Raw genomic sequence first — 144,179 nt, forward strand, 5'->3', positions numbered from 1 at the left:
CAAAAAAAATCCACTACACTCAAGTAGGTCCCAATCTGTCAGTTAAGGGATGCCCAACAAGTTGAGTTTGCAATCCCTATTTCATTCTTTCTGTGGTGTTCAGAAAGTTAAGAATGGCAATGATTGTGTCATCATTGAGAATTTCTTCAGTAAAAAGGGAACTGAATTGTTGAGTTGGTCCAGCAGTTATATATGCTAAGCCACAGGAATGGCATGCACAGGGATTCACACAGGTACAGAGCATATGTATATCTGAGAATAGTTCTATACTCAAAACCATCTTCAGCTTGAGTTTAAATGCCCACATGTGCAAGCATGAGAGTTCATCTGTAACTTTCCTTTGTGATAAAATATATGAAGACATTTTTTATTTTGTTAGTGGTAATAAATTAACATACTAAAAAGGAAATCATTTACTTTTTTATTATTTTTTCTTAATCTCAGGTGACACCATTTCTAAAATATTGCCCGTGAAAACTTTCTCCTGTTTTCCTACAGTTTGTAGGGCAAATACCAGTCTTGCAATTGAATCTGGACTGCTTGGGGATTAGGAGTTTCAGCCAAAATTTCCAGGAGTTCATCATTTGGTTAAAAATGGTAAAACTGGTTAATGACAATAATCATAAACTTCAGATAAAAAGTGAAGTAAGACAGAACATTCTCATACTATTTTAAAATACCACATTTTGAGTAAATTTCAAAATATAATTGTATTAAATAGTATATTTACAAAGTACTTACAAACTGCAAATACTGTGTTACACTGAATCACAGTAAGGGGTGCAATGCACTACATTTTCCATCTACTGCTGTCAATCAGCAGGTCACATCTACTCTTTGGTGTAATTTTTCACTAGCCTGGAGATAATGACTCTCTCACATTTCATATGATCTTCCACCAACTGCTACAAAAGCTGATTGGGGAACCCCCAAGTAGTCCAGAAGACGCTGAGAGGAAATAAAGGAAAATGCAAGGGAAACTCAATTTCACATTCCTGATATCATACATCAACTCACTATAACCTGAAGGAGCACTGGAAACAGGAAGGATGTCAAAAATACACTGCAGAAAGAAAAAGTGATAGGAATGGATATAAGGCAAGAAAGAGAGGAGACCTGAATATACATGCAGTCATGCAGTAGCAATCAGAAAGAAGAGGGAAGAAATCAAAATACTATTTGGAAAAGGAACTGTATCATGAGATGGGTGAAGTATAGCAAGTAAAATTTTAAAAACAAAGTAATGCAAAACATAATTGAAAACATGCAGTAACCAAGTGCAAGTAACAACAAACAGGATATAACCCCTGTTCTCAGTTGCAAGAACTGTCACAAAGAAAATGCCCTATGAGTTTTTAATCTCTGATTGGCTCAGCCTGAAAGCTTGTAGATTTTGAGTAAAGATAAACACAGCCTACAATACCTAATGCATCTACTGGCATGTCATGCTATTATTTTATACTAGGCCAAATTTCCAACCTTAACGATTCTATGATTCTATGAATAGCAGCATGGAGAGCATTTAGATGAGCATTGTAGATGATTAACTGTTGTCATTATTTTCTTCCAAGATTTATCTGTGTGTAAGAACATTTTTGCCTTGCCAGGAAGATATCTTTGAATCTCAGGAGCATTAAAAATACTTTCTAGGTAGAGCCAATTTTTCTGACATCTCTACCACTTTTCCTAAAGAAGGATAAAAAAAGAGAAAAAAAAAATTAGGCAATTATTTCCCAGGCTTCAGTCTTACAAAGAAGATAACTGAAAACAGAACCTGATTTTTGTATTTCTACTATTAAGCATAAATTCTATGCAATATTTCTGACAGCTAGATAACTAATACTGGTGGGAGAGTTTATAGTTTAAAAATTATTATTTGCATTTTCTTACATTTTAAAAAAAATCTTATCCTTTTCAATATTTATTCTGTCGCTGTTATTTCCAATTGCAGCAAAGGGTGTTGCAAAATTCAGATTCACAAAATTCTTTTATTATTCTGAATACAAAGTCTTTGTATGCTGTCCTGTTTGAGGAATTTTCTTGAAGAGCAGAATATTTTTCTACCTCCAGATGTCTCACTTCGAATGTCATGCATTCAAACCACTTTCCAAGAATCCTACATTTGAGAAGCACCTGTACCATGAAGTACTTTTAGTTCATAACATGAAGTATTTCATACAATCCAGATCTCAACCATTTGTGCGTTAAGACACTGCATACTTGAAATACTTACATACTATACCTAACTAAGCAGGCAAACCTACCTATCAATTCCAGCATCTGAAAAGACAACTGCACAATATTTCCATGCCTCTACAATCAGTGCATATGACAAGTTTCCAGACCCATTGGTTTGCCAGGTAAGGAACATTCTTAAGATAAAATTCAATCAAAAATAATGCCATCATTATTTCCTATAAAGCCAATTACATGCTTTAAATAATGATTTACTTTCCCCAGATGACTGGGTTTCTTGTGATGTAGAGCCTAGCTGTAAAACCACATCGGAGAATTTGCTACCCACCAGTGACTGAAAAATAAGAGTTGTTTCTGCCATTCATCTACATGTGATTTAAGAGGACCCATATATCTTGAGGAAGCTATAGTTGCTATTTTGATAGTGCTATTATTAAGAGTAACCTTAAGGAAGCAGTAAACAGGTCTCAGTTTCATTGCAAGATCCTCAACCTTTATCAGGAATCAACAAGAAGGAGAAACAGCAGATCTGCTTCCAGGCCTTTGAATGACACCGCCCAGATGGAAGGAACTGCCTACAGGTGGTCAGCGTCAGTCTGCATAGGACCGAATTCAGCTTTCTCAGACAGGGCTCCAAGCCAGCAAACAGCTGCTTCTTTCTCTTAGTGGAAATGTTCCAAGCTAGTCACTGTGTTTCTGTTTAACTGAGAAAAATGTCACGTTGTTATAAGCACTACAACTGTTAATGAAACAGTGGGACAACTATGAAAATAAGTTTTGCCTTAAGAAAATACTTTGTCACTATACGGTTATGAGGAACTCCATGCATTTAAATTTTGTATGTGACATTTTTCATATAAGAAAATTTTTGCTAACAAGTGTTATTGGATTATGCTACCATGTTATAATTACTGCTGTTACCTTCATCTGTCCTACTCTGAATGAAATTTATAAGTAAAAGCATTTACATTCTTGAATATTGTCTGTGGCAGCAAAGATAATTACATCTCCGGAATGATGGTGAGGATAAACAATAAATTCAGATCCTTTCCAAGAGAATGTTCCAGCTCATTGAGAAAATTATAGGATCTCTAAATCTTGTTATAATCTTGAAATGTTTAGATTTTACAAATTATATATAAGTAACAAAATCCTTTGATGACTGGAACACTCCCTTTTTATCTAAACTGACACTAAGAAGACTGCTAATTTTTCCATTTTCTTTTGTCAGAACACTAAGTGAAAAATTACAGCTGCTTTTGTTCTCTTTAACTAAGCACCACATTGTTTTCTCATTTGCAAAGCAAAGAAATTGCATGTGTCTTGCTTTTGTCCACTTGCAATAATGTCAATCCACACAGGGACTTCCCAGTCCAAAACACAACGGTGACTTAGACTTAAGAGGTATTACAGGTGTTCTGTTGCTCCAGCAACTGCAAAATATTGCTCCAATTAGTAACTGCTAATTAGAGTAAATCTGTGTGTCTACAGATTAAATCTGAACTGTAATAGAGCTTTCTGTAAATTTCCCTCGTAACAGCTTCAGTTACAATAATAGAAAGTGGTTTTTTGCTTTCTGTTTGTTCAGCTATAAAAATCACCATATCAATGTAGTATTAGTATATTGTGATCCAGAACTGTGAAAATCACAAAGACCTAAACCAAAGATCTCTCTGCTAAAAGTACTTTTTTGAGAACTGACTCCAGAGAAGCTTTGCCAGATGCTTCCCCAGAAACATCCTGAATTTACTAAGCAAATTTGAAAACATTGAGCTCAACAAGCCGAGCTAAGGATAGTGAACTTTTTCACATCAGTCAAAGCAGCATGAACTATTTGTCCAAAAACTACACAATGTCTTGGTTTCCAAAAGGGGCTTTCTCATGTCTGTAATAACTGGCACCTGGAAGAGTGAAACAACAGATAAAATGCAGCTTTGCTTACAGCCTTGACCACCTAGAAAACCCAGCCCTTTAAAAGGGCATTGAGAACTGAGAGTAGTTCTAATTTTAAAAGATTTTGGGTTTGGCGGAAACTGAGCAAGGTGTTTGTTGTTGGAGGTCTTTTTGTGTTTGGTTTTGGTTTGGTTTTAGGTTTTTTTCTTATGGGTGGTTTTTTTTTCTTTTTTTTTTTTTTACATTTTGGAGCAAAATTAGAAAAAAACTTGGCTTTCAAAATGTGACACATTGGCAAGTTCTCTGATCTCCACAATTATTTTCATTTTTACTTTTCTTGCATCTTTTGTATCGTTGCTTTGAGCTGTGCAAGTATGTTATTATACAGGCCTGTCAATCTGACCTCAGTGCTGGGGAAGGCTATGGAACAGATCATCCTGAGTGCCATCACATGTCACATACAGGGCAACCAGGCAATCAGGCCCAGTCAGCATGGGTTTATGAAGGGCAGGTCCTGCTTGACTAACCTGATCGCTTTCTATGACAAGGTGACCTGCTCAGTGGATGAGGGAAAGGCTGTGGGTGTTGTCTACTTGGACTTCAGTAAAGCTTTTGACACCGTTTCCCACAGCATTCTGCTGGAGAAACTGGCTGCTCATGGCCTGGACAGCTTTGCTGAGTAAAAAAACTGCCTGAATGGCTGGGCCCAAACAGTTGTGGTGAATGGGGTTAAATCCTGCTGGTGGCTGGTCACAAGTGGTGTTCCCCAGGGCTCAGTTATTGGGGCCAGTGCTGTTTAATATCTTTATCAATGATCTGGACGAGGGGATCAAGTGCACCCTCAGTAAGTTGCAGACAACACCAAGTGGGTTGGGAGTGTCGATCTGCTGAGGGTAGGGAGGCTCTACAGAGGGATCTGGGCAGGCTGGATCAATACGCCGAGGCCAATTGTATGAGATTTAACAAGGCTCAGTGCTGGGTCCTGCACTTGGGTCACAATAACCCCATACAGGCTTGGAGAAGAGTGGCTTGAAAGCTGCCTGGCGGAGAAGGACCTGGGGGTGTTAGTCGACAGCCAGCTGAAGATGAGCCAGCAGTGTGCCCAGGTGGCCAAGAAGGCCAAGAGTACCCTGGCTTGTATCAGAAATAATATGGCCAGCAGGACTACGGAAGTGATTGTCCCCCTGTACTCGGCACTGGTGAGGCCACACCTTGAATACTGTGTACAGTTTTGGGCCCCCCACTACAAGACACTGAGGTGCTGCAGTGTGTCCAAAGAAAGGCAATGAAGCTGGTGAAGGGTCTAGAGAACACGTCTTATGAGGAGCGACTGAGGGAACTGGGGTTGTTGAGTCTGGAGACAAGGAGGCTGAGGGGAGACCTTATTGCTCTCTACAACTACCTGAAAAGAGGTTGTAGCGAGGTGAATGTTGGTCTCTTCCCAAGTAACAAGTCATAGAACAAGAGGAAGCAGCCTCAAGTTGCACCAGGGGAGGTTTAGATTGGATATTAGGAAAAATTTCTTCACTGAAAGGTTTATCAAGCATTGGAACAGGCTGCCCACGGAAGTCGTTAAGTCACCATCCCTGGAGGTATTTATATGTATTTATATGTGCTGTGGCACATAGGGACATGGTTTAGTGGTGGACTTGGCAGTGTTATGGCTGGACTCTGTGATCTTAAGTGTCTTTTCCAACCTAAATGATTCCATAATTCTATGATCTTATTAGGTGGCAACCCTATTTGGCACCCTATTGGGTGATGTGAATCTAGCTGATTCACAAATCTGGCATATTTGGAAACTGGGGAATTTGGTTGTTCTGGATCCAAGATTTCAAATTTACACTCTAGAAAATCAAACACACACATAAATATATTCATTAATGATCACAGAATAAGAATTTGCCACCTTAATCCACTTTGAATGGAAACTTCATTCATGAGCAAACAATAGAAATCAATGCAATTATTCACAAAGTAATGTACGGCTGACCTAAGCAAGAGCACCAAAAATTGAAGTGAATACAATATTTATAGTTCTGAGCCAGAGCCTGTGCATTCAAATGTTTTTGTTTGAATATTGTATGTAACAACAACATATACAAATTAAAGTATGCATTTTTTTCAAGAGTATCAGAAACAGTGCATGTTAAAGTAAATAATTATTTTTTTATATATTAAAAATTGAAAACTAGAAGTGGTTCGGTGACACACTACAGTAGAAGACTAGAAAAGGACAGACATTCCTGAACTGCTGAATTTCATAAACAAATGAAACTTCTGAGAGATTGTAGGCAAATACTCTTTCTCTTGTTTCTGTAGTCACAAGTTATGGAAACATAGCTTTTATGTCTACAAGAAACCACAGATAAGAAGAGGTTTCAAAAAAATCCAAGTCCCAGGACTACCTTTTTCATCTACTAGGTGCATGCTTAGTCAAGAACTTTATATACCATACAGGACAAGTCTAGTTAGAAATTAATAACTACAAGTAAACACACAATTACATCAACTATTCCATACAACTGAATGATAAAGATCTTAGATTACACAGATATTTAATACCCCTGAGGTCTTCTGGAAGACAGCTCATTGTGAGGAAGGTTCACTATACCATTAGAAATCTACTTCACTAACTATGATAGTGCAAAAATGCATCATCTTTCTGAGATTTGATCTCAGAAAGCTGGAGAGACTAACAGTAATGTGGAGACTGATGCAATAGCACACTATTTTAGGAGATGTGTAAGGGACATGAGTAAGAAAAATAATCATCCTCCCTCCTTTTGTATCAGCTGTGTTTCCACAGCCAGAACAAAAGATAACTCATAAACTACTGCAAATTCCAAGGAAAAACTTGTAATAAATATCCTAAAGCAGATAAAATGCTGGGTATTTCAGGTGGATGCAGCTGCAGCAAGTGAGGGGGAACTTCTCTCACAGTCATTAGTGAAAAAGGGGCTGCGAGCTGAAGGACTACGGGCTTCTCCACGCTGCAGCTAGAAGAGAACATCCCATCTGCTGGGAGACAGAGTGGTCTGTCCCAAAACTATGAAGTGAAGGCAGTTCCTACTTGTAAGGAAGAAGGAACATCAACACAAAAATGAAGAATTATTACAACTACTGAGACTTCACAAGCTGTTACATTATAGTAAGAAATTTCTGTGCTGTTATAGTACTGGAGATGTTACTTGAAAAGAGGGGCCTTATTGTGGTAGGGTCTTGTACATCGTCCTAGTTTCAGCTGGGATAGAGTTAATTTTCTTCTTGGTAGCCCGTATGGTGCCGTGTTTTGGCTTTAGGATGAGAACAATGTCGATAACACACTGATGTTTTCGTTCTTGCAAAGTAGTGCTAAGCTGTTGCCAAGTAGTTGCTAAGCGGTGCTCACACTGGTCAAGGACTTTTCAGTTTTCCCTGCTCTGCTGGGTGCACAGGGGGCTGGGAGGGAGCACTGACCCAGACTGGCCAAAGGGCTATTCCATACCGTATCACGTCATGCTCAGTATATAAGCTGGGGGAAGAAGACAGAGAGGGGGGGACGTTGGGCGTGATGGTGTTTGTCTTCCCAAGTAACCGTTATGCGTGATGGAGCCCTGCTTTCCTGGAGATGACTGAACACCTGCCTGCCCATGGGAAGTAGTGAATGAATTCCTTGTTTTGCTTTGTTTGCGTGTGCAGCTTTTGCTTTACCTATTTAACTGTTCTATTTTTGTTTTACTTCAATTATTAAACTGTTCTTATCTCAACCCACGAGTTTTCTCCCTTTTACCCTTCGATTCTCTCCCCCATCCCACCAAGGGGGGAGTGAGCGAGCGGCTGCGTCGTGCTTAGTTGCTGGGTGCGGTTAAACCACGACAACATTCATGTGATTAATACAAGGTACTGATACAAAAATTCACGGATGCTTCTCCTCACAGTCTGAATCTCCTGAAGGGAAAAATGGAGTATTCAGAGAGTCCCTGAAATGAAACTCAATAGCAACGAAGTTACTATTAAGCAGGTATTCCTTATTGCAGCGCTGGGCAGCACTGGGGATTCTCCACCAGAAGTGCTCCACCGATGTGGTAGACATTCAAAGATTATACACTATAAAATCCTACATATTCACAGGATTTGCGAGAAATCATTTACATAAACATGAGATTTCCTGGAACTTATTAACATATGCAAATGTCCGATCCGCATGCGCAGTCGTCTCCCGTGGTGGTCTTCAGGTGGTCTTTGGGGGTCTTCAGATGAAGGCTCGAAGTCTTCTTCACTGTGTTCGCTGATTGACCTTTGCTTCTGCACAAACTCAGTCCTAGGATCACGTAAATGGTGTCCTGCAAGGCTGTTGTCATTGTTTTGTGACTTCCTATCTTCCATGCATTTGTTCTCCCAAGTCCCAGTTGTCTGACATGGGATTATCCCGGAGCCCCCTTAATTTACAACCATTCTAACTACTCCCTAAATCACAAAGGCCTTTCTTTTGTTTAGTTAAGTGACTAAGATTTAAAATATCCTCCTTGCCCCTAGGCTTTAATTCTTTCGGGAGGCATTTTGATGCAGTGGCTTTGTCTATCTTGGCTTTAACACTTTCAATATGATAATTAGTTCCAGGAAATATAATGAATATGTATAGTAATTCTGGGAAATCCAATGCATATGTATGTAACAAGGGGATATAAGCTTTGACTGATGCAACATATGGCATGCATGTTAGGTGGAACTATTCCTGATTTTGGTGACACCCTTAGGAAAGTGAAGCAAACCCTACAGGTTTTGTGCATTCCCTCCGCCATCACCTCCATCCCTGTGAGTATGAAGCACTGAAGTATCGAGACACTGGACTGATGGACTGAAATTATAATCTAAACAGCTGGAATAAATATTACTTCTCTATAACACTCAATTTATAGTAATCCATATGTGCATCTCAAAGTTTTATATGGGGATGAATATGGTTTAATGTCTTTATTAATGACTAGGATGATGGGACAGGGCATCCAGTTTGTGGATGGCAGGTAATTGTAAGGGGAGTAGTTGATACACTGGAAGGCACAGCTGCATTTTAGAGGGGTCCTGACAGGCTGGACAGATGGACTTACAGCAATCTTTGAAGCTCAACAAATGCAAATGACAAATCCTGCATGTGGGACAGAATACCTCATGCAAAAGCAGTGGTTGTACACTGAGTTGTTAAAAAGAATATCTGCAGAAAAGAATCTAGGGGTCTTGGTGGGTCTTAGGAAGAGCGTCTGTTAGCTTCTGTCTGTAGTCTTGAAGAAGATCATATTGATATTTAGAGGAAAATAAAAAAAAGTTTATTGTCTCTTTTTTCCCCTTCACAATGGCATTATTGCAGTGGTCCTTTTTTCCCCAGAAGAAAGAGGCATGGGAAGGTACTGCATGAATCAGCATCAAAAACATCCTTTTGTGACAATGCATTAGGATGGTGGGAATAGGAGAGCAAAGAGTTCAAAAGTAGCTATAAAAGCATGAGGAAAGCTGAGCTCAGTTACACTTTTTGTACTTCTTTTTTATTATTAGAAGTTGCTTATATAATAAATGCTGGTGAAATGTCAGGTTGCGGTCTTATTCTTTGTTATACAACACTGGTATTTGGTTTGGCAAAAGTATTTTTATGCTTCTTGCAGTGGTAATGATTCGTTTAGCCTGGTATTCCCTTGCAGCATGCAGACAAGCAAGCACACCAGAAAAGATCATCTCAGTTCCCAAGTTCTGAGCAAGGTAAAGCCATATACATGAAAATAATTTTTAAAAAGGAGTTATGGGATGTTCCATTATGTAATTGTTATGCTAGTAATGTACTAATTTTGTGAGAAAATGTATCCTATTATGAATAGATCTGCTATGGGCCTTCCATATGTGAGAGACTCTTTGGAAGGTGATTTCCCACTGGGTGACTGAAGAGTAGCTACGTAGTGAATTTCTGTCATGCAATATAAAATGCATGAAGAAAAAAGCAACTATATTATGTAGATACAACTCTAAGCAATTCTGAAGAGAGCAATTCCGGACACAAATTGGTCTCATATTGGTTTTATCATACTAGCACACACAAGCCTGTTTTGCCATTTCAGATGGACTTTTTACCATTTCAGAAACTTATTTCTAATACCTTTCTTTCTGCAGCACTGATCTTTATCCCATACTTGAAGAGGACAGTAACATTGAAAATGTACTCTGGAGTAACCTACTCCTAAAGTAAGCTTCAGCATTACCTGAGGAAATTACTGATCAGTTGGTATCTTGAAGCATGATAGCAGATCTCTATCTTTTGGTTTTTTTAACTGTTATTATGTATTTATAAAATCTAAAAAATGAAAAATTTTAGGTAAGAAAACCATACTAAAAATATGGGGACTGAGAGAGTGTATTTGTAAAGAGCTACCAGTAATTGTCTACTGACAAGATGAATTTAGATGGACAAGTAATTTTAGAGTAGGGATGTGTCAATATCATTGCTTATTTAAAGTATCAAATATAAAGAATTTCTAATAGGTATACATAAAATCTTTACAGAAAAAAACAAAGCCAGAATTCATCAAAAAATGTTGTTACTCAAAGTATACACCCCCAAGCCCAACAGATTGTTAACATAAGTGGAAATCTCTCACCAGCTCTCCAGTGATAGAATTATGTGAGTTCTTCTGATGCTCTGCCACTGCCTTCCAGGGGAAAACACCTGAGCTGAGCTCCAGCGAGCATTACTTCTTCTTCTCCTCCTTCAACAGGGTAAAGAAAAGAGCTGCCCCTGTAGGCCTCCACATCTTTCTCAAACCCTGATAACAGCAAAGAAGGTCATGGGACCTATTAAGATGACACATCTCAGGGAAGCACATCTACCACCTCATAAATAACAGCTCTTCAACAGTGCTTAGACGGATTAATCTGCTGCTGACTAGGAAGCTGTTGTCCACAACCCCAGAAGTGGGAAGTAAAAGTCACACTTGAAAAATGGCTGTAAGGTCCCAAAAGGGAAGATGTTAAATGATAAATATTTAGTTAATCTTCTATGAAAAATCACTTTCTATATATGGTTTTAAGGATAGTTTTAAGGTGTAAACAAAGGAATAGAAGCCTACTGAAAACTAAATGCTGATGGTACCATCCCACAGAAGTCAGAGCAAAACTTCCACCTGTTTCAAGGTTGTTTCTGTGGATAAACTTTAAGAGATGTGCATCAAACGTCAGTTAAAGAGGAAGAAATAAAAAGCAGCACCACTGCAGCCAAAAGAATTACATATGTTTACTAATGTGTTAAATCAGCTGAAAATCAGCTTCAGGAGATTCTTGCTATGACACAGCAGCAATTTTGCTATGCTTTGCTGTCGTCTGGAGACTTGTTTCTCACAAGCGAGTACAAGTGGTCTTTTTGCTCCTTGGTACTATACCAAGCGTTGTCCAGAAAAGATTGTGACAGACAGAGCACGAAGCAAAATGTTTAGAAGATAAATTTATTGGAAAAAATTACATTTCAGTTCAGGAACACAGGAAATGTACCAGTTCTAGGAGCTTAAGCACATATTTTTTATAGCAATCTCTTATTTGGCATATATTTCATTGACAGCAAAACAGGGAGAGAAAATAAGACTTCAAATATGAATTAATTAAGTCGGAAGGCTTGTACACAGGCTAGCCAATTCTGTTAATTTGCTTTGATGTCAGCACTAGAGCAAATACTCATGCAAGTGAACAATAGCTCTTAACAGTAATATTTCAGCAACCACACTAGCAAAAACTTTCTCTACAAGATTATTAATCAATACAGCCTACTTAGCAAGTTTCTGGGAGGTAAATTTTCTTAGCAAAGATTAACCTTCATATTCTTTTTTGAAACTGGTAGTATGAAGAGATGAACATGTCCTACCTTGTCGAGACTAGGTTTGGTGATACGTACACTTGTGCTGAGATTCAGCGCTTTTGAAAGTCATGTTCTCTTTAAGATGCCTCATTATAGAACTAGGTGACTACATTTAAATGCTTGTATTTCAAAACTTTGACCTTTAATTGTGCAGAAATTAAATTACCTTTTTTCCCCCTAAACATCTATTTTTTCTTCAGTGTTCCATGCTACAATGTCAGCAGCTGGTAGAAAGCTATATATTGTGTTTCTAATGGGATGATGTTGAAATATTCATTCACATCTTGCTACAGCAAAATATTGTCCTGTACTAAAGGGATTTTAGTTTCAGCAGGGACACAGTGAGGATCTAGAATCTAAGGATTCTAGAATTAATGGCATCTGTAAATGCCATTAATCATATTCAGTTACCTGTCTTGCAAATTTCTTTCACATGTATGCCCATTATTTCCATCCAAAAAGGCTCTATAACCCAAAAAAGTGTCCTTTCAACATCAAACTCTTCATGTCTTTTCATTCAGCTTTGGAACACTCAATTTTCTACATCTTACTATAAAAAGAGACAATTACACTGTTTGGTTGAGGCTAAATGAATGTCTACTATGAATTTTTATTTTAGCCTCTGTAATTTATCACAATAGCAGGAGACTAATTTTTACCCTCTCATGCCTCTGGCCTGGTCTATTTGGTGCCACGGGTCTGTAAGGCAGGCAATGAGACCAACAGTTATAGGCAGGAAACACACTCATTTAGGCGCCAGCCTGGACTTACATTGGCTTAAGCTATTTGTGAAACTGCATTGAAGAGACCTGTCCTATTTAGATCAATAGATTCTCATCCATGCAGGTTCCCACCCTTCACAGGAAAATCCTCTAACTATTCAGCTGAGCAGTCACACTCTTGTCTCCTGCCCATTAATGGGTGCTTGAACCCCTTCAAATGAAGAATAAATTGAATCTGTAATGGGCCTTCACTGTCATGCAGTGATGTTTTCAAGAGTTCATCAAACACTGGAAGACTTAAATTGACGCTAAAAATGGGACAGATATAGTTTCATTCCCTCTACCCCCTTCCATGGAAGAGACAATCTCTCAGGCACCCTCTGAAGTGTTTATCAAAATGGGTACTGCTGACAAAAAAACAGACAGAAACATATGTAGCCTCTGAAGCCCAGCAGGGACAACATGAGAGCTAAGTCCTTCAAAGCACTATTTGGGATCATACAGTGCTGAGCATCTCCAAAATGAGATAAATTAATTTTGTTCCCAAAAGTAGATGATGGCAGTTTTAATGTGTAACATGTGCATAAAGGACCTCCAGAACTAGACTGCTACATGTGCTTTTGAAGAAAAAGTGTAGGCAGGCAAAGGTCTTCCAAACTTCCCAGAGTCTGAATTTTCCACTAGGGCATAAAAAGTTCCCTGGTTCTCCTATTAGTCATCATCCAGATGTAAATGGTAAGCATATAAGCAACCTAATACTTCACTAAGGTGAAAGAGCCCTTTGGATATTATCTCCAGCACTAAACATTCATGGATACAGAATAAAACTGAAGGAAAGTTGTTTTTATTCTTCTGTGATATCCTCCCAGTCCCAGTCCAGAAGACATAGCATCATCATTCTACTAAATAGATGCCAAATGACCTATCCCTTCTGAGCTTTAGATGACTTTCAAAATATTTTTTATTAAAAATATTACATTAACCTAGTTACTACTATTTATAGTGGTAGTATAAGACTGAGAGCATGTTAGACAACTTGTATAGGCAAGAACAGACATAACACACAATCCTGGCATTGTTAAAAACTGAATGATAGAAAGATTCAGGATTTCAGCAATGCTGGAATATATAGGATATTATAGGATTATTATGCAATTAATTAAATAAATTACAGGATACAGAAACCAATGGCAAAACTATGACACTGCCCTCACATGGAGGATTACAACAGTGTCTAAGAGAGAAATCCCCAGGAGGATTTTGAGAACGATAAATAATCTGATGTAAAAGAAAACAAAACTAAATTACATGAAAATTAACATAATTTATTTTGCACTCTGTGACTAGAGGTACAAATGAAGAAAGGCAGGAAGCAAGGGAGAAAGTAGAACCCCCAAGATATTCAAGTGCTAGGACTACTTAATTTAGGCACCAGCCTCATGTTCAGTCATTGATTTTCCACTGACTACACTTCATTTAGGTTGGTTCCAGGCTTCAGAAGCACTGGCAATAGAAAATCTCAGGCAGAGAGAAGATACTGGAAAGCTGTATCTGATCAGGAGCCACTTCCACCATGTTCAGCCTCCTTTTATGCCTGTAATCTCTCTTCCACACACGTAATCATCAGGAGTGAATCTGAATTCAGCCTGAGCAGCTTCATGAGCACTTCTAACAATTTCTTTTGCAAGCTCTCTGGATTCCAATAGATGGATTGTGACCTAAAAGCAATAGTCCACTTAAGGAACTGCGATATCAAAACCCTAACAGAAAAAACAGAAACGTTGGAGACAGTGACAACCAATTACCTCCTCCAGCTGTCTGAGCTGGGAACCTCCAAGTTCCTCCAGGCTCCATGTGTAACCTTTTTCAATATGACAAAGTCCCCTGTCACTGATTTGGTGTCATATATTTTGAATGTTAAGCAGTGCTGGTTACAAGGGCTGCCAGTCAATAAATGCAATTTATGAAGAAGAAGCTACACTTTTAGAAATATGTATTTTTTAGAATAGGGTGAAGAAGCTTGTGAGTTCAGACAAAGACAGGTAGATTGCTTACCAGTTACCACCCACGGCAAAACAGACTTGATGTGGTGAAAATTAATTTAATTTATTGCCAGTTAAAATAATTTGAGTATTGAGAAACAAAGACAAAAAATTAAAGCAACCCACTACCCTTTCCGCAGGCTCAACTTCACTCCTTCGTTCCCAGCTCCTCCCCCTTCTCCCCTTCACATCTTTGTACCCAACCTCTCTACCTCCTCCCTCCATGAGCAGCACAGGAGGATGGGGAATGGGGGTTGTGGTCAGTCTGTAACAGCTCCTCTCTGTCACTCCTTCCACCTCACACTTTTCCCCTTCTCCAGCATGGGGTCCCTCCCACGGGATACAGTTCTTCAAGAATTGCTTCAGTGTGGGTTCTCTCCATGGGGTACAGTCCTCCAGGAACAGACTGCTCCAGTGCCAGATCCTCTCCACAGGCTGCAATTCTTCAGGATACACCTGCTCTGCCACGGGCTCTCCATGGGCTGTAGCTTCCTTCAGGGCACATCCACCTGCTGCAGTGTGGGGTCCTCCATGGGCTGCAGTGTGGATATTTGCTCCACCATGGTCCTCCACGGGCTTCAGGGGAATCTCTTCTTGGGCGCCTTGAGCGCCTCCTCCCCCTCCTCCTATCCCGACCTTGCTGTTCACACTGATGTTTCTCACATTTTTTTTTCTTTTCCTCCTCTGCCTTTGTGGCATTTTTTACTTTTCTTAATTACGCTTTCCCCAAGGAATGACCATCTTGGCTGAGGGACTAAGCTGTGCCCTGAAGTGGGTCCATTGGAGCCAGCTGGGACCACTGGTGTCTAGCACAGGGCAGCCCTGGCCTCTTCTCACAGAGGTTCCCCTGCATCTTCCCCCTGCTATCAACCCCTGAAGACATGTAAACCCAATACAATACCACTCATTAAAGTGGATGCAATAGAAGTTACATAAGCTGCATACAAAAATTACATACATATTATTAATTTGAAAAAAGCAAAAATATCAAATAAGTCTAATATATTTCAAGATTTCAAGCAGGCTTTCCAATCCACTAGGCCACCACAGAAATTGTAAATCTCCTAGGGACAACATGAGAGAGGAACTTAGGGTGTAGTCTCTGTGGATATCACTAGAATAAGCCTAGACCTGCCAGATGTGGCAATCTGGGTGACAGAATAACAATAATGTTCTCAGGTGTTTGTAGACACTCTACAGAGTTGAGCCGCTGTCTGCATATTAGTGCAAATGATGATGACTTTAGTGTCCAGAATTTCTCCTTTTTAGCATAGATGCCAGGTTTACCCCTGAACAATGTTTGTTGACTGAAGCACTGACCTCCCAGATCACAAACCTGACGACAGATTGTGTGGTTAATTTTCTTTTAGTAGTCATGTAAAGTAGAGAGGAGAGAAAGAAGCATTTTTCACCTGACATTGGACAAAAAGGGGAAGCACATACCAAAGAAAAGCTCTGAAAGCACAATATCACAGAGACCCCACCAACAGCTGAAAGGTAACTCACTAATTATATTTTTAAAAAAATTAGCCCACCTCTAAAATTTTCTGGAGAGAAGAATCCTCCATATCATACAAAAAGTTCAGTGCTTGAAACGTTTAGCACTACAGCTTAATGGACGAAAGGAAAAAAGACTTTGAATGTATCTGCTGCTATGAGGATAATATAGACAGGCGTGACTTTCTCCTCTCTGTTTTTACCTACTTCCTTTGTTTCCAGGCTTCCCTTAATCTTTATGCCTTTAGACTTACAAATTAACATTTCTCCTCATCTCGCATCCATCAGTTTTTTAGGCAGAAGTTAACTGAATTGAAGGACTATGTATACTTTCCATTTGCTTCTCTGGATTTGCCATACACTGTTCAAACACATCTAGGTCTTCAGCAGGGCTGTAACTTATATGCACCATACATCTGGGGATGTGCAGACCAATAGTTTGTGGCCAGGTTAATTAAAGTACAATTTTATGGGGTCCTGTGTTGCTTAAGTGTTAAAAGAGCTATGCATTTCCTCAAATAATAACAAGCTTTGTGTTGTATTATCTATGAAGACTGCAGTTTTGGCTTTCACTTCATATGATACTATTTGTATTAAAAAACCCTAACTTTCCCAATAAATAGCATTTTCAAATATTACCTAACTTTAAAGAACTAAAATAACATATGAAGGAACTAATTAAGCAGTAAAATGTACATAAAGATTTATGCCTTTTTTAGCAAGGCAGTTAGCTACAGGATGGATAGTAGTGCTTACAATTAAGAACCACAAGAGAGAAACACAAGTTGGGATGTATAAACTGAACATATGTTTTGAAGAATACCTCACTTCAGATTAATGTATTGAATTGACAATTTAGGGACTGGATCAGTCATATAAAGAAAGACAAGTTTTTCGCTTTCACATGTAATTTGGATAATTTTCAGAGGATCAGGAAATATTAGCTTTAATTACATCTTCTGCATCTTCAAATGCATGAGCAGAGAAATCAGAAGACTGTTTACAAACATTTGGCTTTAAAGCAGAATGAGGTTGTTCAGGAGGTGCTGGAGGTCTTACCCTATTTGTTCTTAGCAGTTGCACATTAAAAATAAAGCAAAATACTTAAACTTGCAGAGAAACACATGAAACAGAAAACTGGTTCAAGCCACAGGAATGATATACACGTTTTGATTAATTCATATTAGTAACAGAAGATGAATATTTGTTTACTAAAATGTATAACCAAGGAAACATTATAAATGGAGGAAACAAAAGTAACTGGAATTGATACCATTTAACAATTTCATTATAAACTTTTGGGTTCAGTTAACTTGTAACTTTACCATTACTGGTGTTTGACAAAAACTTTCCCTTGGAGATATCTAAGCTGGGGTAGCAATGTATGAGTCCTGCTGTGAAAGTGATTTAAAAGTCAGACACTAGCAGCAGCACAGATCCAAGCTGAGAATGAAAAATAAGAGTTAGGGCAAACACTTTGACAGTTAACCTTTACTAACCTCTGACCTACTATATTTGAATTTCTAATGCCACTCTATTAGACTGTACTAGCAAGTGCAGTAATGTTTCCAAAGCTAATACTGTATGCTGCTGTCAGAGCACATCCTACATTGTCTCTTTGCCTAAGGTGAAATTGCTTGTGGAAATTTTCATTTGAAAACAGTTCAGCTGTTTCCAAGGACATATGTAGCTAGCAAGAACCTGGTTAAAAATGAATGAGAGGATATGGTTCTTCACAGAAGAAGTAGATCTGTGGAAACGTTTGCCAAAACATATTGCAGATGCTAAGTTTACATGGGTTCCAGGGGAGGTCGAACAAGTTTATGGAAGAGAAATCTATGAGGTTACTAAGTACACAGAAACAACATCTAGTTCAGAAAAAAAGTGCCGAAGCCAAGAACTGTTGGCAGTTGTGTGAGTATAAAAACCTAGGTCTGCCCTATGCTTCTATGTATTCGATGTCCTTACCATAAGAGCAGCTTTTGAGATTAGTTGCAGAAGTCTTACAGGTTTCTGCACCACATAGGGCTACCAAGAGCAGAACAGTCTGTTCACTGTACTTTCTACTTCTTACACAGCCCTCTGATGGTGTTTTCCCTTCATTACCCTATTCGCAGCCAGGTGCTGCAAATCTCTGAGCAGGCTGCTCTAGCCACTTCTCAACATGTCAACACAGACAAAACAGCTTAATGTGTCAGTAACAAGAAACAGACCGTGGTAGAGGTCTATAATATGGCAGACTTGAGACATATTTAATTAGTCATAATCACTTTCAGAATAAAAATAACATGCTCAATTATTGTGCAAACCTGATCTCCTAAACCTCCAGAAAGTACTGATTCAGGAATCGAGATTTCCGGTTCTGAACATTGTACTTATAAACACCTGTATAAGGCACTATGCACAGAAGAGTGTCACCTCCCCCTCTACTGCCTAGTGCATAAAGGGCAACAGCTTCTTGTTTGCAACTATTTCTTAGTACAACCAGCAAATATTTATGTTGTGATGTAAAGGTTATTGGTCCACTGTCCCTTTATCAGACACAATGGTGTTTTTGCCTATATGAAACAGAAATGTAGAGTTTCCAATTCATATAAACTATTATGAATCTTGACATTGGGTAGCAACATTTCAGTCATTAAATACGTTAGTAATACACTGCAATTTAAGTGTAGTATGTGTCATACGTTATCATTGAGCATATGCACATATGAAAAATAAGCTCTTAGTATCCTGCAAAGAATATTCTTTTGTGGCAGACAAGATGAGAAACCATTTAAATTGAAATACAAACACTTCTTTCACTGAGCATGCTGGGTCCAATTGGAAACTCCTTTAAAATAAAAAATTCCTTAGCTAACACACATTTGTCTTATAAATTCATTAAAGACATTCTCTTAAGAAATACTAAAGAAGACATCAGCATGTTGCTGAATATTATACATACCAACAATTATTAGTTCTACTGACCTTTGTTAGTGACCAGATAGAAGCTCCCAGTAGGCAGCACAAGGTCATCCTCACTCAAACCTCAGCAGGGAATATTCCTCAGTAGTCCAGTGTGTCACCATCCATTTTAAAAGAATCACTCTGGCAACATTTGTCCTAAACTTTTAGACTATAAATGCAGCAGGTCCCACTGTAGACCTTTTAAACCATATTAAAGCCTTTAACATACCAAGGGTTTCACACTTACAGTTTGCTGTCTTTTCCTTATTCTGTCTTGTAGTTGTGTTATGCACAAACCTCAAAGCACTTGGGTTTGTTGCTGTGTGTTTGGGAGCCATACAAACCAGCCTTTCCCTTGGCTTGCTGGCATTATTGACAGTACTAAGTAGATCCTCATTTGAATATTTGTCACTCCTGCTGTTCTCACTCATGGATGACGCAAAGGGGAGAAGGAGGGCAGTGAGAGCTTCTTAGAAATCATTACCTACAAATCAAACATACATTATGTATCAAAGAAAAAATAATGAAGTTTTGGTAACTTCAAATCTAATCTGTACAACTTTAACTGCCTAGAAACTATCTTCCTCCATAGTTGTACTGGTTTTGGCTGGATAGAGTTGATTTTCTTCATGGTAACTTGTATGGTGCTGTGTTTTGGATTTGTGCTGAAAATGGTTTTGATAATATAGACATGTTTTAGGTATTGCTGAACAGTACTTGCACAATGTCAAGGCCTTCTCTGTTTCTCATGCTGCTCCACCAGTAAGCGGGTTGGGAGTGCATAAGAGGTTGGGAGGGGACATAGCTGGGACAGCTGATCACACCTGACCAAAGGGATATCCCATACCGTATAGCATCACACTCGGCAATAAAAGCCGGGGGAAAGAAGGAAAAAGGCGGGGGCATTTTGAGTTATGGTGTTTTTCTTCCCAAGTAACCACCTTATGTGACGAAGCCCTGCTTTCCTGTTCCTGGCTGAATATCTGCCTGCCGATGGGAAGTAGTGAATGAATTCCTTATTTCACTTTTCTTGCACACACAGCTTTTGCTTTCCCTATTAAACTGTCTTTATCTCAGCTCACAAGTTTTCTCACTTTTACCCTTCCAACTCTCTCCCCCATCCTGCTGCAGGGGACTGAGCAAGTGGCTGTGTGGCTCAGCTGCCTACCAGGGCTAATCCACAACAATAGTTCAAACACTTTTGCTGTTTAATTTTGCAGCAGTTAAATGTCAAAACTTCTTTCTTCTCCCTATGAGCAGATGAAGTCTACGATTGTAGATTTTCCAATCCTGTCTCTTCTGACTACAGAGAAGTCCCTCACAGCCCCATCCAGAAGAAACAGAATGACCTGGGACAGATGCCTGGAAAGTCACAGACCCTTGATTAATATGTCATTGATTTTACCTTGTTTAGGACCTCTTTCTGTGGGCAAGATGAATCAAAATATGGTCAGCAGGTACTGCTTGAAAGTTAGAGAAAACTGGAACACGCAAAAACTGGGGCAGAGGGAGCTGGGGGTGGAGAGCCTAGCTGCCTACGTATGTCAAGCACAACAGATGAAAGCACCAGGGTAATCACCCTGATCACCTTGACCGTATCTGTAACCAGGATGTGGGTGTCCCACTTGCCTCTAGGCAAGGCGATGCTGACCGTTCCAGTTACACGCACAGGAGAAGGAAGCCTACAGTTTCCGGCAGCACTCCCTTGAGGATATCAGTGTGGGTCTCTCACGACGGGAACACCGGCTATCTCCTTTGCGCAGAGGCCGGGCCCGGAGACCGCGTTGCGGGTGGGTGGGGTGTCCTGGGAGGGGTTCCCCAGGCCACTTCGCGGCCGTCCTGCGGGGACAGGCGCCCCGGGCCCAACCGACTCCGCTCCTTGCCAGGCAACGGCGCCCAGCGCTTCCCGTCAGCCCTCGCGGAAGATCTGGTATTCTACGGCAACGGTAAACCACAATCCCGACTCGTCATCACGCACCTGCCGCCTGCAACCAATCAGAGGCGCGCGTCTCGGGCTGCCCGGCAACAAGCCCCGCCCTGCAGGCACGCCCCACCCCCCACCCCAGCGGCGCAGCGGGTGCTGGCGCCTGAATGGCGCGGGGGCGGCCGATGGCGGCCCGGGATAGCGGCAGCGCCCGGAAACTGCGAGCACGGTGGAGCTGGGCTGAGGCGTCCGCCGCGGACGTCTGAAGTGAGCGGCTGCGTGTGAGGGCTGGTGAAGAAGTAAATGTTGGGTACCGCCGGAGGGAGCAGAGCTGAATCTACCCATGGCTGTTAAGCACAGAGACTCGGGAGAACAGAGGGGCTCTGGGCAGGGCCTGGCTCCTCGCTCCCTCAGTTACAGCCAGGCCTGGCTACTCGTAGCAGATGAGGCACTGCGGAGCTATGAGGACTTAGGGCTAAACACAGATCTAGGAACCTGCTTGTGGAGACCCCTTGCCTGTGACAGAATATCAGTGTTTACCATGAGAATTAAATTAATGCATTAATCCAACAAAACCTGACTCCATAAAATTACTTGTGGAGGCTCTTTTTCAAGAGCAGCCATATTTTCAGGTTTCTGAAAACTGAAAAAAGCTTTACCTGCTTTCTTTCCTCTTGAGAGGCTTCACTGTAGCTAATGTGGGCCTGTTAGAAGTCTGCTGAAGATGGCATTTGTGTGACCAAATACTTCAGCCTTGCCTTTTACTTTGAGATGGAGGTAAATGTTTAACCCCACATCTGGAAGGCAGAACCTCTCTGGGCCCCAGAGCTTTGAAATTCAAAGGACATGGAGAAGGCACAGCAGTCAAGAAGTTTGGACATTGGACAGGAGGACATGCACTGTATAGATATGTTTTGCCTGTTAATTGTCAGCTGTTCAGGCCTTGAGCATTTCTGACAGTGAGTAGATTTATCACCCAGACAGTCTGTATTTGAAACGCTGCATGACATACAGAATCAAGATGCAGCATATGATTCTACTGGGTGAATAGCTGATTCAAACCCCAGATATAAAACCCAAGAAGAAGAGTAGTAAAATCAAAGACACACAGCTGACAGTTTTGTCAGCACATCAGGAAGAAAGTTATTTTTCTTCAACAAAGAAAGTAGGGCTGGGAGTGGAAGTGGCTTGCTCTTACAGGGGGAGAAGAGGGAATAGCCTAGGGTCTCCTAGGATGGATAAGACTTCACTTCAAGGTATCCCTCACAAGTGGAAGAGCAGTGGTCTGGCCAGGATTCAGGGGAACTGGCTGCCAAGACTGTACACTGGCCATTAATTCCCCCAAATACATGATAGGAGAGCTGAATATTCTGAGATAGACTTCTCGTCCTTAATGCAGATGATGCCTCTAATAGTTTTAGTCCCTAAGTGTACTTTTCTCCCACATGATTTTATCACTCCTATTTAAGCAATTATATAGATATTTAAGAAAGTAACACCCCCATGTGGGAAGGAAGCACCCCTTGGTCCCTTCTTAAGAAAAGGGACAGCAAGGCACAAATAGAGCAAAACTACTCATCTAAACCAGTTAAAGACCTGTGCCTGAGCAAGGATCTGAACAAAGTACTCCAACTTCCCATTTCAGTGCTTTAAGCATATACATTTTCTTGTCCCACAGACAACAACAGGACAAACACAACAACCGACATAGCATGAACATGCTCTGTATGGTACAGAAAATGCTGAGGATATTTTGGAGGCTTAGTAACAACTTCGGCATATTAATCTGAAGTCCTCATATTTCCACCCTGGGTAGCAGTGCTTCCCACAGAGGTAACAAAAACCAGAGTGAATATTTTAAGAAGACAGTGAAGAATTTCCTTCCAAATCATCATTGAGATGGGACTAGCCAGGCCTGAAAAGCAGTGAGAGGAATAAGGGGAAATAACTGCTAGATAAAGTAAGGCAGATATATTTGTACTGCTGACTGAAATAATTCTGGAATAAGTTGCCCATAGCTTTTACCCAGGTTAGCTGCTAAAGCCCTCAAGCAAGCTTTGCTGCCTTTTGCATGACAAATATCAGCCTCTAAGGCACATGGGCAACATCTAGTGTTAGCTGAGGGACACTGCATAGTCCGGCATCGTCCTGAATGGCTAAACGTCAGAATCGCTCATAATCAATGACTATAAAAGAGTTTCTGTGAAAACTAGGTTTTCTTACCTTAGGTCAAGATGAAGTATCCCATAAAGATCAGGCATTACCACAAAAGGCACACATTATGTATTTGCTGACTTTTTCTCAATGCCTGAATGCTGTTAGTGGTCAGTTCTATTGGTATCCTACTTAGACTTATTAATAAACAATCAGGAGCCTTGGGAAAGCAGGTTAAAGGAACAGTCTCATCTCAAAAGTGATGTGTTTTAGACAAACAAGTTTCTTAATCCACATGAGTAGTGCTATGTTGGACTAGCTAAAATGAATACCAAAGGTCCCACCATCATTTAATCCGCAAATCCTAGAAAATCTATGTGGAGGCATGCAGAGTGTCTTTCTCCAATATCAGTCTATGGTGATGGCCACAGCCCAGGAAGCCAGAAATATGCTGGGCCTGCCAGAGAGGAGGAGAATTACTGCCCTGCAGAACAAGGCTATTACTGAATAGGAATGGATGGATGGCTTGATTAAGGAGGAGGAATATAAGAAAGGAGAGCCTGCATAGAGTGTGCTCAGAGCTTCAAGCAGGGAATGAAGGGATCGTAGGGGATGATGTACATGCTCCAGACACGCTCTTTAGGATGACGGGGAATGGGAGTAGGCTGTGTTGCAGAGGAGGTCATTCCAAAGTCAGCTGATGCTGGCATGCACAGGTCAGCACAACTCAGACCCTCCTGCTACCACAGGAGCCTTTACCCCATATGGTGACATACCAGTCAGCCCATTCTCTCCCCCTTTCCTCCCTTGTCATCTGTGACCCAGTTTCTCTAATGATTATCTTTCTTCCACAGTATGACAGCAAGGCCCTAGGACCTTCTGAAGAGGGTTAGCACTGGCCAGATCACAATCAAGATGTGGCTGAAAGGGCTGGTTATTTCTTTTACTGTATGGGTCCAGCTTTCCCCTGGTGCTCCAGAATGACCAGTTGTCTAAGCTGGTGAGAATCTTTCCCTTGCCCTGTCAGGGGACCAAGTACTAAGACTTGCAGAGTTTGGGACCCCAAAACTTTTATCCAGGCCTCAATACTAGATTAGAATCTGTTCTCTCAGCAGCACATTATACTGACAGTGCTTGTCTGCTGAACCTCAACAATCTGGTCAGGCCGAACACTATATTCACTAGTTTTACATCACAGCTCTGTACACAATTAGGAGAATAACATGGTCTTTACCTTGCCATTTGTTTCCAAGAGAAAATTGCTGGGGAGGGAGAAGGCAGGATGTGCTCAGCTGGTGTTTTCCCAGACAACAAAATGTGTTGGTATGGCCTGAGACTAACAGGTCCCAAAGTCCAAGATACATAGATACCTGCCTCCAGCAGGCACATCTGATACACTGCTCATGTGGTGCCTGCAGACCGGAACAGCAATTGCTTGTGTGGCAAGCCATAGCTGTTGGAGGTGCTGGGGAAAATCCCTCAGCTTTTTTGACAGGATCAGAACTCACTCCCTGTCCCTGGAGAGACTTATCCCTCTATCTGTTCTGGGAGCCAGCTAGCAGTCACACTCCCAGCAAGCCATAGATGGTTCACAAGCTATGAGTAAGCTACAAATAGGCAACCTGAGATGCCGTCATTAGCTTCCTGTTTCACACCACCTTGATGCAGCTCATTTGGCTCAGTGCAAGGTGCTGGTGGCTACAGCTGCATCAGGCCAGACAAGCTAATAGCTTCAAGTGTTGTGCTAGCTATCTTTACAGCATCACCTGCAGTTTGTCCTTCCATGCTGCATTTCCAGAGACAGGGATACAGTTTTGTTTCTTGGTTTTGGCAGCATGGACTTGGTTTCAGCAAAGGAAGCTTTAAAATGTGAGTTTGATACATTTTGTGCCCTGGACTGTGCTCTTGCTGTGACACAAATACAAGTTGCCAACAAAAAAAATCACTTGTCTTTCTGTCATTCTGTTTAGAGAATGTCCTCTGCAGTAGGTATTTTAAAGGTATGTGTGTGGAAGGTAAGAGCCTCTACTTCATTAAGATTATCTGATCAAGGACCTTTTCAGTGCAAATGAGATAAGTAAAAGGGGAAGTGTTATGCAAGAATACATAAAGACACAAACCTGGTAGACAACAGGTAAAAGAGATGATGCCAAGGATTAAAAGTCTCTAGTTACTAACGGATGGACATTTGAGAGAAACTCCCAGGCACAGCTTTGGAGATGGCCACCTGGACTTTGTAACTGATAAGAAAGGGGAAAGAAGAGGAATGTGAGGACTTGAGATATTCAAGTGGGATCTGAGGGACTATGCAAAATTTAGAAAGGAATGTTTAGTGGAAGTGGATTGGGGAGGAAGAAAGCGGGGGAATAGACAGAAAGTGGTGTAAGAGGGGCCAGCCTCATGTAAAACATTGCTGGTCAGTATGCTTGTCTGACCACACCCTGTGCCTGATCACTGCAGTTGGTCCTAACTTCTTATTAAATCCTTTCTTAGCAGGTGGGGGTCTTGGCCACCAGCCACTGGGATGGGAACAGTGTGTGTCTGGAAAACCAGTAACTGGGAGGGACTGGGGAGAATGAAGCAGGTGAGGAGCTCAGCTCCAGTGCCTGGAGTGGGACCTCAAGTCACAGGCACATGTGCCTGGCACCAGTTGCTGTGAGGCGGAAAAGGGTCTGTATCTTCTGCAAACCTGCTGTGTGCAGGGGTGGGGTGTACTTCACCAGCAAACCTCAAGCTGTACCAGCCAGGAAGTAGGAGGTGCTGGGTGTGGGCAGAGGTACCAAGTAGGCAGAGGGTCTGTGCTGGTAACGGGGGGAACTAGTGAGTGGGGGGTACCTGTGAGATGAGTGTGTGAGTTCTGGATCTGGTAGCTGGATGAGATGGTGAGTAGGAGACCTGTGAAGTCCGTAAAAGGGTTCAGAATCTGGGTGGGGGTGTTGGATGGACAGAGGGGTGGGCCATGCCAGTATAAGCCACAACTTGGGGGGAGAGTGCACCCGCTTTCAGTAGCGAACTTCCATCTTTACCAGCTGAAGAGGAGGAGAGGACTTGACTGGCTGTGCTTATGTGTTATGTAAGTCCTGTATGCAGCTGCTGTTGAAGGCAACACCTTGTCTGTGGCAGTGCGTGTGATGTGCTGTGTCAGTGTCCTCTGTCTGTGTGTGTGTGCCTGTCTCTCTGTCTCTAGGATATGTGCTCAGTTTCACTACTGGTTGAACCTGCAAATGAGAAAGCAGCAGCTGCGTCCCTCAGCCTGGGACAGAGACCCCTGGGTCCCTGGACCAGGCTCCAGCTGCCAGGCAGGAGAAATCCTCAGGCTCTGGAGCTGCTAGACGTGGTGTCCACTTATAATACTGCTTAACATGTGTTCGTGCATTTCCAGCCTAAACTCTAACTCACCTCTTGATCTCCCAATTTGAAGGCTGGCCTCATCATATCAGAGGATATAAAATTCACTGAAACTTCCTTCATTCTTAATTTGCTAGTCCACCAGTCAGTCTGGATTGAACCCTAATTCTTTTGGATCCAAGAGGTCATGAAGTAATAGATTCCCCAGAGAGGTCTGGCAGGATATGTGCGTCAAGACCGAGGTGCTACAGAGACCTCTAATGCATTATGTTTTTCTACATAAAGAACAGACTGGCTTTAAACACCTCTGGTTCTACAGCACACTCACAATTAAAAAAACAGAACTAACGCATCAAGAATTGCAGTCCACAAATTGCAAGCATAAAGAAATTTCAAAACAAATTTGAGTTTTAAGGGAATTCAGGTGTAGGAAATTCCAAGTCAGATCTTGAACACATTACCAGAGAATGTCACTGAGACTAAACAGATAACAAACTCAGTAAAGAACTGGGTATTTGAAGAATATTCATCTTGTTATTAGCAGCCACCACTGAAATTTTGGACAGGGTATTTTTGTCATTTTTCAGGCTGTAAACCAATCTCTGTACTGTAGTTTATCATTGACACCTAGCTTCCTGGGCAAATTATTATATGTTTGTTCACCTAAACATTTCCTGGATTATCAGTTTCCATTCCTGCTGTCTAAGTGCTAAACTGTTGAGACAGAGGTTGTCAGCTCTTCTGTAAACTGCTTTATTTGCCTAATTTCCTTTCTAGCTATTGAGTTCTTGGGCTAACCACAAGTGACGTTTTCAGAATTCTCAACACAACTGATTGAGGAAAATCTGAGTCTCAACACACAAAACAATTCCAGCATTACAGCTTTACCTCCCAAGCAGATAATGGGCAACTGCATCCACAATAATCAATAAATAAACAATGCTGTGAATTCAGGTGAGTGGAGTACTTTTATTCTGTTTAAACAGACAACTCCAGAAAGGGAGCACGAGCTCTCAGTCCTCAAGGACTCTGGCTCCACCAGCAATTAATCAGACCAGCCTCAAGCTGGCCCACTGTGCCGTACTGAGAAGACACACAGTACACAAAACCATCTTGGACAGGGTTGATATTCGCAGTATACATTGTCATATGCATTAACCCTGAATGATAAGTACTGCGAGTATGCAAGGTTTGAATCATTCAGAGGGCTGATCATCAGTGTTGTGTGCATCTTTTGAGATACACTGCTACCACTTGATACCCTCAAACATGTCCCAGGAACGTTTACATGTTGAATCCAATGACTACCAAATACCTGGTACAGAAAAGGCTGCAGGAAGGCAGCCTTCCAGTGGCTGAGCACAGCTATCCCCGGCAGATGCTGGTAATCAGCTCTTAAGCTCTTAAGTCATGCTCACCCATTGTGTAAGAAACATTTATATATTCCATGCACCCAAAACAGGGAGGAACTATCTCCCCCCCAGTTAACTTCTCTAGTGGGTGCTAGACTGCACCTGAAGGAGCTGTGGCTTCAAATCCCCTCCAGCAAATAGAGAGCTGAAAACAAGTCTTTCTTACCCAATATTTTAACCCCAGAGCTACCTGACAGCAAAAAGGCATTAGCTCTACTCCTTTTTTTGTGTGGACCTCAGAGGCAGTTCCCACACTGGGTGTCTACGTATAGAAACGAGGTCCCCTTACCTTCTGCTGGTACTGCCTAAAATTGCACAAACTAATTCAGAGCCAGGGTGGGGGAGCAGAGAGGAGGAGTAAGGAGAACTGAGACAACACACAAACAGTAACATTTGTCAGAGAGCAAAGGCAAAATACTGTTTCTTGTCTTCAGCTGCAGAAACTTATAGTGACTTGAAGGGAGGGTGTTAAAATAAACAAAAGAGATAATGCACAAAACACCTGTCGTCATTTGTGACAAGCATCAGAGAGAGCTGTGACAGCAAAGCGTTTGTCATCCTGGCTATTCAATTATTTATGCATCTACAGACAAATGATACCAAGACACATAGAAATGACATTTTAAAATCCAAAGCTTTCACTTTTTGCAGTGTAGGAGGGAATAAACTCTCCATGGTTTTGTGACCTGAAGGATTAAGTGACTTGAGATACGAGTTGTATAACCAGAGGTAATTTAGCCATGGTCAAACCAAGTGTTTGCAGGGTGGAGGTTTTCTGAACTGTTTGATGCCCAGTTCCCTGGATACCAACAGGAAATAGCTGGTTGCTTAAGCACTGGAAAACCTAGCTCTTGGATAAGGTATAGCTGAACACTGCTGGAAATATTCATATGGAAAGACACACACCTCAGAAAGATTCAGGGGACCAAAGGCAGGAGCCTTAATTCTCTGCCTAGACCATAGGTATCTTCAGAGCAGTCTTCAGAGTATAAATGCTGGATGGCTGTTTCTATCCTGAACCACAGGAAACACCCAGCAATACTGTGTGCTTCTAATTTTATTCCATTTAACCCATTCAGTCTAGCTGCGGCCTGCTTGCAGGCAGGAGTGTTAATATAGGGTGTCAGAGATTTTTTCTAGCCGTTACTGATACATACTGTTTTCTCGATATGGACAAACCTGCACCATAGGAGGACTGTGATCTTGAAAGGTAAAATAATTTCAGGATCAGACCAGACCTCAATAAACCTCATGTGTAGTCATTGTTGGTAGTCTGGATGAAAGAGAGTAGAAGGGTAGAAAATGGTAATCAGTTTCACCACGGATATAACAAGATCACCTTTTCTTTTATTAATTTTCATGGCTTACATTTTATTTTTTTGTGATAAAGGGTAAATGACATGTTTTGTCCACATTTTCTAGACAACAAGCCACTGGAGAAACACATCTTCTAAAGCACATTCACTGGTTATCTAAGTAAGAGATTTCAGCCTGATTTCTACATGCTGACTAGGTCACAGTGTTTTAAATAGCTGATCAAAAGGGGCCGTACAACCCACTGAACTATACTACCTTGTTATATTACTTATGGAGTAATTGCAGCTTCAACTCCACTGGGAAGAGAACAGACCAGCCAGAAGACTACCCTGATGTTTGAGGGGAGGGCTCTGCTCTTTTGGTGCCTGGCTCTTTTTTCACCAGTTGAAGAGCACCATATTTTCCCCTGAAGCCTTGTTGCAGAGCGTACAAAAGGAGCACAGAGGAAAAAAAAAACAAAATGCTTAGATATCTTAATTTCTATTTATTTATCTGCTTTCTGTAACCTCTGCACTTTTCCCTTCTAATCTGTTTTAGAAGTATAATTGTGCTATATGAATGGTTAAAAACAGAAAAAACACCCTCTTTCCAAAGTTTGAAAGTGAAAGGAAAGTGAATCAGAGCAAGGTTATTTGCATTACTCTGTGTTGTTTTAGGCTACTGCACGTTTAAAATAATAAAACCATGCAAGGTCCTTCCTTAAGCGTGTCAGAGGGTAGAGTGAGGTAATCTGCACTGTTTATGCATCCCCTCTCACATCATTATAATTATTGCTTAGGAAGAATGTGTACATTTTTAGCCCCTATCTGAAGAACAAGATTTTTTTTTTTCTTTCAGTAATTTTATTTTTCCCATCCTAATCTTGAAAGGATTTGAAAGTAAACCAGCACTGGCTCCCCAGCTCACTAAGGGGCATTCGTAGTTCGCAGAAAAGCTGTGTCAGATAAGAGCATGTTACTGTGTATGAAAGCACATTGAGTGAAGTCATGCCTCCTGCAATGCTTTGCAAGAAATCCCAGTTGCTAACCAAATGTCATATCAGAAAATAAAGCTTCAATGCATTAAAAGTGACCAGCAGTAGAAAGGAAAAGCTGTGAAATTGCACGAGATAGCCATTGGAATGTCAACGAAGTTCAAAATAAATGGTGACTAACACCTGGTCCATTTCATCAGCAAGTAGAAATAAAGTGCAAGTGCTGACTATCTCAGGAAACAGAGATTTATGAGCAAGCCCTTTTCCCAAGGAGGATGTTTGTCTGCCTTTTCTTCCTAGCTATATACCTAAATGTGAAGTTTTATAATATTTAAAAAGCATATATGTCATAACACAGTAGTCCACTAGCAAAGCTTATTCAAGCAACAAATATTCACAAGAACTCACAATACACTGCTGAACATCAGTGATGGTTATAACCCATATTCTTCAACATTACAATTTAATACAGGGTGTGTGTGGAATTATCAAACCAGTACATTTTGAAGTGGGTAGGTTTTTAATTTCTGCTAACAACTTTGCAAATATCAGCCTGCCAACACAGAAAGAGAACTCTTGACCACGAGGAACCCATGGCAAGAGTCCCAATCATCTCAAAACAGATCTGTTCACAGAGAACATTGGAGAGATTATTTATGAAAACAATTTAAGCAGGGAGGGGAATAGCAAAGTGCACTGGCTAATTAGTAAGTACAAAGGAAAGAGAATGGAAAAGGGAGACCAGGAAGTTCAAATATAACAAAGAATGCTTTGTTATAGTACTTAGAGGACATGGAGGCACCTAGCTCAGGAGACAACAGGAGATTTCAGCCCCTGCACTGAAGAAAGAAGTACCTGCACCTTCACAGCGATTTCTGAATCAAGCCTGCTACTCATCACAAGCCTGACTGAATCTCAATTGCAAGGCAACAAAAGCTGCCTGAGCTGCTTGGGAGGGACAGAGGGATAGTGAAGCCTTCCAGGCACATGATCAGAATGCTTGCTTTCCTGATGCTCTGTGGCCCAGAGCAGGGCAGTACCTGAGCAGACCTTGGGAGGTTCAGGTGTACCCATCTTACAATAGCCCCAAACAGATGGCAGAAAATTCTGTTCACAAGCTTTACTGTTTTATTCTATTGTAGAAGGTGTTGTCATGAACTTTTATATGTAATCTGGAGCCCTAACAAGCAAGAATGAAAAGCATTACCAGTACAGACATAAAATACAAACCTCTCTTTCCCAGTTGTGCTCATATGACCAAAATATTCTGTTCTAATAAACAAGTTAGCAGTGTGTAAATCTTCTTACAAGGCACTGAAGGTGAAAAAAATGTAATTTAGTTGGGCTCATACAGCTAAACAACAGCTATGTTATAGCGACATTATAATTTCCCCAAAGCATTATGGGATAACATGAAATCATTCTTCTGCAAGAGAAGGATAAATAACACTTTCATTAAAATATCTTCTCCTGTATTGGGCAGGTCAAACAAGTTAATAGTGTTAATGATCAAGATTCAGGAAAAGGAGGCAGTTTAAGAACACCCCAAAGAACAGGTGTCCCACTCAGTCTTCTATTTTTGTTTTTTCCCATCAGTTTCTTTTTTGCTTTCTAAGGCAAGAGCCCTGCAGCTTGGCTCCCTCTGTGTTTCAGTGCAGCCTTATGTTATGCAAAGTCAAAATCAGTAGCGAGAGGAAGAAAGAACAGGAAAGCTGGTGAGCGCTGCTGGTATCTGCGCGAGCATGACTAGACCATCTGTGGCCCCGGGGCTGGGGTTCAACCGTGATGTAGCCATTAATGATGCGGATCCTGGGAGGAGGGTCGGTAGCACTGCAAGGCAAGAGAAGAACATCAGTCCAGACCCAGCCCAGCGCTGCCTGATGCCCACAGAGCAGGAGGTGGTCAGTCTCTGTACCTCACTGTCAGTCTTCTGGGCTCCTGGGAATGGTCTCTCATACTGGTTCCATGCTCACCAAAGGACTGTGTCTCCAAATGGCAGAGTACTGCCTTGTCCCTTCCTCACAGGTGTGGGCAGCTCCCATGCCACCCCACATGGATGAGGGCGCTGCCCAGCTGAACCGCAAAGCAGTCTTGAGGGGGAACAGGGAAGAGATTGGGGAGGGTGGAGACAGCACCAAAACACCTGTCCTGCACTCAGGTCTACCCAGACAGCCTGCCCATTGCTCCCACACAGTCAGTCAGGTGGGTAAGACAATTGTATTCCTAGTGCCCTCCAGCCACCCTTTCAGCTAAGCAGAAAATAGGTAAGATGAACAAAACAAGCTTTGTTGCAGAGGAGTGTCACTGCAGCGACACTTGCTGTGCACAGCAGGAGTGAGGCACCCGCTTTCAGCTGAATCCACCTTCCCCAGCCATGCTTCTGTATGTGCATCTTAGCGCGGACCAAACTTGTTCCTATACTGCATGTTTGCTTCAACAGGTCAGGAATTACAAAGGGCTTACATGATGTGCTTTAAGGAGAGGAAGAACCCCTTCCAGAAACACACCCTAGAGTCACTGGGAAAAGATCACCACATCCCAGAGTATCTCCCAGTGGCAGTGAGGACTCTGAGGTGGTGATGAACAAGAACTGAGTCAGAGCCTACATGATGCTGAACTTCCATTATGGCAACATGTGATGGAGGAGAGAAATTTGTATGCTCCAGGCTGCTAAAACCAACTGTGCTGAATTGGGGGAGCTCCCACAGCACGGCAGGTCGACTCAGGAGGGTCAGATACTACACAGGTATTGTTCTTGTCAGCTACGGATTGAAAGCCATGCTTGACCCCACAGCTGTAAGGCTGACATACACCCTAGGGCCTCATGGTGCTGTGTGGAACCAGAAGACAAATTTGGAGAAAATTAAACGCAAGTCTACCTGCCAAATACAAAAGCAGAGTAATTTCTCCTGCACCCACTCCCCACCTGCTGTGCACCATTCTCGCCTTATTTTGGCCAGCTGCATTAAGCTAAAATGCTTTGGGAAATTGAAGGCAATTAGTATCCTTTTAAAAAACTCTTACCCTTCCATACCCAAAGGCCCCCATAGGCAGTCTGAACAGTAATTGTAGAGAAGCTACCTTGCAGCACATCACAGAAATACAGCTGACAGCTGATGCATACAGGAGCATGAAGCAAAGCAATTCTGCCAAGCCCACTACACGACTGTATTAAATCACTTGAGCTGCACCTTTCACATTTCCAGGCTCACAGGAGGAAAGCTGTGAAGGGCCCGCACACAGGAAACCTGACAGCTTTACCTGTGCCTGGGCACCCCGGGGAATGCTTATAGCAAGGACTGAGACTCCCAGAGAGATGTGCTCTGCAAACTTGAGCTTGAGCCCAGAGGGGCTGGATTTCCGTGGGGACACATCACGGCTGTGCCACGAGGTGGGGCTGTCAGCTCAGCCCACGCCGGCCCCGGCAGCCCGCAGTGGCACGGACTGCTTGCACAGGCAAGTGTCTGGGCAGAGAGGGTGGTGATCCTCCCTGCTTCACGAAGACTAGACCCAGAGCACGGGTGGGGGCTGTATGTGAATGACAGCTGCCTCTCTGACACTCGCGGCTTTTCCTCTGCAGTAAAGGCAGAGCCATCTCCCAGGCAGCAATGAGCATCACTTGTCTTTCCCAGTACTGTCATGCAACAGCTCCGTTTCCAGATGTTCAAGCTCTCTGCTACTAAGGTCTCAACCCTAAAAAGAATTTGTCACCTAGCACCTGGGTAAGTTTCTAGCACAAAGGATGACTTAATTAGCATGGGAAGAAAGGAAATATTACAAAAGATGAAAGGAAAGGAGACATTTGCTGCTCCCATATTTCTGCAGTAGCTTCCTAAGCTGCCACCATTAGCTTTGCTTTTAGCTCACTACTGTCTTGCAGTACTTGCAATCCAGTGTGTTGCCCTAATGTACCTCCAATTTAGTCACATCCTCCCATCTTCCCTCTTCTTCTGAAGGCACTGATGCTGCAAGTGCATGTGTATCTCACATCAGGGTGCCCACTGATTTCCCTGAGCTTCATGGGAACAACCGCGTGTGAAACACTGAACATGTCAGTGTGCAGGCAGGATGGGAGCTTGAGATCATAAAGACTCCAAATCATTCATTAGTGTTTCTACTAAACAGATCGTCAATGGAAGCTCCTAAAAGTCATTCACAATCAGCTGGTATCAACTACAATAATAGAAGGTAAATGATACACTAAAATACAAAATCAAATGTGATCAATATAAGGATTTGTTGTACTGGTGAATCTTGGACTGTATGTAGGTCTGTCAGTGGGCATGCAAACTTCCATGTGCATTTGTCTCCTTCCAAACTACTCACACTTAGGTTGGAAGGAGGAGCAAAGAGAGAGCACAAAACTACTCTAGAAAAGAGGAAAAGGAGTCTGATCTAAAAAGTTTGGCAATGGCTGAATGCTTGGAACAGAGCAACAGCTGCTGCCAGCCTGAGCAATGTATTACTCAAAGCAGTGGTACAGCTGGCACTCAAAGCAGTGGTACAGCTGTGATAGGAGAGGCATAGGAGAACCCTGATACACTCAGTACCTTGCGGAGCGGGAAGAAACACTCTTCAGAGGGGAAAAAAAAAAAAAAGAATGTCGAGGCTTTATTTCAAGAACTGCTGGACTTTCTCCACCATTCTGACCTGTCTGGTTATTTACAGTATCACAAAAATAAAATGCTTTCAACCTGAGTATGTCAGAGATACAAATAGAGACGCAAAGTACAAAAGAGAGCAGACTCAGGTCTGTGCATTATCTGACAGCAGGGAACCATTAAGGTACACATTCAGCCACAGGCCTAAGTATAGCTAGTGAGGGACAAGTTGGCTTTTTTTGCAGGCTGCTGTAGTTGTTGTAGGTGAGTAAGCTCTTCTGGGTGAAAACTAGGGGGTATGGGTGAACCTTTGCCCCACAACACACTCCATATTTTATATTATTTATTATTTAATTATTTATATTCAGGAGTTGGACTTGATGATCCTTGTGGGTCCCTTCCAGCTCCGGATATTCTATGATTCTATGATTAATTCCATCATCCATTAGGTTGTCATCCCTCTTTCTGGATCTCCAGTAATGCCATGGGTCTCATGGCATGGGTCTCTCCTGGGCTTTTTAAGACCGGAAGAATACAGAAACTGGAAATACTGCATAAATATTGTTCAAATGCAAGGACCACATATGCCAGATATGACAGTTTCCGCATATGCAGCAGCTCTTGGATAAAGTTCCAAGGCTTTGCTCTGTACCATCTACCACTGAACCCAGCCTTCTGTGATAAAGAGGACTATCATATGCTCACAATCCCTCAAGCCCAAATGCAAAATGGTCTAGACAAGGCTTCCACTCGTATTATGCCTAATTTTCCACAAACTTAACCATACGGAAGAAGCTATTTTGTCACTAAAAGCACAAGCAGCCTTGAGTAAATGTTTCAGCAAGAATCAGGGTGAGGGAGAAGGTCAGATCTGCCCTCAGCAACTATCTCCCCCCGAAGAAGTTTGGTGTACCAGATTAAGCAGTCTAAGTTAAAGACCAGTTTGCGTGACAAACCCTCCTCCCTCCCCAGCTATTAGCTACCTTTCTTCAAGGCGAACCCAGAGGTCATTAAACTGTCGCAGTCTTTGCTTCTGCTGCTGCTTCTTCTTCTTCTTTTTGTACTTCTTGTCTACTTTCTCCAGCACATCAATGACATCAGGGAGCAGCAGGGGAGGCAGGAGCTCTTCCTCCTCTTCCTCCTCCTTCGAGGGGTGCAATGGCAGTGGGAGGTCCCGGGATGCGACATAGGGGCTGTGCGCCGGTGATGATGACGAAAAGGCTAACAAGGTTTTGGAGGGTTTTCTGCTGAAAGACAGAGGGAACACAGATAATATTTGAAAGGGCTTTGAGGCAGAATCCTGGTACAGATACCATCAAGGCACATATAAAACAGGTATTTCTCCCTGATATATTGGCTGAATGCTTATTTCTCTGCCTTCTATTCCTGCCCCCTCTTCTGTACGTCAATATTCTGATCAAAATAGTTCTCTTTAATGAAAAAAGCTTTGGAAAAAGAGGTAATCTGGAACTGAGGAAAGAATGCAGTCTGGCTCAAGGTGGAATAACTTTTGGGAATAACTTTGTGTATCTAGAAAGAGGCAAAAAAGGAATCACCCCAAAGTCAGAGGAGGTCAAACCACAGTCCTCTAGTCTGACATACTGCAGAACAGAGAACAGATTATTCCTTTAGGGCAATTCCTGCCCAGACTCAACTAACTTGGGGGGCAGGGGGAAGGGGCAGGGACAGGATGACTAAGGTACACTAGCTGAAGGAGCCAGTCCTAGATCAACAGCTCTCACTGGTGGAGAAGTTAAGTAATGAGCTAGTCACTCAGCAGTGACTGTGGTCACGGCTGCAGAAATGTGTCTTGCAAATTATCATCTTTGAAGGGAATGGCTCAGTATACCATTAAGCAACCCTCTGGGCCATCTAGTCTTCAGCAACTGGAAGCAGACTAGCTGTGGCAGTGCCAAGTTCACCATCATCTCATTTTCTCTTTCATGAAGCTAGATGGTACAGCGAAGTGAATGCATCGCCTTTATAAAACATCAGGTCAAGGGACATGTCTCACACATAAGAGACCAGAGCTCAAATCACTACTGTGGCATTGACTTCTAGGGTAAGCATTTACTGTCTCCAGGCTGATCTGCAAAAGGAGATAACACTGTCCTGCCACTCAGATAAGCACCACAAGGAGGATGAATGGTGGTTTTAAAGGGTTGTATCAAACAAATATGGAGGTACACATGGAGGGGAGGAGGCTGAGCAATCACAGCTCTCCCACAACACAGAAGTGAGCTTTGCACACATTTATAGGAAGTAATGAGGGAGTAGGAGTCAGGCCTTCAGCTTTCTGGCTGCACAGATCCTGTATTAGGCTGGCAGCATTATCTGGAATTTCAAAGCAGCTTCAGCATGTGAGATAGTGCAGTGAGACTATGTGCATGCACAAACTCTCTCACAGGCAAATCTTGGAAGCCCAAAGGACCACTCACTCGGCCCCCAGAAAAAGCTCTAAGGCCTATGCTTATTCAGCTTCATGCGAAGGTGATATATTAAAGACACAAACAATCAGCTCCACCCTGATTACTCAAGCTCTGTTTCATTATACTTAGAGCAAGCAACGTCTCCTCATCCTCCTCCAAGGCAGGCAGACTGCAGCCTCCTATCCACTTGTGGCTTTGCTGGCCCACACTTCTCCTTGTTTGGAACAAAGCGATTCCCACTCTTTACTTGTTCATGAGCATCTTGGACAAACTCACAAACTCAATTCGCTCTGTGGATACACAGAGCACAACACAAATATTTTACTGATCTATATGGCTATTTCACAAAGAGAAGAGACGCAGCAGTTTTCTGTAACAAGACAAAATTGGAGACTGGCTTGGGCTGAAATTCAGAAACGTAACAGAAGGTCACAGACCACTGCACAGAAACCTGGTTTCAATCAGTGAAATCCTCCCAGAACTATAGGATGTTTCCTTTCTGCCTTGCAATGGCATCAAAAGGAGGAGGTCTAGGAGGAGATATGTTTCAGTATGGCTGCAGTGTTCAAGCTAGCCTACTACTGTGGCCATATATCTTTGATGGAGAATAAAGAGGGTCCATTCTGGAGAAGGAGAAATTAAGTTGTGGACTGGAACATGAGGGAGACAGTAGATGGAAAATTAAGATAATTTGATCTTATTTCCTGCAAGAAAAATCACAGACTGATTATGTGGTGAACTTTATGTGACAGAGACCAGTGCAGAATGGGTCGTGGCCTATCGATCTCTTTCAAAATTCTTGTGATTGTCACACTCTCACTTTATCACCTCTTAAGTGTCATGACCCTTCGGCTCTCACCTACAACATATTCACATCACCCACTCTTTAACTCTGCCTTACAGAGTGACCCCCCCAGTTGTCTCCAGTGACCTGATTTGATCTCTCTGAAGGTTCCCTTTCCCCCAGTTTATCTTGACTGTGTCTATTCCTTAATTGTGAAAGTCAAGAGTTGGCACCAGCCCTTCCCTAGGCTGATTAGACTGTCTTGCTGCCTCCAGCCTCCCCTACCAAACTCATGGCCATACCATGCTGGAGCTCAGCATTGCTCCAGGCACAGCCAGAACGACCTCCATCCTGCATGGCCAGCCATTTATTCTGATACCTGCAGCCTCAGAACATTATTAACAACAGACACTCATATACATAACCTCCTTTGCAACACTTCCTGCAGGTAATTCTTCCAGGGATTGACTGAGCAACCACAGGAAAAGGCACACAACTGCAAAATGTCTTTCTTCCCCAAGGCCAGTTCCCTCTCCCAACACAGCAGCAAAGGGAGGTGTCAGGAAGCACCTTAATTACAGCTGTGATTATGTGATTAATATTTATATATATATATATATATATATATATATATATATGCATTCTAAAATGAGGAACAACAGTTAAAGCCCAAAATAAGACAGTAGGAGCTTGATTGAACTTGTGGCACTATATATAAACTGTCCTTTGTGCTGCTGTGTGGTTGGAGCACCTCTTTTGCCTTCCTTGCTTTGGTGACACCATGAAGAAGGAGCCCTCTGTGATGGATGCACTCCTTCTGTTTGAACTAACTGAACTTTGGTGCAGGCAGATGCTCAGCAAGTAGGCCTAACCGAAGTTAATTCTATTGTGTGAGGCTATCAGTGAGAACTTAGCACCAACCCCCCCCCAAAAATGGTTTGGCTGGAGACTGGGCAGATAAGTGGCCAAAACTGCATTAACACAGCAGAAAATCTGACTACAAATCGACCACCTTACGCTACAAATAACTGCAGCCATCAGGGCCCATTGAGCTCTCCTTCCATAGCAGATGGCTGCGCAGTGGTGATCTCCCCTTGAGTAGTGACACCTCTCAAGGTTACCCCTAGAGGCTGAGAGATCCCTTACCTGACACCAGACATCGATGCATTGGTAAGTGACATTTTTTGCAGACATGTAACATTCAAGATATGTCTAGTAAGCTTAAGTGATAATCTTTGTATCCCATACTAACTTTAGGTGCAGTAGAATAACAGTATTGTAGAGTATTGTAATAGTAGACTATTGTAGTAAAGTAATAGTACAGCATTGACCGCCAGTCCATCTGTACTTACTATTTTACATACCTAAATTTACTGATTAGAACTCAATAAACTAACTACTATATCAGATCTGTGTTAGTGATCTCTGACTCTTCTCCTGCGACACCCTCCTGCCTCCACACTCCTCTACAGGCATTCATCCCCTTCCCCCTGCAGATGGTCAGGACACCTCTGGCAGCCCTGTCTGCAGATAAAGTTGTGTGAGCACTCAGCAGTTTGCCTGTTACAGGAAAACATGTTACAGAAAATCCTGCAACTTTCTGTGTTCCTACATGCAGATACCTACAAGATACCTCAGAAGGGACTTTCTGTTTAGCCAGGGCACAGGAAGCAGCAGTCTGTGCTGCTACTCCACAATGTCATGTTGCAGGGAAGGGAGACAATTGCAGACTTCCTCATCCTCTTGTTTTAGGACTGCTCAGCTAATATCCCCTACTGTATCTGTATATATAGTAGAACAGCCATTTGAATGCTCTGGCTCAGTTCAACCACTTGCCAGTTTTTTCCTCTCTCAAATTTGCCCTCTGAAATAGTCTACGGGTACTAATTGGACTGTGTGCAGCACTGTAATCTATGACAGTAGCTGGATATAGTTCCACGTTTATGTGGGCCGGACTGGTTTTATTGACACAGACTGCCCTGGTATTTGCTCCTAGAACAAGTTCAGGATAGGAATCAAGTTAAACCCTCCATCACCTTTCCCCCAGGACTCTTGCACAGGTCTTTGCTCAAATGCTATTCTCCTTCAGAATGCACATTTTTCTTGAAACTTGTTTCATATTTTTAAATCTGTTTCAAAGTCTTTTCTCAAAGAAAACACTAAACTGCCATCTTCTTTAGCTTCTTCATTCAGCTTTAAAATCAAGACTCCAGGAAAGATGTTCTGTCCAGTAGGGCTTTCAAAGGCACAAGAGTCACCGCTGGGCACTGAACTCCCATGATGTGGTCAGAGAACTGGGTGCCCAGATACCCTGAGTATCATCGATACCTACCTTCTGATGGGTGAAGATCTAGCCCTCCTTTCCACAGTTGTCTGCCCTTGATTTCCTTACAGCTACACTTTTACAGAGCAGTATCGGATTTTGGTTATTCTCAAGTACATATAAAGCTCTCTTTCTTTAAGCTTTAAGAAGCTGCTATGGCTGTTTTTAGGAATACCTAAACTAAGAATGTTCTGGGGCGGGGGGTGGGGGCGGGGAACCAACACAAAAATATCAGTGCAGGCAGGTTTTTGATTATCCCCATAAACACTGATACGCTGCATTGCCTAGCATGACTTAAGTGTTGTAGGATCATTAACTCTTGAGCTTAAGCATAAGAGGCTTCTTCACATCAGACCACCTGCCCATTGGTGGCAACAGGGTTAGGGGTTGCATTCATGTACTCAAGGGCATGAGTTTGTTTCAGTGCAAGTAGAATTAATGATGTATGCCCATGTCAAGAATCACAGCAAAACCTTGACCTGCCAGAGTTTGAATTTCATGGCCTGAAAAAGGCAGCAAAAGTGGTGCAAAGAGAAAGGTGAAGCAACCAGAGTATGACAAGAGCATATTATTATTTTGCACCACCTCTGTGGAGCCCCTGGCACAGACCAAGACTCTGCACTGTGCCCCCTGCACAAAAGGCGATTGTCCTGCCTGCCAGCCCCATATCAGAAATGTGCAGGAGGATGAACAGAGATGTAAGCAGTGAGGGACAGCATGCCTGATACACAGGATAAAAGGGAAATGGTACCATAATTGGGATCAAACCTTTTTTCCACTGTGGTCTTTTAGCAGTGACTATAAGGAAGAGTGAGGATATCTGAGAGATACAAAAGTACATGATTGACAAGAGTCTGGAGAAGGGGGAGACAAGGATTGCAGAGCCTAAGCTGGTGGCAAGAAGTCCAGGAAGAGGTGAGTCAAAAGCACATGTAATTCTTGGCAGAGTGTGGAGAAGGAGATTATTTGGTGTTCTGTAGTTATTGAAACTATGGAGATGGATAAAGGCACCCAGTGAGAGATAAAAAGAGGCAGTAAGGGTATATTCCAAAGGACAGCTGCAAGATGAACCAGAACAGCAAGTACTTTGTGTTAAAAATGCAGAGGAGAGCAGGGGACATGAGAGCAATCAGTCATGGGGACGGCTTGCAAAGAGGCTGGGTGGATTCTGGGCAGTCAGATTCCAGGCTGAGAGAGAGAGAGTAATCAGAAAGAATCAAAAAATAGCAGTGTAAGAGAAGGAGAGTGTTAAATGGCAGGACAGTCAAACACTTAAAAGGGAGGAAGGAGGAGCCTGGAAGCCTATGCGGTATGAGACAGCATCCAGATCTGATGAACCAAGCATGCATACTCTATGGCTGTTAGTTTAAGAGTTAAAAACTTACAGGGGGGGAAATATTTTTATTTTATAAAAAAAGAAAACAAAACCAAAAACCAAACCCAAACCAAATAAAATCCTGTTTCCAAACTGGCTCATGGAAAAGATGAGCAAACTGCTAGGGAGGAGAGAGGGAGCCCAACTCACTGTTAGGTATAGTTCCAGCTGCCACTACCTCTTCATCATTGTTTACAAACCCACCCTCCCAATAGCTGCTCAGCTAGATAAAAGCATGCATTACTTGTTGATGGCTTGTCCAGCTGGAGTGTATTCTACCTCGTACCCTTCTCTCCTCAAAACATCGATCACTGTGTTGTTGCCCATGAAGTGACCTGCAGTTAAGAGAAAAATGACATCAGAACTCAAGGAGCACAGAGAAAGAGAGAGAAGAACAACAAAGTCCTTCCTCATCACAAGAGGCGTGCCACACTCAGGGCAGGCAGTGCTTTATCACTCCCCACCAGCATGTACCAGAAACACAGGATCTCTAACAAATGACTGCTGAACTTTCCCAAGGTCACTTCAATTACCACATTCTGCCTTTCTAAAATGCAGATGTGATTGAAATGACTCTGATCCTGCAGGCTGTTGCATTATCAGGCCACTGTGAATTTCTTGGGGCAATAAGAGATGAAGTTGGGAGACACCTGTTCAGGAGCAGCAGCAAGTCTACCGCTGGTGGTGGTGCAAACCAGATCAGAATCTGGCCACAGTGTGTGCATCATTTCAACATACTCTAGCATCATAAAAGCACTATCTGAGATGTTAGTCAACATCACCAACAGTTTTTTAATGAATAAGAATTATCCAACTGTAGAGAACGGAAAATAGCTCTGAAAGCCAATGACTTAGATCAACCCCTTTCATTTCTTCCATATAAGCCACTGGGGACAGAAACTCCAGTTCAGACGTGTTGACAGAAGTTTCGGAAGGACTTAGCTAGCTCTGCCCTAATTCTGTGATTTCTGTCTCCACTCCATTTTTAGACAGATGTCGTGGCTGGTCAGCCCATAATTTGGCATCATAGTGAATAAATGACTACGCAAAGGGTGCAGGAGTTATTCCTGAAGCAATATTCTTCCTAAGAACCTGGGAATAAAACCACCAGAATTATTCTAGTAGCCTGGAAAAGCAGGAGATAGAAAGGGAAGTCCAACGATGATGAGATAACAGGGGATGAAACCCAAGGGATTTATCATTTTTCACTCCAAAATGGCTTCAATGAATTGGAGCACAAAATTCCAGTTTCTCATGCTGCAAGAGCAAAGGGCTCACGACTACCAGCTTAATGCATGACAATTGGATGGTATCATTTGAATTTAGGCATTCACCAGATGAAGTTTCCCCAAGAGCCTAAGAACACAAACAGATCTAGCTGAAATGAAACTTTTTCACCAAACACTGCAACACACATCTATTGAGTACCATATTTTCTCACCTAGGAAATGGGTTTTCCCCCCAGCTCCTCAGGCTAACTTTTGCCTTCAGAAACAGTAAAGCTTGACCATTAGGTGGACCTGACCTAATACTGTTGGTACCTGTTGCTCGCCAATGGTTTGGCCCCAGGTGCAGTTAACTGAGAATTTTCTCATGTTAGCAAAAAGACCAGATGCAGCAGGGAACAGGAATGACTGTACTTAAACACTGTAATTGAGTAAAATTAGCCACTGGAAGGCTAACATTAGGTATGTAAGATGCCAGACCTAGTTGCTATCTCTCACCTGTAACACAGAAGAGAGGAATGGGCAAAGGGAAGGGGAGAGGGGATTCACTCCTCCTCCCCTGCCTCCAGACAGCAGAGAAAGGGGTGCTTCCAAAGGGTGATCCACTCCTTGTAAGTGCGAGTGAGGTAGGACAACTCAGACTTTTAGAGCAGCACCTCTCTATGATGAGGATAGGGACAGTGTATAGAGCAAGTTCAGGCTAGCTATCCATCTCATGCGGGCAACGTTGGATGGGCTGAGTCCCATCCTCAGCAGTGAAATGAAGTGCCAAGGCTCTGAACTCATATTTTCCTAATCCAAGTCCTTCAGGAGGAAAGGGACAAGACATAAAGATAAGCAATCTATAGGGCAATCTATAGTGTTAAAATAATTTTCCTCGTGCCAGTTTAAGAGCTTACAGTCTCACGCATTTCAAGAGTGAGCTACTGAACAGCTGCTCACATCACACCATCAAACACACTACCCCCTGTCGATCTTCAGTTACCCTTGCTCAGAGCAGTGATTTAGACTGGTGTGTAGGAAATTACTGTAGCACATGGATGAATCCCATTTCAATCAGTCAACCTGCTCCAGTGATTTCCTGAAGCTGGGCCTTAATCTTCTTCTTAATTTGATGGAGTGATAAGAATATGTTTTATATCACAGTCACATGTACAGGCCTTCACAGATAGCCTTTGCTCATTGTTGCCGATGCAGTGACTTGTGTCTGCACGTGACAGAAAAATGGTGTGCTAATATTGTGCAAAGGAGAACAGACCAAATGAATAGATATGTGTAAAACCGATGCATACAAAAAGGCATGTGATATTAGATTGTTCACAAGATGTGATCAATCAGGAGCCATTTATGTATCCTAGGTACATAAAAGGATTAGGAGATGTCAGTGTTTGCTATCCAAAAGGTGGGCCACACGTGCTCCATGTGACAGAGCTAGTCTGGGGCCCAGAGGACCTACAGGCTCAACCTGGGCTAGCTGCAAAATGAAAAAAAGACAGAAAGGTGAGGATTTGAGGTACAAGACCCCACCAGGACCCTCTCTAGAGTCAGCAGTTTTGCCTCTTTTCTGGGAACTGTCACAGAAAGGGCTTGGTGGTGTGTGAGAGACCTGATCACTAAAAGCAACTGTAAGAAACATAAGAAAGATTAACTCTCCAAGGTTTAAGATCAAGCAGCTATGCTGCAAGGGAGACTTAGCCCAAAGTCATATGACAAGGAGTAGGCCTCTCTCACCTGTTTTCTATTTTAGCCTAACACACTTGAATGACCCCCAAAAGAAAAGCCCTGTGCCCTGTCCCATCGGAAAGCCTGCTCTTTTCTTTCTGTACACAGCCCTGCATTATCCTCACACCACTAGGTGAAGAGATGCCTCTGAGAGAGGTCAATTTACTCTGGCAGGGGGTGGGGAGCCATGAATCTCTATTCTTCTGTGTTCAAACTCAAAGAGAAACTAAGAAGCTGTTGTGTGCACCAGCTTGGCCATGCACTCTACTGGAGAGTAAATAAGACCCCAGCCTTTAATCTGTACTGAAAGGAGATGGCATGCAGGGACTGCAACAGGCAATACGCTCAAACAACAATGCTGTTTGACTGATGTGCACTTGCAAACCACGTGCACGTGGACATGCATTGAGCACTCCTGACCTTCCTCAGTAGCAAACCCAATCTTGAAGAACACAGGCTACTACTATTGCCATGAAATTCATGTCTCCTGTTTGCAGCTTTTACTGCCAGTGCATGCAGACTTGTTTTCATCTACGTAACTGTGCTAGGACTGTGGGTTTCAGCAAAGGCTCCTGAACCAAAATCTGAGCAATTGCGAGGCTGAAAATTATCTGCATCTAGCAAATGAACAAGGAAATACTGCACAACAGAACTTCTGATTCTGTTCCTTAGTTTTTATTTTTCATGTAAAACAAGATTATAAGACTGAAGAAAACTATGTTCCTTTCTGAATTTCAACAAAATCCACAATTCCAAGCTGATACACAAATTTCCTTGACCACCTCTTAGAATCATGTAAAAGGAAACCCCCAAGCCCACATAATTCTTTGTGTCTGCTGTGTTTTCCTTAGTAGAAAGACAGCACTTCCCATCTGCCCCAGAAACATGCCAGGACCTTGCCATCTACAAATATCCCAAGACAATGAATCATTAGACATACATGTAAAGAAACAAAAATGTTTGTTAGGAAACCTGATCTCGACTGCTGACCTCCAAGAAGCGGTGGGAATAACTACAGCACATGATCATAACAGTACAACCACAAAATGGCACAAACAAATCTAGCCACTGAGGACATCATAAAGCAGGGTATTTATCTCTGACTGGGCTGGGAGTGCTCAGATGGGCTGTTGGTGCCAGAGACTCTATGGTCACTGAAACAAATATTTTCAAGAATATTTTAGAGGTACAGATCTTACAATTATTTTAGAAACTTCCTGGAAACGCCCATGGCAATGATCTTCTGCTACCATTCTTCTTAGACTGCTTCCAAGAATTATATAGATAAATTCATATAACATACCCCAGACGGGTGAACAGGACACCTGTAGGTGACTGGATTAGAGTTACTGGCCTGTGAAAAAGGCATGACATGATGCTGCTGACTGTGAACAAAGAGAGAGAAACTTCGGCAAAAATTATCACTTAACTGTGAGACACAAAGGACAGCTCATCCCTCTCTATATGCCTCCCACGGCAGAGTTCTTGTCCTACCCTTTCAGTAATCAAAGTATCCTCCAATAGCAGTCTGTGACCCTATAAACCCATGGAGAAGGCTTCAAAGCTGTCAGTGCTCCCTCAAAGGATGCAAACACAAGCAAAGGAGAATTCCTAATGGCCTGGAAAGCAGGGACATGGATGGCCCAAGTCAGTCTGACAGGTATCTGCAGTGAAGAGCTGAAAGTTCAGTGTGGGGCAGATCCAGCCAATGACCTAGCGAATGCAGAGTACTGTCTTAAATCATTTCATTGGATGGAAGCCAAACTGTAAAACAGACATCCTACTCCTCCTACAGGTCCAGATCACTTTAGCGTTCATCAGCCCATGGGGTGGACAAAGTGATCCTATTGACATCAGGTACCTGACGAAGCTAAAATGAGTTCCTGGAAGACAGGTCTTAGGACACAGTGACTAAAAAAGGAGATACAGAAAGTAGCTGTGTGGTACCCACACACACACTGTGGTACCCACACCCACAGGCAAGAACCCTTACAGAGGCATTTTCTTCATCCCACTCCATTGTCTGTAATTCCCTGAAAGAAGCTGAAATGAGTGAAACAGAAGCAAACCTGTGGAAATAAAAGGATGCTCCTCCCTATCCCCAAATCTCTACTTAGTTTAACCTTTTGGCACAAGGACAAGGGAGGGCTCATGCTCTGTGAGTGACAGGCAAAGTCCATTTTTCACACGTATCGCAAAATGACCTCGCTCTGTTCCCATATAGTACTAAATGAGCTGAGAAAGATAACCCTAACCATGTCATACTGGCAGAGCTTGGCAAGCCATATTGGAGGCAGTCACATCATAGCAAGCACAGAGAGAGCCCTCGGCTTTGTGTAACCAAGTTACTGCCAAACTGTTTTTGCAAAAGATCCTGTGCAAAACTGCAGGGGACTTCCTATATGGGCTGACAACACCAGCAGTGGCAAACATTCCCAGCTGAGCACCCTTGAAGAAACCTGTACTTGGTGCTCAGAAATGCAGGGGAAAATTTCATGACTTTGCCTCACGCATACACATAGTTACACTTTTTAAGTACATGTTGGGATGCAGAACATGGAGTCATTTTAACGCAGTTAGCAAAATTATGGAGGAAAAAAAGCTAGACAAAATATTTAATATGCTAAAGAATGAAAGCGGGTGATGTGATCAACTAAGTTACAGATTAGTTTACTTTAGATGCATGCTTTCTGCACACACTGTTCAAGAGGAAGACACTGCTTTCAAGCATGAGCACTGAGCATCCAGATGAGGTGAGCTCGCACTTCACTTCTCCCAGAATCAGAGGGAGGAAGTCCTATGCAGTTACAGTAGATAATCCAAACAACATATCGAAAATAGGGGTCATTGATAAAGTAGCTGGGTTTCCTGACTTGCCACCTAAGTTAAAACAGTTTCTCAAACAGAAAATATGCAACACTAAATCTAATAAAATCTTCTTGCCTCTAATGGTATTTCCAAGTCAGGAAAAGCTCAGGTACCAGAACACAAATCAAAGAACCAAGAGCATGGTACTCTCACAAATTTAATGCTGGTAGGAGAAGGAAATGACAAAAATTGAAGGGGATGAGGGCGGCCCTAGTGGTATTTTATGTCAACTTAAAGATTCCCCAAATTCACATTAAGTGCAGGAGTATAAGGATATTACATTACAATACTTCTGCATACATGTAGGTCAAATCCCCTTCAAGCAGCCCTCCCATGCTCTCCAATCTTTTTGAGGCTGCGGACTCTTTCCTATGATTACCTGTAAGATGAAATATTACTCAATAAACATCGAACTTGAAGTTTTACTCTCCTGAGGCCAGGACAAGCGTTTGTCTTCAAAAAACACGATTTCCTTCAAATCTCTTTTTTAGTATAAAATCTTAGTGGATCATACTTCACCACTCTCAAACCAAAGGGGAAAATCTGGTGGGCAGGACCGTGGAACAGTGTCATTCTCTGTGCCCAAGAAAATATTTTCACTGGACTTAGAGAGACTTAAAGGAAGTGCCTCAAACCTTCATTCATTCAGGACGAAACAAAAAATAACTTTCCATTTCTTTAGAAGTTATGTGCTTTGCTAATTAACTCACCTGTATGGAATTACTAGGATTCATTTTCCACATTTATTTGTAACAGAATCACGTAAACATGAAATCCTTCTCAAAATAGTTGATGATGAAGGCCTTGCGCAACATGGGAAAAATTGCCTAATACCACAGTAAAGAACCATATGACGTTACAATTTACATGAGTCAAAATGAAGGCATTTTTCTTGTGAGAGACAACAAGAAACTCTTAACTACCAGGTTCTGTCAAAAACTAGGTCTCTTAAATGTATGACCTGAGTATATTTTGGTCCCAGGGATTCCCATTTTTACTTTGGGCAAGGTCAAACATCCTGATAACTACACAGATTGAAGCTAGAAAAAAGTTTTCCACTGATTATAAGGCCAAACTTACAGCAAAGTTAATGTAAGGAAAAAGTTTACACCACCATATATATTTTGTAAAAACTGAGTTAAAAGAAACAGCTTTAGCCACTGGGACTCCATCTGCACTGACATTTACTGGGAGTTTTCCACTGTTGAAGCCCTAGGCTCATTAGGCAGAGAGACCACCTAGTAGGTGAATGACTATGCTAGCAGTTAGCGTTACGCTACCATTAAGGGAAGGAAGTACCAGTGCTATGTCTGAGCTGCAGTACTCACAGCAGCTCCTCTGCCGCTGGACCTGCTCCCACTCCACACCTCTGCTTCCTTTCCAGAAAAAAGGTATTAAGGACTTGAAATCCCACTAGCTTAAAACATACATTACAAGATTAAAGTTTTCCTACCATAGCTGCCCAGTAAAGGTAGCAATGGGTAAACCGTAGCACAGATAAGAAGCTGATGGTCACCAGACTGTCAGTACCCGAGCAGAAACAGCACACAGTTGTTTGATCTGGCTGATTTTGACAGTTGCACTAATACATTAGAACAGAGCTTTCTGCCTCTAATGCAGAAATGCAAAGCTTTCCTCATTTCATGTGCCAGACATGTCAGGAGGAGTGCCCTTTATGTGAACACTGGGGTTTTGGATGTGGGTCCTGCCTCCACACAACATTATCTATCCGCTTCGGGGGTTGTTGTTCTAATAAACCGTGCCATTAGCCTTCTGCAGACTCAAAGAGGCTACTAAGGAAAACAGTCTCAAAGCTGCTGGGTTGTATCTGGCATTCTCAGATTACAAAGGTACAGGCACACCTTCAGGGACTCAGCCTTTCCTCCTACCCAAAGAGGCTAAAATGATGCTGCGTTCCAGAGTCAGAAGAAGCAAGCAGGCAATCAGCAAGCCCTTTGTGCCTAGGGAGAAGTGAGGTGGCCCCAAAAGACTCATTTAATCTGTTTTATTATTAGGTTACTTTCCTGCCTCCCCCCCCCCTTTTGTCTTCTTCCAGGATTTGCCAAGATTCAGCTTCTTGTGGATTTTTCCTCATTACACATTTCAAATCATTTATATAAGGCATAGATAAATTTACACTCCCTGTGCACACCCACATCTCCAGTTCCAAATGTGCTGATGGCAGGTTCAAACTTTCCATGCCGGGTTCTGAATTCCTGGTGAATTTCAATTTGATATCCCATTTACTTGGGCAACTTTCATCTTTTCATGGCAGGTTCTTGTTTGGTTGATTTTGTTTTACAGGTATAAACACCTACACAAGATGGACAGAGACATCCTGGCTTAGCACTGCTAATTGTTTTTATGAACACTGGTGAGAGGTCCTTTCTCCAATCTTTTCTTTTCCAGAGACAATAAATCTTGTTTCTCTGGCATAATTTCGCATCCAAAAATGCCAGATGGAATAGCAAATTTCAAGAAGTAACAACAAACAACTCTACATGGAAACACCACCACCTGATGCACCATTCAGGACAGAGACTCAGCACAATTCCAGTTTCCCCTGGAAATCTCTTGGGTTTTTTTTGCTTTTTATGATGTACGGGGCAAGAGAAAAGGCATCAGACATGCCTGTGGATCCAATGCACTTGGCACCTGAGGCTGACATGTAACTGACTAGTCCCTCACATCCCAAGGACTGCCTCAAAACCTAGAGAAGTTGGAGGAAGCCATCTGGCAGACTATTGCAGACTCTCGGGTAACCACAGGTGGTAGCAAGTTCTCTCTTTTCCTTGTCCAGGTGGCTAAGATGATAGGTTACACACCCATCTTCAGCTCAGACAGGGTCAATTATGCTTCTACAATGATGTCCAAATCCTCCTTCTGTGTGTTGTTGGATCACATGTCAACCACCCAAGAGTTAATTTTAGCTTAGCAAGTACCAGTTGACTCAGCTGCTGGGAGGAAGACAACAAAGATCTGGAGCTCTTAGATGAATTGCTAATTTGGATATTAGTTCATCAGTCTGCTCATAACAATTCTTCTTTCTGGGAGGTCTTGCAGGGGGCGGGGGGGGTAAAGACTCGGAAAAAAACAGGCAGTCCCTAGAGGTTTGAATCCATACAGCCTCAGTAATGCTAAATAAACACATTCATTATTTCCTTTAGTAATTAGAAGAAATAGTAGCTGATGGTGGCTTGCCAACATGCACTATACTTTAAAGCCTCAGAATGATGCTGGAGCAGCAAAGAAAAAAGAGCTCTGAGAGAAAAAGGAATTTGCCAGCGTTTACAAGATTAAGAGGACCAAATTCTGAAGTTGTCACACCAGCCAGCATCTCTCAGTGAAGTCAGTCATTTTGTCCACATGGATATAAAGCATCTTAGATCCCTCTATACTTCCTATTCATGAGCTGGCACTTCTGGAGTTTCTCAGCTGTTCAAAGAGGCAGGAGAGACCAGAGGGAATTTAAATTCGGCTCCTAGAATCTCTGGCTTCGCCTGAGGCCTTGCCTGTCATAATAAAGTCAGGATCTCATGCCACTAAGTATGCTTCCTCTTGCATAAAAAAACCCTCAAACACTCTTTTTTCCCCCCTCTCTTATTCTTTAGCCCCTTCAACAGAAACTGTAAGTAAGCTAAAGAAAACAAGCCATGCTCATCCTGGAATAAAAGCAACCATGCAGAAGGAAAGCCCATCTAGAGTTGAATCTGGTGAGAAACATCAAGGGAAACAAGGAATGGTTCTACTGATACCTCAGCAGTAAAATAGATATATGTCAGCCCAGGGCTGAAGGAGGCAGGAGATCTGGTTACAAAGAATACGGAAAAGGCCAAGGTAGTCAGTGCCATTGTCACCTTTTTTACTGGTAAAACCAGCCTTCAGGAATCTCAGGTTCCTATGACTAGAGCAAAAGACCAGGGCAAAGAAGGTTCATCCTGGGTGGAGAAGGATCAGGTTAAGGAACATTCCTTATCCAATAAGATACACCCACAGGAATTGTGGGACCTTGCCAATGTCACTGTGAGGCCACTCTTGATTGTCTTTAATAGGTCATGGCAATTGGGAAGGTCCCTGAGGACTGGAAGAAAGCAAGTATCGCTCCTATCTTCAAGAATGGCAAGGAGAAGTATCTGGGGAACTACAAACTGGTCAGCCACACCTGTTCCTGGGGAAGGTGATGGAGCAAAATATCCTGCAAACCATTTCCAAATGTGTTAGGGATAAGCCGATGACTGGTCAGTATGGATTTTTATGATGAGGGCTCATGAAGTTCAGCAAACCAAGTCCTGCACCTGGGCAAGAATAACTCGAAGCACCAGCATACGCTGGGCACCAACTGGCTGAAGAGCAGCTTGGCAGAAAAGGATGTAGCATCCTGGTGGACATCAAGTTGACCCTGACCCAGCAACGTGCCCTTGTGGCAAAGGCGGCCAATGGCCTCCTGGGCTGTTAGGAGAAGTGTTGCCAGCAGACTGAGGGAGGTGATCTTTCCCTGCTCCTCAGCCCTGGTCCAGTGTCTAACTCTGGCCTCCCCAGTTTAAAAGAGATGTGGACATACTGGAGAGCGTCCAGCAAAATGGCCACAAAGATGATGAACTAGAGCATCTGTCATACGTGGAGAGGCTGAGGGAGCTGGGACTGCCTGGAGAAGAGAAGGCTCAGGGAGGTATAATCGATGTATAAATACCCGAGAGGAGGCCAAGATGGAGCAGAACTTTTCTCAGTGGCGCCCCATGAAACGACAAGGGGCAACAAATACAAACTGATATACAGGAAATCCCACTTAAACATAAGAAAAAGCTTCTTTGCTGTTGTTCTTTACCTAGAATAGGTTGCCCAGAGAGGTTCTGGAGCCTCCATCCTTGCAGATAGTCAGAATCTGACCAGACTCAGTCCTAGGCAAACTGCTCTATATGATCCTGCTCTGAGCAGGGGGGGCATCTCCAGAGATGCCTGTCAGCCTCGACTATCCTGTGATACTGTGAAGGTTCAGCCTGTAGGCAAGCACCCTAGTAAGACCTATACAAGTGGTAAAACTCTCCGCAGCACAGTAGGACAATGCAGCCCTCTCTACGTCAATGTGCACCTCCTAGACAAACCAGAAACCTATATTGTTATCTAGCTGGGTGTCTATGGAACCACATGTGCCATCACTTACTTTGGCTTAGCATTCAGATCCTGAACGCTCCACTTACAGTTCAGAGAAATTAAAAATGCATACAGAAGGAAGACTGCTTGTGAAAGATTATAGCTGGCTTTGCTTCACAAGTTCTTCCACTGGCAACAGGAAGTAGGTCTGGCTTGTAACTCTAGCACTGCCACAGAAAAAGGCCGGTCCATAATTAAGATAAAATCCTTCCTGAACCTAGTGGAATGTTGCTGGCATTACCATCTTTCTCTTCCCATACTTTCCTCTAATACCCTCAAACAGACTTATTTTGGCTTGAAACTTTCCCTATTTGTACTTTTCCCAGAAGCAAAGCTTTTTGGATAGTTTCAGCAAAGTCTGTTATTTTTTCCTCTCCACTTTTGTGCAAGCTTAAATTACTTCCAAACAAAAACAGTTCCAGAAATGAGCTCTGACTGTGAAATGTTTTCAACAGAACATAGAGAGAGTTTGTCTGATCTGTTAAAATGTAGTAAAAGCATAAAATACACTGGATCTAATGATCAAATCTATTGCAGTCCAAATTATGATGTCATTCCATGTGAATCAACATTCCATGTGAATCAACATCTATAGACATGCAGCTGTATTAAGAACAGGAAAGAGATATGAGCTTTTTTTGCACAATGTATTACACATCTCTAAACCACCATCAATCCACTTGGGATATAAAATAAATTATCAATCTTTTCTGATTTTCCCCCATTCAAAATAAAAATACAACGAGTAGTTTAAATAACAAGAGGTGGTATTTGTAATACCACAGTCACCCACAGACCATGACCTTGTTTGGATATAATTGATGATAAAAGTGTTTTTTCAATGGTGTTTGGTTAATGGAAAAAATTGAACTTTCCTTACAAAAAGCCTAGCCCTTTTAAAAATAAAAAGCACAGGGTAAAAAAATCTGGAAAGAAACAACTAAAAGTCTTCTTCCCCTTTTAACCTGGAGACCCTTCGATATCCTACTACCATTTTAACACAACCTCATCATGCAGTTTATCAGCCACTGCTGGGAGATACTTTTTTCACTGGTGGCCAGAAGAAGGAAAACCACAGTGCAGTGATGATTTAGTCCCATTCCTATAGCCTTTCTTTTTCTCCTCTTCTTCTACCTTCCACTGCAGCTCTTTCTAACCTGCTTTGTGTGAGTGGTTTCCTGGAACCCTTTTCCAGTAATTAACAACAGTACAATACTCAAGCAATGCTCAAAACTGAACACGAGACATTTGTTCATCTTCACTGCTTGCTGGCATAAAAATAAATCTTCCACATAATTATCTATCACATACAGCATTCTGGATAAGCAAAAGGTTAAATTAGATTGCTGGAAAACAATAAAAGCCTGCACTCATATTTGTAATGTGCACTCAGAAAACCTCAGAACTGTGTAGAAATGGATCTGTTTTCTGCATTATATCCTGTGATGTTACTTATTTCATTTAGACAATTAATATGAAACAAATTAAAGAAAAAAGAAACCCCCAGCAGTCAAACAAGGGGATAATGAGGAATTATGCTGCTAAAAGTGGGAAGCTGGCACTGTCCTTTGAGAAGAGTTATTTGGAAGAGCAGATGAGAACAGAGGCCGGACTGGTATCAAAGCCAGGGTGTAGTTAGAGACAATTTCAAAGCCGATCTAGAGTCCCCAGAGAAGATAAGGAAGCTGTCTGGATTCAAAAGTGTGATGGAAAAGCATGAGAAGAGCATACCTGGTGCTTGAAGATCAAGCCATGTGCACATATGCCACACATCAAGGGTGTTCATATAGGCCCAAGGCTCCAGGCAGTGCTGCAGTATAGCCAGGTGAATCCTAACTCTGCTGTACTGGAAGAGGCAATCAAGGGACAAAGAAAGGGGCAACTGGAAAAAGGGGAATCAGAGGAAGGAGGAAAGCAAGATCTCAGAAAGCCTGCAAAGGGTTTTAGGATGGTCATGAACGTTGAGGACAAGAGGGACTGGGAAGGACAGGGATCTGTACTGCTCCCACAGTGCTTCTGGGCTCTGGGGCAGAGCTGTGCACAGTAATGACAATGAAGACAGTGTGGGGCAGAGGAGTGGGAAGAGAAGGAAATTGATGGGACGGAAGACAAATGACACAAAAGCATCTTAAAGACATGTGATTTGCCAGTGCAGCTGCTGGGATGCAGGGTGTGTGTGTAAGGAGAGTAAGAGGCTCTCTTCTCTCAAAGGATCCTGCTCTTGGAACAGGGCAGATTCAGATCGACACTTGCATCCACATCCATCCATTTGCATGGGCTGCTCATCGCTCAGTTGTGACTGATTTACTGGAGCCCCGTATCTGTGACTAGCTCCTGAGAGAAGACTAGTTACCTGCAACTGACGCAACTGGCATTCAGGGCTGACATATGTGCTAGTCAGGAACATCAGTCCAGCAGGGACAAGTGTGATCAGAACAACATCAGCAGTGGAGTACAGCAAAGCCATGGTCTTAGTTTACAGACAGACATGACAAAAATCTACATAACCCATGCCTGCTTCACTGTCCTTCATGACAAGGAGTTGCACAGAGCAGTGATACTACAGGAAGATAGCATGTTACAACCTTCACGCATGCCTGCACAGACATTATCAGCCCTTCATTACCTCCCTGCCCTCACATGCAGGACCCTTGTAATGCTAAGTTTGTAACCACAGCTCCCTGCTGCAAGTGAGGAGATTCTCACAGACTTTGAATACCAATGCTTTTAGAGTGTTTAAGTAAATGCTTTCCTTGCCTTGTCTAGATCTTCCATCCTCACTAAAGCAGTAGCCACTGAGACAGGAAACCATCACTTCAATCCTGACACCAGTTTCAGTTCTCCCCCTTTCCCAAGACCCATATGGTTCATGGTGGTGGGGATGTGATACTTCTCTGACAATTAGCATCTGTCGTTTCAAACACCAATCCTCACTTCTTCCCTTCCCTGGAGTTAGAACAAAGGACAGGAGTCATGGCCAACCAATCCTGTTTACACCCTCCACCCAGCCCTAGTCTGAAGTGTGGGTGTTAACCTGACCGAGTTGGATGTGCTGCTGGATGTGCCTATGGATTCTTGCTGCCTGCTAAGAGGCAGAAAATGGAGTAGGGTTTCCCCATTTGGGCCCCATGTTCTCCAAAACAGTGGCAGACAAAATTTCCTTGTAGTTGTGGAAGCACAGTGAAAAAGGTAAGGAGCTGCAGCAGCAAGAAAAAGGTGAAAGTATGCCTTGTTTCTCCCCTTGCATTTGTTGAGCGCCTTGATTCACACAATTTGGCATGTTATTCTTTTGGATGTGTTCTTGAGAGGTTTATTCAAGCACTGGTGCAACTTCTGTCTTGCTTGACCTTTCATCTCACCTCCCTATTTCTCCTACTCTTCTGCCTTGGTTGGCCAGAGCATAAACATGTATGCCTAAGAGCTGTTTCTTTGTGTGTGCACTGTAGTTGGTTCAGTATCTTTGGCTATGCGTATAACAAGTAAGTCTATAACTAATGACACTGTAAGCTCTTTGCATACTGAAGAAAAACACTCTCCTACACTGAAAAAGTTTTGCTACTAGGGTACAACTATCAGGGCAAAGTTGTGTTCTATGTCCACCATGGTAAAAGTACTGACCCTTCTTTAAACTGAGGCAAGCATTTGTAAAAAGATTCTAACAGATGTGGGAAGAACGTGTTCAGGTTGAAGGGCACTTCAATCACATACCAGCTCCAAATGCAAAGAAGAAACTCTTGTCTGGGTACTCTTCCAGCAGGTCCTTCACCCTCCTGCCCATTCGCTCATTTCGCTTGTAGATGAGCTCCTGACGGAAGTAGCTGTCTATCTCTTGGGCAGTAATGCGTTCATGGGCCAGAAGCGTAGCATTAATGAAATTCGGGACCTAAGGTAGAAAAAAAAATGTCTTCATGAAAGGGGCATTTATTTCACAGGAAGCCATCATGCACAGGCATTTTGCTCCATCATTGAATGTGGCAATTGCCTTGTCCCTCAAGGCACATCCAGTAGGACAAAACCCAAAGAAAGCTACAAAATGACTCAGCGAACTTCTAATAATGCATAGTGGTTCATTTCTCTCAACATACCATTTCATAAGCCAGCCAACTGAATTTTTTTTGATGCAAAGTCAACAAATACTCTCAGTTTGCCACACCGTACATCCCAAATCCTGATTGCTCGGCTGAAGAAAGTAAATATTTGCCCCTGGCTATCTTTAGCTACACACCTCTTCCTTAAATTGCCACAGGTATGACATAACTGTAATGATAATTACACTCTTCTGAGACAGTTTGACTGGTACCAGACCCCTCAGGCTATCAAAGAATAGCTGTGCAATTTGAACTAGTTAACAAAAACATCCCCAAACTTTCCCAAAGAAAGAGGGCCAGATTTTGTCAGGAAAGAAAGTATTACCACCTCCAGTTTCCCTGTCCTTAAGGTATCTTTTAAAATACTGGCTTCCTCCCCTGGGGCCCCCAAGACAGCTGTGGCTGCACACTACCCTGACCTCTTGCGAGTAGAAAGAAATATGGGTCTCGAGTTGCAGCCATCCTGGCTTCTTGACAAGTAGCTTTGGGCATTGCAGCTATGGGAACTGCTAAGGAAAGGGCCTGTAAGCAGTGGTTTCTGGGCAGCAGAGCCATTAAGCCAGGTGCTTTCCCTTGCAAACCTGCAGCTCTAGAGCCACTCAGAGACTATTACCAACTGTTTCCAAAGGGTTCTTAGCCCACAGTGGGTCATCTATTGGGCAAGCATGGGGTCAAATACAATTTACAGAAAAGTTCGGCTTAAAAACATAAGCTGATAGTGTTGCAGGCTATTACTACTCAGCTCCGCTGTGAGGGAGAGTGCCCTGCAGTGGAGCCCCTCATGTAGGTAAAGCATACTTGCTCCATCAGAGACATGCATGTCTCAGCAGGAGTTGTTCTCTCCAAGGACCTCAAGGCAATGCCATCTGTCTGCTGCCTGTAACACATCAGCAGAACAGTGATGCAGCATCTGTACACTCTTACAGTGCTGGCCTGTTTTGAGAAGCTCTTTGAAATCTATGAAAGAAGTGCACTGTGTAAGAGCTGAGCAGTGTTAACAACCAGGTTGCCTGCACCTGCAGGCTAAAGGGTGTACATGACAGGAAGGTAACAACAAGCTCAGTGCTGGAGAAGAAAGGGTTAGTATGACAGTATTTCCAGCTTTGCAGCACTGCACCGTATATATCAAAAGGCCATAGGAAAATGGTTATTCAGCAGGAAAAGCCCAGGTACCAACACGCACTTGTTCAGCACTGCGAGGCTAGAGCCTACATTTTCATTGATGTGCACAGATTGCCAGGCAGTACCTCCCAGACAAGCATAGAGAGGCCTGATGTCTCAGTCTGAGGTTAGCTAATCTAACAGCCCAAACAGGCCAAACTGGTCCCTGCTGGGCATTTTCTCGTGGTTTAAAGATCAGAGCATTGCATTCCACTGTGCTGCTTAGGAAACCGTCTCCATAAACCAAGTCTGTGAGGCCTCAGAAGGTTTTCTTTTCCTTAACGTTCAGTCTAAATCTATCTTTTCTTTGTTTCACTCCATTTCGCTTCTTTGGACCTTGCCCACAGTACACAATCATTCTGAAAGGGGACATTAAAAAGCTTGCAACTTGCCCAGCCTTACACACAAGCATCCAAGTCACGACTACATTTCTCTCTCGCGATTTGCACAAAAGAGCCTGCTGCTGCTCTCTGTCGGTGCTAAGTTCGCTCATACCTAAACTAGCATAATTCCACAGAATCCTTAAGAAAATAAAGGATTAACTCATAGAGCTGTGACACTAAAGCAAACACGGCACTCGCCCAAAAGGGAAAGCCAGGTGTGCCTTCGCTGCTTGCATGCAGCAAGACAGGGGTGAGGTGGTGCAACCTCTTGGGACAGGTGGCACCGGAAAGCGGATGCAGCAGGGAGTCAGCAACGTGCCCTTGGCGTCACCTGCAAAGCGCCTGGTTGAGGAGAGACGAGTGTGAGTGAGACAGGGGTTAGCACTATGGGGACATGTGCATAGTGCAAGGGCTGCAGTGGCAAGACTCACTTGAGAAGTGTCATGGTTGAAGATGATGGAGCTGAGGTCCCCACAGTTGTAATGCTTGATAAGGTCTTCTGTCGTATAGGGGATCTGGAAACTGCCTGCTCGGAGGCTCTCCTGCTGCAAGAGAGTCTGATTCAAAGCAAAGACCACCTGAGGGAGGGGGAGAGGGAGGAAAAGTGAGTTCTCATCTCGCCCCTTGAGAAGGTCACAGACATACAGCTGCCCGCCAAGGGGTCTCTGAAGCTGATCCCGCTCCAAGTGCACCAGTCATGCGCTGCCAGCCTGCGCCTCCTCCAGGTCTGCAGACACTCACGCTTCAGGTCGCACAAGCCTGCTCACAGGGAACTGACTCACCACACATAACTCCAGGAGGTTTTGCCCATGACAAGATTAATACAGAAGATACAAAGGGACAGACTGAAATAGGAACAATCTTGTTCCCCTAGATGGTAGTTTGCCTGATCACCATAAAGCCCTAGGGCCTGATGGCTCCTATCTCCACAGATCCTCAGTCACCTACGTAAATTAAGCATGGCCTCTCCTTGTTTGCCCTTTCTTCCTCATCCACAAGGAGCATTAATGCTGTTGTTTCCTGCTTCATGTCTCCTTCTCTCACATACCCCATTTATTTCAGGCAGGAATGGCTCTTTGGAGCAGGCCAGGGAAGGACGGCGGCTGCCAGGGAATCCAGTCTGATGGCAGTGGCCCCACAGCAGCCCAGCACTCTCCCCCAGCTGACTTGCCTCTGCAGGCATGGGGGCTGCCACTGCCCACGCTCCCTCCTCCTCCTCCTCCATATTCACCTAGGAATTGCAAACACTCCCATTCCCTTTGCCTCAAGCTGAACCATCATGGCTGCCACAGCTCCAACCCCCAGGGAGACTCTCCCTTGACTGGAAAGGGAGAAGATCAGCAGAGGTCTCCTCCAGGTGTTGCTGCTTCCCCACCTCCAGTAGAGCATGGCCCTTCCCAGGGTGGTGGACTCAGGGCCTGACCCAGAGAGAGCTGCCGCTGGAGCTGCCTCCCACCTAGGCCAATGCACACCCCATGAGGATAACTGCTACTTAAAAGACACAGGAGAGCAGTTTGGAGGAACAGTTGAGAGGGGCCTCTGGAGCCAAACAGACTACACAGCACCTCTGTACGCCTCCCTCACTGCTCCAGCTGCTGCAGCAGGCAGCCACCAAGCCCTGGAAAGGCAGGGAGCCAAGGAAGGACTTGGGGCAGAAACCTCCCAGGCTAAGCAAGGGATGCCACTGAGCACACTGGTGGGGTGCAGAGCTGGTTACTCGCCCACGCAGACAGCAGCTCTTTATCAGCATATGGCAAGTAAAACACTGCCATCTCTCCTGAACACAGCGCTTACACAAGCTACCGCTGATTTGCACACCAAGACTAGACAAATGTAACAAGCCTTCCTTGTACCTACTGGCTTATTTTTTTATTTCTAAAGGAAGTAAGCTGAGAGATATTGCTGAGGTCTTGAAACACATTTCAAAAGTTACTTTTGGGAGGGTTATTTTCCAAGCTCTGGTGACTCTCTGCAGCCTGATGAGGGCTCTGTGTAATTAACTCCTCCTGGATATTTGTCTCGAACACCATCAAAAGCACCCTGGAACTGGAGGTATTCACCAACACCATGAAAATCACACATACTCATGTGTATGTGTAAGCATACCCTTAATGTACTGAGATTATGTGAACCAAATATTGGGACTACAGGACAGGACATATGTGGGAACGAACAGGTGCAGTTTGCCCTCGCCCAGCACAACAATCCATCTCCTACACAAAAGCGCAAGTCCCACCAAACTTGAAATCACACTGTCCCCAACACAGCTAGAGCTCCCTGTCTGGATCCAAACCACCGTGTATTTAACCGAATATGAAAGCACATAACTTAGCATTAGTTCTGGAACAGTGTTGATGAATAGCAACATTCACTCCCATTTCACGTTTTTAAAAAGGGCAAGAATTCACGTTGTTGGTACAAACTGCACCTGATTAAAAGAATACCTGCAGGTAGACACTCAAGAAAGTTACATCAAACTAACCGGTGGCCATCTTGCAAGGATCTCTGTTTAATTTGGAAGTAAATTAAACCAAAACAAATTGAAACCGCTTTATGTCTGAACAAAAGTTTGCAACGCAGGCTGGGGTTTATTGCACTCTGAAGCCATCGTTTTCCATTTGTTTGGCTTCACTTCCCACACAGAGAAGCCCTAATTGATGTTAATCATCAGGCGATATTCACTGAGAGACAAGCTAAATCCATGCTGAAAATGTGGGGTTTCTACAGCCAGGACCACTAGGTCATGCCAGGACAATCTCATATGTACAATCAGTCCAGCCAAAAGCACTTCCATGGGAATGGCTTATTTTGTAAGTTATTTGACTACCATAGCAGCATCCACTTGGACAACTTTCCGTTAAAGCAGTATGTCCCTTTCTAGACTCTGCAGCCTCTGAAACAATGACCAGACAGTCGCTGTCCACAGAGCACAAACAAGACCTGTGACAGTCTCCTGAGCTGGTCAGGTAGCTCTGCCTCAATGTAGAGTAAGAACATCAAAGACGTTTTGCAATCTTTACCGTTTGATTTTCATCTGAACCCAAACCAGTGGAGGGTAACTGGCTTTTGTGGAGAAAACACCAGCCTGCTGGGCGAGATGTGAGAACAAAGCAAACCTTCCTCTCTCCACTATACTCCCACAGCCTGCACTCCTGCTGTTGCCTACTCTGCACGCTACCCTCTGCCCCACGCACATCTCTTCCCTCCTCCCTTGCCATGTGCTTCAGATGAAACAGATTCAGTCTCTGCCCCAAACAGACCTGGCCTGGACCATAGCAGCCAGGTCAAGCCACACAGGCATCTTCCTTCCTCGTGCCCACCCACTAGGCCATAAGAAACTAGCACACAGTAAACTGCAAACAGCTAAATAAATCTGTCTCAAGACCACAGTTTAAAACCGCAATGACTACCTGCAGTTATGGAGGATTACTGCACATGTCTACACAGGAATAGAGGCAATTCACACACACACCCCCCACCCCCCACCCCCCCCCCATTTCTAAGCTTACTGCTAGCATGACATAAAGCTGTCCTGATGAGGCAGCTTTGGCAGCTCTCTGGTCTTTGCTAAGAGTACATCTTTCTGATGTGGAGGTGAGAGAGTTGATACTGGACACGTGAAGAAATCTCAGGATGGCAGCAGCTGAAAGGGTTTGCCTGCCTAGCTGAGGAAGCACAAAAGACCTTTCACCACGAGGTGGTTCATGCTTTACCTCAAAGAACAAACAAAGTGTCCAAGCTCAAGTGCCCAAGACTTCTACACCCCATCCCGACCATGACTCCCTGAGGATGGAGCATCCAGCAGGCTGCCACGGACCCTACAGCCCAGTCGGTGGGTTTGCATGGCACTGCATGGGCTGTTTTTCTTTGGCATGGAGGACTACAGAGGGCTGTTCCCTGCCAGGTCAGACTTCCCCATGAGCAATGTCTTTCCCCATTTGGACCTAGATGTGCATCCTATCACTGTGCGTAGCACCTGAGAGAGGAGTCACACAACTACGTGAAGCTCACCCAGAGACACAACTTTCACCTTTGCGTTGTGAGGGACAGAGGTGGTCTCAGCTCCCTTGATGACAGCAGCAGCACCTGAAGTCCCTCTGCACCATTCTCAACCACAGCCCAAGCACTGGGAGCAAGAAAAGTCAAGATATGACAAATGGGCAGAAACCAAAAGACCACCAACGTCCTTGACAATTAGCCCTCCCTAATGAGTCATGGTAACTTGTGTCATCAGGCTTTGCAAAAATACTCTCCACATCAGCTGGTCTGAACAGAAAGGTAGCATCTGCTCAAGGGGGATCATGGCACACCTACTAAACAACTACACAGGATTATGATTTGTCAGTTGTGTGTGTAGAGTTTCTCAAAGGAATGTAATAGCTTCTCTCCATTTCTGTATCACACCTTGTTGGGGGAAGTGTAACTCCCCAGCAGAAAAAAAAGGGGTGTGAGGGTAAAGAAGGAGGAACTGTTTGCAGTACCAGGTGTTGCTTAAAGCTGTGCCATAGTGAGAAGGTTATCTTCAGTAAACAGCAATGTCTAAACACTGTCAGGATCTCAAGAGAGGGAAGATTCCTGAACCTACTGTTCTTAAAGGATTTAATTTGCTGAGGTAGGTCTTGCTCAGAGGTTGATAACTCTTATCTGTCATTATTTCTCAAAAAAACCATTAGACTAGGTGCAAAATGATACTTAAGGGAGACCACAGCCATCAAACGTTGCAGATTGGATCCCAGTCTTGTTTACCAGATGTGAAAAGCTGAAGAAAGTTGACAGAGCAAGAGAAGGGACCAGATCAGCAGCTGATCCGCAACTGCTATACTTGCTTAGCACAAATACTGCTTGCCTTCCCAGCTCCCCATTCAGTCCTGCAGTACTTTCATTTCTAATAAGTCCAAGGAGTTAAGAGGACAACAGAAAAGAAGGAAAGGCTGAAAAGAAATTTTCAGTTTTGCTTAGAAATCAAAACCAAGAATTTGTGCTGAGCTGAGCTCCTCCAGCAAGTGGTACAGAAAGCATGCATCTGTCTTCCAGGTATCTCTTGCATTGCACTGTGTTTTACTAATCCCCAAACCTTTCCAGTGTTAGAATCCACAGAGATCACTCCACATTCATCCTCCTTGCAAAACTCTTCCTCCTTATTTCACATCTTCCCCCCAGCAACTCTACCCTACTCTGCTCCATTAAGTATATTCATACTAGCATCAAAGTATCTCCTGAAAAGATGTATTCGGAGAACAAAAGTAACAAGTTTATTAGAAAGGGATTTTTTTTTCCTCCCACCTCCCATTTCCACTGTGATCCAACTCCCACCTCCCATTTCCACTATCTTCCCCCAACCCTCTCCATTTTTGTACTGTGAAAAAAACCGATTAAGCTCTCTGGTATACATATTGCTGCAAGCCTCATTCTCCTCCTGGAGATTTCTTCAGCTGTCAGGAGACACTTGTCCCCTTTGCTAGCATTGTTGGAGTGGCCTTCTAGGCTAAGGGGGTGGGGAAAAGGGGGTTAGAGCCCAGCAGATGCCTTTTTTGTCAAAGACAAAAGACCCCCTGCTATCCTCTCCACTTTTCAGCACTTTCATCCACACTGGATCAAAGTGCTATTCTGCATATGAAAGGAACCTGGCATTATGCGCCTCAAATTAGCCTATCGCTATCCCCGCTAGCCTCCAAGTCTTCCCAACAAAAGCGCTCACATCTGTTCCATCATTTGCCTCATCTTCTGTTTTTTTTCTCTCTGCTCTCAGTTTTTAAGGACCATTCAGCCCCTTGAATTATAGTCTGAGGGAGCATCTTCCTTGCTCTGGGATCACTCAGCCAGACAATTTGCTTTTAATTGTCTTAAGGAATCATGGGCTGCTTTTGGGCCCTTCCCAGCGATGAACTGCATCCATTATAGCTTCCGTTCAGCTTCTTCAGCCAATTCTTTCCCTCTTCCTCCTCCTTCTCAAAAGTGTGGTTTTTTTCCTTGCTCTTAACCTGGAGGAGACCATTGCTTCTCTGGGCCAGCAAACACTACTGCCCCGAATCAAAGCAAGCCTCAAATCAAAGGCATCCTGACTATGAAAGTCAATAATCCTCCTTTGTCATGGTAATGGTCCAGCAAGCCAAGTGCTGAGAAGCGAGATTCCTCACTCCAATGTGACGCAGCTCCTTAGATGTCTGGTGCCCATGTCCCAGTTGCCTTTGAGGCAGAAAGTTGGGACTGGCCTTCTCAGAGCCTGGAAACCTGAACCCACCTGCCATGAGGAGCCCTGCAAACACCAGCCTGCACACACAGGCAGGAGAAGTCTGATTTTGGCAGGGGCTGAGGATACCAATAGGAGATTTAAGCCACCATCTGCAGCCTTCAGAGGAGACTAAGTCACTTCCAGGGCTATGGCCTGTGCAACAAGCTTTTGTAAAGAAGAGAGAAAAAGGAAGCAACTTCCCAAACCTGGACTGCTTTTGTGAGAAAGACTGGATTCAGGTGACTAGAAGAGACAGGTTATCTGAGGAACTCACCGAACTCACCTGAAGGACAAGAGATGAACAGTACAACAAGCCAATGAAACAAAAGGAAATGGAAACTATTCTAGGTTACCTATAAGCTACAAGTTTCCCATGGGCTTTGTTTTATTTATGGCTTTTGTTCTCAAAAGCCAGCGTGGCGAGCAGAGGGAGCACCTCTTCTCTAGCACAATCATCCAAGGCACTTAGATGACATTCTGTTTGCCTCAAATCAGACACACTGGCAGAGGTAATAGCTGTGAAGAATTTGGTCTTTGGTCTGCTGACAGCAAACTCACACTGGCACATCTGGTGCTAGATTCTTGCAGTGTGTCTTTCCAGAACTGAACAAAAAGACACTCTGAAGGTTTTGGTTGTTATCTGAGATTTATATGGGAATGCACAAGCCAACCCTTCTCCAACTGGAGCTATAAAACCAAGGGACTTCCATTAATTTATCAGGCACTTTCGAAGCAGTGAATGAATTTATTATCCTCCTCTTGATGCAGGAGGATGGTAGATAATGCTGAATCAGAGGAACGCTGCTTACAGTACTGCTGGAAGAAGTGTAACTCACGTACTTGTAACAGACTGCATTAATACATAGCCTTTTGTCTGAGTAATTTACACTGATTTACAGGCTTTTATGTTTCCACTGACAGCAGGAGAAATAAACACCCCACTATGTGCTGTATGTGGAATAAGACCAGCAGTGGAATAGATTGTTCCCATTTCACAGGTCAGCTTGCAGTTCACAGTGGGACACCTCCACGACCTTGCTGGGACTTGCTCCCATCTTTCTATAAGGCTAATAGTGTGGCTATGAACCTGCTGGTGCACCTCGTCGCTGAGAGCTCTCCACCTAAGTGCTCACTGGGGTTCCTCCTCGTGCTGCAGGAATGCCTCAAGCCTTCATGAAGTTCATCCTTGTGTAGAAAATCTTTGCTCCGTGCTGGAAATGAACTGGTGATGCATGTTACTAGAGAAAGATTAAACTTTTTTTTTTTTAATTATGTCTTTGTTAAGGATTTTGTAAACACTAGCAAAGTTTGTTTTTAAAGCCTTCACAAATCAAACCTTCATTACATACATTTTTACCTCATCGAACAGAACTAGGGACTAGGCCTCTGTATAATTTTCATTTTTTTACAGTCCTGAACCAAAGTTCAGAGAAAAAAAATGGACTTTCAACACATTACACTTAGAACTCCTGCCTGTCTCCTACTCAGCATTTCTTCAGTTAGTAATGTCCAGCTTGTTTTGGATTAGCATTGCCACGTAGCTCCTAAACTCAGGTCTAGATCAGACTTGGAAACAATTAACAAAATGAAAAGGAATTACTAGCAATCCAGATTTCTCTTAGGGTATGCCCACTTTCCAATTTATGGGACTGTCTAACCAGTGTGCTAGTAGTAAGGGTTTCTTTCTTTTGCATAATTATTTATTTTACAAGACACTTAAAACAGCCATCTCAAAATTCTATTAAAAGATTAACAGAGTTGCAAAGCAAAAAATCTGAAACTAGGATTCCTTGGGCTGAGACTGGCTATACTTTTAAAATTCAACACCTGCAATTAATTACTTTTAAAATTCAACACATGGAATTAATGTTTTGTATCTTTGTTTTGTTTTGTTTTGTTTTAAAAAAAAGCTTCTACTAAAATAGGAGTTGCTGTAGTCCACCTCCTCTTCCTTCTTTTCCACTGGATACTCTTAAATGTAGTGGAAGCAACACTCCAATACTGAGGTTAACAGAGCAAACTACTTTTTAAAAAAATTTTCTTTTTAAACAACTTTGCAGGAAAATTCCCTTAGAAAGGAAACAATTTGGCTTTCCAAACTGTAGAAATGATGTACAAAAATGTAGAAATTATGAGAACATCATTGTGTCTGCAACTGTAAGGAATAAGCTAGGAACACAGCCAAAGCCCAACCTATCTCCACAGCTTCAAGAGCAACATTTAGTAGTACTTTTTATCTTCCTAAAATGCAATCAATGACACTGAACTAACTTGCTATTGATGACCTGGAATTTGGCCTCCAGTTTTCTTTCACTCAACCACAGATACTCTTTGGAGTGCTGCTAGATGAAAGAAAAAGTCTCTCAAGTCCCCTCCCATCTGCATTGATTATTTTTTCACTTGTCCTCTGTAGCACAGGCCATGCATAGCTTAGGACTAACCTTCACAGTGGTTTGGAATGTTGCTAGAAGTAGCATGTCTTAGAAATGCAGAATACTGAAGCTTGAAACAACTCTCACCAGTTCTTGTGTACTCTTTTTGGTGGAATGGAATAATTGAGAAAAGAAACTTTTCATTGGGTTGAGTGCTTCCCCCACTTTCTGTAAAATTGATGTATATTACATGCATAATTCATGTAAGCATGAGGAAATCAAGACAATAAAGTTAACAGAGTAAACGATCTAGCCTTGCAATGTGATGAACAAGCTCTGACAGTTATCGTATGCTTTCTGGTAACCATGCAACGAGATACTTTGGATGTTCTTGAAGTTCTGCCAACTAGGAAAGCATGTTCCGTATAAAACACTCAGCAATGGTAAAACATTTTTCCACTCAACAGCACAATTAGGCCATCACTCTGGCTGCTGTTCCAAACAGAACAACAACTTTGAACCAGTGTTTATGTCAAAACCAAGTCAGAGCATCTTTAAGACAGGCTTCTGGCTTCCAAATGGAGCACAGCAGAGCAAGATGACCTTTTCAAGGTACAGGAATGAAAAGGAGAGTTTATATTAGTGGTAGACTTGCCAAGAGAAACCTCAAACAAGAACTGCTGAAATTGTCCCTAGCTGGTTTCAGGTAGATCAGAGGCTGGAAGTTCTCAGTGCGAAAGCTTTCCAAGAGGAATAGCTGACAAAATTTTCACATAGTGAAACACAGGCCTAAAGCTGTGTTCTTCATAGTAACTGTGAGCTCAGCCACATAGAAAAATTAGTGTATCCCAAGGTAGGGTGTGAATTTACAAGCCACCAGCTCTGTTGTGCAAATTCCCTAAGAGGATGTTCTTGGAATAAGCCAGCTGGCTGCACTGCCAGACAGCACCTCCCCTCACCTCTTTGGCTGCCCACATTAGGACATGACCAGTGGTCCCACTTTAGTCAACACACCAAGCTGCCTTTGTGGCAAAATCTAAAATACTCTGATTTTCAGACTCGTGAAAACCCACCTGCTGCCAATGCAATCAGGGAACTGCTGGGCATTTGGCACTTCTGAAAGATAGGCTGTTTATTGTTAAAAAGTATCTGGGTGTTTTTGATTTCTTTTTTTTTTCCTCTTTCTGTTTTGTTCTTGAAAGAGATTACTGCACACCAACAAGGACCCCTCAGGAATTTTAAGTGACTGTCCAAGTTTAATTGATTTGCAAGAAGTCTCACAGATCAGGTAAGCTATTGCTCTCAAAGTATGGAAGATTTTAACGTGTGGACTTCTGTGCCAGTTTCAATGAACCCGAAGCCAGAAGAAAGCATACTTATTTCCCCTGCTAACCCCAAGACTTATCCACTGTACAACAGGCCTTTATTATTTTCCTTCCCCTGCTGACTACATTTTAAAAAGATGTTAAATCACTAAAAAGTAACTGCAGCCCATCAAAACATGAAGTCAGAAAGATGTCAGCTCAAACCGGATCACAGTATCTTTGTAATAGGCATCTACCAACACTCACTTGGAATGGATTGGAACAAAAAGCATCACAGAAAAATTATCTGAAGATTTTGTCAGCCAAGAAAGCCATGGAGTATCTCTGAACTCATATCCTTCAGATAAACTGAACACAGATTTTTTAATCACCTCAGTGAACAGGGTAGACAGCAGTCCCAACAATGAGTTAACCCAGACTTCTTTAGCCCTTTTGCAGCTCAGAGAGTGAAATTATTTTGGTAAAGGCCAGGGCAGGTCACCTTCCCCACAGCAGTTCCAGTACATGGTCACACACGCTCACTGTCAAGGTAAGTGTCCTGGATAAACATTTGCTCAAGGGTCCCTGAGAAAAGCAGAGGTATCTGCCAAGAGCTCATCATTTTCACAAAGATTACAAAAGTCTGCCTGTTAAGATTAAGATGGCGCAACATAAGCAGGAAGGCCCTGGGGTGTGATGAAATGTGGTAGTAAAACAAGAACAAAGCACGGCAAGATTTACCTCACGAGTATGTTGTACTTTGGCCTTGGAAGAGAACACTTGAGTAGTTTTCCTGGGCTAGGGAGGGCAATGCTTTTCCAGAAGTCATGTGGAAAAGCTGCAATGCAACTGGTAGCAACTCAACCAGCAACTCCATGTATGGAAAAAATGCAAGAATATATTGGCTTGAGGTCTGTAACTTTCAGCACCAAAGCAAAAAGCTCTGGTGCAGTCAGAATTGTGCAAAGGATTTTAAAGGCATAATGGGATATGAATTATCATTCTCCAATAACAGACAAACAATATTGTACAACAGCAGTTGCTTGGCAAATACCTGCTAAAACTGTGACAGAAACAAAACAATAAGCAGGTAACTGGGGCAACCAAATTCAAGTGGCTGAACTGTTCATCCTCCCCAAGCTGGGTAAGTTCTGACAAGCTATCCTTTTAGACTAACGGGATCTTTCCCCGGGACTCCCACGTGATTTAATTCAATTTTTTGGACAACAAACCCTCAAGAAGGCCTGCACAGCACAGGCATGAGGCTTGTACTCCAAACGACTAGTCTGAAAACTTAAGTTTGAATGAGAACACATCATATACAAAGTCTTGGCTTAAGCTTCATTACTACTATCCACCCCAAACATCTGCAGAAAGATGCCTCCCTCCTGCATCATTATACATTTACACGTCATTACTAATGTGCATCTTCTCTATGTTAGGCAACATCTACTGGAACTCCTTCTGCTCATGTCTCTTCATTTAAAATGTGAGATGCAGGTCCACAAGCCGTATGTCTATGCAGTATTGTGACACTGGATTAAAGATAAAAGAGTTCAGAGATTACCTCACCCTTGATTGTGACACAGAATAGATAACAAAAAGAAGCTATCCATCCCTTCAAATACACTATGTATCCCCCACCTCCTACAGGTTTTTTTTTAAACATTCATATACAAGAAAGGATTAAAATGCTATCCCCAAACTCATATACAAGGAAAATGAAGTTGGCATTGAGAAACTTGTGTCAAAATCCAACAGACAGAAGAAACAATCTCTTGTAATTGATGAACTTCTACAAATTCTTCATTTTATCATCTTGGAAAAAATGTTGCCCTGTTGGTATTTCTGATCAGTCTTCATCTTGAACCTTTCTAACTAGAAACAATTCTTGAGACAAAGTTGCCTCCTTAGAACAGGACATCTGCTATTTTCTACCCTGCAATGTGTGATCCCCAAACAGGGATAGAAGCAACACTCTTCTACCACAGTCGTTAACAGTGAGGGACCCCACTGGACTGGCTTGTGTTGCAGCTCAGTGGCAGCTCAATCCAGCCCTTCTCAAAGACTACATAGACCAGTATGCCACAATACACAATGCACCCTTATGGTGGTGTGGTTTTCCACCAAACCCTATGAGAATTCTGTTCCCAAATTTGTGCTCGTTCGCCCTTCAAAGCAACCCTAGCTCCAAACCTCCCCTTCCTTTCTAGTAGCTACTCTTTTCCCAGGGACATTAGCTTGCTTTTTTACTCCATCTCATCTTTGGGGTTTTTTGCCTCCTAACACGTGAGCAGGACAGGGAACTCACTGAAGACAGAGAAATATCAATATTACCTCTTCCCTAATTTTTCCAGACACAGCAATATTTCAGCCTGGAAGAAAAGCCCACAAGAGCCCTGCTGATGTAGGAATCTTCCCAGACATTGCTCTAAGAACACTCATCCAAAACCACTCATCAACCAATACCAGACATTAATTGCTCTCAATGATGCCAGTTTTTCAGGCTCTGCATCACTCATGAGTAAATACAACTAAATACAAACCTACCAGGACAACAGAGATTTCCTGTTCAGAACATGTCATACTTACTATGTTGTTAAACACACCTGGTATTGAAAAGTAAATGCACATCAAACTAACATTTCGTTAGGGAACCTTACATAGCAGAACATCTGTTTGTGGCAGATAAAACAAAGAATGAAATCACCATCCCTCAGAACAGCATTTAAAACACTTGTATAAATAAAAAAAAAAAACTGAAATGGGGTCAAACATCCAAAACCTGCTCAGCAATTTGGAATTAATGCAAAAAGGAAATTTAAATTTCCCAAGAGGTTCCAGAAGCCTCTGGAATTTTTGCACATCAACCCCACCGTGATCTCTGAGAGCACAGTGGAGATCTGCAAACTACTACTGGTACACACATGAATTCCAAGGATAGAGGACATTAAAGCCTTTGGTCATGTGCATGCACACTACTGTCCAAAAACCAGCTATAGTCTTCCAGCTGAGCTGTGCTGCAAATTAAGTGTAACAGTCTTGCTAGTGTCTCAATTCAGTTTCTACACTCCTTCTTACACTCAGAAATAGGATTTCGCACTATATGAGCACACAGAGCTGGTTCTGATATATTGGTTGAAGCCCCTCTTCCTACTGCACAAATCTGAGATCTACACAAATTCCCTTCCTTTACCATTCCAAGCCCCCTCTTCTAAACTTAGTCTTCTCCTTCTGCTTGTTTGTGTGAGACCTCCTGGCATTCAACTTGACTGCGTGACTATCCAAATCATCCCCAGAATCAGTGAAAGTGCCCTTGGTGGGCTGGAGACCTGACAAGCTCATCCAGAACTCACTCAATTCAATGCTCTCAGATTTTGCTGCTCCAAAGGTGGGGGGAGAGAAGGGTAGGGTCCATTCCTGATGGTCACATGCTCAGTGCTCGACCTCATATACTAACTGCTGTCACATTTGCTTTCTATAATCAGGCTGTCCATACCTCCCAGACCCAAGGGCAATAGGTGTCAATGTTTCAGTTTCAAATGGAAATATGAGTTGCAACGCTGATGTATCAGATTCTTCTAACAAGACAGTATTGCTGCTCTGCCATGTGACAAGAAGCATTGCAGAATGAAGTTCTTCCACACCCATCCTTAAATGGTGGCAGTGAGATCCAAGGGAGACAACTCACTCCCTTGGTATGTCCTCTGGTCAGCATCAAAGCTTAGTACTAAACCCAGAACCCCAATCCTTTGCAGCCCCTACTGCAACTCCCTTGTACAATCCCTATCTGGAGACCTTTCAGATGAAGCCGACAGCGCTGCTCCCAGACAAATGTCCTGCTTATCTAATGTGCACATCAGGAAAGGGTGAGTTCACAAACATAAAAACAGCAGCACCACTGGTTAAGAGGCGCAAACCTCTTCACACCAGGCTCACAGCTAGTATGTCCAATTGCATATATGTTCCTTAACATTTCAAACCAAGTAAAACACAACTTGATGGCTGTACACCCTGGTAAATAACTCCCTCATTCCCTATCCCTGGCTATAGAAACTGACAAGCCATCCCAGCTCTGGGACATGAGACTTCTCCCAAGTTCTCTTTTTGCAAGAAAGATAATCAAATAAATGTAAATCCAAATCATAATTCCCTTCTGAGTCTGTCTGCTACAGATATCCAGCTTCTCCTGGCACTATATCATCCCTCTGCAGAAGCCCTTAAAAAATATTATTAGCACCTTTATTTTGCATCCAGGAAGGAACATACAGACAAATTTATTTATGGTCCACTTAACCCAGCCCCATGTTTTCAGTCTACTCAGTGATCACATAATTCTGCTCCAGAGGCTGTCAAAGTTTTGTCAGCACAATCTTTTATCTTTAATGCCCTCGTGATACTCAAAAGCCACTGGGGCCACTCTCAGTACATTGTGTCAAGGATGTATTTGGTGCAGCTCAGTGTTTATTTAAATTCTGGGCAGACAGACCAGTCATCCAAGGACATCAGATGATGGTCCATGAAATGACTGCATATTTTAAAAGCCATCATCAAAAAACAGACCCAAGCAATCATGAAATAAAAATAATTAACACTTTAATCCTAGCATAATTTTTCTCTGCTGATGGAATCATTGCAACAGCACTGCACAAGATGGCCTGCAATTCTCCACCACCAGAAAGGACTAATTCAATTTCAATTTAAAATAGCTGAAAACCACTGTCTGGTGTAAGTGCTGCCATGTTTGACCTTTTGTCACATTTCAAAATGGTATTAATTCAAACTGTCTGCTTAACAATTTCCAAGGACATGCTTTTATCTTGTTAAAGGCTGTTACTACATTTGCCTAGTCCAGTCTTCTTGGATCTCACTTGTTATCCATTAATGTTCAAAAAGGCTGGCTAGCAGTTCATGGTATCCTGTGCTAATTCCTTTAGAAGCAGTGGCTGTGTGTCATCTGGTTCTGCTCGTTTTGAAATGGCTAGTTTTACCAGGTATCCTCTCACCCTCCCCCCATCAATAACTTGCTGGCTAAACCAACATCAGTTCTATTCTTTTCCTGATGGTCCGTAACAGCACTGTTTCTTCACTAAAATATTTGCTTGCTTCAGCCTTTCCTCCATCCCCAGATACTCTGAAGCTGTTCTTTGAAGAGCTTCTCTCTTTTTATTTTCCTTTCCTACCCTCACAGCTTTTGCCCCCCTGCTGCAAAATGGTGCAGTGAATATTTCTGCATCACAGGGTCTTTGCACCAGTGGAGGCCTGCTGGTGGAGAGTTTTCAAAAAATCTGGCCACCAGAAAATCCATTTTAAAACACTTCTTGCTTCTGCCCACTCCATTTTCGTACCATACTCATTAGATTTCATGGCTTTATCTACCAGAGAAGCAAATTCTTCGTTTAACAACTCAAGTAAAAAGTGCTGGCTTTAAATAAGCACAAATCTGTACAGTCAGTTTGCTTCATTTGGAAGGGAACATAAGCAACAAAGCATCAGGTGCAAAAATAACTGTTTTGGTTAAACCCAAAAAGTCCTCTGAAACTTTTCCACGGTTTTGAGTGGCAGCCAGACATTTACAGGCTACTCGAGACGGGCAGGAGGGGGCAGTAAAAGGGAAGTCCCATGTCTGCTTCTGTAAAGTTTTATTACAGTCTTTTAAATTCCTTACTGCTGCCACAACAAAATGCCTCTGCTTTTGTCATGAGGGACTTCATCTTCAGTCCTGTTCTCTTTAAAAACCCCATAATGGACAATGGGGTGTTTTTCCAAGGTGTTGGCAAGCACTACAGTGAACATACAAAAGAAGCTTCTGCAGAAAGCACACGCTCTAGAGGGGAAAAAACCCAAACAGCCCATTAGATTCCCCTTTCACAAAGAGTGACTGGACATATGCACCAAGCCTGCTGAAACAGCTCACCAGGAACTACCAGAAACTTGCACCACAGGCTGGCTGCTGGCACTAATGCTTCTAACTGCCAAGGTCCTCCTCCTCTGTAGATGTGAAATATCACAATCTCGGACACACTGCTACAGCTGTTTAGGACAGAGCTCCCAAAACATTTGCTGCTCCTCTTTTCACGTAGCAATGCACACCAAACACAGACTTAGCTACAGTGCACACACCACCCTGTGCTACTAGCCATGTAGCTTGGGGAGTCCACAGTCTCACACAGCTTGTGACCCATGCAGCATTGCAGAAAGTCAGATACCATGATCCAAACACTCTGTCCAGGATCACTGCACAGCTGAGTGCACTAAAATATCATAATCCTTCCATGTTTCATTGTATTCTTGATACTTCCTAACACTATTTAGTAAGGATTTCCTATCCACAAAAGCTTATGGGATTTACTACATTAATGGAACGAATGCGTAAGTACAATTCAGCTGCAACATTTCTGACAAATTTGAGTCTCAAGTCTGTCACATCTCTTGAGCTTCCAAACCAAAAGGGCACTGAAACAAAAGGACTTTTCATACTTACAAACAGGCAACATGTTTAAGCGAGCTAATTCATGAGGTCTTCCCAGGACAGGGGCTCTCACTGGAAACTGAATGTGCCTTTCTGTAATAGGCTAAGGAGCTCAAAATAACAAAATTGATTTTGAATTCCTGGCTCTCTATCTCAGTACATGGCGATTTATTATGACAAATACATTTTTTGCGTTTTGTTTTTTGTTATTGTTGTTGTTGTTAATTCCAAGGTCAAAAAGGTCCTCAGAACTTCTTTGGAAACAGAGCAATATTTCACAACAATTATGGTAAAAGGAAAGGATAGTCTCAGATGGATCAAATGAAAATATGGAAAGAAAAAATCAAAACTGATACACAAATAAACGTGAGGAATTATTCGGAAGGTAGCCATACTATCACACAGGATCTGGGGTGGCAGGGCACCAGAAAATTTCTGAGTCAACAACAGCATGCTTTTGCAAAAGGCGGTTTCCAAGAGCGCAATAGGCAAATGTTGGGAAGTAATTAGCCTGTCCTATCCAACCCTGTTGAGGCCTCTGCCAGAGTCTTGCATCCAGTTTTGGACACTGCTGAGACAGAAACAAATTCAGAGTCAGAAGCGAAAAGAAAGACTGTTCAGAGATTTGGAAACATGAACTACAGGGAAGGGTGAAAAAAGTGGCTTAATTAATTTAGAAAAGAGAAGCCTGACAAAGGAGACAGGTGTCACCACAGTCCACCCTGCCTATAAAAGGTGGTTAACAAAGGAAAAGGCCATCAAGTTGTGGTCCACAGGTTGGGGATGACAAGAAGACATCAGTTCAGCTCACAACAGAGAGTGTTTTAGGTACAGGGGGAAGCTAAGATGGAAAGGAATGAAGCAGGGATGGATTCTCCACCACTGGATTTAAGACACCTCATTTCCCAGGCATCATTTTGGTGTACTTCTGCCTTGGGATAAGAAGCTGAATTTGGTCTCCACAGCTTCAGCAAGTCTTTTTAGCTTTTTAGCCAAATGCCCACACTCTACAAGTGTGAGTATTGTCTTCAGGTAGGAAGAAAACAACTGGAGACAGAAAGACACACTGATGTTAGGAAAGGCTGAGTGTGCTCAGCAGAGCCTGGATGCAAAGCACACCTGGTTCTCTTGCCACCAAGCTCCCACCACACCTTTTAACTCCCTGTGAGCCACTTGAATGGTTTTTCCCTGATAGCCATGAGGTTAAGGCTCCTGGTTGTCTCCTGTCTTTAGGACCCAGTGCATTGGGGATGCCTTGATGTGGCCTGCTCATGTTTTCAACTGTATATTTCTGTGTTGCAATGCACATGTGATAGTTTTTCAGCCTTTGACACCTAAACCATCATCTGCTTACCATCCTCCTCAGGCTATATTCTTAAGGAAAGAACACTCAAAAAATGGCTCATTTCAGACAGAAAGTAATTAAAATACTAGGTACTACCTGTGTCCAGCCAATCAAAGGCAAAAAAGGAAGCAAGCTCTGTCTTTATAAACTGTATTAGAAAAAACGGATAGAAGCAAGCAAGGTGCCTCAAACTGGCATTTCCTACTACCATAGTATTAATTGAATTGTTCAAGTCTGTCTCCATTTTGAACTGACATAATACTTGAGAATTTTCTTTTTTTAAATGTTTGTTGCCTTATTTTCCCAGTTATCTCTGCAACATTCCCCATCTTCTAGGCCTAGCTACTTTGCCCAGAACTTTCGTGTTTCAAGTGATACTAGAACATTGGATCTTTCCAGCACTGGAAAACTGAGCACTGAAACGAAGCCAACAGTCATATTGACTGACAGGTTGTTCCAATATCTAGTCTTTTTTGTGTATTTGTGTCTCCTTATTTAAAAAGTTCCAGATGCTGCTGTAATATGAAACTGAAATTGGCTAAAGAACTGAATATTGTATGCACAATAATTAATTAAGAGCCATCTAGTAGGGGGGAAATAAATGTATGCAGAGAGAAAGTCAGTGTCCAAAATAATGAGGTATCTTCCCAAAGATGAATTTCTGAGAAGACAGGCTAAGGAAAAGCATACTTTTCCTGGTAAATTCCTTAAACTCGGTAAACCCGCAAGATCTGAAATGTTTCTGTTTGTTACATGACAGAATAATTTCATCTTGGAGATTGTCCACATAGTGGTGGTTAGGATTTTCTCTGAATCATGACACCTGATGACAATAAAATCATCCAAATCATATGAGCTCAGTACCCACAGAAGTGGTCTGCAAACCAGCTCAGTCAGGAATTTTAATAACTGCCAACTGCAGGCAGTTAATTGGTCCTTCAATTTCAATTTTATTTAATTAATTAAATAAATCAGTTTATTTATAAACCTACTTAACACACCAAGTGCTGTTGTTAAATTAGTTGTTCATTTAGTTACTGAACAGAAACCATTCATGCACAGCCACGGAGCTCACAGGCCACGCAACTTTTTGTATATCAGAGACAGATTCACAACATATTTCTAGCAGCCAGGAAAGGTTGCTGAAAGTGTGACTGCAGCCAAGGGACTGCATCAGTCTCTGCCATGCATGAGTCCTATCCACACGTCTTTATGGCAAAGGAAAAAAAACCCAGGAAACCCAAGTGTCACCAGAAAACTTCTCAGTACTCCAATCCTTCTCAATAAATCACCTCTGCCAAACCCTGTCCCTTGAATCTGTGTCTTTCTCAGATCCTCTTCACACATCTGACCTCCCACTGTACTGCTGCTTCCCCTTAGCATGCTCATGGGCACACACATGCTCCACTCGCACACAAACCTGTACCATCAACGGAAGTCTGAATGCAATTTCAGAGCAGTGCTATGGAGCAGCTGAGACTGCTCCCCAGCACAGGACAGCTCCAACACAGATCGATATAGCACATTCATTCTCTTAGACTCAGACATGGTAGGCAACACACCCAGCACTCATAGCCAGTCTTAATGCTAAGGCAGAACAGCAGCTGCAGGACTTCACCCACGCTAGGAAGCTTACACTTACATGCACACACACAAAAAGCCACAGCTGCAGCAGCATCAGCAGCACCTGAAGCTGCATCCCTAGCACAGGCTGCCTGAGGTTTTTACTTGGAGACACCTGAAAAGCAGAATAAGAATGTGTGCATCACGCAAGCACCTGGATGTCAGCGTTGCCATGCAGTGTGGAACCTGGGCAGCAGGTTCAGTAGCACAAGGAATAATGGTAACCAGCACTTTGCCCATACTTTGCCATGTGCCACAAAGCCAGCTCCCACACATGAGAAGCTCAGTGGCCAGAAGCTTGACACTGTACCAGCAACCATCAGCAGGCTGCAGGAGGAAAGGCTTCTACTGGAGAGGATTGGCAGGAGAGGCTGCAGAGTGGAAGCAAAAATGAAGTTTAAATCTTGGTAGCAGAAGGGATTTGCTGCCAAGGTGTTGCAGCATGCCTAGCCTTACAAAATGTGCATGTTTCCCTTGACTGGAATGGCACCATCCGCTCTTACCTTCCCCTGAATCATACAAGTTCACGTAATTATGGGAGAGAAAAGCAGACAGAAAAGGATTCTGTGCTGTAGCATTTACACAGACCTCAAATTCTCCACAAAATTGCTTGCAACTTCCAAATATATCCAGAAGTCTTCTTTCAGTGTAGAAGCTAAACGTCATATCGCCTTCCTTAGTGCTGACTTTAGAGCAATCCGCAGGCAGACACTTCTAGTCTTTCCCTACTGCCTTACATAACCAATGACTTGAAAGCCCAGAAAAAATTTGCATACAACAGCTGGATCTTTTAATGACTGCCAAGATAGCAAGCAAACAAGCGATCTGGGAAATGCTGGGCAGAAGGAAACTGTCCTGGTTTCAGCTGGGATAGAGTTAATTTTCTTCCTAGTAGCTGGTATAGTGCTGTGTTTTGGATTTAGTGTGACAATAATGTTGATAACACACTGATGGTTTAGTTGCTGCTAAGTAGTGCTTATACTAGTCAAGGACTTTTTAGCTTCCCATGCTCTGCCAGGTGCACAAGAAGCTGGAAGGGGGCACAGCCAGGATAGCTGACCCAGACTGGTCAAAGGGCTATTCCATACCACATGATGTCATGCTCAGTATATAAACTGGGCAGCAATTGCTGCTCGGGAACGTGCTGGGCATCGTTGGTGGGTGGTGAGCAATTGTATAGTGTATCACTTGCTTTGTATATTATTATTGTATCATATTATTACTATTCTATTTTATTTTACTTCAATTATTAAACTGTTCTTAACCCACGAGGTTTCTCGCTTTCACCCTTCCCCCACCCCACCGGGGGCAGGGGTAGTGAGCCAGTGGCTGTCTGGTGCTTAGTTGCTGGCTGGGGTTAAACCACAACAGAAATCAAAGCTGTTAAGAGTTGCAGAACAAGCCCAGGAAGTCAGCACAAGGCATATCCAGCCAGCTTTCTGAAAGTCATAGTGAGGTTTTTCAAAACTGTTTCTCTGAAGTCAACCTATGTTTAAGTTTCTGTATATAGAGACTGCACTTCAAAAATCTGTGTCTTTTTCAGCCCAATTCAAATTACTGGGAATCAGTACCTCTAAAACAAAATTTAACTTTTACAAACAAATATAATGGGATAACAATTTAAAAATAAGTCATTTTGGAGATACCAAAAGGATTTTCAGCTAAGTCAAAGTCCTTCTAGGTCTCCAGTTCTCATAAACCTGAGATTACAGCCATACACTGCAATTCAAAAAAAAGACATCTTTCCATAGCCTGGAAAATTCTAATGGAAAAAGAAACCCTTTCCCACCCACTTTTACGTGTAACATTAAAAGCCATAGCTGAGAAAATATGATTCCTCGGCCTGGGGCTATGAACAATCCAGTGGGGAGAGAGAATAAGCATCAGCTACCAGGACTGTGCTGAAGGACCATTTAAGCTGCAGAACTCAAGGACATGGCTTGTCTTCTCCAATTGAGGCTCACTCCCTCCTGTTTTATTTCCTGTAAGGACAATGCTACATCCTAACAAAAAGCGTGAACTGTACGTGCAAAAGGTCCAAATTTCCCGTGATCTGAGTTACACCAAGGCCATGTCTTCAAAAAGCCAAAAAAACCCCCACCCAGGATCACTGGAAGATGTTTGCTTGTACCTATCTTTGCCTATCCTGCTGTCTCTGCTGTAAGCATAATCCATGGAAAAGATACTCACCTTGGAAAGCAAGCCACAGCCTTCACCTCTGCTCTACGCCAAAAAGCATGCTGATGCTTTTCCTTTGCATCCTTGTTACATAGCAACACAGCTGAGAGCTAAGACAAACCAACAAGAAGCAGAGAGTCTTCTCACCCCCAGAAATCTGAGCAGATACATTGCACTTTCCTAACAGCTGGAAAAATCACTTGTTCACAGCTCCTTCTGCAGTGACACTGATGATGGTGCTGTCACAACACAGGCAAGGCAACTGTGAGGAGATTCAGACCTAACATCCTCTTACAAAACGTGTCACTGAAAAGAACAAGGGTGCTTTAAATAGCTCCTTCAAAATCCAGTACTATCCAGATTTTGGTCTATCCCGGGTAGCTCAAATGAGCAAAGATTTTCAGACACAGACAGAAGACGTAGGAGCCCAGATCCCTTTGAGACTAACAGAACTTGTTCTTCTAAGTGGATTCACTTAGCACTTTCCAGACTCTGCTTCAGCAAACACCTGTTTACTTATATGGCAAATATCACATCCAGAAGCCAAGGGTGTGCTCTACCTTCACACCGCAAGAAGCCTATAGGAAAATGCACAGGAATTTCAGAAGCACTTTCAAGTTACTTCTCAGGTGACTTCTGCACTGATTTGCCAGCTGGTGTTCAGCACACATTGTCAAATGCTCCTGTCTTCAGCTTTGCATCTGCTACAGCACCAGCAGTCACTGGGCATCACTCCCTGCACTAAGCACAAACCCACCAACATGACCCATAGGCTTGAACTAAAAGTACCATGACCCAGCATCACTCATTTAACCATGTGAGACAAGGCACTGGGGAACATGCCATGTAGAAGCATCTGCCAGAAACCTCCCCTAACTTTCATAATCTGAAGGGACTTACTCTCCTGCTGTTTTTCAACATGCCGATTGGTGACAGAAGTATGAAATACTATTCCAGTCTCCAAAATAATTCAATTTACCCTGATCAGAGCCCTGAAAATAGAGAAATCCTGAGACAACACCTACCCACCCCCCCCAGAAGTATGTAGAGAGTCACTCTGGTGCAGCACTATGCTCTAAAGTAATTATGTTTTAGAAGATAATCTTCTCAAATGTGACTATCTAATTCATGCTAGAGGAACAGAGATCTATTAAGAGGCAAAACATAGTAACTACATGCTACAGCTGTGTCTCTGCAATGCTGGGCCACTGTCAATCCTAATAAAATCTGTGCTAAAATTAAGCCAATGTAAATTAACAAAATCCACCTTCACTAAATCATTTCACGAGAAAACATTTTATAAAATAGAAAAGATCATAAACAAGAGCAGCGTCACCTGAGGTTAAGAGACACATTAACAGAATAGTGGAGAGACTGAGCAAAACAACCCTATTCTGGTATTTTCTTTTCTCCTAGGCAATTATTTGGTTGTTGCTTACAGAACAGATTTTGTACCCATCCACAAAACCACATCTGTTGTAATCCTGATGAATGTTTTCTACTTTTTGCCAGTCCAAAAAGGCATTCTTAGCTATTGAAAGAAAACATTTGAAATGTACTTTATTAACATAGCTTCAGCGCATGTGAAAAATCTGCTCATTGGAGGGCGAAACCCACCTTCATTAAAAGCAGTCAGACTACCTCACACATTTCTTCAGCTTGCCTTGCAGTAACAACCCCACTTCCAGCTCTCTAAAAGGCTACTTAAATGGCTTGTTAAAGGAAACTGCACTCTCAAGGTAGGAAACAATCAGCTTTTCAGGAGTCCTTAAAAAAAATGAACCTAGAGTGTGACTAAAGCATGTGGACAGACTATACCCATTTTGGAAAGTCAACAGCAGAAGCAGCATGCTACCATCCCCTCTGTTCCTGTGACTCTTTTGCTACTGCTATTTCCAAGTACTGGATCAGTGTATTCATTGCAACATCTTCGTAACAGCTCTGCAGGGCACTGTTAATCCTGATCTTATACAAGGAACAGAAGGCACAGAAGAGGCAGGAGGGCAGTGGCAGGGCTGGCAATTAAAGCCAGGTCTTCGTATTACAAGGTTTCAGCCTAGAGACACCAGGCTCTTTTTCCATCACATACCATGCCGTGGCATCCTTCAAAGGAAAAGAAGGCTTTTGCCAAAAAAACCCAAATAACAGTCCTAGAAATTGTCTCTTTCGAACTATCACCAAACTATATTTGGCATTTTTTTTTTTTCAAACTGAGGACTCTCTGACCTTTTGACAAAACTTTTGGTAAAAAAGAGTTCACCTCAAATCCTCAGAGCAAACCTAGTCAAAGCCTTCTACAGAACTGTCAATGAGGAATTACAGTGCTGCCACAGAGCTGGCCCAGAAAAGGCATGGGTGAGATGGGGCACTACACCACGTTGTCATCCTAAACAAGATATATGTAGTCTGCAGGGGCACAACACCATCCGCTTCCCCTCTAGCCCACAGGACCTGTTTGCAGAAACTTGCCTCCAGCCACCACTTGCAAGTAAGGCTCTCCATCTCCTTCTCCTGATTATTAAAGCCTGCCTCTGCTCTAGACCTTGTCTTGCAAGCTCTGCTTGGCGTCTTTGTACGCATCCTCTGGGCTCAGCTTTCTTTCATTTTTATCTGGTGGCAACTAACTGGTATGTGTCAGAACTAATTACTCTGAGGAGACAAACACAGAGAGAGGGAAGGGGGAAGAGACCATGCAACTGGGTATCCTGACACCTGGAGTACCCGTTTGGAGCATCTGATCCCTCCTCTCCCACTTCACATACCCCAGTCCTACAACAGCATAGGTGCTCTATGCTCTTCTCTTTTCAAGGGAAGATGCATTTTGCATAGGTAGGGGACTTGCAAAACACGCTACACTGCAGTGCAGGGCCCAGGCCAGCCTAGATTATATGCGAACAGTTAAGCTGGATATGCCAGTGTGCTGTTCCTCTGAATCTATTACAGTGAGCTAATTACCCAATAGCATTTGTTACACTCCGATTCACTTCTTTATTGGACTGCATCTCGTTCAACTTTTCCTCTTGTCTAAACCAGGACAAGATGCTAGCCAGGCCTTGGCTGGATGCACCAGCTGCGCTATCAGCTTGCCTGCTGCTGGGAGTTCAAAGCCTACTTGCTGCTCTTGTGCAACCACATTGCATCCCAGCTGCCTAGTGAAATGCTACACTGCTTGCCTGCAGCAGACAAAGTAAAAGCTAGAAAACAGCTCAGAAAGTCCCTATGCCTCTGATAACCAGAAACTGGGAGATCATGCAGGGGAAAGTAAATTCATGCATGTTGTGCTTCATATGCTCGTTCCCTAAGTACCTAGTGGGTGAAATCTAACTGGAACCATGACTCCTAATTTTTATAGTTAAGCAATGAATGCAAAGCTGTCATTAAAGAGTCAGGCCGAGCTAGGACAGTGGGAACTGCTATGTTCACTCTCTGTCCAGGAATTTCATGTTTCATGCTCACTAGGAAGAACATAAGTGAATAAAATTTGTCTTGTTGCACAATTTGCAGTTGCAAACACTTCTAGCCCACGAGAGGGGAATGGGTCTGCAAAGTGGAACAGGAGCATCCCTTGCCATATCTGATTAGATGGAGCACAGAACTGCATGTTAAATTCAGCAGAGTCCACGGAGTAGCAGGCTGCAAATCAGGAACCTACTGTGGCCAAGATAAAGTTCTTGCTATCGACTAACTAACCTGCAATTATTGTCCTCTAGGGACTGAAGTGGACGGAGGAAAATGTCTTGGCCAGGGCAAATGCAATTAGAATCAGGGTAAGTTATCTACAGGATGTTTGCAAGCCCCACCTAATACAATACCTAAGGTGAAGACTCATACATTGGTGGGTCTCCACGTTTCCATTACATGACCTGTGGCTAGACCCTGGATGATAAATTGACTCGTTTCTAGGGGAGTCAGGATGGATTAAGATGCAGTGGGAACAAAAACAAACCAGAGTTCAAGCCGATCAGCAGTGCTGAGGCACACACTCACACTCTGGCAGTGTAGAGGCAGGCATTTGCAAGCAGAGATGCTAGGGCTGAAGAGGATCTTGATCAATCAGGTGTGAGAACCCAGCTTCAAAGCACATGTTCCTCCTAATTCAGCAGTGCTGCACCTCTGCCTGGTATGGGTGACATGAGAAGGAAGGAAGGAAAGTGCTCTTTATCAAAAGCCTACAGACAGGCTCTGAACACAAGCACTGCGTTATCCCCTGGGTCAAAAAGGCATGTGGACAACCTCTGGCTCACCGTGGAAGTCCTTGAGAAAGGTAGGTGAGCACAGAAACCAGGAACCTCAGCTGGGGAGGAAATGCAGCAGCACCAGAGCAACTGCATTGTTTCCAGCCTTGCAACAAGTTAGATTTTTGTTCCCTCTACCAGGTAGAGGTTCATAGGTGTCTGTGCAGCTCTCACCACTGCAGACCTTGGGAAGCTCTTTAATCCTCTGTGGGATGGCATTGTTGATGTATAGCACATGCCCTGGTGAACCCATTTCACCTGCTCATGCTCTGTCCTCTGTTTCCCCGCTGGAGGAAAGAGCATTCCTTTTCACCTCGCAAAGGGCTGTCAGTGAGTGGAAACCTAAGCCTTATCCCCTCCTCCCCACACCCTCTCAATGCCTCCCTGCAACTCTGGCTGTGCAACCTGCAGAGCATGCAGATGTATGAATCTGGCCAGGACCATGGTCCTGCCCGGAGTGCATTTTCCATGTAGACTGTAACAAGATTGTGGAAGATGGGCAGTTGGACTGGCAGGAATCTGGGCTTCCTTCTTGGCCATCTCCTGGCAGGTAGGGCCACCACCTGGTGCACGCACACTGCAGGCAGGAGCACAGAGGGGAAACTTGCTGCCCCCAGCTCTGCACCCGATGCTGGAAGAGGAAACCTCCAAAAGACACCAGCTCCCAGGAGGCCTGCGATGCTCCAGCACGGAGCTGAAGCTTCTTGGTGTGAGCAGCAATGCTCTTGCAGAACTGATGCCTGTCACCCACCGGTACAGCAAAGTTTGCTTAATGGCTGCCTTTGTTTTTAAACATAAGCCCATTTGGTGGAGGCCAAAGTGCTCGCTTGTTTAGAGTCAGTCTTTAGGCACTCCGCTGGTTCGCAGCAGACCTTTGTAACTGTCTCAGGAATAAATGTGTCTGTGCATTCCAGGAAAAAAGAAGTAAAAGGAAAAAAAACAGAAACTCTGGCCAAGTGTTGACATTAAACTGGAAAAAGAAGCTGGCAGGAATGCAGTTAAAAGTCAGTTCTAGCTCTGCCCCCTTGTGCTTACTCCAAAAAAGGGCATGAGCCTGGCATTTGGGGGAAAAAATCAAAATAAAAAAAATCTGCTCACCCTGAAGGCAAACAGGACTGATTTTCCCAATGCCTGTGAAGTTCAGATGCACAGGGGAAAGGGACAGTGGCAGGATTGTACATAGCGCCACAATACCAGGGTGCCAGGCAAGCCAGACCTGACTGAAAGTTTCTAGAAAACCAAGCCATGGATCTGAGATAAAGTGCAGAATGACAGCTTGAGGCAGAGACTGGGAGTAACTCAAATCTCCATCCCCTTTGCCTCTTCCCTTCTCCTGCTGCACACACAACTTGGGTGCCAGTGCTGTGCATACAACCATGTGAGTGCAAGGTGACATTTCATTTAGCTTCTGCGTCAGCAGCAAAGTCTGCCCAAGACCTGATTTATGTTAAGATGGGAGGAGAGGAAGGAGAAGAAAATGCAAGCCAAGGGAAAGCAGAACGGAGCATAGAGCATTTTTCTTAACACTAGGTCTAAGGCTCTTGAACACATAAACTGGAGAAGGAGTTAAGTTTTAGGAATAGTAGGGAAAAGCTGATTGACCTGAATCCTGGTCCTAATGAGCTGAGATCATTTGGGCTGGTTCTAGCCCATGTGATGCAGTCATTCAGTTCCCATTCAAAACTCAGGCACTGTATGCATGGGTACATATATAAAGACTAAAAAGAGAGAGTTGAGTGTGAAAAACTTCTATATTTCTAATAAAATCAGTGAATCAGTGCTGATCAGTGCAACCACTGAGCATTTCAATGAGTAAGTAAGCAGTTTTCAGGATGTAAGCCAGTGTGACTAAGGCATGTGACTACAGAACTAGTACCCTGCAATGTTACACTGCAGAAATGTGTATAACATGTTTGATACAGGGAATTGGTGCTTTCCTTGGCTAGGACACATCTCAGGAAAGCAGTGTGCAGAGAGGGATAAAAAGTGCAGGTCAGCCCCACCACCTGCACAGGGGAGCAGCTGTAAACTCTGCACAGCAGCTGTGTTTTCCAGTGAGAGGTACTCTCCATGAGGCCAATGGGTCCCATGTTTTTATGAAGAGATCTAACATCCAAATTTATTCCTAGGACTTTTCTCACTTCTTCTAAAGGGACTGAAGCAGAAATCCACTGATGTCTGCAGGAGATCCTTTCCTGACTTACACAAGCTTTGCATCAAGAAACGGCAGCTGACTCTTCACAAAATCCATTAAGACAAGACTATCAGTACCTTTCCAATTTCCACTGTCTACCTGCTTCACCCTCGGCCAACTTGGTCTGCGTGCAGAGGGAGCTGTTTGCCAGGCTCTGAGCTTCACCAAGGCTAGTTATGAAGGAGGAAAAGGAAAATGGCACCACAGGCTAGGGCAGCTTCCCTGTAAAATTTAGAACAGATCTGAAGCAGCTCACCTTCTGTCTGGCTATATAGGACCCTCCAAGGACTGCCCAAGAGCTGCAGGACTCCTTTCTCACAGTCTTTCCTAAGCCAAGCCTATTCTGGCTTGGGGGACACATTGTGGATCCACCACTCAGGCTCTACATCATGTGGCAAACCCCCTTATTTAGGGAGATCCAGCACCATGCAGCAGCTCTACAGCCACTTGATCATTTTCTACAAACATGGACAGTCTCTCAAGAGATCTCCAGCACCTTAAGAACAAGAACAGAAAACCATGCATCACATGGGATCACAACTGCATAGGCTAGGCAGATACCACCGAGTCACCACTATCACTCTACCGCATCGTCTAGCAACCTGCTTTACGCCAGCACACAGTCCTGCACACCTCCTTCCAAACCACAGCCACCAGCACTGAGCTTAGCAAAGAGCCTGCAGGGTGGCTCCTTTCAGACAGACAAGGCTGGCAGAAGGGTATATAGAAGCATCAATTACGGACCAGCACACATCCCTTAAAGACAATGGTGTCTGGAAACACCTCTGTTTCACCTGTCTCACAGTCACACAGCCCCCGATACACTTAAGTTCCTGAGCTGCCAAAGGATGCAATTCCTCTAAATTTTAGATGTCTGCTTAGCTACTGAACATGCACAATCACACACGATGGCACTGGAAAAAGAAAACAGTGCCTTCTCTCAAGGACATACCCCACCAAGCTCACCACTTCTAGAAGTTATGAAAACATTACAATCTAGCAGCCACAGACAATGGGATGCTGTGCAGGTGACCCGGCTTCCCTTATCCATGACGACAGGAAACGGATATGTTCATGATAGGTCTTCAAAACACCATAATGGCCTTGAAATGCTACCAGCCTGAAAAGTGCCTGAGCTAGACAATGCATTTGGCCAGGTTCCCAGTCCTCACTGAACATGGGGAGGATAGAAGAGACATCCCCACCTATCCACGATGCTATCTATAACAGTGGCACCAGAATGATATTTTGGAAACAGTTTTGTGACAGTGAGCTCCAACTCCTGCTTTGGCCAGCTGGTCAGGATTCAGTGCAGACTGAAGAATCCAGCCTGGAAATTTTAGCTCTTAATGTCAAACTGGACTAGCCTAAAACAACAACCAAATTTCAGGCAAAGGAAACTGGATCATTCCCAGAGGATTCATTACAATGCTACTGTGCAGACATGCTGTAGCTTTCCCAGACACCATGAACGAGAGGAGCAACTTCTGCTACTTACCAGCATTACTGATGCCTCAGTTTCCCACCTGTAGGCATCACAGGCTCCCTGCCACAGCTGCTGTCCCAGTAACTGCTGCGAAACACTGCTCTGGGGACCGACTCAAGTCATCTTCACAGGAGCACCCAGGAAAGTGTCTTGTGTTCCAGGATAGCTTTGGACTAAAGGGACCTGGCAACACAACTGCTTTTTAAATAGTTTTTCATCTGCCTGGTGCTCCCTGTGCTCAGTGTCACAAATCAATGGCAAGCTGATGGAGGCAACAGCAAGGACTGTTGTCACTTACCAAAATCCCAGCCCTCCACTTGACAGCACAGGCCATGGAGAGTGCTTTTGTGAACATGAGGGGAGCAATGCCATATGGTATGCTCGCAGGGCAGGGCGCTCAGTGCCTGCCTGCCACGCATCCCTGTCGCAGCCACACCCTGGGGAATATCCCCTGCCCCGCAGACAGGAGTCCCTGCCTTTTACAGTCTCCATGGAGGTTAAGGGGGGGGCTGAGGAGGCATTGAACTCTAACATTTATCCCTGACTAGCCTGAGCAGGAACGTGGCTTCCCAGGCAGCATTATGGCTTTATGGTCCCACTTCATTCCTTGTTAAGCAGGTAAGCAGAGCCCAGAAGAGCTGGCGCCTGCTCCTTAGAGATTTTCCTCTGCAGGTAATGAAGCACTGCATGAAGCCCACCAGGTCTTTTGGTCCCTCTCACATGCACACACAGATTTGGCTGGTGCCTGAGGGTATTTGGAACTGGCTAACAAAGGCCTCCAGTACTTCAAGCACACAACAGACCCCTCTGCTTGGTGGTGGTGGTTCAGTGTTCCTAAAAGCTCAGCCCATTTGCAAAGGATGTGCACCAGAAAGCACACAGCTTTGACCTGCAGCTGCCCCCCCCCCCACTCCTGCCTGCCCCCGTGCTAAAGTCAGAGTACCTCTGGTTTATAATTTCTTGTCCTATGTCTCATTGTCAAAAAAAAAAAAAAAAAGTCTGGTTTCAGATTAGCACAAAGAAAGTGACATTGGCACTGACAACAAACTTATGAAGCTTCAACCTGATCTATAGACAAGATCTACAAAAAAGAAAAATCTGGAAGCTGCTTGAAACTGCTTGTCTAGCCTTAATTGCAGATGTCTAAATACCCCAAATTCATATTTCATAGGATGGAACAAAATATACATTGATTCCATGCATGAATCAGCAGCCCTTGAACGCTACCTAGCAATCTTTTCTGTTTCAGAGAGCTATTTGGGGGTGATTTAAAGCCTGAATGATGGCAATTCCACTAGGTCCTAAGGAAATTTGTTCAACTGGCTAATTGCCTTCACAAGAAACCAATTATATTGATTCTGATAGTGCGTATCCTCAGCATCTAGGCCACTGGACTTGGGCGTTTTGCTGCATTGTCCCTTTTCCTCAGATAGACACTGAAGCATGCTCATGAAATGACTTGTCAGTTTCTCTACAAACAACTTTGTAGATCAAGTTTCTGTACTCTCCTGTTGTACAGACATGCTATTCAGGTCCCAAATAAATTGTGTAGCTCTTTTCTGACCTTGCTCCAATTCTTCAATGCTGTCTGAAGTGCTGACACCAAGACTAATCAGTGTTCCTGCACTGGGCTCCCCAGCACATTTCTCCCCTGCTCCTACCACTCCCCTGAGGACTGCAATCTCCCTCTCAGCTGCAGTACTGGGCTTGACAGTCATGTTTGCTAGTCATCTTCCAAGCCCTTTGCATTATCAGTGTATTCCAGATAAGGTCTCCAGCCTTACTATCTTGACTTCCATGCTTTGCTCCTCCATGTACAGCCTTGCACTTAACAGCACTAGAGGAGACCAGCTTTCCAGGTGACTCAGCTTTGCTCGGACAACTGACCCATTGTTTACCTCCCCTCCATCTGCAGGATCTCCATATTTGTGCAAACAATTATTTGGTATTTACACCACTGACAAAGCCACTGGGTAGTGCAGGGCGAAGAACAGATACTTCAGTACTTCTTTATGAGCATCTTCTAGCTTCCCTCCTCCCTGGTGGAGGATGACTTTACATCTGCAGCCATTTTATGAGAATGATCACTTCCCCTGGGCTGTTTACAATAAGCCACTTTGATTTTGTCTAGTGTGTACTCTATATCAGGGTAACACCAGGAACAAAGTCAGAAGGCTTCAAATCTATGTATAATTATGTCAACATGATGACTTTTATCACCAAAAATCATACTCTTATCAGGAAGTGGGATCATGTTTGTCTGACAAGGCCAGTTTCCCATTCAAGGGAAATTGGCTAGCATCATCCTGCCTTCTCTCAGGTCTTTACCAGCTGCGGAGCCTATCAGTGTTTCCATGCTTTGAGCAAACTGAAGTTTGGGTAGCCTGACAAGCTACCCACTCATTGTCCCAGAATAATGCTGATACAGTAGGTTTGTTCCACTCCTCTTAAGTTTTTCAAGTGCCTGTATTAATGATTCAAAGAGCTCCTTGGCTTAGTCTCTAAATATTCTGGACTGTAAGTTAACCATTGTTAATGTTTTGTACATTTAAGAACACTGACATTTAACGTTTTTCCTAATTACTGGAAGTAATTTCTTACTGGAGCAGAAAATATTGCCTTATGACCAAGCCAAGAATACAGAGTCTTCTCCTTTCCAAACACCAAGAAATAGTTACTGGTTATTTCTGCCTTTTCTATTTCATAAGCAACAATTCTGCAACCCTGTTCACTATGGAGCCTTTAACACTGCTAGGATTTCATGAATCCCTGATACATTTAAAGAATCCCTTCTTATTGTTCCAAACGCACTGCCCAAAGGCACTGCATTGGTATCCTTCAGTTCTCTCATCAATTGTGTGCATTTCCTTGCAGATTACTTGTCCACGTCGCTTCCACTATTTTTCCATTTGTTGTATTTTGGGTTTTTTATTGCTTTCATCTCCTCTGTTAACCAAAACAGCTTTTTTTAACTAAGGAATTCATCTTTGCAAATGCAGAATTGTGGTTTCTCAAGCATCTAATACAGGATTCTTGAACAACTCCCAATTATCATTCACATTTTTATGCTTAAGTTTTTCCTCCCACTTTATTTGGCCTATAATTATTTTCAGCTTGGGGAAACTGAGCCCCCTTAAAGCACCAATCACACATATTATTGGTTGGGACTATATATTCCCTTTTCAGATAGCAAATAAATTTCAGTCACGATTACTTGTATCTACAACCAAACATCCTTTTCAGTTCAGTGATTAATTAATTTTTATTAACCTGGATGAGGTCTGAAATTGCATTACTCCAAGCCAGCTGTGTGATACCTTCTAGACAGTGTTATTCACCTATGTATTTTAGGTGAATAGGTTTCTTCCAGTGCTTCAAAAACATACCTGAAATACCTAAACGGAAGTATAATTTTTCTCTTTCTTCTCCTCTAGCAGATTTTCAAGGAGCTGCTCACCCAGGCATTCGGCAATACGGGTAACAAGTACTTCCAACCCTTGTGGTGGTGTTGATCAGCTACAACCTTGAGCTTTTGACTTAAACAGCTTCACAATACTTAAAAAGATATGTGGTGTCACCCTCTCTTCTTTCTCCATTTCATCCTTCCTAGAAAGCATGGCTGTAGCTACTTTATTTTTAAACATTCCAAACATGTAACTCATCCACCAGACTCCAGCTGTAACAATAGCCCATTTGCCTCAGTAAACAGACCTTATAAATTCACACAGGCATGAAACTTGTGATCAAATTACTGTAGCCTAACAAGTTACTGTACACTGGCTGAGCAGCAGAGGCTCTCCAGGAGCCCAGACTTAGGCCATACTGTACAAATTGTTTCTGCAGTAATGCCTCTATGAGCAGCTCGCAACCACTTCTTACATGCCTGCGTTTTGCAGAGTCAAGCCTTTGTGCAGGCACTTGGGAAACGGGAAATGCAGTGCCCAGTGCCATCTATTGAAACACTGAAGCTGTCACAGACCATGGACTGGTGAGAAGCTGGGAGCAAGCAACCAGACTGGGAGGAATGGGTCTGCTTAGTCATCTCTTACCAATGCAAGACTGAAAGGTACACTACCTGTCTACCAGGTATACACCATGGTCTCAAGGAGAGTATAGATATACCTCATCTCAGGATGTCTGCAACTGCTTGAGTACAGAATTCTCAGCCCTAAAAATTCCCAGAGACCATGTTGCCAGAGATACCAGCAGTGACAGGACTTTAGTTCCTCTCTCAAAGGGCTACAGAGGAATTTGGTATGTTTGCACCTTGAGGGATACCCTTCATGGGCAGGAATTTCCCTAGGCATACATGGAAGTCAGGGGAAGTTCTTGTATGATTATAGGCATGGGATATCACAATGCTGCAGCTGATCAATACACACAGGTGGTCAAACTGCTGTGCACTCCCAGCAGAATGGGTTGCTTTAGCCAGAATAAGGTAAGAGATTCAAAACTGAGCTCAGAACATCAGCGGCAAACCTCTGTCTGTCACAGAGCTGGCTAAGGGCATGTCTTCCATGCTGAGACAGCCCTGGTCAAGCATGCTAGCAACCACAGCATCAAGGCTTCCCAAAGCTGCACACCCTTGAGATGTCTAGTGAAAGAACCAGGAGAGTTAGTTTTGTGCTCATCCTGTGCACCTGTGGAAAGCTAAGCTGGTTTAGCGTTGTTTATCATTGGATTCTGACATAACTTATCTGTCCTTCTGAGTGCATGGCAGAGGGGTAAAACTGTGGGAAGAGATCAGTGGATTTTGAGTACCTGAATGATTTAGCCAGCTCCCCCCTGCAAAACAAGTAGAAGAGAAGCCCAAAGCAATAAGAAACCTGCTTTTCATCCTGTTTCTTCAGGTGTACCAGGGAGCCAGGACTCAGTGGTCTGATGAAACATTTGCAGGTGGAGAGGCAGGGATATGCTTAGGACAATGTCCAGATGAAAGTTCAAATTTTCCCAGCAGTTGAAGCCTTTAAGCAGTTAATCCAGAACCCCCAGCAAAGATAAAGCTTTTGTTTTGTTTTGTTTGGCCTACACTGAATCAGAAGAATCAAGGGCATCAGTAGCAGGGTCCTCATCAACACCCTGCACCAGGACACATCCAGCAGCACATCACTGCAGGGCTGTAGCTCTCCTGCTAGTTCAAAGCTTCTGGTGTTATTTACATAATTGGTTCCCACAAGAACAAACACTTCCTCAGAGCTTCCAGGAAGCTCTTCAAAATGCCACAAGGTGCCAGAAAAACAAAGCCAGGGAGCTGTAGCGATCCAGTCCCATGCTGCCTTGCCTCAAGCATGAGTGAAAACAGGCTTGAGTAGGCTCCTTGCTCAGTTGAGTGAAGCATACCATGAAACCCATCTCCTTGGTGGGAATAGGATGGCTTATCCTGTGTGACATCCCAGTAAGCCAACACCTGCCACTTCTGAAAGGTGGAGGGGGCTAACCCTACTTGGGGCACTCTTAAGAGAGTGACAAGGCACGATGCTCTCCCCATGAACCACATGTCTCAGTGAGGTCTCTCACTACAGCTATTGCAAGTGGCCAATATGAGGATATCTTAACACCAGACATACCCAGCAAAGGCAGCCAGCACCCCAGCTTTTACCTTTGGGAGAGAGGAACATCCACGGGATGATGCTTGCTGTCTGGAACAAGTAGTACCTGGTAGCACCAATTTATGTGCAGCAAAATCAGCCAGATCTGAATCACAATTGCAAATGCCGTTGATTTGAGCTTTGACAACCTGATGGTCCATAAAGATGTATAAATATTTTTCTCACATGGTACTGTTTGGGGGACATGAGGGAAGTGGGACACACTGATAAATTATAAGTAATCCACACAGAAATTACAGGTTTGAGTAAATAAGACGGAAATCAGACTCTAGTACTGAGTCCACTGATGATGCAGTCTCAGTTCAAAAAGAACCATGCTCAGAAAGCAAAATAGGTCAACACAAAAACACATAAAAGCTGCCATGAAAAAAAAAGTTTGCTAGAATGTTCCTGTAATGCATTTACCAGAGCTTCATGTAAGTCAAGTCTGAAACAGTGTATCATTTTTTTCCAAAGATTAATTTGAGCTAGCAATCCTGCTAATCTTGTTAGAGCAGAGTAAAGAGACTGAGAAATGTACAAGGCCAGCTACCTAAATCTTCCCTTACACAGTTATATGACAGGATTGTGATCACAGTAAATTGCAGACTAAACACTGTTACACATCTGGTTTTAGCTGACAGGACTGTTCCCAAGTTGTATGGATGGATCCCTTCATAAACCTCTCCCTGGTTTCAGACTGCACAGCCAACTGCTCCCCACACACTTGTCTGTTCACATTTGACCTCTGCATGCTCAGAAAAGATAAGCCTCATGAAAAGGAAGGAAATGTGGACGTCTGAGTGCTCCAACAGGGACACTGCCAAGCTTAGGTCAGCTGACCTGTTCCTTATCAACTTCCAAGCCCACTTCCTGTTCCCAGCGAGCCAATGGAGCTTGAAAGCTGTTGTGTCTCAGCACGAACTTTTAGAGCCACTTGTCTCAGGTTGAGTCTCCAAGCATCCATCCTCACAGACCACATGACCCAGAGTATAACTTGGACTGCAGGCGCTGCGTGCAGGACCGTCACACGTGCTAGGGTCAGGCTTTGGAAGGAGAAGGGCTGTTGCATCCCCAGGAGCACCATCTCACCTGGTAACCCAGCAGGAAGAGCTGCTGCTTTCCAAGGGCACAATACATGCAGGGGTGGTGGCAATACTAACCCAGAAGCCCAGCGTGCCCTGGCATCTCTCTTCTGAAAGTCAGTGGGACAACGAGGAGGAAGGAGAGTCGGCAGCCAACTACCAGCACTCCCAGCAGAGTCTGGCACCAGGCAAGTCTCATAAGAGGACACCTAGTCAGGCCCAGGTGGATATATGTGCTCTGTCCCCACCAGCAGTGCCAGCATAGCTCAGCATCTGCAGAGAGAAATCATGCCCTTTGTTTCAGCTGCTCACTTTGGCCACCCCTCTGGGAAATACAGCCTCAATTACATTTTGGGAACGATCTTCCCACATCTGCCTGGTGGGGCAGAAGCCCAGCACCCTATCTCCAATGACAGCAGAGCACCTACAAAGCAGTTCTTCCCCTGGCACCTGCCCTCAATTCAAGCTGTCAGGCTGAGGGATGTCCTGAGCCAGAGACGGCACTTGGGACGTGTGTGAGACTCCCTGGTGTGACTATCCTTCATCAATCCATCTAATCCCTTTGAAACTGTTCACATGTCTTGGTGTGCAAACATCCTTTATCCAGGCATACTGGAAATGAATGATGTCTTATGTGGACATGCATCTACCTGCTGCCTGATAATAATTTTATTGAGGGACCCAATCTCTCCCCTGTTATCAAAAACAGTGAAGAATTGTTCCGGCTGCTCCCTTTCTGTATTAGGCCAGATAAATCAACAGACATCTTAAAACTGTGTTTCAGCCTCCTCATCCTACTTCCAATCAACCTAACTTGCTAATAAAAGCCTTCATGAAGATTATAGGAAATAATTATACAATTATAGAAAATTGCAAGACAACAAGGATAATGGAAACCATACCCTTTCAAAAAATCCTGATAGCTTTTTGCAAGCTTTCAAGTCTATTTGGTAAAGGCAATAGCATCAGTGAACAGACTTCTGAACAGAGCGTACGGCTGTAGGAATTTAGAGAAATACAAAACCAACACACCACATACTAAAGACAGGGGAAACAAAAATGGTAGTCAGTAAACCTGAAAATGTAAATGCAGATGGGAAACAACTGTGTAAGCTACTGAAGACCTCTGCAGGTGAAGTTCTTTGCTGTACAGTATTCGACATAAATGTGAACAACCCAGAGGGCAAAAAAAGTCAACAAACCCAAACTCTGTCATTAATGGATTTTGCAAGTAAAACAAAGGTCAGGGGAGCAAACTGATTAGGGGAAGAGTGCAGAGGTGCCATGTAATCTGGATCTCTTTAAAACAAAGATCGTTTGCTGTCTTGCAGTTCATCCTGGCCACGGAGCAGACAGGGACTGGACCACAACAAGAAGGGTAACACTCTCTCTTTCTTGGGAAGCACTGAGAGTAAAAAGGACTTTGAATCCCCCAAGCGTGAGCTCTCAGAAAACCACTGTGCCTGAATGAGCCACAGAGAAACTCAGATGCATAAACAAGGAAAGATGAGGACAGTGACAATACCACTGTGCCAAGCACACACGTGACAGCCGCAACGCAAAACAGGTACTGCTAGGCCTGGGAAGAGCTGAGGGAACAGTTAACACATAGAAAATGTGCCTGCTGGGAAGAGCTCAACAGGTTCCCTTTGTGTCATTTAACATGAAGAATATTAAAGGACAAACTGATTATAGTTACAGTACCCGCACAAGGTAGAGAAAGTTGATAGCAGAGGCTCTTTGGTGGAATACAAACCCTCACAAAATCAAACAGCTGAAAGCTGAAGCTGGGCTATATTCTCAGTCTGAATGTGTCTGGGTTTGTTGAAGAAAACAAAAAATTAGTCTTTGGAACCACTGCCATGGGACAGAAACCCTGTCACTGGGATGCAGGAGCCAAGTGGGATCCCCGTGGACTTGGCAATCCAGTCTGGGCCAAAAAGGAACCATCCTACAGCTGCTGGATGGGAGGGTGACAGCAGCACAGTCCAGTTCTTAGATCAGAAAGGAAGTTGTCTTCTACAACTCTGCAGGCATGTGCCTTTAGGTTGTCCAGACCGGTTGCAACCTTGCTGTTCAAGAGAAAAGCTGCAGCTACAGTACCACACTTTGGGTTTAGTAATGGGCAATAAGTAGTGATCCCTCAGAATCAGCTGTCAGATGCAGCCACAGCATCAGGCCACCATGACCGATCACCACAAGTCTGAACCAAGACCTGAGAATGGGCAGACCAAAGCTTACCACAGGGGCACCTGACTGCCTGACCAGCTGAACGAGCCAAGCCCACATCCCTTCCCTGTTCCACATGCCTCACTGTAGTTTGAGTTGCTCCAAAAAGCATGCAGCCCAGACCTTCTGTGTGCTCCCCTGAGTGGCTTCCGATGCCCAGGACCCCTCTCGGCCCACTGAGAGGGCTACACTCCTCTGCAGCAACAGTACTCTCACCCAAAGCTGGAGGATCTCAAGTGTCATGCAGTGTGTCTCCCAACCAGCCCACCAGCCTAGGCAGAGGAGGGCAGAATAACCCAGTCACAAGCATTCTCAGAGCAGTATACACAACTCATCGCCCAGCCTTCACTAACTGGGAAAAAAGGAAAATGTATTGGCATGCTCACACTGTAACACTGTGAGCCAGCCACAGGCAAGGGGCCATCCGTGGGAGCCGTGAGGAGAGACAAAACCACATTTACTGCCTGACATCTTCTGTTTCTGCTGTGTAATATGCTGAGCAAAGGGCATTTTTAATGGGAAAATCCAGCTAGTTGATAGGCAGGCAGAGTGCAAACACAAGGAGCTTATAATGGCACATGTGCCCAGTGCAAACTGGTGCCACAGCAAAATCCGCAGATTGGGATTTCAAAGCCCTAAGTCTCTACCCTTCTGAATGCAGAGACAGCAGATCAGCAACTGAATTGCCCTTTTACTCTCAGGGAGAGAAGAACCCTGAACTCCACAGGTAGTTATTAAGATCTTAATTAAACTCAATTATGACAATAGAAATGCGAAGCCTGAGTTATTTTTGTTCTCACCAGCCAGCCCATTCCCCATCCCTGATGTCTAGACCTGAAGGCTGTAGGTGTGTCTACACACAAACTGAAAACAAAAACAAATCTAGGCCACAGACTACAGCAGCCGAAGATGCAAATAGGATCAATTCAGTTGTTTCAGCTCTAGTTCATGTGCAGAAAACCCTGATGTTCCATCACCTGAGGAGGGAGGGCTGTTCCTCACACACACATCTTGAAGTTACACCCTCAGGGCAGAAGATGCAATCAGGTTACCGCAAGTAGTGTCCCGTCCAACTTGTTCAGCGATGAGTGCTCTGCTCCTCTGTCAGGTCTTTCATCAAGCAACTGCTCTTCACTTTCTTCCAAGTTTGGATCTGAACTGTTCCTTGCAGATCTCCCACCATGTGCCTCTCTTTGCTCTTCCCTTCTCTGAGGTTCTCTGTTACTGCTGTTTTCAAAGGTGAACCTGAACCAGGGTCTCATGAATGGAAACACTGCCAGATCTGAACTCATCACCCCAGAAATTAAAGGCGAACATTACAACTGATCAACTCAACGTAGCAAAACAAGCCCTTTGTTTGATATGAGGAGACTAGCACAGTTCTCTCCAATTTCGTATCATATCTTTTGGGCCAAATTTCAAGCCATCACTGCTGTTTCTCTAACATCCTTAGAAAGGGAAAAAAACAAACCAACCAACTCCCTCCTCCACACATAACAAGGCAGTGGTGTCTTGGCTTCCTACATTCCCCACAGATGTGGACTGTTCCTAAATGACAGTTTTATACCAGGGGCTATGAAGGGTGGCCCTTTCACCCAAGTAGATACATAGATTAAGCAAGAAACATGATGTTGCTGTTACGTCAGGAGGCTTCTATTTGCTAAGCAGGAATCTACAGCTCTCACAGGGTCATGTTAGTGGTCCAGAACTCGGAAGAGCTGGGAACCCTTTGGAGAAAAGCAGGAATCTCTCAGCACTTTGTTCCTTGCCGAGGTTGCTCTTTGAGTAGAGACATGAACAATTAATGTCCTAATTAATGCAAAATGATCAACCCCAGAAGCTTTTGCTTCATTTTCTATCTGCAACTAACTGTATGAGGAAGTGGCTGAAAGATGCCAAAGACAAGGCTTTCAAGTGCTCAGTCCCAGAGCTGGTGCCAGGATTTCAGGAGCAGTCAGTCCTTAGTGGCCCCCTGCTTTCCACTACCACTTAAGCAGCTTTGAAGCCTACTCTTGAAGATGTAGCCATGTATGCAGGTAGGAACAGAGTGCTGTGGCAAGGCCTGGACACAGGAAAGCCATGTGGGGAAAACAATTCTCAAATCAAGAACAGCTAACAGGTAGGGTCTTCCATCAAGTGTGCCAAGCCTGGACAAGCCAAAATGGCCAGGGTCTTGGCTAGGAAGTGGCGACGGCCGGACAGTTTACATGCTTTAGCCTCAGTCCCACGCAGAGGGTAGACACAAATCCAAACTTCTTGTGTTCAAGCTCAAACCGATATGTGTTAGAAACACAGCCCGGACACCACCTAAGTGTGCCAAAACACAGCCTAGTTACAAGTGCATGGCATGGTATGGGCCAAGGCCAGTTCATTTTCTGAGCGAATATCAAACTGATGTTCATGACACTACAGCTGAGGCCAAGAGCAAAGCTGCACAGGCTTTAGGCTGGAGCACTAACACCTCCAATCCAGCAAACATGTAAGCACATGCATAACTTGAAAGGAACAGCTGGGAGGTCTGAGGGACTGACTGCAGTGCTGGAAGACAGCAGTGGCAGACCATGTATACCTACAAAGCCTTTTGTCTTCTAGAAGCACAGATGCTGCTAGGAATGAGACCTGCATCCTTACAGGGTATTGCAACAAGAGAGGCACTACCATGAAAGAAGGTGGAGTGGGAGAAAAATGTCTCTAAGACAAACTAGGATAGAAAGAGCATGACACATGAAAATAAACACCATGGCCCTGTCATGGAGACAGACTAATCTTTCCATACTCCCTGAAACTGCATAGATCTTGGAACAAGACAGAGGGATTGAGGAGGCAGTAAAGCATTTCACAGATTGTGTACACATCATTATGTACCATATAGAAATGATACTTTTATGGCCCGGCTATGTGGGCAGCCAGCCTGAGTTGAGCAAGAACAGAGATATTTGATAGGTAAAATAAGAGAGCCATAAAACAGAAGATAAAGAGGGAACTGGAACAAATATAGCCAAAGAAAAAGAGCACCGTGACAGGCAGTGTTAGCTGTTGTATGTGTAGGGATTTTTGTTTATTTTATTTTTTTCCTCTCTCTCTCCTCACAAGGAGGAGAAGGAAGTCTCTAGCTTGGGTCTGTCTGCACTTTGTAGTTACTAAGCATTGTGCAACCCCACGGAGTCAAGCAATGACAAACTGTTCAGACCTTCACCTGCAATAACATACCCACACCAACTAGCCTTGTCCGACAGTATGGATCAAAAGAGGGACCTAGCTAATAACAACATATTGCTTGTAAGTGGCCTGGGAGTCCTCCTCACCAGGTACTACAACCTGTAAGTGGAAGAAAGAGCAAATCCTACCCAGAAACATACACTAGCAGCACTGAACTTGCTTCTCTGCCAAGTAAATCATCTCTCTCTGACTCTGCTGCAACAAGAAAGCATTTCTTGCAAGGATCAGATCATTCCTTATGGTTTTGTGTCCCCATTTTCCCCAGTGGAAGTCTGCAAGTTGTCCCTGTGCTTTCGCTCATTTGAAAGGCAGACACAGAAGTGGTCTGATGCTGGCGGTTCCCAGACAGCAGCACAATACCAAAGGAAATAATTTTCAAAGAGCCTATTTTAAAGCCTTTGTTTGGTGTATATTAAACACGTAATTAACTCAACTGCCTGAACAAACTGAGAAGAAACTTCTGAAATCAAAGATTTACAGAATTGCCAACCATGAGAGTTCACAAGTCAGGTTCTGACACAACCACGAAATTGGCTTAGAAACACAAAAACCATCTGCCGCTGGTTCTCCTTTTCCTTGAGCTGTCTGTACTGGAAATCTAGTAGTGGGGAGAAGTGAGGGTGTGAATTTGTGCTCCCACAAGGGACAGCGTGCTCCTTCCCCCCAGAAGTGAGCAGGTGTGGGACGAGCAGCAGCTTGCATGATGCACATCTCCACCCACAGTGAGGGAATCACGGGCTGTGATTTTCCTGACTAGAGCTAAGTTTCTTCTGCAGTTCTGGTTAGCCTGACCCCCTCCCACAATAAATGTCACCAGGTTGGGCAACTCGGGATGTTGCAGCTCTGTGTCCCCACCCCATGCAGCTTCCCAGCTCACATGGTATTTATTGCACCTACAAAACAGCACAGCAACTCTTTGAAGAAAGCTGCGTGAAGGCCTAAAGTGTCAACAGTTGCACGAGCTTAAAAGGGACATGATTTGTAACCTATATTTTTCAGCCTCCCTACCGCTGTCTTACAAGGCAGCGGAGAAAGCACATGCATGCCCCACCCCCTCTCCCCTTCATGTTAAACCAAAGGGGCAGCGTCAGCAAAAGAAAAACACAGGCAATAATGTTAATAAAGCCTCGACCAGATAAGAGGTGGAGGAGATGGGACTTCCCAGGCCATTCCTAGGGCGGCTGTGAGCAAACACCAACAACACAAGTATTCAAAGTACAGCTAAGCAAAAGACTGGAGATGCAAATGAGGCTGCCCAGCTCCAAACAAGGAAAGAGAGGAGTGCAGGTGCCCTGCCTGCAGTTAAGTACTGCACAAGCAATGCACCCTGGGCTGCTGTGCTACTCCCTGCCCTGTGGCCCCCCACCAAGATTGGCCAGGGTAGCAGCACTTCTGGTATCTGCCCCGAACTGCCGCCCCTGCTCTTGCTGGGCTGCACCTCCCCTTCTGCTCCTTCCCTTCCAGCACAGGAAACTGCATCAGTGATGGTCCCAAATTCAAAACTCCCCAGCCCCATGACCAAAGGTCCTCTCACCTTGGATTACCACAGCATGCTGCAACAGCAGGTCTCACTTATTCCTAAGCAAACACCACTTCCTCTCGACAAACTAGCACCTCCCTGCAGCAAAGGTACCAGAAGCCAGAGAGCAACCTTATGCCTGCTTGTGATCCCACCAGGCAGGCAGAGACAGTGACAGACACTGCTCCTTGGTGTATTTAGTTCAGAGAGGAGAGCCCACGACCACCCCATCCAACACATGGACAACACAGAGGTCATTCTGCTTGCCTGGTGTGACACTGCCTGAACAATGGTGCTAAACTCCAGCTGGTTTGCAAACACAAAGACATTTGCACAAAGGCCTGCACTAGCCTGTGGAGCTAGCTCCCTGCAGGAAGCTGTGCTGTGCAGACCCTCAACCTGGTCTCAAAGGAAGGAAAAAAAATAAAACCAAAAAGCACTTTTCCCAATGCAAAGCACGGGCTGCTATTTCTGAGGGCACTGAGAGATCCACTGGGATACTTTTCCAACTAGCAGTTACTTCTTATCTTTACTCAAAGTGCCCCTGCTTCCTCAAAGTGATCACACCTTTCTTCTTAACTAGCTATTACAAAAGCAAGTTTAGACAGTGAGCACCGGCCTGCCCCAGGCTCCTGCAGGGCAACCCAGCCAGGGTCAGAGAGCAGATATCCAAAGGTCCAGTGCCTCTTAGGGTGGAGCCTGCCCAAGGCTGCCCAGGGAAGAGGAGAGGGGTCTCCCCAGGCCAGCTCTAAATGAATTTACAACATGGCCTGAACTCCTACAGTTGGCAAACTCTCCTGAGGGCACAGGCAGAGGCATGGGCTACAGGGAGCAAACATGAGTCTCTGAGTAGAAAGTACTTACCCCATGCTCCAGCCTGTGCTCTTGCTGCTGGGATATTCAACCGAACAGCCAGCCTGGCACCCTGCACACCACTCTGTCTCACCTGGGAGAAGTTCAGCCCATTGAGCGGGTGGCACTGCTCCTCCACTTTCTCCACAGCGCCCGTTTGCTTCCTCAGCCGCTCTGCTTCCTGGGCCAGGTACAGATCCAGGACAGGCACACCTCGCGACTTAATGTCTACCTCCGTCAGAGAGTTCACCATCAGCATCACCCACACCGGCCTCTTCCGCTCCCAGTTCCCAGCAATGGCATTGAAGAGGTAGTCTGCGTACAGCCCTTTGCCTCGCTGGTCTGGGGTCATCCAGGACGGCATCATGAGCTTGACATACTCCAGGTGCTGCTTGAGCCGGCGGTAGATGTCGTGGGGCAGCACGTCCTGGAGGTTCTTCCCCTGTGGCAGGAGCTGGCAGCTGGTGAGAGCTGAGATGGTGTAGGGGTCAGTGAGGTCCAGCTCGAAGTACACAATGTGGCTCTGCTGGAAGGCCTTCTTGGAGTTCTCTGGGATGAAATCCCAGACACGCGTGTACGGGACATGGATGGTGCCAAAGAAGTAAGACGGGGGATCTCTCTTGATGGTCCACAGGAAGGAGTTCAGCTCGCTTTGCTGGGGGAGAGGGAAACACAGCTGAGTAAGTACAGACATTCAGCCTAGTTCTCATCTTTCTTAAGTAAGAGAGAAGTGCATGCAATACCTTGGAAAATAAGGGAAGAAATTCTGCAGGCCAAATGGCCTGTGGTTCCAGGGTATACTCTTCTAAACACAGAGGAGGAAAAAGCTTCTTTCTTTAGATTAGCTTTTAAAATCTCTCAAAAACCACAGCCAGGAGAAAGTCAAAATCAGACTGACTGTTCTGCTGCAAAATGTGCCTCACAGCATCCACAGGAATACCAGAGTGCAGGGCTGTGCTCAAGCCCTAAGCAATCCTGCAGGACAGGGCAGCAGATGGGGCAAAATGGGTCCTGCTTGGATCCTGCCAAGTCACTTTACACCAGCAGCAGGCATGACCTCCATCACCTACAGCATGCACCCTGCTGGTGCAGTGGTCCTTACCGGAGCAATGGACACGAACAGTTTCTATCTGTCTGTGCAGACATGAAGAGGTAGCTTTTGCTTGTCTAAGTAAGAGGACAGGCTTCCAGATGCACTCAAACATCTGGTCAGCCTTTAGCCAGCAGATAACTCTAACCTCAGCTCCAAGGCTAAGTGTGCATGTGTGCTGATCTAAGAAGCTTGCCTGACTGACAAATGCAGAACAGGATGCTTGGAGGAATTTACTGGAAGTACACTGCCTATAAATTTCTGATACTAAAGACCCACGGTCAGAAAGGTTAATCTTAGAGACTGCTCTGCAATGGCTCATCCCAGACCATCATCTCCAGCAGCTCTTTACGTCAAACCCAGGCCAGAGATCAGGCAGTACTTCAGCAAAGTGCTACCACCCATCCAGTTTACCAGCACAGACCGACAAACCAAACACACTCCAAAGAGCTCTTCAGACACTTCTGCAGCACGTTGAGAGTCTGAAAGATACCTCGACCTTGGTAGCACCATGCTACAACTCCGGAACCTACAGGACAGTCCTGGAATGCACTCATGAATTACAGACCATAAAAACTCTCCTGAACACCATAGGAAGAAGGGAGAATAAACAAGATGCAGCACTGAGAGGTAAAGAAGATACAGGGCAAAAGATGACTACAAATCTGACACAGACCCAGGAAGAACATAGGAAAATGAATATGCAAAGTAAAACAAGAGGGACAATGAGACAGCGTTCCCTCCTGTCATTAGTCAGGAGGGAAAAATGGAAGGGGACACCACTGTGGGGAGAAATGAACTGGAAGTAGTTGTCAGCCAGCAAGGAGGAAGGACCAGAAGTGTTGCTTTCTATCTACAAGCAAGCAAAAAGACAGAACAGGCACCTGGGACAGGCATGAGGTCAGGAGGTCAACACTCCTTCACTTCACACAAGTCTGATCATGTATGTGGCAGTGCACAAGAACAGCCGCGACTGCAAGGAATCATAAGGAACAAGTGGTCACCAGCCAGCTTAAAACTTCAATTCAGCTCCTGAATAAACCCAGCCAGAAGGCTCAAGCCCAGACTGACGGTACCAGGCTTTAATGTAGCCCATCAACACTGCTCCGGACTACTGCACACAGCCCAGCTAAAAACGTGTTCAGCATTGCACTCTTACCTTTTTTGCTCTGCAAATCCCCCTAGCTTTCACAACTGGAAACTGAAAGCAGAGTAATACTGCCAGCTATTAGTGGTACCACTGAGGAAATCACACAGGCACAGAGTAAATAAAGTCTTCCATTAAAGAGCCTGCAGCACATGCAGAAGAAAGCACACTAAGACCTAGCAAAACTTCTCACACAGTCCTAGAGACGAGACCTTACAAAGCAGAGTGGCTGGGCACTCTTGCTGGCACTTCCATGCCAATAGGAGCAGTCGTGAACTTGGTAACCTACCCCAAGCGCCATTCAGACCTCCCTTCTCAGAATTGCTTGGAACCAGTGTGAGGGGCCAGAGAACAGGCCTCAGTTTCCCACCATTGATGGCAAACCTCCCCAGACGCTGCAGAGCCAGTTCCTGGGCACCAGCAGTTGGATATCATCACCAGGTGATGCTACAACGGGAGCTCACAAAGCTTAATTTCCCTCCAAAAGGCAGTATTAGAGCTGTTCAGGACATGCCTCACATGCCTTTGGCATCTCCTTTTCCTTCAGGAGGGGGAGACTGCAGTCCCAGAACTTTTCTGCCTCCATGCCAGACCCCTGCAAAGAGCCCAGTACTGCTTTGCGTAAGAGGCGATGGGGCAAAGTCCTTGGTGTGCCCAAGCAGGTCTGTACCTACAGTACCTTCTGGCACTCCCATGTCCCTGTGCACCTCCTGGAGCTCACACGTATTTCACTACAGCTTCAGAGAGGGAAAACTAAGGGTACAATCTCTCCCCAAGACCATAAAAGGGAAGCCATTAAACAATGCTCTAGGTGGCTGTAAGATAGCACAGGAGCAGCACTAAGACTTGTTCAGCATCGCAGTACACGCCATCACTGGCAGCGCCTCTCTCTCACCTCACTTCCCTGAGAGCACGCAGTAGATAAAGGTGCTACAACCCTATTTTCCTTTGCAGTAGGATCCTTCTACACAGCTATTAGATCAGAAAGAAGTGCTTTAAAACCAGCATAAATTACAGTCACAGTGGTGTCCTGGAGGCTTAAGACAGTTGGGTTGTATAGCTCCAGGAATTTCACTTCCAGCAGTGTAACAACAAAAAAATCAGGTTCACATATTTCTGTCTCCACTCTCCAATTTACGGGTGGTACTCAATGCATTACTCATGATGTGAAAAACTAGGAGCAAGGGGAAAAAATGGAGGGACAGCCTAAGGAAGAGAGTGGCAGTCCTACATGAGAACACAGGTCTCCCAATTTGCTGCTGCACCAAGAACTGAGGCAGTGTCACACTACCCATGCCACACCTCTGTGCCTCAAGCTTAACCTCCCACTACGTAGTCTCAGATCAAGGTATTTCTGAATGCTCAGCACTATGGCACAGTGCCTTTTCCCCTACCTCACCTCCCCACGGTGAACAACAGCCCAGCCAAAAAACTGCTTGGAACAAAAAAGGCTTTTCCCCAGCCAGTAGGAGAATGAGGGAGAAAGAAAAGGAGCTGCTCAAGCTGACACTGTCACAGAGACAACGCACTGGGACGTATGGGATACGCTCCCTGCCATGAGACTGGGAAAGCCTCCCTTCAGGAAGGGCTGCACAGGGCACAAACTCCACTTCCCACATTGAGATGCGATGGGTGCACATAAGGCCAGACAATGCTTCCCTAAAATGAGTAGACAACAGTGTCAGGCACTGCAGATATCCTGGAAAAGCATGGTGCACATCAAGGGTTTTTCCTCAGGAGCTGAGGGAGGGTCTAGGCAGGAACAAAAAAACCTTGAAGAAAGGGAGAGTAAAGTAATGTATTGCAGATCAATAGCTGAAATCAGAGCATGCTAGTTCCATATCCCAACTGGTTGTCCACAGGTGGCACTGGAAACTCCCACGACCTCCTGCCTTCCTTCCATCTGTTTCAGCAGAACACAGGCTCTGACTGAGAGGTATTTTCGTTATCTTTCCTACAGGCTTACTTTTTTAAGATTTCAAAAAATGAAAGCCTCAGATTCTGTTCATTTTAACTACCCCTAGCAGCTTCCTTTTCCAGCAATATTTATAGGTCCACCACAGGATGCAACCTGTAGTCTTCATATACACAAATACTACTGTGTTTGTCGGACATCATACATCATTTCAGGTGAAGCAGCAATCATTCTGCTGCAAGAGTGGCGCCAAAGAGGATCAGGGAAAGTGTAATCTTCTGAGAAACTAGCTCAAATTGGGCCAAACGATGTAATGACTGTCAAAGAGTAAAATTATGGTAAACATACAAAAAATAACGTGGCAAAAAAAGGGGGAACAAAGAATGCATCTAGTGGCAGCACTCTGAACATCTAGAAGAAGAGCACGGGAATTTAAAAACCAAAAAAAATCAAGAGGGAAGGTTGTGGTGATACAGGGAATGGAGGCTCAGAGGGGAAGGAAAATTGCTGTCCAAAGACTGAGGAACTGGATGTGAACTTCAGACATGGAAAACCTACACCTGGCCTCCTTCCTTCTACATCACTTCTGCTTCTTTCCATCTTCTGTCTGTCTCATCTATGTAGACTATAGATTTTCCAGCATAAAGTGTGTAACTCGCTGTGCAGGCAGGTGCTCTGTGTGTCTTCAGTGTCTTTCAGGACCCCTAACCCTCATACTCACCACTTGGCCCCACAACCACATCTTCCAAACCTCAGCCTAGGATTGCACTGTTTCTCAATCCACAATATTCTCTTAATTTTTTTTTTGCTTGCTACAGAAGCCAGAGTATGTGGCAGCAATCTTTCACCCAGGCAGGCAGCCCTATAATCCTCCCTATATGGCTTTCTCCCTCCTTCTTATCTATCCTGCTGTCGTGTCTTGTCATGTTAATTTATACCTAATTGAGGCAGACTGTGCCTTTACTCACCACATAAAGTGCCCCATGCATCTATGGTAATGCACACAGAAATGCTAGGCACATTTTTAATAGTCATTCCCTTGAGCTTTTGCCCTCCTGCATTACTGACACTCTCAAACTCAGCTTAAGATTGTAAGCAGAACTTGCCTGGAATAAACACTGCACTGGGTACAACTATTAAAAGAACACACATTCAGTCTGTTTGCCAGAAATGAAAAATAAAAACCAAATTTTTAACTAAAAAGCCAAGGGTTGAGAGTAGGCAGATTACTTGCTCTGCTGAAGTGGATATATAGGGAAAGGTAGCTATTTAAATTAATTGGCCCTCTATCAGGAATAACACATCATAAAATACTAACCAGCTACAACCACAAGCATTCTGCTGTTAATCCCTGGATTCTGGCTTTAAATTTACCCATACACTCCAATGTTAAGCAAAAAGAAAGCACCACCAGACTACATTACTTAGTAACTGGAATATAACCCAAAAGATTCCAGCATACTTTATTTTAGATTAGATGTTTTCAAAGCCTTTCTTTTCCCTATTAAAAAAAGAATGAGGGGGTTTTACTGGTTGCAGCTTTAAGTATAATTTGGAGTGATGCTGAGAAAGCCCTCTAAAGTATTGTATGTTCATTCCTTAAAATATCAGCTTCTCTCTTTCAGGCACTGATGCACATATTTCTTTCATGACAGAAGCTTTAGGCAACTTGACAAAAAGAAGAAAGGTGTATCTGTAACCTAGAGAGGTAAGAAAAGAGTTCCCATAAAGAATTAAGATAAAAACAAACAAAAACGCTTTCCCTGATGATGCAGGGACAGGGAGGAATATTTTTTTTCCCAAGGGGTTGGTGTAAATATTCATAAGGATACACTCGACAGCTTTGCACATAAGGCAGATGCTGTCATTCCTAGTCAGTGTGGCTATCACCACTGTCGTAATGACCCTAAGAAACAACCTGCCAATACCAGAACTACAGGTGGTCTCACATTTTAATGACAGAGTAATCAGCAGATAATGATATATCATTAACACATTTCACCTCGTTTTGCTGGCAAGTCCAGTCAATGACTCCTGCGGAAAACTCCCTGCATGTCCCACCAAATCAGTGAATTACTCATTTCCACAAGACTCCTGCTACTCAGGCTCTCACAGGCTGTCCCCTTCTTTCTTCTTGCTCTCACTCTTTGCAGTAGATTCATGCCAGCCAGCTTCTGCACTTCATGCTCTCAAGGGGCAGGGGGGCACCCACTCCAGGGGCTTGACCTGGCTTTATGGCAGTGTTACGGTTAGCCACCTATAAATCCAGTTGACAAACTCAGTCCAGGCACAAACTGATAAGGCACTGTCCCCCAAGGTAGGGTTAAGCTCTGTCTAACCGAAGCTCAGGCAGGCACCTCTAGTGAGGAACACGTAGCTTGGCATACGGTTGAATCGGCAGTGCCCTAAATCCTAGGAGGAGACATCTCAGCGTCTATGGCCGCACGGGGACAGCATGCTCGGCTGGAGGCAGCAAGGCACCAAGACCAGGGGCTACAGTGCAAGTGAGAGAAAGCAGGTAGGTCACAGAGCAGACCTTCTTCATAGTTGCAAACCTTTCTCACACGTACCCTTGCATGCCTACCCTGCAGTGAGCCCACTGGGGCTTTTGCACCTCCCCAGTGCAGCAAGTCTGCACTTAGTTCTCAGGGTTTCCAGTTCCCTTAACAGCTGTGCTGGTAACCCTGCCTGGGGCAGATGATCACCAATGGTGAGACACATGTCCCAGGAACATCTCAGGTGCACAGCACCCCCCGTCAGGCTGCTGCCAGGTCCAAGCAGATGCCAACAGACAGCACGGATGGTCTGTCAACACTAACAGACACATTAACACAAAGTAAGTTTAGGAAGGCTTTTCCTACATGATTTTTGGTACTTTTATCTCAGAAGCTTCAGCAAGAACTGCTTTTTCTCGGCGTCTGATTTTTAATGGAAATGACACCCTGCTCGCAAGCTTCACACTGGCTTCACATCACCCCTAACTTGCAGCAGTGACGCTCAGCTGCACTTTGCAACCCACCGGAGCCAGGTCAGCCCATGCTGCTCCTGGTTACTACAGTCATGCTGATGAGGTTAAGAGGACGAGCAAAACCTAACACGCCGTATAACCCTGTTTCCACTTCAGGGGGACGGCCATTTGCTGGTCCGAACCTGTTCCCACCACGCCCGGCGTTCAGCAGTAAGGCAAGAAGCTACCCCCACCGAGGGATGCTGGCAGCAAATCACTCCAGCCGAGCCTGTCCGGTTGCGGGCGGCGTAGCTCGTCCTGCACAGCGCAGGCAAAAAGGTCCTGCTGGGGCTCATCCCGGTGTCTTCCTCCTCCGTCACGCTTCTCCGTCAGCACCCAGCGATAGCCGTGCTACCTAGCGCACAACCCCGAAAAAACACCTTCCCCTCCACGCCCCGCTCCCGGGCGGCCGCCGCCCGAGCTCCGCACCCCGCGCCCGCCGCCAAGCGGGCTGAGCCGCGGCCGGGGCGGCCCCGCACACCCCACCCTCTCGCCACCGCCCCCGAGGGAAAGCGACCGAAGCGGCCGCCGCGCCGTGACCCCCGCTCCGCCCGGCGCTGCCGCTAGCCCCGGCGGCCCGTGCGCTGAGCTGCGATGCCGTGGGGCGGCCGCCGGAGACCCCCGCGCCGGCGCTTACCTTTCTGCGGAGCAGGCAGGCGCCGGCGGGGCCACGGCTCTGCCGTGCTCTGGCCAGTAGGAGGAGGGAGCACTGCAGCAGGCAAAGCCAGCCGGGGTGCACCATCCCTGGTCGTTCCCAGACTTCGCAAAATTTGGGGAGAGCTTCCCTTTTCTTTTTTTTCTTCCCCCTTCCCTCTTCCCCTGCTTCCACACCTTTTTTTTTTTCTTTTTTTTTAATTCCCCCTCTCGCTTTTCCCCCCCCCCCCTTTTTTTTTGCCCGTCGACCCAATCCTGGAGCCCTCGCAGAAACGGCCCCGTCCCCTAGCCAACCTCTCCAGCCACTGCCCCCTCCTCTTAAAGGGTCCCGTGCCGGACGGGGGGAGGAAGGGGAGGGCGCGGAGCCCGCCTCACCGGGGGCGGGCGATGGGGCGGCAGCGGGGGGGTCCCCCCAGGCCTCGCCGCCGCCTGGATGAGGCAGACGACGACGGCGGCGGCGACGGCGACGGCGACGGCGGCGGCGGGGCGGGCGGGCGGCGCCGCGCATAGCGAGACCCCGGCCTGGCCCCGGGGGGCTGTCGACGGCTGCCCCCCGTGCCCCGGCAACCCCCGGCGCACCCCGCCGCGCCAGGGGCCCGCAAGAACCTAGCGCCTCCGGCCCGGCCCTGCCCCGCCTGCGCTCTGCCTTGCCGGGCCCTGCCCTTCCCTGCGTGGCCGTGCCCTGCCCTGCGTGCTTCTGCTTCCCTGCTCCTGCCTGCCCCCTGCCCAGCCTGCAGCTCTCCTGAAGTGCACATAAAATTGAATATTGTGATTCTTCCCAAGCGTCTTTATTGTCCATCAGCTTCAGATCGAGGAGCTATTACTTTTGACTTTGTGAATTAGAAGAGTGAACTTTCATAGCTCTCAAAATATTCATAATAGGATCTTCCTGATAATTTTGATATGCCATGTGTAATTCACATATAGCAAAACCATAAGCTCTTTTAGGGCTTAAGCTAAGAAAACCTTTAAAGTTAGAATACTAATTCTTCATTGCCCACTATGACGTATGGTGCTATCGCATGGTACTTTCCCTCCTGCACCATCCCCAGTTGTTTTGAAGAGTTCCAAAGCCAGAAGAACCCAAAATCTTTTGAAACCATAAAAAAAAAGACAACAGAGGTCAAATGAAGGGGAAAAAGTTAGGCCACTGTGAACTGGCATCTGCTTCTTTAAGTAGCAGAATAAGGTGCTGCTCTTAATGCAGACCTTTCTCCACAATGCATTTCTCCATATTTTCTCATCATTCAGTAACAGTATTTTTACCATTTCTGCTTTACTACTTACCATCATGCCCACTGGTCAGAGACAGTTAAGCAGCTGTTCCAAACAAATATCACTCTTAGCAGCCAGGTGTAAAACATAGCAACAACATTTTTCTGCCCTGGAATGCAGTAAGCCAGACCCACATTTGGTCCTATGTATTTCTGGGCATGGAAGCCAGCTAGCATTCATACGATACCTCGATCAAGCTACAGAGAATAAGAATAAATCTTTCATGGTGCAGAGGTGTGCTGCCAGACTCATTAGGTACCTTGTGTGTGACCATGTTTAGTTGCTTTTGGTTCTAAAGTAGCAAAATACATAACAACCCTTTCTGAAACACGCAGCTTGCAGGCATACAGGCAATGCAGATTAAGATGCTGCTTGGCTTTATTTTTGAATCGGTGGGAAACACATTCTTTGTGGTGAGCTGTTGATGGAAAATAGGGAAGAAGGAAGGACAAAGAGAATGTTTTATAGAGACTTTTGAAGTAATTTATATTTTCACTGCAACATTTCGGTAGAAAGCCACATCCTAGACCTATTAACAGAAACCTAAGAGATAAACCTAACATTTTTATTTAATAAAGTTCTGTCTGTAGAGTGGCTGGGATTTGTTTATCCCAGTCCCTTGCACAATGATTTCAACAGGACTTCAGTATGTGCTTAATTCTAAGCATGTGCTTAGGTACATTGTACATAAAGGGTAAAATGAAGCACACACTTAAATGCTTTTCTGAATCAGGGCCACATAGAGCCTGTGACCTGAGCTGTCTGGTTGGTAGTTAATTCAAGGTAACTGAAGGGGCAGGCTCCACAGCTGTGTCTCTTAAAACAGGAGAGTTTAAGTAGCTAGTTCAAGCAGTTGTCATGCACAAGCAGTTGCTAACACTCACATGCCACACTTCTAGGTGTCCCTACAGGTGGGGCAAACTAGTGACCTAGGTTGTGTGTAAAAAATAGCTACTTTTTTTTTTTTTTTTTTTTGTCAGCTGATGTTTAACTTCTGTCAGTTTCCCAGGCCATAGGAGCAGTTACATGGAAATGGCTGAGAGGCTGTCAGAGGTGTAAGTCTCCTCAAGTGGCTGTTATTGTTGACATCTGCGCAGGATTACAGTCCAAAACTCCTGCACATGCTAATCTAGGTGGCATGTGTCTGTGTGCACAGTGCACGTACAGTGCACGCACTCCTGACAGTCCGCTCCAGCTTGTGCATGTGCCTTTGCTACCTAACATTAATCCACAATGAGAAAGCAAGCCACCTCGTAAAGCCAAACACAGAGAGCCTTGAATGAAAGAAACTGCCACAAAAGAGATTTGCACAGACTTCAGGACATAATATATTCACACGCTGTTAGCAGGCAGGTCAGCTGTTATTCACCCACTATCGAACATTGTTCAGCTGATTTTGACATCAACATAGATTTTAAACACCATGAAAGTTAAGCATAAGGATTTCTTATCATTTAAAATTATGAAACCAATATCATGAAGCAGATAATAAAGCAGGTAAAGGAGCTTTCTTCATAAACTTGAGACAAAGTACTCTATCTGCATTTGAAAGGAAGTTTGCTTAGAAGGATTGATGTGAACTTCGGAGATTCAGGAACACAGAGCCCCAGTTATGCCTCTAGATAAAAAAGGTTAGTGAACTTTGTAGTATGTTACTGTATGAAAGTGTTAGGTCAGCTGGAAGGGAAATATGGGGAATATATTACAAAGTGAAGTGGTTACATGTAATTATCAAGCATAGTCAGCCAGAAGCCAAAAATAAGAGTAAAGAGTGGAATTCTCTTCTCTAAACACATCTTAATAATAGTAATCTCAATTTGAATGGAGAGAGAAAGCTAAACAAAAATAAATCTCTTAGGCATTGAAAGGGAGTGAAGAAAAAGTACATGACCAGAACAGGGAGCTCTGAATTGTGCTAGGCCCCAGCACTTTAGAAATAAAGGAGAGGATCATTTGAAGCCAGGCTGGAAAGAGGTAAAGGATGGCTTACAAACCTTCTCCCCATTCTGAAAGTATTCTTTATAAGAGTGCAATCAAAACCGAAACTGTTTAAAAGGTGACAATAAAGTGCTAACAAAATAGTAAAAATAGTGTGAATTGTTCAGCTATTAATTCATAAAGTTAGGAGTAAAAAATGCAAAGGATTGTCAAAATAAATACGATTAATGCATTACTTGATTAAATTCAGGAAGTAGGGACCCCATATCTCATGCAGATAGAAAGCACTGTATATCTTGAGGAGTTTTAAAGGGGTGGCTGAGTTGCATTGTCATTATACTGCAACTGGAGAAGCAAAAACAGACAACGCCTCCATGGTGAAGCTCAAGTAGTCTGAGTGAAATTAACTGATTTTCTCCACCAAAAGGTTTGTTCCATCCCAATCAGCCCATGGCTCTCCCTCTTACCTGATGCTTTGGTGCTCCTCTGTGTTGACCATGGCTGTGTCATAACATCGCATACTGGACAGTAAGCATATTGGCCAAACCTGATGTGCAGGGCTGGAAGGGAAACGTAGGTCCCTGAAGGCTAGTCCGTGTCTCTCTCTGGGAACTGCAGCCCCATGGCCCTCAGCCCCGCTGGCTGCAGAACAGCTGCTTAGCCATTAGAAAGGAGGGATGCAACAGTCCCTCTTCTCTTCCCAGTTCCTTCTCAAGACCTTCACTGGGTTGGAGGAAAGATGCAGGAGCAATCAGCCCTGGAAGCCCAGGTGGATCCTGACCCTGTGCAAATAGGTGTCCATCTGCGAAGCAGCTGGAAAGTCTGAGCCCCCCCCAGGAAGGATCCACAATTTGTAAAACTTTCAGTTTACGTAGCTAGATTTCTGATGTCTTCCAGGAAATATGAGGACAATTTCACTGTGGAGCAATTGAAGAAAATCTAAACTGGATAGAAATGCATTGAATTCAGCTTATCTATTAAATTAGCATGATCTTTTTTCAGGACGTCTTTGGGAGCGAAAAGCTATCCCGATTTTTTAGCAGCTGTAATTAAAGATTTCCACAAAGAGGAGAGGAATTTTCCAAGAGAAAACACTTATTTTGTCCTCGTTTTCTAACTGGCTCTAAAAAAACATGAGCAAAGCTGTCAGGATTGAAGACACGGTGTAGGCAACGCTCTTAACTTGTTACAAAATGTTGTCTTAGCAGTGTGTTAAGTGCCTTTTTTTGTAAAACCAGATAAATATGTGGTGAACATCTACCTGCAGTTACTAGGGCAGAAACAGACCCACAGAGTGTATCATGGAAGTGAAGCTCCAGCACAAGGGAAATGGCATAGTTTTGATACTGGCTTCAGTGGGGTGGGATTTTTCCTCGGGGTGCTGGCGCTCAGGTCATTTGCCTCAGGTCAGGCACCACAGAATTGCTGTGCGTGTGCCAGCCCATTCAGACCTGACTTCTGAGAAGCTCTTGAATGTGCCCTTCCACAGCAGTAAGCCACTGGTGGTCCTGCTGGGTTATTTGCTATATAGAAATGCACAGCAAATTACCATCCCTGTCTCAAGGCATTTAAAGCTCAGAACCTGTGAGGATTTACATGGACAGTTTGCTTAATGCACTGCAAAATGCCCCAGGAAAATTAAAGAAACAGCATACTGAAAATGTTTCGTACAATTTTGGAATAGCCATGGGCTCTCTCTCGAGACGACATAGCTGGATATGAACCTGTCTGATTATCCTTTACTCACCTGTAGAGATTCTTCTTTCTTGTCAGCCCATCAGTGCAGCAGAGCTGAAATCAAGTTGTTCGAGCTCTATTTTCATTGGCAATTTTCTTTTAGTCAGCAATTGCTTTGCTTTCAGTCAACTGGGAATTTTCTTTCTTGCCACTAAATATTCAGGAAAATTACTTCACTCTCATCAGGATTAAAAAAAAACCAACTAATAAACGTGCTTTCTACTTGTTCCAAGAAATGGCACAACTCTAGCTTGACAAACAGGGCTTGCAATTTTTAATGCTGAATTTGTATGCTGAAACAGCATTTCGGGGTGGGGAGGGGAGTTAACAATTGCCCTTTAGTCATGGCTGTTGCACATAACTTTGCAGAACAGGTAATCTCGATGAGCTGGAAGAATGTCCAACCCTTATTGGGTAGGGTGACCATTTCTGCTGGGAAAGCTGTGTAACTTTCTTTGCAAGTCTGGATCTGATTTACATTCTCTCCACTGAGAGCTCTGTCCAGGACTTCAGTGACCACAGGATTACTCCCTATATCCCATGTTAAAGATGTGCTACAAACAGAGGCCCAATTACCTCCTCTGCGCCCACTATGATGATATAAAACAATTTTTTTCATCATTGTGGTGTCTTTCAAGTAAATTAGTTGCCAGGGTCATGAAAGCAGCAGGAGCATGTTCAAGCTGCAGACTGGGAGGGTTCTTGGATGCATGCTTAACTTGAAGCAGATGGAGAGTACCACAGCTGAAACAGATCTCCACTATGAAGATGAAATCTAGTCAAACACCATGTTGTGCAAAAAATAAACCCAAACCAGAACAATCAAAGGAAGCTGAACCCTCCATTACTCTGTGTGGTTAATATGAATACATGTGAAACCATTTAGGTTTTAGAAGTTTCTGGGGAGACAGTTCCTAGCCAAGGATATCTCCCCATCATGCGAAGGTGAAAAACCTGGTACTGTGCCATCTGTACCACACCATTAGCAAGCCAGGACCTGGTACCAAACCACAGGCAAGCCAGCCTGTTCTTCCCTGGACCCCAGGCACATGCGCTAAAGCTACTCCACCCTGTTTCTTTGCCTTGCAATGGTGGGCAGGAATCCTGCCTAATTGCCATGACTGTCTGAAACTATGTTAAACCAAATCCTCATTTTTTTAAACCTCAGCGGTATTTGCTATGATGCGCTTTCATACTTCCTTGTGAGATTCTGGATGGAAAAGCCTAATTCTAACATATGAAGAAGAAAGACCTGTGTAGTTCATCTATCCTCCTTTCAGCCAGACAGGGACACTTATCTCATAGCTGGAAAATGCAAGAAGGTCCAAAGTAGGACTTCCATGAATCTCCCAGGCCTCTTCATCTCTACAGCTGAGAAGCTGTTGAGCTAGCTGCTACTCCCTTATTCTTCCTACATCACGGGGCTGGCTTTTATCAGTGACAGAAGCACACACAGAGGCTGATCTCATCTGCTTTCTTGAAACTGCAAACAAAGGGTCGGAGCTATTTGCCTGACTCAGGCTGCACAGGATTGCAGCCCAAGTGTATACCCATGCAAAGGCAAGATCTGCACAAGATACTGAGGGGGCTTTTAAAGAGCACTCAACATTGACTCCAGTCTTCAGATAAAGGGATTTGGGATGTGTTGATCTTTGCCCCTACTCTTCTGACACATAAAAACAATCTGACCAGAAAATGGCATCATGATTTCAGTGGGCGCATCCAAAGGATAGGACAGTATTTTTCGTAGGCTGGTCTCTTCCCCCTTATACATCTTGATGAGATTCAAGCCATTTTAGCAGGCTTCAGGCCTCACTAGGTGCCCTAATGTCTGTTAAACATTATGAACCATCTGCCCCTGAGTCGTCCAGCTCAATAGCTGCTAACATCACAGGCCAATAGCAGGGCAACGTATAGAATCCACACAAAGCATGCAGACTGGTACCAAGCATTCAGTGCCATGGTGAGCCAGATCTCATAGCTCTGCACAAAAGGCAGGAGGACCATAGGCTCAAATAAAAACAGCTGGGTTCAGCACAGGAAGCAATCTTGCCCAGTTCTACTAGAAGGAATAAGGGAGGTACTATTTTTTTCTGGAATTCCTGGTCTCAAGTGACTGATTTATAAATGCCAGACAGTTCAGTATAGAGCATCAATAAAAAAGTTACAGGTAGCATTTTAAATCCAGTTAGAGAATATTTCTTTTTCCTCTGCTGTCATCTTGACTGTGGCTCTTTCCATTGTCAAGAAATATGACAACAAAGGAAGAATGATCATTACCTAGGTATGTCAGGCTGTCTCTGGACAGGAACAGCAACGAGATGGAGTGACGTTCATGCAACTGAAGTGGACAGAAAATGTTTTAATATCAACAATACAGAGACTGTTCTAAAGAGCAAGATTTTGGGGAGAACTGGCATCAAAGACAATAACATTTCTAACTGTCTAAAAATTCAATAAAATATTTTCAGCTGAATACCAAATCTTGTAGGATATATCCTGGTTATTCTCAAGTCAGAGGACGAGAAAGATGGGGAAGTTAGGTTAGGAAGAGATTGTATCGTTTCTCCAAATGTTTGACTGTGAATAACTCGTTAAAATGGAACAACATTTTCATTACCTATCCTGCAAAGTTGGGCCTTTAAATGCCATATACAGGCTGGAGCAGGGAACCAGCTGGATGGTTGCCTATTCCAGCCTGTCCATTGCTTTTGCCTGAATGAGAACCCAGGCAAATGCACCCTAGGAGAATTTCAGTTCCTGATGAGGAAAGGGGAAAGAACTCAACACACCCATCCTGCATTTTGGGACTATAGTGCAAGAGTTTTTCTGCATGTCACAAAACCTGTGGCACCAGAATGCGGCTTTGTTCACCACCTCTTTTACCTCCTGACTGCTGTGCACACTGGTTCAGCAGCCTTGCTGCATCTGCTGCGCCTCCAGTTTTTGCGTTGCCTTATCTTTCGCATCATCCACATGATAGCTTTCCTGGAACTAGCTGGCAAAGGAGAAGTTTTCTGCCTGTTTGCACTTAGCACACTCCCAAGACACTGTGCTAATAAGGACTTCTCTCTCCCAACCTCTTGCTCCTTCATCCTGCCTGGCAACACTGCCAGAATGCCAACTTAGGCCTGGTAGGTCTTGTGAATTTGCCTTGCACACACAGCAAAATCACTTCTAGTCCCCGGCTGGCCATGTGGGGCCCCCTGAGGTGACTACCCACTGGTAGGGTTTAGCTGCAGACTGACTAAACTGCAGTGGATACTGCAGGATCAATTATGTATGCAAGGGGTTTTGCTTACACCAAGTCAATCTTTTCATCTACGATAATCACTTTTAAAAAACATCACTTAAAGGATAGACCTCTGCTGAGGGGTGGCAGGTAGGGCACAGAGGGTGAGGCCAGTGCCTTGGGAGCAGAGCAGGGAAGATGACACTGCTCTGGTTTTGATGGTGATTCCTAAGAGTGTCAGAATAGCAAAAGGTGACTGCGTCTTCCCGCATCCCGCATGACGAATTCATCTGCAAGGTGGTGATGTTAGAAACACGAGGACTAATTCAATGGTAACAATTCCAGGGCTGTGCTAAAAATCATCCTGCAAGGAAACTCTATCCACTTGCTGATCAGGAGTAGCTAATACACCCGTAGTGGAGACCATGACAAGGCTCAGTTTTGCCAGGACATATTCTTCCTGTGCTGGCACAGGTCAAGCTCCTAGATGGTTCTAAAAATGGCCTGCAGGCTGTAACCCTAAACGCAGGGAGGAGATCACACTTCTTCACAAAGTGTGCCCGTGGGCCTCCATAAATTACAGAGAGATCCTCAGTACAGCCTGGAGGGCTGGCTATTTGTTTTTCCTGTGGAGCCTGGGCTGGTGTTGATTCATGCTGCTTGCTTAGAAGTGCTGTTTTGGCATATTTGCATGAGACAGCAGCCATTCGTGGGCCCTTGCAGATAGTAAAAGCACCACAGGCCCTCTCCTAAGCAAACAGGGGTGTTAATCCTTGGCCAAACCCCAGGAGAGGAAACAGGATAATTTAAAACCTGCTTCCTGGGATTCTCCCCATCATTCCTGCGGAAACAACTATACCTTGTCACTTCCTACCCAGGGGTCAAGTCGTCCTAGATTTAATGCACCCTTCTCGCACCTCAGCACCTACCCAGAGGTCAGTTTCTTTCTGGACTCCAGCAGATTTCCACGGGCCTGCTCTCTCTTATCCCCTTCAAGAAAATCTGAACTGTAGGGATGGAGACTTAGTGTGGGTTTTCCCCTTGTCTGCTAATAGTAAGGCAGTGCTTGCACATCCCATAGCAGGCTCTGGTCTCCAGAAGCATTTTCACAACAACTTAGCCCACCTGTCTGTCCTCACAAACCTGTTCTGGCTTCTGAAGGCAGGTCTTGTTGCAGATAGTGAAAAGCTGGGACAGTGAGTATGTGCAAACTGCCTGATGTGTCACAACAGTCTAACCAGCTTTTGGGTTTGGTCACCTTGCTCTAACAAACAGAGCGCTCCCTGTGAAAAAAATTCCCATTTTTCATATTTACAGAAAAGTTGAGAGATGCAGGTCAACACAGTGGTGTTCAAGTTTTCTTGGAAGCTACAGGGGTTTAGGGTCCTTGATAGACAGTGGGATGAATATGCTATTACATGTAGCATTGTGCTGAGATAACAAAGTTAGTTCAAGGGCTGGTAGGGCTGCAATGCTCAGTACTGCAGCATATGCAGGGACTGGGTTGTGTGATGTGTCCATGTCGTACTGTGCTGAAGCAGCTATGCTACTTCTGGAATTGTCTCTGTGATCCATGCTCTGCTTTGGTGGCCAGGGTCATGGAGCCATGCTGAGTGTGGATGAAAAGTGCCCCCAAGGTAAAGCGTTGCAGTCAAGCATGCTGATACATCTATGGCAGCCACCACTGTCACAGATGTTATTATTCAGTGTTGGTGAAAGAGTTTAGGACTAAGACTTTCTTACGGTCCTAACTGAGACAAGCTGCCCTCAAGACTGGGAAGCCTGACAGAAAGGACGGAATGTTTCCATGGAACTTTAGGGTTGGATCCAATACCTGTCTCTGTTTATATGCTAACTTACTGTTTCTGTAGCCAACTCACTAAAATGTTAGCAAGAGAGAGAATGTTCCAGTCACAGGTGATAACAAGAGCTCTGCAGAAACTCTCTGTACTAGTTTCCTCTTGTGTTCCAGTAAACAAGACATGTTTACTCAGCTAACTAACTAGCTTGAAATCCTATGAGCCTAAACATTTGCCTTTTACTGTAGCTGCATCACCTGCTGTGATAGAAGAGATCACTTGCTGCAAATATTGCACAAATCAGCATTGCTGAATTACTGCCTGATCCAAATCTATATTGAAGTCTTTCTCAAAAACAGACTAGCTTCAGCTTACATTAAGATATCCCCTTAAACTGATTACATAAAGACATGAGGGCAACTCAGTCTTAGCAAGCTGGTTTTGCTTGGCTTAAATAAAATGAGTAAAACCAGGAAAGTAAATTAATTTAGTCTGACATGAATGCCCTTCTTTTCCTTCATACAGAAGTCCCCGCTGCTACATTCTGTGTTCTGGCTGTGTTATGCGTAGTTTGCAAGGTGAATTAGTTCCAGCCTCCAAAGGCACAATGCTCCTCTGCCCTGCAAGAAGATGGGCCAATGCTATTGGAAATCTAATGCAATTGCACTTTCTCAGCTTGTTCACGGCACATTGTGCACTGGAGTAGTGGAGTGCAGGTGGATCCCTGCATGTGTCCAGTTTTCCTGAGTCTTTTCCCAAAGGAACTGAAGAAAAATGCTGCTTTCAAAGTCCTGGAGGACAGAAGGCTGCTTCTCTCTGCCTACAGCCTCCCTTTCTGTGATGACTGCTTCAAAACAAGGGCTTTGGATTGCTGAATGCTTTTTCATTTAGGTGAGACATTGTGCAGAGCTCCTTGCTGCTTGCATGTTCACTTTCTCTGAAGCTGGATTTCGGTATGGACCAGAGAGCCCTTTACCATCCCTGGTCCCAATTCAGAGAACATACACTTACAGCAAAGTTAGACCATTATTTTTTACCCCCAGAAAGAGCTTTAAACTTCCTTCCCACCTACACAAGAAAACTGTCTGCCCTGATCTAAGCAATTCTTCAAGCAAACCTAGCTAGGAAGAAGGGGTGGCAGGCCAGTTGGAGCTCACATAGTTTTCACTGAAGCTAGTAATGCCCATTTCATTTAGCAAGGACAAGGACTGAGAAGAAATTCCTCTGGCTTCAGGAATAAATCTTTGGCTGAGAGGAATCATCTTCTGGCACTATCTCTGTCTGTGCTCTGTACAAAGAAGCTCAGAGGCTCACAGTAGCTCACATGAGAAGACTGACTTTCAGTTGGTAAAAGCTAGGCGAGGCAAACTCTCTGCCTTATGTGGCTAAGTATTCTAATGTCTTCCCAGCATTCCCTCAGGGCAACTGACATTTTTTTTAAACATCAGAATTACTAGGTCATATCTATAGTACCAAAAAATTTCACACCTCACTAAAAACTATGGCTGCACCTCCACAAGCATGAATAACACAGGTGAGAGCAGCAGAGGTCAGTTGCCACGGAAACCAGTGGAGACATGGGACATCCATGCCGCAGCGGTCACCTCAGCAGTACAGAGGACTTTTCCTCAGCAGAAGTCACCAAAGTCCTCCATGTGCACATTTGCATGTATGCTAGCCATAACGCCTCTGCTAACTCTGGGGCATGGTTATCTCCAACAGTGAGGAAAGAGGATCTCAGGTAGGGTCTTCCTATGCAACTGGTTATGCACAGGCTAGGTTGACCCTGGCACCAAAATTCCAAACTAGCTCTGCTGTGGCAGCAGAAGGGAGAAGACCTCTCCAAAATGGCATTGGTGTCTAAGACAACATATGCTCTGTCTGAGGCCAAATTCACTTTTGGATCAGCTTCAGAAACTCCATGTCTTTAGATGCTTTGCACTGTTCTTCTCACTGCCTGTGTTCATCCTCAAGAATAGGTTATTGTTGCCAGAGAAGATCCCAAAAGCTCTCACAGAGGCAAGGTTGACTTCCACGGGCAGCAAACTGTCTCCGCAGTGATGTTGCTCTTCTTAATTTCTTTTCATTTCTTTCATGTTTGCTGCATGCACGGAACAGTGAGTAAAATTTAGATCACACAGAGACTGGAAAATTGCCCCATGTCTATCAGTACATCTAGAGAATGAATCATTCAGTATTAGGGGTTGGTTTTGGGTCTCGCCTCCAAAAATTTCCCCCAAATGAAGCACATTGAGAGCCATCTCTGAGTCCTGGATTACAATCTTCCATTTTTTTATTTCTACCTAGCCTGTTGCTGGACATTTTATCATTACTTTTTCTTTAGGTCAGTTAGAGGCATCATTTCAAAGTCCATCGCACTGCTGTTTTTTACCAACAGACTGCAAGCATCTGGAGAACATTTCCCCCACATATTGGAAGGGAAACGTTCATGCTGGCTTTAATTTTGTTTATACTGCAGAATTACATCGTTCAGAAACAAAATTGATGAAATCTTTACTTGTGTTTCAAGTTTAATAGCTTATAACAAGTTGTTACTACTGCTGATTACTCGAGGACATTTCCGGTTCTGTTCCTCTCTACTTTTATATGATTTATTACATCTGAGGTAGGCATGCTTTCAGCAATCTCAACTTTGTGAGGTACTAGTCAAACTGTCCCCAGGCATAAAGGGCCAAAGCAAAAGGAAGTTGTTTCAGACTTTTCCTGGGAGAAAATGCTGGAATGCATTTCTTCTTTGTTCCCAAGGTCAGCATTGCAAAACCACCTCATGCACTGAGTGCTATTGCCTAGTGCATTGGCCTGTGAAGCTGTCTTAGATCTAGATGACCCCATATCAACTTTCCAGTGCCTCATTTTTCTATGGTTGTTAAATGTGGGTAGTTGTTAATGTGCTTCCACGTCTCTAAGAGAGAGGAGCTGCACAAGAGTAAACACCACTACTGACACAGTATCATGCCTAAGGCATTTCACTGCTGTGTGCCACTGAGCTGGTGGACTTTGCTCCCAGTACCTCGCTCATATCAGACGGGTCTGAAGAGACAGTGCGTGCACTGTCATGGAATCACAGAATGGCTGAGGTTGGAAGGACCTCTGGAGGTCATCTGGTCCACCCCCCCGGTCCAGCAGAGACACTTAGACCCAGTTGCCCAGGATAATGTACAGGTGGCTTTTGAAGATCTCCAAGGATGAAGATCCACCACCTCTATGGGCAATCTGTGCCAGTGCTCGTTCACCTTCACAGAGAAAAAGGTTTTCCTCATGTTCAGAGGGAGTCTTCTGTGTTTCACTTTGTGCCCACTGCCTCTGGTCCTGTCACTTGGCACTACTGAAAAGAGACTAGATCCAACTTATTTGCACCCTCCCTTCAGGTATTTATATACATTGATGCGATCCATTCTTTTCTCCCCATTTGTGTTTTTCTGGTGTGTGTTTTTTTTTTATGCAGAAAGGCCTTTCCAGCAAAGGAGATATCTTCCTCCAGCTGACATGATAAAAAAAAAACAGCTCATGCACACTTACCTGAGCCAAAGCCTTTGATGAGAAGATTGCCTTTCTAATGTAGACACCTGTGATCTCATGCAGGGGATGCCTACAGAAGACGGAATTCATCCTCTAGGGCAGCCAGCTGCTGAATGACTGCTCTGCTCCTACCAGGATTAAAAGGCAGTCTGCAAAGCACTTACCCAGACATCACAGTCATACTGGGAAGTTTGAAGTACTGTGCTAAAAAGCTATCCTTGAGTTGCAGAGGGAAGATCATTAAAGGGGTAATGGCTCTGATTTTAAACTCTTTGGCAGATCCCCTCTGTCAGCTATACTAGCCACAGAGCCACACAAGGTTGTTAAAACGTGCCTTCAGCTCTCTCTGTCTCAGAAATATTGGGGTTTTACCAATACTGCCTGTGCAGAAAGACTCCATTCGCATTGCTCTCAGAGCAGCATAAGGAACTAGAGCATGATACGATCTCAGCAGAGGATTTGGTTACTGGCTTTCCAGATGTGGCACATCAACAGCAGTTAGAGTCAGAAAAATGTCTGTATAAAGCTGTCACCCTCTAACTTAATACCTGTTACCTGCATCATGTGTGCATGATCACGTCTGCCTGAAGACCTCACAGCAACATGTTGCTGTCACTATCCATGGTGATGCAGAAACAATGTAGAGGTAAGTGAGTGAGACAGATTTTTTTTGCTTTGCGCTCTCAGGCACTGATAGGAGAATGTTTGAATTCTTCTCTAATTGCCAGAAGGGCAGAGATAAGCCCCAGGTCCAGGCTGATTTTGCAGTCATGAGTCATAAAATGCTTCCTGTGTGACAGATAGATATATAAAGTCATAAGCCAGTGCTCGCCGCCTTGTGCATCACATTACTAACAAGTCCTTGTCGTCATCATCATGCATTTCTGCACTTCCAGAGATCACTAAAGAAGGAGTCAGAAGACCAAGAATATTTTTTTTAATGGAGATTGCAACCACTACATGTGCACGTGACCCAGGGAAGTGGGCAGTAGGAAGCAATGACGAATGAGGGTAATCGGCATAAATGCTGTAAAGGATTAGCAAAAAAGAAAAGATTACTTTAGCTACAAAAAACAAACTCTAGTATCACAACTGTGTTTGATTCAATGTGATTTAAAAACCAAAGGAGACGACATCCGAAAGTGTTCAAATCTCTGTAACAGAAACACACTGAAAACCGTCTCCAGTATTCCTGCTGAGAACCCAAAGCAGTTTCTGGAAGATTTCATGACATATTTAGTTTAAGCTTTTGGTGATGGTAATCACAGATATGGTTATTTTTGCCAGGGTCAGCTGTGTTCCCGGTTTTTGAATTGTGGTCTTTCACTCTCTTATCGCTGTTCAACACCATAACTGTACTATGTAAGAAAAGAAACTGCAAAAACATGAACAGAGGAATAAAAATGTAGCACTAAAAAGAAGGAGGAGTGAGGGGGAACAACTCTTACCATGCTATGTCTTTTCTCTTTTCGTAGTCATTGGTTACCCAGCCCAATCAAGTACAAGTCAATCAACTGATATCTGATGTGTTTTGCAGATGGAGCAGCAGTGATGCGTATCTGACACACAGATGTTTCAACTTGGATTTGCTAGCTATCTGGCAATAAGCCAGAATCCTGATGCTTTTTTTTCACCAAAAGTGAATCTAATCTTCAGCCCTGCACAACCTGCATTCATGCTACCATGTGGAAATTAAACAGTTTCGGAGAACTGTTGGATAATCTCCTTTTAGCGGGGACCGTCATCTGAGCTCTTCTTCCTGACCTTCTCAATAGCATTTGAACACTTGTTGACCATCAGACTTCACCTGTTCATCCCAGACATGTCCAAGACAATGAGCTAAAGCACTCAAACTCCTTCCTTATGGAGCAATGCATGGTGGTGAGCACCCATCTCTCCACCCCTTGGTCCTTTACATGCAATTCCTGCTTACTGATCTCCATTTAGAGGCCCCTTTTCAAGTCTGGCATATGACAATATACCCACAGAGACAAGGATCACAAAAAGTACATGAGGGAGAGAAGGCGTTCGGGACCAGAGTGAAATAAGAAGGGACTTAAAATAGGAGGGAATTTCTTAGTCCCCCTGGTTTCTACACACACCTATGATCTCAGAGCAGGAGATGAAAACACCAAAGCCATGTGCATACTGTGTGGTGCTCTCGGCCTGAAAAACCTCAAGACAATGCATCCCTGCAGGATTATCCCCACCAGGTCCTTCCACCCTGTGCCACTTCCGCAGACTTCTGCGGAAATCACAAACAAGGTTTAGTTTCTGAGGGGGCGTCACCTCCATAGTAAGAGTAACAAATCCATTTCCAGATTGTTCTACCTGGTTGCAGACAGGTTGATGGCGCAAATCAGTCTGCAGGCATGGAGCTGACATCCCAGAAGGGAAATGGGCACTCTTTAGCAATCAGATCTGAAAAGCAGAGAGAGCCCTTTGGCTTTACCTTGCCTTGGGCCTTGTTCCCTGCAATCCTTAAATGTGCAGAGTAGCCACAAGGGTTTTCATGTGCTGAAAAACTAGACATGGGTGCCAAAGCTTTGCTGAGGCAAAGTTAGAAGCCTGACCCCATTATAGTGCAGTCTCACATCACTGGGTTCCTCAGGACTCCTACAACCAACCTAGGCTGCTAAACCCCACGTGGGAGGGCAGGGGAATAAGGGCAAGCAGGTTTTTTTGTCCTGTTCAAGACACAGAGAGAGAACTCTTTCACAGAAGATGGAGGCTTTGCAGGCAGAAGCAACAGCAGGAAGCAAGCGTGGGACATGTCAGGGGGCCTGGGCCCTTCTCAGTTCCATCAGTACACTGGCAACAGTTGGGTCTGCAGTGACAGGCAGTGCTGCCCTCACTAGTGAAGAAGGAGGATGGAGAAGATCCTTGAAGTCATTTTGCAGATAAGAGGAGTTGCTGCATCTTTACAGCTGCGTCTAGTTCCCCCTTTCCCTCATTCACACTGGAGGGCATGAAGGACCACCAGCTGGCGTGAAGATGGAGGAGGTGGTGGAGACATTGATGCATGGTAAGAGCTACAGGAAGAGAGGACCAAGCACTCACTGGAAGAAGAGAGGCTTCACGTGAAGGTGGAGTTTCATAGCCAGGCATCTTCACAGCCAAAGGAGGACATAAGCCACTGCATCAGAAACAAGGCTTATCTGCCCCTTGAACAAAAGACTTACAAATTGATCCCGTGATGCTGCTACCCTGAATTTCAATTTCCAAGGCACCCAGCTGATCCAGTCCTGCCAGAAATCACATCGCAGGGTCTCCAGGGCTCTCTGAGCATGACCAGCTGGGGAATGGGCAGAACTGCCTGGGTCTCCACCAAAAGATGTCATGTGGAGAAGAAAGGGCAGGGAAGGCTTTAAGCTGGGACATTCCCACTTCTCTTTAAATTATGCAAATACTTACTGTGCAGAGGTACCAGAAGGCAGAGCATAATTTACAGGTACAGCATGGAAAAGTTTCTGGTCTGACACAGCTTCACATAAGCTTGCTGAGTAGTGGTTCTGGTTCCAGGAAAGGGTAATTGCGGAAGGACAGCAGATAGATGTCACCAGCCTCTCTTCCCCTCCGTTGTACCATACCCAGTATGTAGAGTTACTCACCATCCGAAGGGGGAACACTTCCAAGGTGTGTATTATATTACTGTCAGTCTGCAGCGCCTTTGATCACAAAAGTCCTCCGTGTAACTCAAATTTAGCATTTATGTTGTTGTTGCACTCTGCCTTCACCAGTTTTTCCCCAAAGTGGTGCCAGCAGTGAGCAGGTTCCAGAGAAGCCTTGCCAGTCAGAGAGGGCACAGGTTCCACCCACAGTCAGCAGCGGGAGGGAGTGTGTGTGCAACCTCTGCTGTCATTTTGCATGACACACCATGTTGTTGAAACAAGGAGCCATGCAATCACTCAGCTCTCTGCTTGTTAGCCCTTGAGTCACCAGATGAGGAGGCTCCTGTGGCAAAAAGCCTGGCCTGTGCAAGTGTGAGCAGCATGTGAGCAGACGCCCATGCACAGCGGATCTCATTCTCTAACGAGGCCACCTTCAGCAAAAGCCTTCATGAAAGCACCCACAAAAGTCACATCTCAGGCAGAGGCAGGAGAGGGAAGAGAGATAAATACTGTGCTCCAGAGCAGGCAGGACAAGCCAGGAAAAACACATGGTCCTCAATGCCCAGGGAGAGACAGCGTTAATAATTCATTTGATTTAGGGCATAAAGGCTTTGTTAGCACATGCTTATAACCACGCTCCTGCTGAAAAGCACTGTTACCTGCCACACTGGCAAGGCTTCAGCATGCATGCAGAATTCTGCCTGCACTGGGCTGAATTAGGTCCTTGGCCCAAAAGCACTTGAAACCAGTACAAGTCTCCCCATTGCTCCTAATACTCTCTACCGTGTTTTTCAGAGCTGATCCACTCCCCTCCAGCAACATTTAGTAAAAGTTACTCTTCACAGAGGGGAAGAAGGAGGCAATATCCCCCTCTGCCCCTACCAAATCCTCCAGGGATATATAGGAACAGGTCAGCAAGTAAGTATTGCTGCTGACTCTGTGAGGCAACTCTGACAAGTCCAGCTCTACTCTCACAAAAACAGGAGAAGAAAAAAAGCGTCAGCTGCTTATTCCGTCTGGTATAGAGGAAAGTTTGACTTCTCCCCTCCCAAAGCACTATCTCAAGGGCTATATGTAAAGAAAGCTCCATGGTTATAGAGCTCCCTGGAGCTGTTTGCATGCACAGCCTTCATGTTAATGTACCATGAGAGCCTTTTCCCTTTCCTTTTAGCAAATGAATGGTGAAGTTGTATAAACCAGAGTTTCTGAGGTCACTGGCCCATGGGGCAAGGGACACATGCTTTATATTGCTTTAAGCTCCAGCTCTGAAACCTGTGGGGACATTCTTGTTTGGTGCTGGGCTCCCTCCTGCTTCTCCCCTTTAAGTCTTCTTACTCTCATTTGGGTGGATGCTGGACACCGGTGCAAATCAGGAGCAACTTTGTCAGGGCCAATGAAACTATTTTCACAAATGTGAAAACTGCATAAACAAGAATGGGACCAGGCCTCACAGCCTGTTCCAATGCCTGACTACCCTTTCTGTGAAGATGTTTTTTCTAATATCCAACCTAAACTTCCCCTGGCGCAGCTTGAGGCCATTTCCTCTCCTCCTATCGGTTGTTACTAAGGAAAAGAGACCAACCCCCACCTCGCTACAACCTTCTTTCAGGTAGTTGTAGAGAGCAATAAGGTCTCCCCTCAACCTCCTCTTCTCCAGACTAAACAATCCCAGTTCCATCAGCCGCTCCTCATAAGAATTGTTCTCTAGACCCTTCACCAACTTCATTGCCCGTCTTTGGACACGCACCTCGATGTCCTTCTTGTAGTGAGGAGCCCAAAACTGAACACAGTACTTGAGGTGCGGCCTTACCAGTGCTGAGTACACCTGCCTGGTCCTGCTGGCCACACTATTCCTGATACAAGCCAGGATGCCATTGACCCTCTTGGCCACCTGAGCACACTGCTGGCTCATGTTCAGGTGGCTGTCAACCAACACCCCCAGGTCCTTTTCCGCCAGACAGCTCTCCAGCCACTCCTCCCCCAGCCTGTAGTGTTGCATGGGGTTGTTGTGACCAAAGTGCAGGACTCAGCACTTAGCCTTGTGCGACCTCATACAGTTGGCCCTGGCCCAATGATCTAGCCTGTCCAGGTCCCTCTGTAGGGCCTTCCTACCCTCCAGCAGATCGACACTTCCACCCAGCTTGGTGTCATCTGCAAACTTACTGAGGGTGCACTTGATCCCCTCATCCAGATCATCAATGAAGATATTGAACAGGACCGGCCCCAACACTGAGCCCTGGGGAACACCACTCGTGACCGGCCGCCAACTGGATTTGACTCCATTAACCACCGCTCTCTGGGCTCGGCCATCCAGCCAGTTTTTAACCCAGCGCAGAGTGCACTTATCCAAGCCATGAGCAGCGAGCTTCTCCAGGAGAATGTTGTGGGAGACAGTGTCAAAGGCCTTACTAAAGTCCAAGCAGACAACATCCACAGCCTTCCCCTCATCCTCTAAGCGGGTCACCTTGTCATAGAAGGAGATCAGGTTAATGAAGCAGGACCTCCCTTTCATAAACCCATGCTGGCTGAGCCTGATCCCCCAGTGCCGCGTAATGGCACTCAAGATGATCTGCTCTATGACCTTTCCCGGAACCGAGGTCAGGCTGACAGGCCTGTAGTTCCCTGGATCCTCCTTCCTACCATTTTGTAGAGGGGCATCACATTTGCTAACTTCCAGTCATCGGGGACCTCCCCTGTTGACCAGGACTGCTGATAAATGATGGAGAGTGGCTTGGCCAGCTCCTCTGCCAGCTCCCTCCGTATCTTCGAGTGGATCCCGTCTGGCCCCATGGAATTGTGAGCATTCAGGTGGAGGAGCAGGTCGGTGACTGCCACCTCTTTGACAACCAGGGCTTCATTCTGCATCCTATCTCCATCTCCCAGCTCAGGGGTCTGAAAACCCCGAGGATGACCAGTCTGACTATTAAATACTGAGGCAAAGAAGGCATTAAGTACCTCAGCCTTCTCCTCGTCCTTCGTGGCAATGTTTCCCTCTGCATCCAACAAAGGAGAGAGATTCTCCCTGGCCCTCCTTTTGTCGCTGATATATTTGTAAAAACATTTTTTGTTATCTTTAATGGCGGTGGCCAGTTTAAGTTCTAGCTGGGCCTTCGCCTTTCTAATCTTCTCCCTGCATAACCTCACAACATCCTTGTATTCCTTCTGAGTCACCTGCCCCTTCTTCCAAAGGTGGTAAGCTCTCCTTTTTTTCTTGAGTTCTAGCCAAAGCTCTCTGTTCAGCCAGGTCGGTCTTCTCCCCCGCCTGCTCGACTTACGGCACATGGGGACGGCCTGCTCCTGTGCCTTTGAGACTTCCTTCTTGAATAACATCCAGCCTTCCTGGACTCCTTTGCCCTTCAGGATTGCCTCTGTTAACCAGACTCCTAAACAATCCAAAGTCTGCCCTTCGAAAGTTCAGGGTAGTGGTTTTGCTGACCCCCTTCCTTACTTCTCCAAGAATGGAAAACTCTATCATTTCATGGTCACTGAGCCCAAGACAGCTTCCGACCACCACATCACCCACCAGGCCTTCTCTGTTCGTAAACAGCAGGTCCAGCGGGGCACCTCCCCTGGTTGGCTCACTTATCAGCTGCATCAGGAAGTTATCTTCCACACACTCCAGGAACCTCCGAGACTGCTTTCTCTCTGCTGTGTTGTATTTCCAGCAGATACCTGGTAAGTTGAAGTGTCCCACGAGAACAAGGGCTAGAGATTGTGAGACTTCAGCCACCTGCTTGTAGAATACTTTATCTGTTCCCTCATCCTGGTTGGGTGGTCTATAACAGACTCCCACCACGATATCTGCCTTATTAGCCTTCCCTCTGATCTTTACCCATAAGCACTCAACCTTATCATTACCATCGCTGAGTTCTAGACAGTCAAAACACTTTCTAACGTACAAGGCTACCCCACCACCTCTCCTTCCTTGCCTGTCCCTTCTAAAGAGCTTGTAGCCATCCATTGCAGCACTCCAGTTGTGCGAGTCATCCCACCATGTTTCCGTGATGGTGACTGCATTATAGTTTTCCTGCTGCGCAATGGCTTCCAGCTCCTCCTGTTTATTGCCCATGCTGTGTGCATTGGTGTAAATGCACTCCAGTTGGGCTATAGATCTCTTCTCCAACACAGGCATGCCACCACTAGGCTCGTCCCAAGCAAGCCTGGTTTTATCCCCTTCCCCCTTCGCATCTAGTTTAAAGCTCTCTCAATGAGGCCTGATAACTCCTGAGCCAGAATTCTTTTCCCCCTTTGCAACAGGTGAACCTGAAGATCCAGTCAAAATACAAACCATATATTAATCTGTTGTTCTGAAAAATATCTGAGGTTTATTTTGCATGGCATATGGCCATGATTAATTCCTGTGTCTAAGCCAAACTTATTAATTTGTGACTTCTTTTTATAGAGAGCAAAACAGAGGGCTGCAGCTCTAATAAAACAAATAGGTCATTTGAAAGAGCTTCTGAAGACAGTATTTAAAATATTAGGAATTAATTTCTTTCTTTCTAGAAAGAGACAAAAGCTGCTAGCTATACGTATAGTCAGGGAAGGAGGCTCCAAACATTAGAAAGAGAGAAAGTTCTAGTTCAGAATGTGTTTTTCTAAGGCATTCATCATAATTCTTCCACAGAAATCACAGATGGAACTCCTACTGAATTAAAAGGGGACAGACTTAGGCCAGCAGCAAATGGTTTGTTAAAGGTTCTGTCTAGCTAGGTATCTGACAAAGTGCTGCAGCAAAACCTAGCTCAATGTTTTGCTATGAGTACTCTGTACAAGAAAACCTGTATCTCATTGAACAGCAAAGAGAAATTGCTGCTCAGAAGGACACAGGGGCTGCTAAACAGTCTGAACCAATCTGTTTCATAAACAAAACTATGGCCACACCCAATATTCCAGGTGTTTGGACAGGGGGACTCCAAAAGCTCTCTTCCTGCGCTGTAGAGGTCCCTGGTCCTTGCATGCTTTAGGCTCTGAGGCATGGGTTACTGACAAAATTTTACCCTGTTTCGTAAGAGTGTTCTATCAAGCTTTTGGGAAAACACCTTGGCTAAAAACACCACCGAGAATCTCTCCAAAAGGTCTTTTGCAAGCTCAATGCTTTCCCCTGCTATCAGCCCTTTATAACACCTGCAGAGAATTTAATCTCTACTCTGACAAAGCAAGATGAATATTTTCTACCCCCAGGTCAAAAAGCCAGAAGCAGTTCCTCCTGGCCCTTTCATGTGCTATTGCATCAGTAATTTGTTGTGATGAAATGCAACACTAGAGCCCCACTGAAATTTCTACGCAGACAGACTGAATTCCAACCCTGACTTTTAATGGTGCCAGTGCGAATGGTTTTTCCCTGCTGCCCATGAACATCTTGCTGCAAAGATGCCAGATAAAGCCTGGAGGGAGTCAGACTGATGTCATTAGATAAGATTCCATGGTCTTGTCTGTGAATCAAACAGAAGTAAAAAAATCTCGATTCCCAGTAGATGGCACCACCTGTTTCACTGAATTTTTTTGTGGTTAGTGTGACAGCAACTCACAGGCAAGAGAGCCTGCAGAGCAAAGCTTAGTGGTCCTTCAAGCCATCAGCTCTGGCCTTTACTGGAGACTGATGTGAGAGCATAGCAAACCAGGATCAAGACAGGGATACCACACCTTTGAAAGAATGAAGATGCACCAGGTTCTGAAACAGCATAGCCATAAAGAAGATAACGGCATGTAGCGGTAACTGTCCTCTGTGTACCACAAGGATGGCTGCATGGGGAGGGCTCTGTCCCTTGCTCTTGAAATCCTCCTCTTGCAGATCAATTCCTTGCCTGGGGTCACTATGGGCTTCATTGCCCCTGCCCATGGGAGAAAGAGATTAAGGCTCCGGGCAGTGCAAGGCAGCATTGTATTTGTTTGTTCTGGTTTTTTTTACCTTTTGTCCTTAACTACCTGAATGAAGCTGTGACTGTAGTCTTACAACTTGTGTGTTCATATGTAAATTGGAATAGTCCTATAGTCTCCAGTTGCTAGCTTAAACTCACTAACTGAAGTAAAGCCCAGAGTCTAACCTCTCCCTGCATCTCATTTTCATCCAGTGGATATTACTCAGGGCAATTATTCACTGGGTTGTCCTTAATTCGGCCCATCTGTCTCAGTAGTAGCTTCATTTTCTTCCTGAAACATACAATCTGATCACCAAAAGATTTTAGAGTTTCTTTCTGCGCCCTTTCTCATGATGTTGCAACATCCTCTGTTGATCGCAAATTCCATCTTTATCCTGATCTTATTCACATCTTTGCTACTTACCCACAGCTTGATTAACCATATATATAACACTGCAGATGTTCTTTACTTGGCTTCTTGCTGCAGTCACATCGCTCCCAAATTGTGCATTGCATGAGATATTTTGTGTTTAAAAAAATTTCTCTGTAACTCCTTGCATCTGTAGTCTCCTGGTGACATGCCATATTTTTACACTTTTTTTGTGCTCTTATGTCTATATTGCACTCTGGTTGGGGTAGGTGAGTGCTTGTACGGTAGCATCCAGTACAGCTATTACAGTTAACAGTGAAACTCTTTTGTACTCTTGCGGGTGCACTTTGAATACTGTGTTCAGTTTTAGGCCCCTCACTTCAAGATTGAGGTGCTGGAGTGTGTCCAAAGAAGGGCAACGAGGCTGGTGAAGGGTATGGAGCACAAGTCTTATGAGGAGCTGCTGAGGGAACTGGGGTTGTTTAGCCTGGAGAAGAGGAGGCTGAGGGGAGACCTTGTTGCTCTCTGCAACTACCTGAAAGGAGGTTGTAATGAGGCAGGGGTCAGTATCTTCTCCCAAGTAGCAAGCGATAGGACGCGAGGAAACGGCCTCAAGTTGCACCACGGGAGGTTTAGGTTGGATATTAGGAAAAATTTCTTCACTGAACGAGTAGTCAGGCATTGGAACAGGCTGCCCAGGGAAGTGATTTAGTCCCCATCCCTGGAGGTATTTAAAAGATAGGTACGTGGCGGACTTGGCAGTGCTACGTTAAGATGTCGAACTTAAAGGTCTTTTCCAACCTAAACGAGTCTATGAGTCTACAATTCTATAGCAGAATATCCTCGACTGCAACGTGCTAGAGAAATGCATGATGCCAGCAAGGTACCAGCAGCCCTGTCTCACCACTTGGAAGTCCAGTGCTATTCAGGGCTAGCAGCTCTCATCTGCCTTGGGGAGGTGTTCAGTTAATAGACACACACACATAAAAACTGTAATGGTTATTTTCCATAAGGATTTAAAAATTCAGCATAGTCATTGTATCAAAATATTCAGGAAACTGACAGTTTTCTAAACACACAGCAAGCTGAGAAAGATAGTGTTTCAGAGAATAAATTCTTTTTGCTAATTAATTACAGGGCAAATGTGAACATGCACTAGTGTTTAAGCAGAGAAAAGCCAGGCTAACGCCGGCAGGAAGGCTGGTACTGTTAAGATATGGTGTCCCAGGGGACTGGGGCACCATTTCCAGCTCAGACACACTGCTGTGTGACCCTGTGCAATCACACAGCCTCTCTGCAGCTCATGTCAGTGCCATTTTACAGCACAGTGTTCAGAGGTGGGGCGTACATGACATGTCAAAGCCAGTCTGTGCATGTGCTGATTTGCACATGCTGTGTCTAGTGCCTCCCAAACAATAGTAACAGCCTGGCGTTGGCTCCCCTTTTCCAAAGCAGCCCTGAAATTGTGAATGGTTGCAGCTCATCTCCCAAGACTACTGGTCAAGGCAAGGATACATTGGCTCTTCTGACACAAAATCGTGTTCAGATTCTCTGTCCACCTATTTAAAAAGCTCCTCAGGAATATTTTTTAAGAGTCTAACAAGATGCCTAGTTTGATCTATGAAGGAGAAAATCCAATTGTAACTGTTCAGCATTGGTGATTTGAGACTGAAGAATGATGTAGCAAGAAAGTCCAACTACAATAAGGGATTAAACTGGCTGGAAGCAGGAACGCCAGAGACAGAAGGACTCCTTGCAAGGGAGTGAAGTTTCCCTTGGTGATGATATAAGAAACAGCCTCAGCATTGCCTTGTAGCCACCCTGGAATGGGAGTGGTCAGGGTCCCAAGCTCAGGGGCCATCTTTGGGCAACACGGGTGGGCTGGGGGACGGACTCACAGCGGGGCTGATGTGCCTGGCTCATGCAGCTGCTTTTAGGATTGGTGCTGCTGCAAACGTATACAAGGAATCTGCTTGTGATGCATCTTTGCCAAATCCATGTTGCTTGTTGCCATAGGACTCTGCCCAGTGCATTGTTCATTAAATTTTTTATTTTATATTTAAGCACAAAAGTGTGTTTCATTTTCCTTGAGGGGTACCATAAAAATTTCCAAACATCTCCCATGATAATTCCTTTTCCAATGAGTTATCTGATCCTGGCTTATCAGAAATAAAAGGCAAACTCATGAGGCTGATGACACGTGCTGGACATAAGCAGAAAACATAGTATGAACAAATAACATTCACCGACTGGGAAGAAAGAGAGCTACTTGCCCTTTCCCAAGTGGAAAGAGCTCATGTAGCATGTGAGAGTGTGCAGGACAATTGATAACCTCTGTAAGTACAGAGGAGTGTCTTATCAAGTCCAGCTCTTGTCTGACTTTCCCTCTCGCACCTGGAAACTTTAAAGGCTTCTCTAAGGAAGCTCTATGGCATATGAGATGAATTAAATTCCCTTTCCTACCTGTGGTGATCACCAGGCCTCCAAGCACCTGCTCAAGATTTGCCAATACAACACTGCGCAGCAGAGACAGTTTGCTCTACCTCCTTGCCTGTTAAACACCCAGAAAAAATTTCATCTAGCAATAGCATTTTCCTTAGAATCTAGATTACATCTGATTTTTTTTAAAGAACTGTCTAATCGCATTTTAAAGCGCTTGAGTGCTGGTGAATCCCAAACCTGCTCTGCTGCACTGTTCAATTACCCTCACAGCCAGGTGTCTGCTGAGACCAGCGCCTGCTCCCTCTGTGCTGAGGGAAGGCTCCTGGCTGGAGGTAGACTTCTGGCGGAAAAAATCTCATTTCCAACAAGTCATTAACATATTTTAGAAAAAAAACTTGTCTTCAGTTGCATCATTTTTGCTAACGTCTTTGGAGCAGTTAATGGTATCCCCCACTTTGTTTCTGATGATGGAAGCCATATTTGCATTGTCAGCCTGCATTTGGTTTTCTTACTTATTTGCAGGAACTCTCTGTTTTACTCTGAATCGCTCCAATGGATCCAGCAGTTAATTCTCTAATTTCACAGCTTGCATGGAGGCAGGTGAATGTTTGCTGCAGCTGAGACTGCAATTTATGCAGTCCTGATTTCCCCAAAGGTCAGGCTGCTGTACTTTTTCCCCTGCCCTTCTGCCAGTTCAGAAAGAGTGCTTTTCAGCCCCTTTCCTTCTAGTTTTCGATTTAACTCCACCCAGGGACTTTTGTCTTTTCCTTCTAGAGTAGCTTGTGCCAAATCCAACAGTCACTCATATACATTTTTATAGGTCCCTCCTTCAACCGGCAAGGCAGAATCCATTGTATAGGAAGACACCATTGCTCTCAGTGGAAGGCCTCCCAGCTCATCCAGCTACCAGCCCAGGATCAAAAACATCACTTGGATGAAAAATGGTAGGCCTGAACCCAGCTGTCTGCTAAGAGGGACATAATGACATCCATCAGCCCCACATCCTGCTTGATCTAGGGGTGCATTCTTTAAGCAGGGTAGCTCTTACTGCTGAGCCCTGAAAGAAAAATACGAGACGTAGCAGGACAGTAAGAACGTTTTGGTAAAAGCTGGGAAAAAAATGGCATTGCTCCCAGCATCTCCTGCCTTCTAAGTGTGTATATCCTTTCTGCAGTGGCAAGCAGAGCCAGAGTTTTTCCAGACCTTTATATCTTAAAAGGCAGATATAACCCCCTTGCACATTATGGGAAGCCTGCAGTAGCCTGTCATTTCCATCCTAGGACACCTCTGCCCCTCTGTGTCACAGCTGTGCCAAACCCGTCCTTGCATACAGACACTAGTCATGCTCCCTTTCAGGGTGGTCTACCCTTTTGTGTCGGAGAGGCCTGTATTGCAATAGAGACCAAAGGTTTTCTTATCACTGAACAGCCCTGAGGTAACTTCTGAAGTTTAGCACGGTCATTTTCTGCATGCTAGTTTCAATGGGCATTGCCATTTTTTGCTTCTCTGCTCATCCCTTGCTTTGTTCAGGTTATGTCACTGTTCACAGCCTTCATCACAGTGGACTGGTTCTTTCCTCACCTCATTTGCCTCTTCCCACAGGACAATTAACCTCTCACTATTTGCTTTCTCGTTCTGTGTCCGATGATGTCATTTTCTACTCAGTAACAATGAGGATCTTCTCATCTCCATTTTGTCTATACCTTTATATCTTTCCCTCTGACTGCAGAGTGCCCACACGCTATCATCCCCTGCCCTTCCTACTTTTGAAAAACTAATGAAACCCTGGCCTGAGGTCAGGGCAGCCCCGTCACCACCAGATGAATCCATACCTTCTCTGTAACTTCACCAACTCCGAGTGGCCAAGCTTGCTCTCACTTGCAAAGGAGAAGGGGAAGTTCAAGATAGCCAACTGCCTTCTAACCCCTCAAGTACAGCCACGATGAAACAGAGGGACTGAGCTTCCTGGAACAAGGAAAACTGCTCTGATTCTCCTTTCAGTTACACAAAATTCATAAGCATACAGCTCCACTGGGTTGAGCTGTGGTTTACCCCAGGTGAGATAAATAAGATTCTTATCCATGCCCATGACTTCATCTCTCCATTTCACTCCAAACAGAATTAATGCTGTGCCACAAGCCTCCCCTCTCCTGACTCTGCTTAATGGGTATGCATCAGATGACAAGAGAGAGGTAGTCTTTTGATTGCTTTTGATCATGATTACCTTCCCAGAAGATGAGAAACTTATATGTACTCTGGCGGACAGGTCAGAGCTGAGAATGAATGCAACCTTGCTTCAGTAAGAAGAGGTCACTTCTAGTAAAGCAAAAGAATGTTATATTTATTGGTTCTAGCATTTGATAGGCCTTCTACCATGTGATGAGGATGCAGAATGGTGATCTAACTTAATTCTTTTGAAAAGCTACAGCAACAAAATATCCAAGAGAAGGGGAAAATGGAAAAAAAACTATCAAAACAGTCAGTTCTATCTTGGGAGATGACAGGCAGCAGTACAACTGCAACAGGGAAAAGCAAATCCTTACCAGAATAAATAAAAAATGCAAACAAAAAATGAAGCAATGCAAAGATAACAAAAAAGCAGTCTAAGTTGAGGTTCCCCTTCTCATCATTTTGTAGCGAAGGAATGCAGCCCTCCAACTATTATTTCTTGCATGGGGTAAGGTTCCAGCCAAAGTAGAGTCCAGCGCCATGAACGAAAAAAGGAAAATATGGAAAAAATATCTGTGAAGGAACCTGCCAACTAAAAGAACAGGGCCAGTGGAAATTTTTTACATATCTTTTGCAGACAAGAAACTGAACCATGAAACAACAACGTGGTTTGACCATGATGATGCAGAGAAAACATCTACTGTCATGAAATAAGTCATTTAAAATTTGGCTCAAAACAGCATTTTGAGATAAGGAGAAGGTTTCAGAACTGTGGAGCTATGCCAGTGGAGACCATAAGAATAACTACAAAAATCGAGCCTACAACATGTCTTCCTAACGCTGTTTTCAGCTAATGCACATGTTAAGATCCCGTTCTTTCCTAATGCCAAGATAGCGCAGTCTTATAGTGGCACTTCCTTTCTCTGGAGAGGCTTTGAAATTACTGAGCCATCTGTCTGCTGCCATCTGTTTTTGTCTTGTCAATGAATTTGTCAGGTCAGTTGGAAACAGTTTTCAAATAAACCACTGCTCTGAAAGATAATGCACAGTTGCGGTTGGTGTTTTGACCCTCCCATCGCAGTGCATCTGCCTCCCAGGAATTCCCAGCTGGTGCCTGGTTCTTCTGTGGGGAAAGGGTTCTACTTCTCCAGCAGAACTACTGGTGCTTGTGCTCATCTCCCCCTTGGAGTGGGGCTGCTTGGCATGTGGGCGCACTTTGCATCTCACCCACACACACTTCCCTGTGGCCTTCTCCCCACCATCTGCCTGGAGATTACACACACATCTCATATTCAACTCTGTATGCAAAGACCAGGCAGGTCACACCAGCTCTCCACCAAAGAGGAGGGAGACATGCTGCCAGGACCAGAACATGAGTCTGCAGCCAGGGTGGCCAGAGGACAGGCCAAGGGTGCTATGCAATGGGGCACAGAACAGTTCTGTGGCAACTGTGAGTCTGTGTGCACATCCACTTTTACTGTGAGCAGTCAGGGCACAGTTCTGTGGGGCACTTCTGGGGAGTGAAGAGTTGAGCACTCTTCAGCCCCGACTAGCCATGTCCCTTCCTCCCCAGCCCTAATTGCAAAGTCATTCTGCAAACCCTCCTTTACTATTACAGTCAGTGGCTCCTCTTGTGTTGTCTCTGTTCCCCAGGTCTGCAAGCCTTTTCCTTCGGGAAGATGGAAAAAGGGTCATCGAACAGCACATGCTACTTTTCCAGGCAAACACCTGGTCTGGTGCCTGGGCATTGGACTCTCTCTAGCTTTTGGAGAAAAGAAAGGAACATAGAAAAGCAGGAAGAGGCATGGACTTGCCATTTCCTGCTGTTTATATTGCCCTGCACTTAGAGCCGAGCCCTAAGTCAGCTCTATCCATGAGGGTGCTCTCAGGACAGGGATTCATCCCATGTGGGATGGTGAAGGGAGCATTACATCTCTGGCTATCCATGTGAATAAGCAACAGTATATTTTGATAACCTGGTGCTCACAGAGGACATGAAAATCTGCTTGGGAAGATGTGTAGGCTGGAATGGATTCCCACAAGGCTTCATAGTGTCTCAGAGCACTGCCAGGAGCACTCACACTACCTCAGGTATTACGTGTACGTAGTCTTGTATGTAGCACACCCTTGCTGTGTGAAAATATCTGCACCACTGAAATTCACTTGCTGGTGAGTGGCAGGAGCAATTCATGTCCACTACTGCATAAGGAATGTGGAATCATGTGTGAGCTAAGCCCTGAGGAAGACGCCCCTTTACTGTATTTGTAGGACCATACCAAATGTTTTTTCTGTATACACATCCTTTGCAAGGGTGAGCTGTCCCATAGCTACTGCATCTCTTCTCATATGATAGTTAGATTCACAAAAATGATAAGCAGATAATCTTTCTAGTTTTCTAGCAGAATATTTCCTCTGTGCGCAGATCAGACTACACAGAAAGTCTGAATTTGAAGGTAGCTTTGGGTACAGTCATAAACAGATAGCAGCAGGTAGACAGCCACTTCTTGGAAAATGGGTAACTGCTGGTCCTTTCTTACCAGTGGTGTTGTTTCACTGTTATCCAACACAAATCCAGTGCGCTGGGGCTCCGCTACCTTGTCTGTGAGGGATGAGAAAGAGGATCCACGCTCTGTGCCAGTGCTCCACCTGTTCCTCCCCACCTGCAGCAAGGAGACAGGAATCTTCCCTTAATTGCCTTTGCCTGGATGCAGGACCTGAGCACAAAAGGCAGCCGGACTGATAAAGGTGGGGACATATTACTGTTTTGCACAGAAATCAAGTCCTAGGCACAATCCCACCATGCTGCAAATGCAGAAGGGCCATCTGAGGTGATCATATAAAAATATTAACTGCATAGTTCCTGCAGATGAGAGCACAATGGAGCAGATGATTCCTAGCGAATAATGTGAGCAGAATATTTGCCAGAGGGCTACAACACCTGATCGGCAGCCCACTTCCCCAACAGTGGAGGCAGGATTCTCAAGGGAGAGGCGTTTTTCTACAGGGAGGTGTGGAAAGGAGGCACTACCTTTAATGCAGAGGTAGAACAACTTAAAGCTGCACTTCTATCCCTTAATTGACACTTATAAATCAGAACGCTCCACTTCCCTGCCCCAGGCGCACACTGAATAGATGAGCTGGCTATGGGCAGAGCAAGAAGGGGACTGAGCAGTGAATAATGGAGAAAGAAAATGCTCAGCCAGGATCCCACTGCATGAGAGGAGCCGTGTCAGTTTGCTCCAGTGGAGAGCCTGGGCCACGTTCTTCACAAACTGCAAGCAACTTGAAAAACTAAAATCCCAGCTTGAAGATGACAGGGACACCCAAGTCCTTGAAGCTGAGGCCTCAGAAAGCTACATATGCTGGAGCTGCATGCCCACCTCCAGCCTCTGGTGCCAGAGTCTGTAGATGCAGGTCCCACTGCCTTTGGCAGTGGGTAAAGGACCGCGTTGCTCAGCATTGCGCAGTGCGGCCAGGCACTGGTGTACACAGGTGCCAATAGCCCTGAGTGGGATGGAGATCAATTTTCAAACTTGTCACCTATGATATTTGAAGAAGAGGTCAAAACAGCATGTTCATCTCCTGCTCCGTGCAAGTCGGGGCTACTCAGGAGGATGATCTGGCCATCAGGTCAGAGATCATAAACATTTTTTGTTTGTTTTTTTTGTTTCCAAAGGGAAGGACCTAGAGTACTGGCAGAGGGGAGGGGGAAAACCAGAGCAGCAAAAAGCGCCCAAGTACTTTTTGCGTCAGGTTGTAATTCTACCCAACACTCTCTGATTGCTGGTTTGTACCCTCTGCTCTGCCTGCCAGCCCAGAAGGATCCCATACCTGTGTATCCTGCTATCTCCAGGAATTACATGGTTGTTTGGCTCGGTGCAGAAGAGCCACAGGCCACTATACGCTCTCATTTTATGACTTTGGAGCTTTTGGGAAAGAAAATCTATTTTACTTCTGAAATAGGAGGTACATGAAGTTAAAGAGGTTCCAGTAGACAGAACAGGTTGTGCTGCTGTTACCCAGAAGAGAGTGGGTATTTGTAAAGCAAAATGAGAATTCTATCCAGCTGAAGCCATTTCATCATAGAGATGAAGAGCTGCATTGCTCGCTTGTGTATACTGATGGGATTCTGTGGGAGTGAAACAACATCAGTTTTACACTTAGTGCCAACACAGGTCTACCCTGTATCAGACGGTAAGCAAAAAGGCTATTTTCATTGACTAGGTGGTAGCTAAAGAGTCCCTGACCCAAATCTGAATGAGCCTGGTTGGCAGCAGCAATAAGGCCAGAGCAAGTTTCCAAGCTCTCAAAGAGTTACCCGTTTGCAGTGACAAACTTCAGGAGGAATTTCAACTGAGACATGCTTTATGGTAGCTTTTTCTATTCCACAATTTGCAATGTCAATTGAAAGCCAGAGATGACAGCGACGTTGGGCTGAACAGCTCAGAGGTATAATTGGATATGAAATGAGAATTGGTTTTGATGCAAAAGGATATCTCAGCCGCATGACCTCATATACTTACCGTGCTCTCACCCTCTCTCCAGATCTCTTTATTGTTGCCTTTTATGGAGGAGCTGAATCAGAGCTCCATCTTCATTATTGTGTCTCGGCAGTGATTGCTTTGATCATGTTGAAGTGTAGTATTACACTAATGATCGGTAGCCCCCACCTTTGATATTGGTTGTGAATGTACTGCTTTGGCAGCTGAGAGAACTTAAATGCTTTTGTTTTCTGATTACTGTCTCTCATGTTTAGAAACAACAACAGCAAGAGAGGGGAAGAAAGTGTGAATAGTTAATGGAATGAAAAATTCCGCTGCTGCCTTTCTCCCAGCATCGGATATCAGGCAGTTTCTGTAGAGGCAAGGCTGAATTCTTGACTCTGTCCTGAATTGCGGGGAGAAGGCACCACCAGTTGCATGCAGCATTGCCCCTGGGGAGCATGGCCAGCACAGTGGTATGGAAGACCACTGCAAGGGGAAAGCACAACAATTCCACTGCGGAGGGACACACTTACCTGGCTGCACCATACTCTGGGGCACTGACGGGTGTGTAAAGAGCTAGGAGCTATGGGTCTTGCCCTACTGCTCCCCAACAAGGATATGCATAGCTTGGCCATGTTCCAGCCCTTACCAAAATGTCTGTTTTGCTGTAATCTCTCTCGGTGTTTAGACTATGCTTAGTCTCATTGTATCCAACTGCGTTACAGTATAAGAAAGTCCACTCTGTGGCTAAACCGGTCACCAGTGAAAACAGCATTGTTACAAGAGCACACATTGCTTCCGTGTACTTAAATAATCCTGATGGATGGAGCTCCAGGAGGCATAGCAACACAGTCCTTAGGTCCGCCAGAACCAGCAAAGTATGGACGCTGTGAGAGGCTTACCTGATGTAGCTCTTTCCTTTGCTTTTGAGCCCTGGAGTTTCCTGGTCACATTTATAATAACTGAGGTCTGGCCTGCGCCTCTGTTTCTTCCATGTCCTCTTGTCCTGAAGCTTTTGTATGATAGTCACAGGTGGCTACAAGGAGAAATGGTGTTTTGGATGGTGTTTGGTGACTGAAAGGTCATGTTCTGTCTGAGCCTTTCCTACAGCTCTAGCCAGCTAAACAAGCTCAACATCTCACCAAACCATAAAGACACTTGTTTTGGAAAGTAAGGGCCCATCTTCCTACTTATACCGGGAGCCTTCTCCATCATCTTGTTGCTGTAGATTTACTTACGTTGCCAGGATCATTTGAACAGTCACATCCATGTCAGATAGGTATTTTAAGTTAATTAAAACTCAGTCTTTCCCTGCCACTGGCCAGCTGTTTCTTACATTGCAGGAAGGAAGTTTGTCACAGAATCCAATGCGGTCAGGATGCAGCATTCAGTCACCTTAGAGAAAGCAGAGCCTTGTCATATGAAAATGCAGTGAGTCAACAGTAACGACCAACTGAGACATCTAGTCTGCCTGACACCTCCGTTATGTGCCGCAGTAAATCCTTTCAATAATTTTAAATGTGCTTCACCTCATTTGGTTATTTCATTTTCCTGAGTCCTGTCATAT

At 44.4% G+C, this 144,179-nt stretch overlaps 1 protein-coding gene across 4 annotated transcripts; it reads right to left on the reverse strand.

The window, feature by feature from the left end:
- Positions 1-19,053: 19,053 nt before the first annotated feature.
- Positions 19,054-110,286, reverse strand: TRABD2A (TraB domain containing 2A). 4 transcript variants are annotated; one of them, XM_087741944.1, is made up of 7 exons: positions 110,138-110,286; positions 102,436-102,996; positions 58,840-58,986; positions 56,485-56,659; positions 42,054-42,144; positions 35,882-36,145; positions 19,054-19,653 (listed from the first exon to the last, which is right to left on the reverse strand). In XM_087741944.1, exons 1-7 carry the CDS (start codon positions 110,240-110,242, stop codon positions 19,650-19,652), a joined length of 1,347 nt encoding a protein of 448 aa, XP_087598070.1. In that variant the 5' UTR covers positions 110,243-110,286; the 3' UTR covers positions 19,054-19,649. The 4 variants fall into 4 exon arrangements, with proteins under 4 accessions (XP_087598070.1, XP_087598067.1, XP_087598066.1 ...); XM_087741941.1 differs by lacking the exon at positions 19,054-19,653 and adding an exon at positions 29,387-32,127 and having other exon boundaries at positions 35,882-36,142; XM_087741940.1 differs by lacking the exon at positions 19,054-19,653 and adding an exon at positions 29,387-32,127.
- Positions 110,287-144,179: the final 33,893 nt, after the last annotated feature.

The sequence above is a fragment of the Nipponia nippon genome, unplaced genomic scaffold (assembly GCF_047370975.1).
Source record: "Nipponia nippon isolate SJK-2023a ecotype South Korea unplaced genomic scaffold, ASM4737097v1 scaffold_8, whole genome shotgun sequence".
Classification (NCBI taxonomy): domain Eukaryota; kingdom Metazoa; phylum Chordata; class Aves; order Pelecaniformes; family Threskiornithidae; genus Nipponia; species Nipponia nippon.

Bases quoted from the DNA above. Each gene is read 5' to 3' on its own strand.
- TRABD2A (XM_087741940.1), bottom strand. From the start codon at position 110,242: ATGGTGCACCCCGGCTGGCTTTGCCTGCTGCAGTGCTCCCTCCTCCTA. The intron at 56,660-58,839 runs GTGAGTCTTGCC...TTTCTACCTTAG, and splicing joins TCAACCATGACACTTCTCAA to GTCCCGAATTTCATTAATGC. The intron at 42,145-56,484 runs GTATGTGATTGA...TCTTAACTGCAG, and splicing joins CTTCTTTGCATTTGGAGCTG to GTCACTTCATGGGCAACAAC.